General features: G+C 39.4%; 2 protein-coding genes and 1 long non-coding RNA gene across 9 annotated transcripts; all 3 read right to left on the bottom strand.

Moving 5' to 3' along the window:
- Positions 1-87,687: 87,687 nt before the first annotated feature.
- LOC142164654 (uncharacterized) lies at positions 87,688-88,088 on the bottom strand. The gene is made up of 2 exons (XR_012695507.1): positions 87,954-88,088; positions 87,688-87,836 (listed from the first exon to the last, which is right to left on the bottom strand). It is a non-coding gene; the product is annotated as an uncharacterized LOC142164654 (long non-coding RNA).
- Positions 88,089-88,705: 617 nt separating this feature from the next.
- LOC107818409 (uncharacterized) lies at positions 88,706-100,043 on the bottom strand. 3 transcript variants are annotated; one of them, XM_075222874.1, is made up of 15 exons: positions 99,805-100,043; positions 99,615-99,704; positions 99,312-99,434; positions 99,002-99,169; positions 98,839-98,925; positions 98,573-98,700; positions 92,233-92,277; positions 92,108-92,158; positions 91,302-91,979; positions 90,815-91,081; positions 90,589-90,726; positions 90,320-90,478; positions 89,301-90,189; positions 88,911-88,982; positions 88,706-88,810 (listed from the first exon to the last, which is right to left on the bottom strand). In XM_075222874.1, the coding sequence occupies exons 1-13, from the start codon at positions 99,823-99,825 to the stop codon at positions 89,523-89,525; spliced, it is 2,622 nt and encodes an 873-aa protein (XP_075078975.1). In that variant the 5' UTR covers positions 99,826-100,043; the 3' UTR covers positions 88,706-88,810; positions 88,911-88,982; positions 89,301-89,522. The 3 variants fall into 3 exon arrangements, with proteins under 3 accessions (XP_075078975.1, XP_075078974.1, XP_075078976.1); XM_075222873.1 differs by having other exon boundaries at positions 88,706-88,767; XM_075222875.1 differs by lacking the exons at positions 88,706-88,810; positions 88,911-88,982; positions 91,302-91,979; positions 92,108-92,158; positions 92,233-92,277 and having other exon boundaries at positions 89,351-90,189; positions 99,805-99,972.
- Positions 100,044-114,499: 14,456 nt separating this feature from the next.
- LOC107810419 (putative tRNA pseudouridine synthase) lies at positions 114,500-130,833 on the bottom strand. 5 transcript variants are annotated; one of them, XM_016635197.2, is made up of 8 exons: positions 130,473-130,833; positions 130,358-130,393; positions 125,595-125,707; positions 125,340-125,488; positions 116,945-117,089; positions 116,224-116,673; positions 115,296-115,722; positions 114,500-114,967 (listed from the first exon to the last, which is right to left on the bottom strand). In XM_016635197.2, exons 1-7 carry the CDS (start codon positions 130,747-130,749, stop codon positions 115,297-115,299), a joined length of 1,596 nt encoding a protein of 531 aa, XP_016490683.2. In that variant the 5' UTR covers positions 130,750-130,833; the 3' UTR covers positions 114,500-114,967; position 115,296. The 5 variants fall into 5 exon arrangements, with proteins under 5 accessions (XP_016490683.2, XP_016490681.2, XP_016490682.2 ...); XM_016635195.2 differs by having other exon boundaries at positions 114,500-115,210; positions 130,473-130,832; XM_016635196.2 differs by having other exon boundaries at positions 114,500-114,976; positions 130,473-130,832.
- Positions 130,834-144,179: the final 13,346 nt, after the last annotated feature.

The following is a 144,179-nucleotide window of genomic DNA, read 5'->3' as shown; positions in this document are numbered from 1 at the left end:
AACTATCGCTTGACCGTGATCATGTAATTCCTTGTGCAAATGGATAACCGTAGGGTCACCTTGAGGCACATTTGCTCTACTCTGCCATGCTGAAGAAATGTCCGCCATTTCATCAAGTACATCACATGCCTCCTCATAAGAAAGCTTCATAAAATTGCCCCCGGCCAATTGGTTAACAATGCATTGATTTGTAGTATTTATGCCCCGATAGAAGGTTTGTTGGATCATGGTGTCGGTCATATTATTATTTGGTCATTCCATCACCATCGTTCTATACCACTCCCAAATCTCATGCAAAGGTTCCGTTGGCTCTTGCTTGAAGGCTAATATTTTATCTCGAAGTGCCGCCATATGACTAGGAGAGAAGAATTTGGCAATAAACTTATCCGCCAACTCATCCCAAGTTGTGATGGAATGGTTGGGGAGTCTCTCAAGCTAATACAATGCCTTTCCCCGAAGTGAGAATGGGAAAAGTCTCAATCTCAATGCATCCTCGGACACATTCGTCTGTTTGCTCCCCCAGCATGTATCTACGAACCTCTTGAGATGTTTGTAGGCATTTTGATTTGCAGCGCCCGTGAAGTATCCATGCTGCTCAACTAAGGTCAACATCACATTGGTTATCTGAAAGTTTCCTGCCCGGATTCGGGGTGGGACAATAGCACTTGCGTAGCCCTGGTTTGGTAATACTCTGGGAGCAACTCTTGGAGGAACCGGGGGAGGGTCTGGAATATTGTCTTTTGGAGTAGCATTGGCATTCCATCCTCTCCGTTGACCTTGAGGTGCAAGAGGCACCTTATCTTGCTTGATCATCTACCTCCTCCCCCACTATCACGTTTCCAAGAGGATCATTAGCGTTGTTTAAAGCCATGTTGGTACCTGAGTAATGACACAAACAAGTAAGTAACAAAGAAGGAAAGAAAAACAATACACAAAACTAACTAAATAGATAGCCAAAATCTTTAGCTCCCTGGCAATGGCGCCAGAAAGGCAAAAAGGGATCGCTGCTAACTCCACACTACTAAAAATTAGGAAGAGAGGGTCGCAATAGTTTTTACCCAATATGAGGGTCGGGATCGATTTCCACAAGGAGCTAGAAATGGAGTCGAGTATCTATGTAGACTAGAGTTGTGTGATTGTTCCAAATGTCACTTCCATACATTTTTGGGTTTTTGATTATAAACTACTATTATCAAACTATTAATTGAAACTAGATTATGCTACGAGATAATTGCTAGGTTGTATCTAATGGGAAGAAGGGCACTAGGGTCGTGACATTACCTAGGTGGCTAATTGACGGGTAGATGTTACTAAGGTTCGATTGACATAATTGGGGTTTATGCTATAACCGTTGCACAATTTTACCCACTCTCACACCTCTCGATAGAGAGAGTGATTTTGCCCAATTGACTCTCTCGATACCAAATGGGTAGGCAAATTAGCTCAAGCAACTAGGGTTCAAGTTGGGTAATTACTCTCTCGAGGTTTAACCCTTTATTGGGACTATCAATTCTCTTGAGTCTATCCCAATTCCTTGTTGGGTCAATTTTGGAGATTTAGGCTCTCTTTCTCAAGAAGAGCCAAGTCAACTTAGCACAAACCAGTGTTTGCAACCACCAATTCATAGATTAAACCATAAAATTGACCCAAATAACAAACACCCATAGTCAATCTAACAATAGATGGCAATACCCATCAATTACCCACACTAGAGTTGAGCCACAACCCTAGCCAATGGGTTTAGATACTCATGCTTGAAGGAGAAAATAGAGAAATAGATGAAGAACAAGGCATATTAATTAAATGCTAAATTAAAATACAAGAATCTATCGTTAATTTGAAGCTAAGATGCCAAAAATGGCTACAGATGAGGATCCCATGAGCGCAGCTCAGTTCTAGATATATCAAATAACCTAAAAATGGTAAAATGTTCTATATATACTAGGCTGAAAAAACTGGACAAAAATATCCATGCGAGGTCAGTGCGGGCCGCATAAAATGGATCGCGGCCGCACTAGGCACTTGGACTTCAATTCTGGGCTCCGTGGACCACGTAGAATGGACCGCGGCCGCGGAGGCAGCTGGCGCGGTCCGCAAAATCATGATTGCGGATCGCATGGCTTGAACTTTGGCATTTTCCATCTCTCTGAATCTCTCTTCCGCGGACCACACAAAAAGGTGGTGCGGCCGCGGAACCTTCACCGCGGACCGCGCAATGCGTATTGTGGCCGCATTTCCTGAAGCTTGGTTTTGACATCTCTCTGAATCACCTAGTGCGGCCGCATTCGACTTTGTGCGGTCCGCACTAGGCTTGTTTGCCCTCAGTTTACTTTGTCTTTGATACTTGAGCAGGTTTCGCTCCTTTTGAGCCGATCTTTGACATTTCGTCACTTTGTCGATCAAACCTACAGTCAAGCACAACTTATGAGCATTTTAGGAATATTTTGTAACAATTTATAATCAAAGCATAGGCATGAAGGAGCATGAAACTCGTTAAAATCCCTACTTATCATTCATCTTCATCTATTTCTCTATTTTTCTCTTCAAGTATGAGTAGCTAGACCTATTAGCTAGGATTGTGGCTCAACCCTAGTATGGATAATTAATGGGTGTTGTAATTTAGGGCTAGATTAACTATGGGTGTTTGCTATTTGGGTCAATTTCATGGTTTAAATACTGAACTAGTGGTTGCAAACACTAGTTTGTGCTAAGTTGACTTGGGCTCTTCATGAGAAAAAGAGCCTAAGTCTCCGAAATTGATCCAACAAGGAATTGTGATGGACTCAAGAGAATTGATAGTCCCAATTAAAGGGTTAAACCTCAAGAGAGTAATAACCGATTTGAACCCTAGTTGCTTGAGCAAATATGCATACCCAATTGGTCTTGAGAAAGTCAATTGGGCAAAATCATTCTTTCTGCCGAGAGGTGTTAGAGTGGGTAATATCGAGCAACGGTTATAACATATTCCCCAATCATGTCAATCGTATCTTAGACGCAATTACCCGTCAATTGGCCACCTAGGTGAAAGTCACTACCCTAGTGCCTTTTAGAATATTTGAACAACTTATAGCATTTTACTCTTAGCTTAATCTAGTTGCAATTATAATTTGTAGTTTGATAATAGTAGAATTATAAAAGAAAACCTAAAAATGAATAGAAGTGCAATTTGGAACCAATACGCAATCCCAACCTAAATAGATACTCAATTCCAATTCTAGCTCTCTATGGAAATCGATCCGGATTCAAACTTGGGTAAAAGTTATTGCGACCCTCTCTCACTACTTATTAGTGGTGCAGAGTTGAAGGAATTAAAAGAACAGTTTCAGGAACTCCTTGATAAAGGGTTCATTCGGCCTAGTGTGTCACCTTGGGGTGCGCCGGTTCTGTTTGTGAAGAAGAAGGATGGCACAATGAGGATGTGCATTAATTATAGGCAATTGAACAAAGTAACAATTAAGAACAAGTATCCTTTTCCTCGCATTGATGATTTATTCGACCAGCTTCAAGGAGCAAGAGTGTTCTCCAAGATTGATCTCCGTTCAGTTTATCACAAGTTGAAGATCAGGGACTTGGATATTCTTAAGACGGCTTTCAGGACCCGATATGGTCATTATGAGTTCTTGGTGATGTCTTTTGGGCTGACCAGTGCCCCAGAAGCGTTCATGCATTTGATGAACATCGTGTTCCGACCTTATCTTGACTCGTTTGTCATAGTCTTCATTGATGAAATTTTGGTGTATTCGCGTAGTTAGGAAGAACACGCGAAGCATTTGAGAGTTGTGTTGCAGAGATTGAGGGAGGAGAAGCTTTATGCAAAATTCTCCAAGTGTGAGTTTTGGCTCAATTTAGTGTCTTTCTTGGGGCACGTGGTGTCCAGCGAGGGTATACAGGTTGATCCGAAGAAGATAGAGGCGGTTCAGAGTTGGCCCAGACCGTCCTCAGCTATAGAGATTCACAGCTTTCTTGGTTTGGCGGGCTATTATCGTTGGTTTGTTCAAGGATTCTCATCTATCGCATCGCCCTTGACCAAGTTGACTCAGAAGGGTGCTTCATTTGTATGGTCGGACGAGTGTGAGGAGAGCTTTCAGAAGCTCAAGACAACTTTGACCATAGCTCTAGTGTTGGTTTTGCCATTAGCTTCAGGTTCATATACCGTTTATTGTGATGCTTCGAGAGTTGGGATTGGTTGTATGTTGATGCAGGAGGGTAGAGTTATTGCTTATGCTTCTTGTCAGTTAAAGCCCCGTGAGAACAACTACCATGTTCATGATTTCGAGTTGGCCGCCATAGTTCACGCATTGACGATTTGGAGGCATTACTTGTATGGCCTATCTTGTGAGGTGTTCACTAATCATCGCAGTCTTCAGCATTTTGTTCAAGCAGAAGGATCTTAATTAGAGGCAGCGGAGATGGTTGGAGTTTCTTAAGGATTACATTATCACTATATTGTATCATCCGGGAAAGGCCAATGTTGTGGCCGATTCTTTGAGCCGAAAGGCAGTGAGTATGGGGAGTTTGTCATATATTCCAATTGGGGAGAGACCTCTTGCAGTTGATGTTCAGGCCTTGCCCAATCGGTTCGTGAGGTTGGATATTTTGGAGCCCAGTTGGGTATTGGCTTGTGTGGTTTCTCGGTCTTCCTTATATGATCTCATCAAAGAGCGCCAGTATGATTATCCACACCTGCTTGTCCTTAAGGACAGAGTTCAGCATGATGATGCTAGAGATGTGACCATCGGAGATGATGGGGTGTTGAGGATGCAGGGCCGGATTTGTGTGCCCAATGTGGATGGGTTTCAGGAGTTGATTCTGTAAGAGGACCATAGCTCGCGGTATTCCATTCATCTGGGTGCCACGAAGATGTATCAGGATTTGAGATAGCACTATTGGTGGAGGAGAATGAAGAAAGACATTGTGGGATTACTAGCTCGGTGTCTCAATTGTTAGCAGGTGAAATATGAGCATAAGAGATCGGGTGGCTTGCTTCAGCGGATAGATATTCCCGAGTGGAAGTGGGAGAGGATCACTATGAACTTTGTTGTTGGACTTCCACGGACTTTGAGAAAGTTCGATGTTATTTGGGTGATTGTGGATCGGCTGACCAAATCCGCGCACTTCATTTCTGTATGTACTACCTATTCTTTAGAGCGGTTGGCAGAGATCTATATACGGGAGATTGTTCGTTTGCATGGTGTCCCAGTTTTCATCATTTCAGATAGGGGCACTCAGTTTACATCGCAGTTTTGGAGGTCCATGCAGCAAGAGTTGGGTACTCAGGTTGAGTTGAGCACAGCTTTTCACCCTCAGACGGATGGGTAGTCTGAGCGCACTATTTAGATATTGGAGGACAAGTTGCATGCTTATGTCATTGATTTCGGAGGGTCATGGGATTAGTTTCTACCGCTCGCAGAGTTTGCTTATAACAACAGCTACCAGTAGAGTATTCAGATGGCTCCATATGAGGCTTTGTATGGGAGGCGGTGTAGATCTCCAGTTGGTTGGTTCGAGCCCGGTGAGGCTAGGCTATTGGGGACTGATTTGGTACAGGATGCTTTGGAGAAAGTGAAGGTGATTCAGGAGAGGCTTCGTACAGTGTAGTCGAGGCAAAAGAGTTATGCTGATAGGAAGGTTCGAGATGTGTCCTACATGGTTGGCAAGAAGGTTCTGTTGAAGGTTTCACCCATGAAGGGTGTTATGAGATTTGGGAAGAAAGGGAAGTTGAGTCTGCGGTTCATTGGGCCTTTTGAGGTGCTTCGGAGGATTGGGGAGGGGCTTATGAGCTTGCCTTGCCACCCAGCTTGTCGAGCGTGCATCCGGTATTTCATGTTTCTATGATCCAAAAGTATATTGGGGATCCGTCTCATGTTCTGGATTTCAACACGGTTCAGTTGGATGATTATTTGACCTATGATGTGGAGCCAGTAGCTATTTTGGGTCGTCAGGTTCGAAAGTTGAGGTCAAAGGATATAGCTTCAATGAAAGTGCAGTGGAGAGGTCGGCCCATGGAGGAGGCTACCTGGGAGACCGAACAGGAGATGCGAGCAGATATCCTCACATGTTTGAGGTTTCAGGTATGTTTCTTGATTCATTCGCGGACGAACGTTTGTTTAAGTTGGGGAGGATGTGACGACCCGGCCAGTCGTCTCATGAGTTACCGTTCCGTTTTACCCATTTCTATTTCTTTATACTTCGTTATCCGTATTTTGTGGTATCGGGTTGGTCGGATCGAATCCAGGATGATTTTGGTAAGGTTTGAGACACTTAGTCTCTTTTAAGGAAGTTTAAGTTGGAAAAGTCAACAGGATGTTGACTTATGTGTTAGAGGACTTGGATGTGAGTTCCGATGGTTCGGTTAGCTTTGGGAGATGATTTAGGACTTAGGAGTGCGATCAGAATGAGTTTTGGAGGTTCGGAGTTGATTTAGGCTTGAATTGGTGAAGTTGAGATTTTTGCAATTTCCGGTTGATAGATGAGATTTTGATATAGGGGTCGGAATGGAATTCTGAGAATTGCAATAGTTCCGTTGTGTTATTTGGGATGTGTGTGAAAAATTGCGGGTCATTCGGATGTGGTTTGGTTGGGTTTTTTATCGAAAGCGTAATTTGGAGGGTTTTAGGAAATTTGGCTTGAATCCGATGTGTTTTGGTTAATTTGATGTTGTTTGTGGTGCTTTGATGATTGGAACAAGTTTGAATAAGGTATTGGGATATGTTTGTGCTTTTGGTTGAGGTTCCGGGGGCCTCAGGGTGGTTTCGGATAGTTGACGGGGAGTTTGAAACCTTGTTGCAGCTGCTGAACTATGTTGCTTCTGGTATTTCCGCACCTGCGGATTGGGGACTGCAGGTGTGACACCGCATATGCGGGAGACGAGTCGCAGAAGTGGATTTTGACGAGTTGTCAGGAACTGTAGATACGGCTGGGGACCGCACCTGCGGAGTCGCAGATGGGGGAAAAGTATCGCAGAAGCGAAAAGTGCTGAGGGAGTCAGGAACCGTAGAAGCGGTGAGATGGACCGCAATTGCGATGTCGCAGATGTGGATGAGGGATCACAGAAGAAGAAAATAGTGAGTTAAGTGATTTCGGAGGAAGCGGAGAAATAACCGCAAATGCGGTACTGCAGAAGCGGGTATTGCGCAGATGCGAAAATGACTGTGCAGAAGGTACAAATTGTAGCTTTCGCGAATTTTGAGCTATTTCACCATTTTTTACTTCGGCCTTGGAGCTTTTTGGGCAATTTGGGAGAGGGATTGCAAGAGAACTTCATTGAGGTAAGGAATTCGGACCTAAAACCAGTTCCGATGCTATTATTTCATGGATTAGAGCTAGAAATTATGGAAATCAAAGGTAGAAATTGAGGAAACTAGGGCTTGGAAACTTAGACCTTCAGTTGTGGAATTGAAGGACCATTTGGGGTCAGATTTGAGAACTTTTGATATGTATGAACCCATGGAGAAATAAGAAATCTATTGATGTAAAAATTATTGAATTCCGAGACGTGGGCTTGGGGGTCAGGTTTTGGTAATTTCGGGTTTTGTGCCATTTATTGATTGTTTTCGCTTGGGCTTCGTTCCCTTAGCATATTTTGACATCCTCGTTCTGATTTTGGATAGATTCGACGCGAGTGGAGGCCAATTCGAGGGGCAAAGGCATCGCGAGCTTGAGATTTAGCCCGTTCGAGGTGAGTAATGATTGTAAATGATGTTCTGAGGGTTTGAAACCCTGGATTGCACATTGTAGTGCTATATTGAGGTGAGGCACACGCTCGATGACGAGCATGGGGTCGTGCACTATTGGGGATTGTGACTTGGTCCATCCCGATTGATGATTTTATCGCGTATTTGACTGAAATCTATTTGTTATCATCATTATTTGGGTTGAATGCCATATTTGGGCCTCGTACCAACTATTTGAACCCTTCGGGGATTTTTATTGATATTTCCTCACTATTTTGACTTTATACTTGAACTCAGTCATGTCATTTTGCACTGTTTTCATACTCAGCTATGTTTACTCAATTTTAAGACTTAAATGATATTTTAAATGATGTTTGGGCTGAGAAATACCATTTTACTATTGCCCGAGGGGCTTGTGAGGATTTTTGACTGAGTAAGGCCGGGGGCCTATGTTGTGAGGAAATTATTCATTTTGCATATTATTGTTCAAGGCAATAAATGAAAATATTCTATATTTATAAATGCCGAGGGACTAGTTTTGATGCCACGAGATGGCTTGATATTGCGCTTGGGCCGTAAGGGGCCCCTCCAGGAGTCTGCACACCCCCAGTGAGCGCGGGTACCCATTTTGATGTGAGATTGAGCCCGAGGGGCTGTTATTATTCTAAGATGTTGCCCGATGGGCGGATTTGTTGATACTGTGCCCGAGGGGCGAATTTCTATTTATTTACTTTACCTTAATTACCTGTCAATTTCTTGTTTACTTACGAAAGAGGATTTTTCTTGACTTTTCACTAATTTACTGTTTTTAAATGATTTTACTGCTTCATTATAGAATGCCTTGTGCCTTGCGTGTTCTCTTACTTTCAGTCATTATTTATATTTGTTACACACTGAGTTGGAGTACTCGCTTTACTCCATGCACCCTGTGTGTAGATTCAGGCGTAGCTGGTCCCTCTCCCGAGTTCTAATTCATTCCAACTTCAGGCGGATCTCAAGGAGTTTTTAGGTAGCTATTGGTGTTTGCAGCCCGAAGCTCCTCCCTATCTCTTTTCCTTATGTCCTTAGTTCAGTGTTAAACTCAGTAGTTACATTTGAGTATTCAGTGTTGCTAGATGCTCGTGACTTGTGACACCCTGATTAGGGCTGTGTTGGGTTGTACTTCTGCATTTTTATCGATATAATCTGCTACTTCGTATTATTAATCATGTCTTAGACTGTTTTACTACTGTTTTAATTGTTTAACGTCGAATTGGGAATAGTTGGCTGGCCTTGTCTTCACGAGAAGCGTCATCACGACCGGGTCCGGGTTAGGATTGTGACATCTGCTTCTGCGGGTTAGGGAGCATAGGTTTGAGGTCGCATCTGGGAGGTTTGATCGCAGATGCAGGATTGAGGCCCCAGGTGGGTGTTCGCTTATGCGGAAAAGTGTGTGCTTCTGTGTTATCACAGATGCGGGTGGTGTTGTGCATATGCGGATTGTCGTCAAGTAAGTGAAAGTCGTAGATGCGAGCCTTGGTTCGCAAATGCAAGAGCGCATGTGCACGAGTTGGTTTGCAAATGGGGAAATGCCTAGGCAGATTGTATTTATTTCGAGGGTTTTTTTATTTTATCACATTTTTAGTTAGAGAGCTCGGTTTTGGTATATTTTAGAGGGAATTTTCACGGATTGGATTGGGATTTGAGCCATTCGAAGGTTAGCTTCTTGATCGCGAGAATTCAAGGTAGAGCTTCTCGATCGCTGCAGTCCCTTGAAGTCCTTTCCTTACATTATTACTGTCAATTCTCTATCCAAACAATATTGTATTTTAAGTTATTTTTATGTATTTAGTAGAGTTCGTGACTCTGTACTACCTAGTCTTGGGAGGATTGTTGTGATTATTTCCGCATAGGCTTGTATCACCTTTATTTCAGTATTTTTATTAAACCCTGCTTTAAAGATATCATGTTAATTGGTTTAACTATTGTAAGTGATTGGCTTACCTTTGGATACTGGGTGCCATCACGATCCTTAAGGTGAGATTTTGGGTCGTGACATTCCAATAGGTTTTTATAGTGATTTTGGATTTGGGCATATGTTCGGGTTTGGATTTGGAGGTTCCTAGAAGGTTTTGACTCAAGTTGTTGAAAATTAGCAATTTGAAGAATTAGAGAGTTCATAATTTGGATCAATAGTTGACTTTGATGTTATTGGTTTCCAATTGATGTTTCAGGACTTAGGATAGGTTTATTTAGTTGATTTGGAACTTGTGTTCAAAGTTTCGTTGTGATTTGGAATGTCTAAGTTTTATTCGGACGTGCTCGACAAAGTTGAAATGTTTGAAACTTAAGAGAAGGATTTTGATCTTTGATTCTTGGTTTTGCTGTTGTGTTTTATATTTTGAGTCTTGCATAGGGTAGCACTTTGTGACTATGGAGCTGAGTCTTGTGATCGCAGAGAAGGGGGTCTTCCAGGTGAGCTTTTGCTCATCGCATTCGTGGTAGCCAGTACGTGATCGCGTAGTGTTGAGTAAGGTGGGAGGTTTGTCTTCGCATTCGCATAGGTGTTCACATTCGCGTAGCAGCAGAGTCTAGTTAGGCGGTGAGGAGAGCTTGCATTTGCGGAGGCATGGACTATTTGGATTTCGCGATAGGGGGGCTTCAGACGTGATTGCATAGGGTAATTTTCGGGTAGCAGAAGTGTATGCTTCGTGATTGTGAAGGGTATACCTGGGCAGACTATTTCAAGCTGCTATTTCGGGATTCTGCCCATTTTTTCACAACCTTAGACTTGGAGAGGGGCGATTTTTCCAAGGAGATTTTCGTACAAGGAAAGATGGTAAGTAATTTCTACTCATTTGTGAATACATTTTAAGAATCTACATGAATTTCTAACCCCTAAAACAAGGATAAAGTGTAGAATGTTGAAATCTTGGTATGAACTTAAAAGGGTATATTTTGGGAATTTGAGGGTCGATTTGTACTCAATTTTGAAATCTAATCATATATTTGGACTCGTGGGATTATGGATAGTGGAGATATATCCCTTGACTTGGATTTTGACCATGCGGGCCTAAATTGACTTTTATTGATTGTTGAAGATTTGATTAAAGATTGAAGTTGTATTGTTTGGAATGGCATAGCTTTGTTTGACGTTATTAAGTTATATTTGACTATATAAGAGACGGTGCGGGGTGGATTTGAGGGGAAAATACATTTTGGAAGGTTGAAGCTTACTAGGTGAGGTGAGTCTTTTGTCTGTCCTTGTAAGAGGGAATTCTTCCCATATTGTCACGCCCCAAACTCGGGGAGCGCGACCGGCGCTTAACCGAGTGAACCCGGCCGAGTAAGTCTGTTAGGTACTTTCTACCCGAACTCACTCATGAACAAAGAGAAGACATATTCCCATTAATTAGACAACAGGGAGATCATGTATACAACACCAAATTATTTTCATTAGTTACTTTATTTTTAAAGTTTCAAAATATGCACATTTTCATGGTTTGAAGTGGAACAAGTGATTCACACATAACATGAATTGTTTGACTTTTCCAACACCAATATATAACCCACATTATGTCCACAGAGCCTCTACTAGATACAAAAGAGTACAATGATAGTGTCGGTGTGAGCACGTGATTTTTGCCCTATATGAATTACTCGTATAAAATCCCAAGAAAATAGGTTTTCTGTTAATTATTTGACATTTTAGGAATTTTTGTAGAATTTTCTTAATTATTTGAATTTCTGCGCATGTTTAATATTTATCTAAACCATGAAAAAATACCAAAAAATATCATGCATTACATTTAGGATTTTTTTTTACATTTTTAGAATTAATCAGTAATCATTTGTTTTATAGAAAAATGAAAAATCTCAAAAAAATAACTCACTTTGCATTTTAACTTTTTAATTTTGAATTTTATAGTTTTTCTTTTAATTTAGGAGTTATTTAATTTTTGTAAATACTATGACTAGTAATTAGCTTAATTTGGTAAATTAATTTAGTTTTAAGAGTTAATTTAGGTTTTAAATTAATTTGGAAAAGAAAAGGAAAAGATTCAAATAAGAAGGTTGATTTTTGGGCCAATTCAGCCAACCCAATTAAAATTCCCCAAGACCCATTCAAAATCTGGCCCAAACCTACGCCTTTACCCGGTCCAGTCTACACAGCTTAACCAAACGACGTTGTTTTGAGTTTGTTTGGTTTGAACAGATCCTGGCCCTTCGTTTTCCATCCTCCAACGGCTATAGAAGCCTCATTGAATTCATTTAAAAATGTCCAAACAACCTAGGACCCAGTCATTTCCACTTCATCTTCCTCATCAGACCTCTAACCCTAGCGCCACCCTTGAAATCCTTCACCATCTCCGACCGGCGACGGCTTCCAAATCCTCAAAACACTTAACCACACAATCCCCACACCCCATGGAACACGAATCTAACACTAATATCCCCAAAATCCCCATTCTTACCCTCAAATCCCAAATCTGATGCCCAAATTCGAAACCTTAATTTTGCCCCCCTTTTCCAAGTTGAAGCAGTTTTCCTGGGCCGATAATGAGTCGAGACCTATGCCAGTCGATTATTCTCTTCGAGGATGAGCGATTAGCATGGATTTCAACTTGTTTCGAAGTCCACCAGCCCCATGCAAGGCCAAAGACCGGCAAATCTTGCTAAAGCAAACCTCACTCATGTGTTTCTTGTAAGATAGTACATGATTTCTCTTTTTGATTGTATACCCTTTCTTCTTTAACTTTGTTTGGCTCCCGCTTCTGATTTCACCTCTTCTTCTTACCATTCCTTCAATCATTTATTTCTGCCACGATTTATTCAAATTAGTAGGTCAAGTTCCTCTTGTTTTATTTGTTTAAATCAGAGTTCCGTTAAGTCTGTAAATGGTACCAGTATGCCCAATTCTACTATGCTTCTTTTCTCTTCTTTTTCTTTCTGGCTGAATTAGTCATTGGGTTTGAATTAATCACGTTGGGTTCTACTGATTATTTTTGAGCTTTTTGGGTTTTACTCGATTTGTTTCATTACCTTACTGATTTGGGATCATGTTTGGGGTTTATGGTGGTCCAAACCTGCGGCATTAGAGCCCATTGGTTTAGGCCCAGGATTGGGATTCAAGTAGCCTACTTTGTTTCAGACTAAGAAGGTTAATAATGGGAATTCGATGGGTAATTTGGGGAGTTTGGATAAGGGAATCTCCATTAACTGATTGGGAAACTTCTAGGAAAGTGGGGATTGGGACTAACTTAGCAGGCAAACTAGAAAATCAGGGTCTAAAGTGAACAAATCAGAAATTGGGGAAGGGGTAATGGTTAAATGGCAGAACCAATTCTGCTGCCCTAGAGGCTTTCTATAAAAGGCATGTTCCTTCATAGCCAAGGCAAATTTTAGAGATTAAAAAATCTGAAAAGTTAGAAATAGCTGAAATATAGTTACTCACTGAAAAAAGCTTTGAAAATTAGAAAGAAAGGAGAAAAATCTCACAATCATTGTTCCATTATAGTTTTGCCTTCTCATATTTCTGGGAATTTTAAAAGTTCAAGCATACTGTTATTCTCTTGGGTTCAAACGATGGCATTAGTTGTTTAAATTTGTTGTTTACTGCTGATAAAATATTGTGGCTACTGTTATTGCTTTGCTGAGATGCTCTGTTGTTTGTTCTTATCATTCAAGGTATTCTTTTGAACCATGAATGGCAAATGAAGCTTGAATATGTGTTGTATGGAAGATAGGTGTTCTGCTGAAGTCAATGACGATCCTTTTGTTTTGGGGTTTTATTTTCCATGTCTCTTTTAGGCTATTCAGATTTTATCCATTTTTCCTTGTCCATCTCGTTGTTTATTATGTTTAAGTTTGTTGTGATGTTTCTTTTGTGAATGGAGTTTGTTCTGTGGTATATGTTCAAAAACGCATGCTGAGAGTAGTGAGTTTATATAGCAGTCTTGTTTAAAGTCATAATACAATCAGCTCATTGTTTATTATTCATTGAAATGAGGATCTGAACATTTGTAATGGCTTTGAGGTTTGTTTGTCATTTTGAAGGATGAGTTCCAGGCCCATGGTGTGTGTATTTTGGAAGAGATTTCATGTGACTGCATAAACACTGTCCAAACAGGTTATATTAGAAGTCAGATATTGTTATGGGTAGTTGAATGTATGCATTTGGCAATTCAATACTTGTTTAAGGTTATTTGGAATTGGATCCGATGTTTGGAATTAGACAGAGCTGAGCCTATATTAATAAATGTATTCTTTATTTGGAACCATGCTAGTGTTTGGTTTGAAGTCCTGAATTCTATTAGATTTTAAATGATGAGATAATTGTGTATGAGTTATTATAACATTAAGGGATGCATTTTATTATAGAATGTCACTTGGCATTAAAAATATGCTTTGCATCTGTTTAAAATTTGCAAGAGTTTGTCAGTAGTCATTTTAATCTCAAGTTTTCATGAAGGATCGTAATTTTGCTCAATTGACTGTACTGAATCACGTAACCGGGCCTTTGGTGTTGGCCCAGTTGTGCCCGATGCCTCTTTGACGTTCATTTGAGCATTCTGGGCTTCATGCGAGCCCGATTCCCCTTTCGTGTTTTGACATGTAAATTTCAAAAGGCAATTGGGCCAGCTGCCAGCTTGGGCCCTTCAAACAACCAAATGCCTGATTTCTTTCAACACCAATCCTTTAATTATTAGGTTTAGTTTGAACATTAGCTTAAAAAATAAAGTAGAATTCCCTGAGTCTTTTAATCAATTAATTAGACTCCTTTAATTAGATCGAGGTGCGCCGTATTAGAAAAACCTATAACTTATGGCCCTCGAAGATTAGATCAAGGAATCTTTTAAGAATAATTTGAGGCGTGCCATGACAAACAAATTTATAACCTATGGCCCTCATTTAATTAGTACTAACTCTCTAAAAATCGGGGTGTGCCATCAATTGAATTTTCCATGGCCCTCGCAAACTAGTTATTAATTTGAACTTTCGCAGTTGCTTTAGGCGCGCTATGTAAATTAATTTTCTTTTAATTATTAACTTCGGGTGTACATTTCATGTGACCCAATTTCTATTCTTAACAACGTTAAATAGAATGTGTCGCGAACCGCGGGTGCATTTCATGTGGCGTGGTTCAAGGCATGTTTAAAATGACGTTGAATTTTCCTAAAAGCGATTTAAAATAATTAAAAGCGGTTTCAAAAGCTAGAATGCACAATAGGTTTTAAACATGTGATTAATCATATAAATAGGCCAATATTAACAGTTGAATGACCGTGCTAAAATTACGAAACTCGGGAATGCCTAACACCTTCTCCCGGGTTAACAGACTTCCTTACCCGAATTCTTGTGTTCGCGGACTATAAAATAGAGTCAATTCGGGATTTGAACCGGTGACTTGGGACACCATAAATTATCCCAACTGGCGACTCTGATTACTAAATAAAATAATCTCGTTTCGATTGTCACTTTAATAGGAAAAACTCCCTTATGCCCTTATGGGGGTAGGAAAAAGGTGTGATAGCTCTGGCGAATCTGTTAGGGAGCAAAACCCAGAACTTTTGGTTCAGGATTCAAGAATTCGAGCTTAGAATAACTGTTATAGTTGGCTTGTTTTTATCTGATTTTTACATGTTGAGCCAATGTGCTAATTGCCTCTTTTTACCGCTTTGATATTGTTTGGACTGTATATAAATTGCTATGAAACCCTCCTCTCTTTGAGTCTTCTAAATCATCTGGGAAGTGTGCACTTCGTGTGACTTCTTTTCTGTTAGAGTCATATCCCAATTTAGAATGAGATTCGGACAAGTTGCAAAGCCGGTGAAGCTTCTGTATTCCCGGTACGCTACCCCCTCGGCTCGAACAAATAAACCCAGGTTTTCAAACCTAGTATAACATAGCCTCATGCCGAATCCCTAGTAGGAACGCGTGTTTGCATCATGTGCATTTTGACTTTGGGGACTCAACACAGGGGTTGAGTCCGTCTAGGACAGGTGCACCTAAAATCAAAAGACCATCCTGATGCATTTTGCTTGCTACTTGTGCATTTATTTGACTCAGATTGCATGTTTACCGGCTTCTAGAATAAGGGAGAAATTGAGAAAACCCAAATTGAGGTGAGAGAGAGGAGATTACCCGCATGTGAAAACCTGGTGTCCAAAATACCCTGAAACTCTGCCGAAATTTCAAAAAAAAAAAGAAGAAGAAAGAAAAAAGCTATTGCAAAAGTTTGCGTTTTCTGTTGCATCAAAATTGACCAAACTACGCAAGTTTGATTCTCACCGAATGTGGGATATGTAGGCAACCCTCATCGGGTCCAACTCCTTTTGCAAAAATAACCAAAAAAAGTATGAAGTGTCGTTGTTTTGTCATAAATAAATTAGGTGGTGCCATTCTTATCCAACATATCCAAAAATGCCCCAAAAGGCGCCGGAAGGCTGTTTTTGCAATAATAGCCACCTAGGGTCCTTTTTCAAAATTTTGGTTGATTAACAAAGATAGCCCTAAATTTTTTTATTATTATCTTGAGGTGCTGAAGAGCTGTATTTGCAAGAATGTTTTGTTCTAAATTTTGTGAAAATGAGTTTTTTTTCTCTTGAGTCAAAGTAAACCACAGTCTTTTAATCAATCACCTTAAATAAATGTACAGGATGAGCACAATTAAAAATGAACCTTTCACAGTCCGCGAGGAAATCCCGTTAGAACTACATATGTGGTGGAATGATTTGGGAGAAGTCAGCAGAAAAACTGTGATAAAAGCTTTGGGTGGTCTTGTTGGGCTTCTGAAGATTAAGCCGCGGAAGGATATAATTGAGGCTTTGATACCCTTCTGGGATCCAACACATAATGTGTTCCATTTTGCTGATTTTGAGCTAACTCCTACGCTTGAAGAAATAGCGGGCTACACTGGTTTTAGTGGGAATCTCAGAAACCGATACCTAGTGGCACCTAGAACAGTGACTCCTCATAAGCTTCTGGACCTTCTAAGCATCAGTCGGGAAATTCAAGACGGAAATTTGGCCAAGGGATTCTGCACATTCTACTTCTTATACTGACGTTATGGGAACCCCCGTGGTTCTTAGATGCCTGATACCGGTCTTACTCCTTCGGGAAGCAAAGATAAGTGGGAAGCTCGGCGGGGATTGGCTTTCATAGTGGCATTCCTGGGTGTTTTGATTTATCCAATAAAAGATGGAAACATAGAGTTGGGTTTTGTGGGGATAGCCGACTTCATGACTAAAAAGGCAAATGGCACCATTGTACCAATGATCTTGGCAGAGATTTACTGAGCTCTAACTGTTTGCTGAGAAGGAGGAAATTTTTCGAAGGATGCAATATGCTTCTACAACTCTGGATGGAGGAACACCTGTGTCACCGTCCAGGGTACATGAACTGTGGCATGATCGGCCTTAAATGCATTGAAAAATATGAACAACAGGTGGAGGTCTATGAGTTTCCAGACGGTACGGAAGCATGGTTTGCACACTTGAGCTCCCTAACTGCAAACAAGGTTGAATGGACATTCGGGTGGCTCTCGGTCAATGAAGTCATTTATATGTCGGCCTAGGTGTGTTTTCTTCTATTGATATGTCTCCGGAGCATTCAGCCTTATGCCCCGCACAGAGTCCTACGCCAGTTAGGCAGGTACTAGACCATCCCGCATGATGAGGATTTGAGTCGGTAGGTCATCGAACTAGAACCAAAAAATGCTTTCCCGGAAGAAAAGGTGCATCGGATTTGGCATCAATGTAGGTTCTTAGAGCCAAAGACTCAGGTACGAGACCTATCCAGAGCCGAGTTGGAGCCTAGTTACACAACTTGGTACGGTAAGAGGTCTCAAGTCCATCTAGAGCCCGAACGGCCCCCAAAAATGCTCCATGTCCAACAATTCACTGATGGAGCGCAGGAGCAATGGGATTGGTTGGCAAAAGAGGCAAAATACAGAGCCACCATAAGCAAATTGGAGGGACAGATCCGGGATCTTAAATTTGACAAAAGTGAACAGGCCGCAGCCGATGAAGGGGAGAAGAAGAAATTGGCTCAAGAAAACAAGGCCATTCAAGCACAGATCCAAAAAATGAAAATAGCTGTTGAGAATCAGGAAAGGAACCAAAAGGATGAAAGACTCATAAGTGGTCTCAAGAGGAAATTAGCCGAATGTGAGGATGATCTGAAAAAATCTGAGGGTAATCTGGCGAGGGCCCGGGGACAGTTAGCAAAGAATACAGAGGGACGGGTAGAGTTTATCCGGTAATTGAAAAGAAAATATGAGGGAACAGTCACCAATTTGAAGAAAAGGCTAACTACCCTCGAAAATGAGATGGCCAAACAAGCTAAGAACTTTAAAGCAAAAAGGGAGCATTGCTATGTATTAATGGCCCAGTTAGAGGAAGATATGCAACAGTTGCAGGGTCAAAACCTTCATGATGCCCAGGTACTAGAAGCTAGGTCTCAGCAAATAAGGCGTTTGCTCCAAGAAAAGGGTATCATCAGGGAGAGGGTTAGAACCATTGTTGATTACATCGTCATGAAGTGTCATGAATGTAAAGACATGACTAGAACCACCTTCTTTGTTGCGGTAATGACCTTTGTTCGCCAAATAATGAGTGATCTGGAGTGCGTTCAAGGGGATCTTGGGCATAGGCCCATGGCGAGACCGACTGATGTCCCGTGGGCCCCTAGAGCAATTAAGGCATTGATGTATTCATAATTTTCCTTCGAGTCTGTATTTTCATTTTTCTTTGTTGGAATTTGTTAGTCTATTTTCGAGTCAATATTTTCACCTTTCTGTTGGAGTTTTTTAGTCCCCCTTTTTCGAATTTGTTAGCTTTTATGATTAAATGTTGTAGGATGAGCCATTGTAATCGAGATGTTTTATGAAAATTGGAAAATCCCAAAATATTTGTTTCATTTATTTTTATTTTACACTTATTCCCAGAACTACGCTTGGTCTGATTCATGCGGCGTCATGATACGTAGGCAATCCCCATAGGATTCGATCATAACCGTGAAATGAAAAAAAAGGAAAAAAGAGAGAGAGAAGAGAGAAAACAAGAGAATTGTAGGAGGGAAATAATAGCAAAACAAGAGAGAAAGATGAGGGAATAAAAGAAAAACAAGAATCAGGCAAAAGAAAAGCAGGAATGAAAAAGAGAGAAGTTGCAAAATGGAAATTACGGAAATCCGGGATGACGCAAGCAACCGATCAAATGCATAATAGAAAATGGTTAACTTCTTAGGTGTATTGCATCCCCAATGTGCAGTTGCCTATCTGTTAAGCACTAATCACTAACAAGTTTGTTGTTATCATCAAGTCCAGGCAGGTGGTTAGTTTATTTGGCATTCTGGCAACTCATCCGTACAACACCAAGTTCAAAGACAAGTTGATTATGACTAACCAAGAACTGGATGCAAGTGTTATTGATGCATCAAGAGAGGGGAGTCTGATGTTAACTTGAAAAAGGAGTTGTATAAGTTGAAACACCAGATGGCAGAGATGTACCAGACATGGGCAAAAAGGCATCCACCACCATCCTACCCCGCCAACCCTGTTTTCGTCCCGCCCCTGGCTCAATCCCAAGAACCTCCCACTATTGATTCATCTCCAGGCTTCCCCATTTACCACCACTACCAGGGTACCACCTCCTATACACCACAAGCACTACCACCCAAACCAGTCCAATACCCTCTTCTACCAGCCATCCCTATTTTCGTGGCGCCCCCACTTGCGACACTCCATCTATCCTCCAGTGAGCCTTTATTCATGACCCAAGATAACCAATACTATCCCCCGAAGCCTACTTTCAAGGCCCTAGAGCCTTACTCATATACCCCTCATTTCGACCTCCCTTTCGAGACTGAGAAACCACTTAAGAACCCAGAGCAGGAGGAGATGTTCAAGAAGGTTAGAAGTCTGGAGCAGTCATTCAAAAACATGCAGGGATTGGGAGGCTAGGTGAGCGTAGCCTACAAGGATTTGTGTCTATTTCCCGATGTTCAGTTGCCTATGGGATTTAAGATGCCGAAGTTTGATTTGTATGACGGGCACGGAGACTTGGTGGCCCATTTTAGGGGATTCTGCAGTAAAATGAGAGGAGCCGGTGGGAAAGAGGAGCTATTGATGGCATACTTTAGCCTGAGTCTGAGCGGCGCGGCGGTAGAGTGGTACACTCGTCAGGATCACAACAGATGGTATACATGGGATGATTTGGCCCAAGAATTCACATGTCATTTCCAATATAACCTTGAGATTGTTCTAGATCATTTGTCTCTGACTAAGATTGAGAAGAAGCCTAGCAAAAGTTTCAGGGAGTACGGTTTTCGTTGGAGAGAACAAGCGGCAATAGTTGACCCTCAAATGAAGGAGAGCGAAATGGTGGATTATTTTCTGCAGGCTCTGGAGCCTACTTACTTCGGCCACCTGGTATCGGCCAGAGGCAAATCCTTCAATGAGGTAGTAAAAATGGGTGGCATGGTGGAAGAATGGATTAAATCAAACAAAATCATGAGTTACTCGACTATTAAGGCAACTACCTAAGCTATTCAGAACGGTACTGGGGGTGATCGGAAAGAAGATGTGGCAACAATTGATTCAAGATCATGGTTTGGACCTAGGGGCCCTCCACAACAATATACCCAGCCTCGACCCCATCACCAAACCTACACCCAAACCCCATATAATTCACCACAACACTACTTCCCATCACTAGACCCTCATATTTCTGTCCACCATGCCCAGACATATACTCAACCTCCTACTTACGCACAATGGCGTGCCCCAGCCCCACAAAACACCTACCCAGCTCCGCCCCCACACGCCTACCGAAACCCTACCATCCCCGGTTTTCGACCCAATCTAGCATTTAAAAACGAGAGGATGCAGCGGAAGAAAACCTTTACCCCATTGGGGGAGTCTTATACCAGTTTGTTCCATAGATTGATGCAATTGGATATGCTGAGGCCAATTGAGTCAAAATTGCCAAACCCTCCTCTAAAGAACCTTGATTACTCTGTGAGATGTGAATATTGTTCTGGTACTCCGGGGCATGATACGAAGAAGTGCTGGCACTTGAAAAATGCCATCCAGGAGCTCGTTGACACAAACCAGATTGAAGTCCAAACTGTAGAGGCACCCAACATCAACCAGAACCCACTACCAACCCATCAGGAGACAAACATGATTGAGATAGTACATAAGGGATGGGAGCCCAAGAAACCTTCACAGATCGTCATGATGATTCGGTCCAGTGAGGTCAGGTTAGTCAAAAAACCAACGGTTGAAGGATCAGTGAACAAGTTGAGCATGACAAGCAGTGAACCATCTGTGGTAGCTAAGAAAGGATCCCCAAGTGATGTTATAGCAAAGCAAGAAAAGTCGAAAGTGGTTGTGCCAGGAGTGGCCAACAAGCCTATCATAATTGTGGAGGGTTCCCATACAGATCCTGTCATCATCAAGCCTGTAACCTAGATGTCGGTAATCAACAAAAAGGCTATCCCATGGAACTATGAACGGGTGATAGTAACCTATAAGGAAAAGGAAGTGAAAGAAGAAGTCAATGAGGCCCAGGGATTAACTCGTTCGGGGAGAAGCTTTTTTCCGAAAGAGTTAAGGAAAGCTAAAATATCCAGAGATAACCCAATTCTAGTGAAGAAAGCAGTGACTAAAGAAGAGGCGAAGGAGTTTTTGAGAAAGATGAAGGTACAAGATTATTCCATCGTGGAGCTGCTGAGAAAGATGCCCGCTCAGATTTCATTGTTGTCATTGTTAATCCACTCAGACGAGCATTGTCGGCCCTTGATGAAAATTCTGAACAAGGCTCATGTTCCCGACAAAATTTCAGTAAATTATTTGGAAAAGATCGCCAACAAAATATTTGAGGTGAACAGGGTCACCTTCTCTGATGCTGAGTTGCCTGTGAAAGGTACTGAACACAACAGAGCTCTCTATTTTACGATAAAATGTGAAGATTCTGTGGTTACCAGGTTATTAGTTGACAATAGATCTAGTGCAAACATCTGCCCACTCTCTACTTTGAACAAGTTGAAAGTGGATGATGAGAGGATTCACAAGAACAACATCTGCATTCAGGGATTTGACGGTGGGGGGAAAGATTCAGTTGGTGATATAGTACTTGGGTTGACAATAGGACCAGTGGAATTCACCATGGAGTTCCAGGTGCTGGACGTAGCCGTTTCTTAAAATTTGTTGTTAGGCTGACCTTGGATTCATGCCGCCAAAGCAGTCCCGTCCACTCTGCACCAGATGGTCAAGTTCGAATGGGATAGACAAGAGATCGTCGTGCATAGTGAAGATAACTTGTGTGCTCACAGTGATGCCTTTATCCCGTTCATTGAGGTTGAAGATGACAAAGGGCCTTGGGTCTATCAAGTTTTTGAAACAGTGTCAGTAGAGAAGGTTCCAGAAGGGAAATGTGTTCCAAACCCAAAGATAACCTCCACATCAGTCATGGTGGTCTTTGAAATGCTAAAAATGGCTTTGTGCCCGGTAAAGGTCTGGGTGCATCTCTGTAGGGTATCATACAGCTGGTGTCCCTCCCTAAGAATTTGGGTACGTTCGGTCTTGGATTCAAACCTATAGCGGCAGATGTGAAAAGGGCTAAAAGGTTGAAACAGAGGGCGTGGGTACATCCAAAGCATATTTTGCGTCTCTCCAGGTCTTTTGTCAAGCCCGGTTCTAGGAAACGCCTAGTGACAGCTCCAAGTTCCGTGGTTAACATTGATGAGGAGTTGATTGAAAGGTTCTAGAGGTTGTTTGATGATGTGAACATGGTAGAGGTTGGAGAAGGTTCTAGTAACGCGGACATACAGTTTGTTCGGTCAAATACAAAGCTTAACAATTGGAAGGCTACTCCTCTCCCTACCTGGAAGGAGTCTTGGTAGTTTGTTTTATTTTCCTTTCTAGATGGGTCATTCCAGGGTTGTTATTTTTCACTTATTGATGTACAAACCCTGTTATCCTTTATTTTCAATGAAATGCAATTTCCCTATTCCATCATTCCTGATAGTTTTATTTTTGTTTTTCTTTTCTTCTCTGTACAGTTCTTTTTATGTTGGTTTCAATGACATGGCATGCATGAGGAATCTTCGGCCCAGTCTTAAAAGTCAATCTAATTCTGAAATAATAATCCAAGAGATAGAGTGTGACGATGAATCAGAATATGATGGGATGAGGCTTTTAAAGAGATTAGTAAGGAACTAAGTCATTTTGAAGAAAAACCCAAGCTTAACCTGAATGATACAGAAGCAATCAATCTGGGGGATCCAGATAATGTCAGAGAAACTAAGATAAGCGTCCATCTTGAACCGCAAATCAGGGAAGAGATAATTAAAGCATTGTTTGAGTATAAGGATATTTTTGCATGGTCGTATGATGATATGCCCAGCTTGAGCACCGATTTGGTGGTCCATAAATTGCCAATTGATCCGGCATTTCCTCCCGTTAAGCAGAAGTTGAGAAAGTTCAAAACCGATATGAGTGTGAAGATTAAAGAAGAGGTCACAAAGCAGCTTGATGCAAAGGTCATTCAGGTCACGCGTTATCCCATGTGGTTAGCCAATGTTGTGCCTGTTCCAAAGAAGGATAGTAAGACCAGAGTGTGTGTTGACTACCGTGATCTCAACAAGGCAAGTCCAAATGGCAACTTCCCACTGCCAAATATCCACATCTTGATCGATAATTGTGGCAAGCATGAGATTGGGTCTTTTGTAGATTGCTATGCGGGGTATCATCAGATTTTAATGGACGAGGAATATGTGGAAAAGACGGCATTCATCATACCGTGGGGAACATACTGCTACCGGGTCACGCCTTTTGGTTTGAAAAATGCTGGGGCAACTTACATGAGGGAAATGACAACCATATTCCATAACATGATACACAAGGAGATCGAGGTTTACGTGGACGATATGATCATAAAGTCCAAGAAGCAGTCTGACCACGTCAAAGATTTGAGAAAGTTCTTCCAAAGGCTCCGCAGGTACAATCTTAAGCTTAATCCTGCAAAGTGCGCATTTGTTGTTCCATCGGGGAAATTGTTGGGATTCATAGTTAGTTGGCGGGGCATTGAATTGGATCCGTCGAAGATCAAATCTATCCAGGAATTGCCACCGCCAAAGAACAAAACTGAGGTGATGAGTCTGTTAGGGAGGCTGAAGTACATCAGCAGGTTTATCGCTCAGCTCACGACAACTTGTGAGCCCATCTTCAAGTTGCTCAAGAAGGATGTTGCGGTCAAATGGACCAATGAATGCCAGGAAGCCTTCGACAAGATCAAGGAGTATTTGTCGAACCCATCCGTGTTGGTCCCACCAGAACTAGGAAGACCTTTGATTCTTTATTTGACAGTCTTGGATAATTCATTTGGATGTTTATTGGGTCAACATGACGTCACTGATAGGAAAGAGCAGGTCATCTATTATCTCAGCAAGAAGTTCACATCTTATGAGGTTAAGTACACTCCCCTTGAGAGGACATGTTGTGCCCTGACTTGGGTGGCGCAGAAGTTGAAGCATTACTTGTCATCCTACACTACATACCTCATCTCTCGTGTGGATCCTTTGAAGTATATTTTTCAGAAGCCCATGCCCACAGGAAGGCTCGCAAAGTGGCAAATCTTACTCACAGAGTTTGACATCATATATGTGACTCGGATAGTAATGAAATCCCAAGCTTTGGCTGATCACTTGGCCTAAAACCTGGTAGATGAAGAATATGAACATTTGAGGACTTACTTCCCTGATGAAGAGGTAATGCATATCGACGAGGTCGAAAAGGAGGAAAACCCCGCTTGGAAACTCTTCTTTAATGGGGCTGCTAATATGAAAGGTATCGGGATAGGGGCAGTGCTTATTTCTGAAACAGGGCATCACTACCCTGTTACACCTCAACTTCGTTTCTATTGTACCAACAACATGGCTGAATACGAAGCATGCTTTCTAGGTTTGAGGCTAGATATAGATATGGGAATCTAGGAAGTCTTGGTCTTGGGAGGCTCGGACCTTTGGTGCACCAGATTCAAGGAGAATGGGAGACGAGGGATTTAAAGCTTATACCGTATCGGCAATGTCTGCATGATCTTTGTCAACGATTTTAATCAATAAAATTCAGGCACATTCCAAGGATCCATAATGAGCTTGTCGATGCTTTGGCTACCTTGACATCGATGTTACATCATCCATATAAGGCTTATGTTGAACCTTTGCATATTTAGGTCTGCGATCAGCATGCTTACTGTAACATGGTGGAAGAAGAACTTGACGGTGAACCTTGGTTCCATGATATAAGGGAGTACATTAGAATGGGGGTATATCAGGTACAGGCCATAGGGGATCAAAAGAGAACAATTCGTCAATTGGCAAGTGGATTTTTCTTTAGTGGGGGAGTTTTGTACAAAAGAACTCCAGATCTTGGATTGTTAAGATGCATAGATTCTAGACAAGATGCGACCATCATGACCGAAGTACATTCCGGGGTTTGCGGGCCACATATGAGTGGGTATGTTCTGGCAAAGAAGATTCTTCAAGCGGGTTATTATTGGCTCACCATGGAGAGAGTTTGTATCAGTTTTGTGCGCAAATGCCACCAATGCCAGGTACATGGAGATTTGATTCATTCTCCACCATCTGAATTGCACACGATATCCGCACCGTGGCCCTTTGTTGCTTGGGGTATGGATGTCATCGGATCAATCGAGCCAGCAACATCTAATAGACACAAGTTCATTCTGGTAGCCATTGAATATTTCACTAAGTGGGTTGAAGCTAAAACTTTCAAATCTGTGACCAAGAAGGTAATTATCGATTTTGTTCATTCAAATATCATTTATCAGTTCGGAATCCCAAAGGTGATCATCACAGATAATGGTGCTTATCTTAACAGTCATATGATGAAGGAAGTGTGTCAACAGTTTAAGATTACACATTGAAATTCCACCCCATACCGCCCCAAGGTGAATGGAGCAGTCGAGGCAGCCAACAATAACATAAAGAAGATACTTCGGAAAATGGTGCAAGGTGCAATGGCATGAGAAGTTGCCCTTTGCGTTGTTGGGTTATCGCAGTACTGTTAGCACTTCAGTAGGTGCAACTCCTTATTTGTTGGTATATGGCACAGAAGTAGTGATACCCACGGAAGTTGAAATCCCATCCCTTCGGATCGTTGTTAAAGCCAGAATTGATGATGATGAGTGGGTCAAAACCCGTCTAGAGCAATTGAGTTGATTGATGAGAAGAGATTGGCAGCAGTGTGTCATGGCCAATTGTATCAAAAGAGAATGGCAAGAGCGTACAACAAGAAGGTGCATCCCCAGAAATTTGAAGTGGGTCAGCAAGTATTGAAACGCATCCTTCCATACCGGGCTAAAGCAATAGGCAAATTCGCCCCAAATTGGCAGGGGTCGTTCATCATAACGAAAGTGTTGTCCAATGGTACTTTGTATTTAACAGATATAGAAGGCAAATGTGTAGACATGGCTATCAATTCTGATGCAGTCAAAAGATATTATGTATGATTTCTTTGGTTTAAATTGTGTTTGTTTGTACTTGGCATGTTTTGAAGATTGGAATGACGAAGGCATTTTGTTTTGCTATCTAAACACTTTATCCTTTGTTACCTCTTTTAAGCCTTATTTATTTTCTTTCATACCCCTCTTTTGGAATCAGTAGCAAAATTCAAAAACACGACCGGAAAAGGTGAGTAAAGAAGAAAAAGAGAAAAGAGAAAGAAAAGAATGGAAAAGTGAAAGAAAAAGAGAAAGAAAAGAAAATGAAAAGAGAAGAAAAGAAAAAGGGAAAAGAGAGAAAGAAAAGAAAAGAGAAAAATCACAACAACAGAGTAATTCCTATGTCATGAACTACATTCGACCTGATTCCTTTTAAGGATACGTATGCAGCCTCACGGTTCAGTCCCATCAAAATAAAATTTCAAAGTCCCCAAGCGAAGAAACTGGGGTAGAAAGTTGTGGTTTTTATAAGAAATCTGATTCCAAGAGTTGTAATTTTAAACCCAATCAAGTTATTTGAGACTTTTGATATCCTTTCTTTCTAACCTTATCCAAAAGCCTACATTATGGTTCAAAGAAAGACCTTCCGACCAGTCTTCGAGAGATGCCAAGTCGAGCAAATATAAGTGATTCATATTAGGGGCAACACTCCGTCCAGAGCAAGAAAATAAAAAATGAGAGAGTCTTATTGGTAAAAACCCTCAGGGGCACCATAAGGCGATAGACAGCTGAGAGAAATTTAAAAAATGAGAAAGTCTTATTAGTGAAAACCCTCTTGGGAATTGTAATGCGACGGTGAGTTGAAAGATGAACAAATGAGAGAGTTTTGTTGGTGAAAACCCTTCAGGGCACTACATGTCGAACAAGGTCAGTGATTTGTTGAAGAAATTGGGTTATGGAGATCTCGGGGCATAAAGCACGACGACTAAAAAGCGATTGGTTTGAATAGGCTGGGCTGATTAATCCGAAATGCATGTCATGATCATTGGTGTCAGTTGTTCTGCTCAGATAAGTCTCTCTTCCTTTTCCTCTCTCAAACAGTCATCCAATTTTAGATTTTCTTTTATTCCTAACTCTCAAAGTCATTGCATTTCATTTCTTTTGGGTTTATTTCTCTAAGACTTTTCCAATGTCAGCTTTGTTTAAGCAAGTAAGAAAAGATTTCAAAATTTACTACCAACTTCCAAGGGCATAAAGCAAAGTGCGGCCAAAGCATACTAGAGATAGCATGCTGTAAAGTGGGAAATAAGATGTCAGTAAAAGTTCCATTGGTCGAATTGTTTAGTAATCTTATGGTAGATACAAAGGTTCAGGTAGAAAGGTCAGAAATGTAAAACAATAGTTTAGGTGTAGAACACTCGGGTCATCCAAGGTCTTGCGATTAAGAGTCAGTCAGAAAGTCAAACGGCTTTTGGCCAGTTCAAGGCAACCAGTCAAAGCAAAGCACGGCAGCAGAGAGGCTGCCTTAAGCAAGAATGCCACAAACTAACCACCACATTTTAAACTGACAAGATTTTTCTTTGATTGAAACAGGGGAAGAAAATTTCGTTTGTTTTGGAGAAACTCTCCGTAAGGAAAGCAAGTACCGGACAGGTTCGACCGTAAATTCTCAGGACCCTCCTGGACAATGGGACTTAGTTAAAAACTTAAAATATTCGTAAGTAACAAGATCTAGCATAAGCTTTATCTTGAGGAAATACAAGTTGGCTTTGAAGTTTTCATTCTTAGGATAAGGATTCAATTTGAAATTTTCAGGACCCTCCTGAATAATGGGACTTAGCTTTAAGACCTCCATTAGATAACAAGATTTAGCATAAGTTCTGCCATATGGAATATAATTTAGCCTTAAAAGTTGTCACTCTTAAGATGTGATTTGATTTTAATTTTCAGGATCCTCTTGGATAATAGAATTTAGTTTAAGATCTTCACATATAACAAGATTTAGCAGAAGTCATACCTTTAGGAAATATCATTTAGCTTTAAAAACTGTCAGTTAACTAGGAATTCCCAAGACCCTCCTGGATAATGGGATCTAGCATTCAAATTCTTAGAGATATTTGGTAACATGACTCAATTAACAGATATGCCCAACTACCAAACTGGGGTAGAAATTTCCTTTGTTTTGTCTATTCTGTTGTAATCATGCGCCCATCTGGAGAGCAAGGGAAAACTACACGAGTTTCAAGAATGGAAAGCAGTTCAGGTTCAAGCTATCAGGCACCCACCTGGAGAAAAAAGGGAAGACAATTCAAAGGAAAAATAGTCGCAAGAGGAAGTAGTTCAAGTTCAGCAATCAGGAGCTCACCTGGAGAACAAAGGGAAAACAAATCAAGTTCCGAGGAAAAGCAATTAAAGTTTTGCCAATTAGGAGCCCACCTGGAGAATAAAGGGAAAACAATTCAAGTTTTAAAGGAAAGGAATACAATTCAAGTTCAGCAGTTAGGATCCCACCTGGAGAACAAAGGGAAGAGTAGTTGAAGTTTTGGTAATCAGGAGACCGCCTAGAGAACAAAGGGAAAAGCAACTCAAGTGTTGGTAATCAGGAGCCCACTTGGAGAACAAAGGGAAAGCAACTCAAGTGTCGGTAATCAGGAGCCCACCTTGAGAATATAGGGAAAGCAACTCAAGTGTCGGTAATCAGGAGCCCACTGGAGAACAAAGGGAAAAGAAACTCAAGTGTCGGTAATCAGGAGCCCACCTGGAGAACAAAGAGAAGCAGGTCAAGTTTCGAGGAAAAACCATGTAAGTGTCAGTAATCAGGAGCCCACCTGGAGAACAAAGGGAAAGCAATTCAAGTGTTGGTAATCAGGATCCCACCTAGAGGACAAAGGGAGAGCAATTCAAGTATTGGTAATCAGGAGCCCGCCTGGAGAACAAAAGGAAAGCAATTCGAGTGTCGGTAACCAGGAGCCTACCTGGAGAATAAAGGGAAGCAGTTCGGGTTTCGAGGAAAAACAATACAAATGTTGGTAATCAGGAGCCCACTTGGAGAACAAAGGGAAAGAAGCAATGTTCAAAAGAAGACGGTGCAAGTTCGGCAATCAGGTGCCCACCCGAAAAACAAAGGGAAAACAAGTCAAGTGTCGGAGGAAAGAAAGATAATTCAAATGTTGGTAATCAGGCGCCCACCTGGAGAATAAAAGGAAAAGCAACAATGTTCAAAGGAAGACGGGTCAAGTTCAGCAATCAGGCGCTCACCTGAAAAACAAAGGAAAAGCACCTGAGAATACAATTCAAGATAGCAACAAAGGAACCTAAAGTCAACAGAGCAGCAGAAACTGCAAGATCAAGTTTGAAGATATAGATAGAATTCTTGTAATTCATAGATCATAATTTAGTCTAGTTTCTTTTGTTTTGTCTTGGTGTGATAAGGAGTTCAGCAAGCACAAGTAGTAGCAGCAGCAGTAGCAACAACAGTGAAATCACAGCTTCCTGGTAGTCCCAGCTACCGAAACTTCCTGAACTACACTGACCTGATTCTTTTATAGCCGGGGATATGTAGGCAACCTCGAAAGCAGGGTGCGGTCAAATATTTTAAAAATGCTTCCCACGGAGTATTCAAACGGGCAAAAATCGCTCGTATCCGCTCACTTTATCGTTGCACGAAAACTCTTCATGTTTCCGAGCAAAGAGGGGCAGCTGTGAGCACGTAATTTTTGCCCTATATGAATTACTCCTATAAAATCCCAAGAAAATAGGATTTCTGTTAATTATTTGATATTTTAGGCATTTTTGTAGAATTTTCTTAATTATTTGAATTTCTGTGCATGTTTAATTTTTATCTAAACCATGAAAAAAATACCAAAAAATATCATGCATTGCATTTAGGATTTGTTTTTACATTCTTAGAATTAATCACTAATCATTTGTTTTATAGAAAAATGAAAAATCTCAAAATATAACTCACTTTGCATTTTAACTTTTTTAATTTTGAATTTTATAGTTTTTCTTTTAATTTAGGAGTTATTTAATATTTGTAAATACTATGACTAGTAATTAGCTTAATTTGGTAAATTAATTTAGTTTTAAGAGTTAATTTAGGTTTTAAATTAATTTGGAAAAGAAAAGGAAAATTGGAAATTAAAAGAAAAGGAAAAGATTCAAATAAGAAGGTTGATTTTTGGGCCAATTCAGCCAACCCAATTAAAATTCCCCAAGACCCGTTCAAAATCCGGCCCAAACCCATGCCTTTACCCGGTCCAGTCTTCACAGCTTAACCAAACGACATTGTTTTGAGTTTGTTTGGTTTGAACAGATCTTGGCCCTTCGTCTTCCATCATCCAACGGCTAGAGAAGCCTCATTGAATTCATTTAAAAATGTCCAAACAATCTAGGACCCGGTCATTTCCACTTCATCTTCCTCATCAGACCTCTAACCCTAGCGTCGCCCTTGAAATCCTTCACCATCTCCGGCCGGCGGCGGCTTCCAAATCCTCTCAAAACTTAACCACACAATCCCCACACCCCATGGAACACGAATCTAACACTAATATCCACAAAATCCCCACTCTAACCCTCAAATCCCAAATCTGATGCCCAAATTCGAAACCTTAATTTTGCCCACTTTTCCAAGTTAAAGCAGTCTTCCTAGGCCGATAATGAATCGAGACCTATGCCAGTCGATTATTCTCTTCGAGGATGAGCGATTAGCATGGATTTAAACTTATTTCGAAGTCCACCAGCCCCATGCAAGGCCAAAGACAATCAAATCTTGCCAAAGCAAACCTCACTCATGTGTTTCTGGTAAGATAGTACATGTTTTCTCTTTTTGATTGTATACCCTTTTCTTCTTTAACTTTGTTTACCTCCCGCTTCTGATTTCACCTCTTCTTCTTACCATTCCTTCATTCATTTATTTCTACCTCGGTTTATTCAAATTAGTAGGTCAAGTTCCTCTTGTTTTCTTTGTTTAAATCAGAGTTCCGTTAAGTCTATAAATGGTACTAGTATGCCTAATTCTACTATGCTTCTTTTCTCTTATTTTTCTTTCTGGCTGAATTAGTCATTGGGTTTGGGTTCATCACGTTAGGTTCTACTGATTATTTTGAGCGTTTTTGGTTTTACTCGATTTGTTTCGTTACCTTACTGATTTGGGATCATGTTTGGGGTTTATGGTGGTCCAAACCTGGGGCATTAGAGCCCATTGGTTTAAGCCCAGGATTTGAATTCAGGTAGCCTACTTTGTTTCAGATTAAGAAGGTTAATAATGGGAATTCGAGGGGTAATTTGGGGAGTTTGGATAAGGGAATCTTCATTAACTAATTGGGAAACTTCTAGGAAAGTGGGGATTGGGACTGACTTACCAAACCAGAAAATCAGGGTCTAAAGCGAACAAATCGGAAATTGGGGAAGGGGTAATGGTTAAATGGCAGAACCAATTCTGCTGCCTAGAGGCTTTTATAAAAGGCATGTTCCTTCATAGCCAAGGCAGATTTTAGAGATTAAAAAATCTGAAAAGCTAGAAACGGCTGAAATATAGTTACTCACTGAAAAAAGCTTTGAAAGTTAGAAAGAAAGGAGAAAAATCTCACAATCACTGTTCCATTATAGTTTTGCCTTCTCATATTTCTGGGAATTTTAAAAGTTCAAGCATACTGCTATTCTCTTGGGTTCAAACGATGGCATTAGCTGTTTAAATTTGTTGTTTACTACTGATCGAATGTTGTGGCTACTGTTATTTCTTTGCTGAGAAGCTCTGTTGTTTGTTCTTATCATTCCAGGTATTCTTTGAACCATGAATGGCAAATGAAGCTTGAATATGTGTTGTATGGAAGATACGTGTTCTGCTGAAGTCAATGAGGATCCTTTTGTTTTGGGGTTTTATTTTCCATGTCTCTTTTAGGCTATTCAGATTTTATCCCATTTTTCTTTGTCCATCTCTTTGTTTATTATGTTTAAATTTGCTGAGATGTTTCTTTTGTGAATGGAGTTTGTTCTGTGGTATATGTTCAAAAACGCATGCTGACAGTAGTGAGTTTATATAGCAGTCTTGTTTAAAGTCATAATACAATCATCTCATTGTTTATTATTCATTGAAATGAGGATTTGAACATTTGTAATGACTTTGAGGTTTCTTTGTCATTTTGAAGGATGAGTTTCAGGCCCATGTTGTGTGTATTTTGGAAGAAATTTCATGTGACTGCATAAACACTGTCCAAATAGGTTATATTAGAAGTCAAATGTTGTTATGGGTAGTTGAATGTATGCATTTGGCAATTTAATACTTGTTTAAGGTTATTTGGAATTGGATTCGATGTTTGGAATTAGACAGAGCTGAGCCTATATTAATAAATGAATTCTTTATTTGGAACCATGCTAGTGTTTGGTTTGAAGTCCTGAATTCTATTAGATTTTAAATGATGAGATAATTGTGTATGAGTTATTATAACATTAAGGGATGCATTTTATTATAGAATGTGACTTGGCATAAAAAATATGCTTTGCATCTGTTTAAAATTACAAGAGTTTGTCAATAGTCATTTAAATCTCAAGTTTCCATGAAGGATTGTAATTTTGCCCAATTGACTGTACTGAATCACGTAACTGGTCCTTTGGCGTTGGCCCAGTTATGCTCGATGCCTCTTTGACGTTCATTTGAGCATCTGGGCTTCATGCGAGCCCGATTCCCCTTTCGTGTTTTGACATGTAAACTTTCAAAAGGCAATTGGGCATGCTGCTAGCTTGGGCCCTTCAAACAACCAAATGCCCTATTTCTTTCAATACCAATCCTTTAATTATTAGGTTTAGTTTGAACATTAGCTTAAAAAATAAATTATAATTCCCAGAGTCTTTTAATCAATTAATTAGACTCTTTTAATTAGATCGAGGTGCGCCATATTAGCAAAACCTATAACTTATGGCCCTCGAAGATTAGATCAAGAAATCTTTTAAGAATAATTTGAGGCGTGCCATGCCAAACAAATTTATAACCCATGGCCCTCATGTAATTAGTACTAACTCTCTAACAATCGGGGTGTGCCATCAATTGAATTTTCCATGGCCCTCGCAAACTAGTTATTACTTTGAAATTTCGTAGTTGCTTTAGGCGAGCTATTTAAATTGATTTTCTTTTAATTATTAACATCGGGTGTACATTTCATGTGACCCAATTTCAATTCTTAACAACGTTAAATAGAACATGTCGCGAACTGCTGGTGCATTTCATGTGGCGTGGTTCAAGGCATGTTTAAAATGACGTTGAATCTTCCTAAAAGCATTTTAAAATAATTAAAAGTGGTTTCAAAAGCTAGAATGCACAATAGGTTTTAAACATGTGATTAATCGGATAAATAGGCCAATATTAACAGTTGAGCGACCGTGCTAAAATCACGGAACTCGAGAATGCCTAGTACCTTCTCCCGGGTTAATAGACTTCCTTACCCGGATTCCTATGTTCGCAGACTGTAAAATAGAGTCAATTTTCCTCGATTCGAGATTTGAACTGGTGACTTGGGACACCATAAATTATCCCAAGTGGCGACTCTGATTTCTAAATAAAATAATCCCGTTTCGATTGTCACTTTAATTGAAAAAACTACCTTATGCCCGTACGGGGGTAGGAAAAAGGAGGTGTGACAGTCGAAAATAAGGCTCCGGCTATACCTCAAAATGGGATAATATAATGAACAAAAGATACATGACCCCATAATGATGTGGGGCTTACCAAGTCTATTGGGAGGAAGGTGTAACACTATCGCTGATCAACGTCGTCTGCTATGGAACCACCTGCATCCATTAAATATGCAGAGCCCCCAGAAAAAGGGAAGTTAGTACCGTCGAATAGCACTAGTATGTATAACTAAACACCCTCTCAATAGAATGAATAATAATACAATGAGGAACAATCATAAAATCAATGGAAGCCTCAAACAATACCAAAACATCAAGTTAAGAACCACATAAGTTTTCAAGTAAATTTCCATGTTTTAGGTTGGGAGATCTTTAGTACCAATATACCATCATTCACAATACCACCGTACTTATACACGGATCCGATCACGACCCGATCGGTTAGGCCGTCTCATTTGAGACATCAACCACAATTACAATTTTCAACATAATCACCACCATGTGTGTGGCATGGCGTCCGATCATGACTCGATCGGCTAGGTTGTCTCACCCCAGACATCATCCTTTTCTATCAGTTATCTCATTTTACACTCCTTTCACATCTTTTCAATTTATTGGCACTAGTGGCCGCAATTATAATACCATTCTTGGCACTTGGCCGTATCTTATATTTCATGCTCACCCTTTTCACTTTCAAACATCATCATCATTATCAACAATAAGGCTTTTCAATTCAAAACTTTAGGTACACATGTGAGCAATTAAGAGTCTTAGACATATAGAGGTTTTTTTTACATAATTTGGCATAATAACCTTCATTCAAACTTGACTTGAAGCCGTAATCATTATTAACACACAACCCATACTTTGAACATATTCTCAAATGATAGCATAACATGATAAAAGCAATTGTAACACACATTGAACATATATCTTTTAACATAAGTTTACTCGGATAGCCAATTTCATAATGACCAACTCAGGTCTTACATAACTTACATGAACACCGTGAGATTCAATTCTAAGAAAGGAGTTTAGCCAACAAACCTCAATTGAGCTTCATTAAACTCTAGAATGTTCCAGAATTTTTAGCAACTTCAATCTATTTTAGAAATATAACAAATTGAACTAGAATTAGGAAGATGATCATGGTTCTAGCTCATTTGAGCATTTTATCAAACATTAAGTGTGCATTAAGATTTCAAGGACCTTTTTATGGAGGATTCCATCATCCCACAACCCATTCTTTACTATTTTTAGCTTACAATCTTCCTACACCCTTTGATGGCACATGCATGCAAAATAAACAACTCCCATGCCCAAGAATTGTCTTGCTAATTACCCATTTTAGTTAAATTTTGAAATTAAGAGTTAGGGTGTAGAATCTTACCTTTAGGATGAAGACCTATTATGTTTTCCTTGCTAACCTTCTAAGATTTGAGTAAGAATTGGTGGATGAAGATTAGGAACTCTCTTTCTCACTCTATGCCACTCCCTCTCTCTAGAAATAAAATTTTATCCTTCTAAAATGATCCCCAAGGGTATTTTATTAGAATGGGCTCGGGTTCAAAAATTAGAAAAATAAGAGCCCCGACACAGGTCTATGACCGCATAATGCTTCTGCGATCCGTGAAATGGGCCGCAAAAATAGCCCTGCAGAACTGGGTAGGTCTGCCTTACTCTGCAGCCCACGGACCTGTTCTACGGCTGCATAATGCGCCGCAGAACCTCTTTCTGAAAATTTTCCATGCTGAAACTGCGATCGATGTGCAGCCCGCAATATCATTGTGCGGCCACATAATGGATTGTACATTGGTCCTTCAATTTGCTCAAGTTTTTGCTTCACTCTACGGCCATTCCGCGGCCAGCAAAGCGATTATGCGGCCTGCAGAGTGATTTTGCAGCCGCATAGTGGACCGCAGATATGTCTTTATCTGCCAATATTTTCCTTTAACTCCCTAGCATACTGTGCAATCCAAAAAGTCTGTACCGATCATGAATACGTAAGCCTATCTCAGCACCATAAAATCCCGGGTTTTAAGTGAAATTTATGGGGCCTTACACATATGTAATCTATTTGTTACTTGTTGCTTGGTTTAGAAGCCATGTATATGCGAGGTGACGAGCATATATGAGTAGCTAGGTTATGACTATATCCAATAGTGTTAATTTGAGTTATTTCTTGTTTGGATTATGTAAAGTTATTATCCATATTTTAATTGATTCTATGACTACGTGATGATTCATAATTATGATTTTGAAGTATGTTTAAGTTTATGACTTGTCAACTTGGGCATAAAGCATTATGCTGCCACGTTGAGCTTTATTATTTATCCATAGCCATACGCTTATCCTAATTTTTCCATTATTTGGTGGTTATAAGGCTAAATTTTTACTCATGCTAAATAATATGATTAGACTTATGCATGTTGAAATAGCTTATTAAGTCGTTATGATAAATTAAATTACATAATCAGCCATAGCCATTTTTTAGCCATATAAGCTTTTATCTGCATCCTTATTATTATGTTTGGTACTTCTTTATTATATTGTTTCTTACACCTATGCATGAGCAGAGAGTTGATTGTTGTGGAAAGTCGAAGATTTTGGCACTACGGACACTATGAGCGGATATTAATTATTGGATAATGATTATTGATTGTAAAATGATCAACACATGGATATGGATCCGTCCCTCTGGAGTCAGGTGATTGCCCATGTTATTTTGGGTGTTATGATCGTAGGCACCCGATTTTTGGTGCTTGGTTTGGGCACGTGATCTGTGTCAAGCACATGGATTTATGCTGTGAAATATTGAAAAAGGATCTTAAGCATGCATATGTATACTTTGAATCATGCAAGAGTTTTATTTAAATGTTGTTGACATATATCATGTCTTTATATGAGGATTGAGGTGTTTATACCTTATTTGATCTCCTTTATCGGTAAAACATACCTAAACTTCGTATAAACTGTGTTTTGAGCTTTCATACTCATTTGATGATTCTATGATTTATTTCATATCTTATTTATGCTTTCACCTCATTATTGAGCTATTAGTAAGTGTCGATATCGACTCCTCGCTACTGCTTCTTCGAGGCTAGACTTGATACTTACTAAGCACCGTGATTTTATACTCATACTACACTTCTATACATTTTTGTGCAGGTCCTGAGGCTGGTATTAGTGGTATTATCCTAGTGGAGCATAAGATCTTTGTGGAGACTTCGTGGTGAGTTGTTTTACTTGATATGATTCGCGACACATAGAGTCCTCCTACCTACTTGTCTACTTTTGTCTATCTTTACCCTTTTTCTAATAAATTTTGTTGTTCATTGATACTCTTTCTTATTTTTAGATACTCATGATATCGAGATACCAGTTTTGAGCATTATAGACAATTGTGGTCATGTTTAGACCACGTCTCAGATATTTATACTATTATATTGGTTGTTTGCATCTTTCAACCCGACACACACACACACACACACACACACATATATATATATATATATATATATATATATATATATATATAATCTACTTTAAATCAGATTAAGTCTTGGGTTGCCTAACGAGTGGGTTAGACGTTATCACGGCCTTTGGTGAAATTTTGGATCGTGACAAGTTGGTACTAGAGCACTAGGTTCTAAAGGTTTCACAAGTCACGAGCAGTCCTAGTAGAGTCTTTTAGATTGATACAGAGATGTCAGTATCTATCTGTGAGAGGATATAGGGTTTTAGGGAACTTTCCGTTTCTTAATTCCATATCCTGCTTTGATTATTGTCTGAGTCTAAATCTTTATATTATTCTCTCATAGATAGTGAGAACGTGCACTTTAGCAACAATAGCGGGTGATGGAGAGGAAACACCACCTGTTGTATCCAGGAGAGGCAACGCCTGAGGTAGGACCAAGGCTCCCACCAAGGGTTGCACAGTCACACCTAGGAGTGGAGCATCCACCGAAACCCAGGGCCATACTAGGGCAGTTGTAGCGGACCTGCCTGCGGATCAGGCGGAGGATCAGACTATAGATGAGCATGTTGAGGCTCTAGTACCTACTCAGCATCTAGATGGTTTCGTTGTTGCACCAGTATTTCATGAAGCTATGTCCAAGATGGTCAGCTTTATTGATACACTAACCAGGCTGGAGGGAATCCAGTGGCCCCAACCACATCTCAAGTTGGAAGGGAAGCGCAAACCCTTATTACTCATACTCCGGAGTAGCCTATTAGAGTAGCTAGACCTGAGATTATACCTGCCATGTCTGCTGAGGAGTAGAAAATACTATAGAAGTTTCAGATATTACATCCTCCTCACTTTGATGGTGATGCTTTAGAGGATGCCCGAGATTTTCTATATCGATGACATTAGATGCTTTGCAATTTGGGTCTGGTAGAGTGCAATGGAGTGGACTTCACTATATTTTAGCTGAGGGGAGCTGCTAAGAGATGATGACAGAATTATGAGTTGGTTAGGCCAGCTGATTCATCTCCTCTTACTTGGACCCAATTTTCACATTTGTGTCTTGAGAGGTACATCCCACTCACCAGGAGGGATGGGTTAATAGGTCAGTTCGAAAATCTTCAGCAGGATCGTATGTATGTCATCGAGTATGAGGCGAGATTCATAAAGTTGTCTCGTTATGCTTCTTTCTTGATCCCCACCGAGGCAGAGAAAGTGAGGTGGTTCATTGAGGGCTTGAGTTATGGCATCAGGGTTGCTATGGATCAAGAGTTAGAGATTGGGACTACTTTCCATTAGGTCATAGAGATAGCTCGGAGAATCGAGCATATTCGCAGTCAGGGGAGATAGGCTACTTTCCATTTGGTCATAGAGATAGCTCGAAGGATCGAGCGTATTCGCAGTCAGAGGAGATAGGCTATGGTAAGGGACAAGAGGCCTCGCCGTTCTAGTGGTTTTAGTGGTACTTCATCTGGAGGTAAGGGTCAGTTTGGTATAGGACATCATGGTAGGCCAGCTTATTCTATACAACATGGAGCCAATGATGCAGTGGATCGACCATCTTTCAACACTCAGCTTCCCTCATCTTATACTGCTCTTCCAGTGAGTGTCTCAGTGGGTATTCGGGTCATTAGGCACAGTATCAATCTTAGTAGCCTCACTCATCTAGGAGTTGTTATGAGTGTGAAGAATTCAACCACGTGAAGAAGTCTTTCCCTAGGCTTGGTAGAGGCACAGTTGATCATAGTTCATGGTCAGTGGTTCTCGCACCAGTTGCATCACCCCTGGGGCAAGCATGTAGTGAGAATTCACCCTAGAGGAGAAGGTCAGGTTGGTGGAGGCTCGCCCAATGGTGTCCAAGCCCATTATTATGATTTATTGGGTAGACTCGAGGTAGTGGCCTCAGATGCAATAATCACAGGTATGGTTTCAGTCTGTCATAGATATGCTTCTGTGTTGTTTGATCTAGGGTCTACTTATTCATATGTATCATCGTATTTTGCTCCTTATTTGGATATGCCCCATGGTTCTCTTGATATTTGTGTTCATGTGTCTATACCTGTTGGTGATTCTATTATGGTGAATTGTGTATATCGGTCTTGTGTGGCTATTATTGGGATTTTATGAACCTAGGGTTGATCTTCTATTGCTTAATATGGTAGATTTTGAGGTAATTTTGGGTATGACTTGGCTATCCCTGTATCATATTATTCTTGATATTCATGTTAAGACTATAATTTGGCTATGTCCGAACTACCAAGGTTTGAATGGAGGGGTTCTCTTGGTCATACTCCTTGTAGGATGATTTCATTCTGAAGGCTCGATAGATGGTTGAGAAGGGGGTGTTTTGTGTATCTATCCTTTGTTACAGATGCTAGTGCTAAGACATATACTGTTGATTCAATCCCAGTAATGAGGAAGTTTTTAGATGTGTTTCTTGCAGAGCTACCAAGCATGCTACCGATAGGGATATTGATTTTGGTATTGATTTGGGGTCGGGCACTCAATCCATACCTATTCCATCGTATCGCGTGGCTCTAACTGAGTTGAAGAAATTGAAAGAGCAGTTGCAGGAGTTGTTGGATAGGGAATTCATCAGGCCAAGTGTTTCTCTTTGGGGTATGTCGGCACTATTTGTGAAGAATAAAGATATTTCCATGAGGATGTGTATTCATTATAGGCAATTGAACAAGGCCATTATCAAGAACAATTATCCATTGCCTCGTATTAATGATTTGTTTGATCAGCTTCAGGGTGTCAAGGTGTTCTTGAAGATTGACTTGAGATTGGGTTATCATCAGTTGAAGTTAGGCCTTCAGACATCCTTAAAACAACTTTCAAGACTCGTTATAGTTATTATGAGTTTTTGGTAATGTCATTTGGTTTGACTAATGTCGCAACAACTTTCATGCAGCTGGTGAACAACATCTTCCATTCTTATTTGGATTCATTTGTCATTGTATTCATTGAGGATATCATTGTATATTCCCATAGTAGAGAAGAGCACGAGCAACATTTGAGGTGTAACGACATGACCTGTCGTTATTGAGCTTCAGCATTCCGTTCGACAGTTTGAGACTTTGACTAGCTTTATTTGATGCTTTATGACTTGTGTGCATGGTGGTATCGATGTTCGAGTGGTTCAGTATTGATTTGGAAGCGTGATTCTCAATTTGGAAGCTTTAAGTTGGAAGAGTTGACTAAGGTTTGACTTCTGAGTAAATGATTCTGAATCGAAGTTTTGATAATTTCAATGATCCTTATGGTGATTTTAGACTTTGAGGTATGCCCGAATTTGATTTCTGAGATTCCTAGATGATTTTGAGGGCAATTGCCGAAAGTTGACATTTTGAAGGTGTTGGAATTGACTAAGTTTGACTTACAGTGGACTTTGGTGATATTGAATCCCATTTGGTATTCTGGGCATTAGTCCAAGTTCGTGTTGTTATGTTGGACTTGTGTGTGAAATTTGGTTCCATTCTGAGGTGTTTAAGAGTGATTGGGACACTTGAGTTGCATACTAGTTAAGTTTAAGAATTTGAGTTGACATGGTTAAATAGTGGACTTAACAAACTCGGATTCATGATTTAAAAGTTTTAACAAGTTTGTATGATGATTTTGGAATTTTCTGTAAGTTTTGTTTAGATTCCGATGAGTTTCAGATGTGTTTAGTTTGTGTGGCGCTCTTATTTGATATTTCGACGTCATTTATTTAGGCATAAAGTGTACCATATTAAGTAAATAAAATTTAAATTATGTTTGATTGAATCATTAGATCCGTATCGTGATTCGGAAATGTAGAAACAAGAATCGTCGAATTCCAAGTTCATGTGAAAGAGTTATGCCCATTTTTCGTGTCGGTATTGATTACTGGTTTCTGGTGCGAACTTTGTTCTTCGCGAACGTGAGGAAGGTCCAGCGAACGCGAAGAAGGAAATTTGGGTTGACCGGTCAACAAGAAAAATTTCTTTATGAAAGCGAAGGAGTCCCGCAAAGGCGATGAACAAAAATCACCTGGGCAGCATTTTAAATTGGCAGACCGAGCATTTTAGTATTGTGAGCATATTTTGAGTTCTAGAACTCGATTTGAGGTGATTTACGTAGCGTTTTTCTTTTTTTTGAAAGGGGGCAAATATATAACCTTTATTATAATATTTTACCATGATTAGTTCTGTTGGTTATCGTTTTTATCCGTGTTTGAATTGGGGTTTTGAGCCCGAAGTTGAGAAATGGTAAATCCTTGATTTGGGGTAAACAAGTGGCAAAATTGGATGATTTTATGAATATAAATATATAAGCACGGTTAATATTTATTTTTTGAGAATTTTTAGAATCCTGGCGCATGGGCTCGGGGTTGACTTTTGTTGACATTTCGTGTGAGATTGGAAATTATTTATAATATATAAATTGTGGGTTCTTGAGTATGTTTATATTGGTTTGCATGTTATTTGGCTTGTTTTAATTGTTCGAAATTGGTTGAGGTGTTAGAGCGGTGTTGAAGCCGGTTATCGAATTATGGAGAACTAAGTCTCTTGCCTAACCTTGTAAAAGGGAACTTATCTTCATAGGTGCTATATTTGCTACATGTTATGTGTCATGGGAGCTACGTACGTACGAGGTGACGAGCACCGTACGTATGCTACATTCTTAATTATGTTTGGTAGACTTAGAACTCACACCATGCTTTAACTGTATTCCTGGAGTTATTTATACCTGTTTAAGTGCTTTAATTTATGTTTTAGCCTGTGACTATACTTGCATAGAGTGTCGAGCTTTCCTATTTTAGAGACTTGATTAGCCACAGATATTATACATTCTCTTACTGATTCACTCATGTGTTGTACTTATTTGTCCTAAAACTTATTAATTTCTAAACTTGTACGTATATTTGCAAATTGGACTAATGACCTGTAGAAAGTTTCACCATTCTTATGTGATCGGGTTGATCGCCTCAGCACTACTCTTGTGGGAGCGGGTCGTTCACCTCAGTAGAATTATGAGATACATTTATGGATTCAGTTGTTCGTCCCTCGGTAGTATGAGATGCATCAATGGATCGGGTTGTACACCCTCGGCAGTATCATGTAACACTATTCTTATGGGATTAGACTGTTTGCCTCAGCAGTTCTATGAAATACTCTTATGGGATCGGGTCGTTCGCCTCGGCAAAATCATGCATAATATTTCGATAGGTAGTCAACGCATATATGAGTATCCTGACTCGGATTTGATGTTTGCACCTGGTATTAGACATTTATATTCCCCTTGAGGCAGTATTCGGTAATTGAGGATTTCGTATTTATTCTTCTACTGGAGATCATGTTATAGACATATATATGTTTTTATTGCTACTTGCTATGTTTCACACCTGTCTACTTTTCTCGTACTTTGATTACTGGTCCACTAGGAAGTGTCGATGTTGATCCCTTGCCACTACTTCTTCGATGTTAGACTAGATACTTACTGGGTACACGTTGTTTTACATACTCGTACTATACTTTTACACTAAATGTGCAGACACTGAGATAAATATGTTTGGTGGTCATACAAGCACGTAGGCGTAACTGTTGAGAGACCTTGTGGTGAGCTTCTTTCTACGTTACGATCCGCAGCAAATGAAGTCCCCTTCCTATTCATTTAATATATTCTCTCTATTTTTTATTCTAGATAGTTGTTGTAATAGTATTGTATATCCCGGTAGATGCTCATGCACTTGTGATATTAGGTTCTAGGGATTTAGATTATTATTCTTAGTTGAATTTCTATTATGACATTCGGATTTATATTTCGATCATGTTCAAACATTGAAGATAATGTCAGTAATTTACTATAAAATTAGAGTAATTATGATTATTTATTTCACCAATGTTTTAAAATGTGTTATGAACCACCGATCATCATGTCAATTTATTGTTGGATTGCCTAACGGCAACTTTGGGTGTCATCACGGCCTATGGTGAGAATTTGGTCGTGACATTGGTCAGAGCACTAGGTTGGTTAGGTATCACGAGTCATGAGAAAGTCTAGTAGAGTCTTGTGGATTGGTACGGAGACGTTTATACTTATCTTCAAGAGGCTATAGGACTGTTAGGAGAACTTTCCTTTCTTGATTCCTCATCGTGTGAATTTATTTCGGTTGGAAGCCTAAACCTTCAGTTCCTTCTTACTCATTTGTACGCAGTGTCGAGCACTCGATATCAGTTGGGCACCGACGATTCATGGTGATGCTAATGTGTTGCGGTATGTTTTCCCTATGTATTAGGGCAGACTACTATCAGTGCCTTGTAGAGGGGTGTTCAATCATTTTAGCCCAGTGTTGGTGTTGCCCACGTGTTCAGGGCAATATATAGTGTATTGTGATGTTTCACATGTCGATCTTCATACGGTGTTAGTGCAGAATGGTAGGGTATTGACCTATGTGTCGGGGTGGTGAATGCTTCAGGATGATGATTATTATGTTCATGATTAGGATTTTGATATTGCTTCCAGCAATGGAAAAGGCATTTGGGCTATGGACATTCAGTCTTGGGCCGATGGTTTTGCGAGCTGAGGTATTTCTAAGCTTAGTAGAGTTCTCTTTTGTGTGTTGCACAGTCGCCCTTGTTTGATCGCATTAAGGCTCGTCAGTATGATGGTCTCCATTTTCTTGTCCTTAGGGACATGGTGTTGCGAGGCGATGCTAAGTAGGTGGTCCTTAGTGATAATGGTGTGTTGTGACTTCAGGGTCAAATTTGTGTGTCCAATGTTGATGGTTTGAGGGAGATAATCCTTGAGAAAGCTCTGAGTTTGTGGTATTTTATTCATCTAGGTACTACAAAGATGGATCCTGATTTGAGGCAGCATTATTACTGGCAGAGGATGAAAAAGGACATTGTTGGACATGTCTTGCGGTAGTTAAATTATCAACTGGTCAAGTATAAGCAGTAGAGTTCAGGTGATTTTTTTCGGAAGATGGCAATACCAAAGTGGAAGTGGGAGCGTATCATTATATATTTTGTAGTAGGGTAGCCACAAGCTTTGAGGATGTTTGGTGTGATTTGGGTCATTATGGACAAATGACTAAGTCTGTACATTTCATTCTGGTGATGACTTCTGACATTTTGAGAGTCCGAATGTGATAGAAGAATTTGTTTGGAATGCAGAGGGAATATGAATGCTTGATTATCATTTTGGGACGCGATATAGCCTCGAGTTGTGAACGTGATTTTGGACCTAATGTGATGTTGATGAAATGAACAGATTTTTACTGCTAGTGGACGAGTGTGGACTTAGGAGGATTAACCAATTTCATAGTGGTTATACCAATGGCAATGTCATTGGAGGATGACTACAGGTGTTTATAGCAAAACATGAGGGTTCGATAGTTTGCGTAATTTGTTTGATTTAGAGGGATTCATTTTTGATGGCTTGAGTATGTGCATACAGGTCCCGAAGAGTTTGACAGTTTTGACCATGACTTGATATTGGTGTTTTCTACGATTATGGGAAGTTGGTTGCGTGTTGCAATTATTTCTCCTAGGCTGAGTTAAGTGAAAGGTTTCTAACCAATGGAGTGCTTATTCTACTTGTGATTCATAATTTGTAATGGGATTCTCGAATTTCCATATGATAGCATGGTGGATGCGGTGAGCTGTGCGGTTGGGATTTGAGGGGTTAAGGTTGTGGTTAAGTTTTGACAGGAATGTCATGAGTTTGAGGTGGTCGGAGAGATTTCAGATGTCCAGAGTATGCCAGCACTATTTTAGTGTCACCTGAGAATGGTGTGTTTTGTGGAAAAGACAATGTGTATTGATTGCAGATGCTTGACTAGCACTACAAGAATAATATGGTTGGTAGTAGTTGATGTTCAGGTGTTCTACTTGGGGCTGAAGGTTATTGATTTATTTTGGTATGATCTGAATCGGTATGGAGGCCCATTGGTAGGCCTAAGGTGAAGGTGATTGAATATATCTATTTAGTTCAGCATTTGTCCATGGAGGAGTCATCGGGTATAATGGATATTATTCATGCCATCATCTATTTCATGCATTAATCTTTTATGCTATGCGGGTTGTAAGGTGACTTGGTTATTCACACGTATGTTGTGGTCTTGTGTAGGCTTTATGGTGAGATAGGGAAGAGATAACTCTCGAGATGTTGATTTGCTTATTGCACCTTAGTCATGCTTGGCCTTTTCCGTAGCGCATTATGTTATCCCTCTCCCTAGGGCTATGTTTATGCACTTGGCGTGCTTGTTGATGTATATATGTCTAATGAGTATGAGCATTTTGCCTTGATGGGTATTCCCATGCAAATTATTATGTGTGGATCGGGTGGCACGCCGCCACGGATATAATGTTTGGATCGGGTTGCACGATGCAACAGTATCATGTATGGATTTGGTTGCACGCCACAATGGTGAGATATTGGGTATGATTCCCTATACTTATATTGCGTGTTTTGCTTCTCCTCTGTGGGATAGATTCATAGCATTTGTTTGGTTGTTTTATTTTCTACACGGGCTTTATAGTTCTGTACTTAGGTTTCCTTTCCTTATTGGTCAATTCAACTTTGTGGCTTGTTTGGCGCACGGATCGCATTGTATGAGATTCTAAGTAGTATTTATGGTGTCCTGATGGTCGCGTAGCTTGTACTAGGTGAGACGAGTTTGTTGGGCTTAGAATTAATGCAATCAGATCATGATGGTGTATATTTGGAATAAGGCTACCATTGGTTTGCTTAGAATTTGGTAATGGCTCTTGTTGGACGAGGGAACTCCATGACTGGTTCTGATGGGTGGTTATGAGTTTCTACACATTCATCAGTTACAGTGTTGCGAAGGTTTGGCACATGGTTCTGTGCAATGAAAAGTGTGGTGTCGCTACCGAGTTCGGTAAGGAGCTATTGTTCTGGGCAGATAATATGGTTATGCGTGTATGAGTTATGGGGCACATAGTGTGGTTACATCCTAAGGTTATACTTATGACTTGATGCAGTTGTGGGGATTGATACAGTGTATATATACAAGAATAAGATCTTATGGGAAATTCTGGATGTTGGAATTTGGTTCTAAGGTTTGTGTGCTTATGTCATAGGAAGGATCGCCAGTCAGAGGTTTGTAAAATGGACTTATATGGATTAAGACGGCATGGGTGTGTGTATTAGGAATTAATATAGTTAATTGACGGCTTTGGAACGACCCTTGGCACGTTCAAGGACGAACGTATGTTTAAGTGAGGGAGAATGTAACGGCTTGACTTTTTGTTTTGAGCTTCAGCATTCCGTTCAATGGTTTAAAACTTTGAGTAGCTTTATATGATGCATTATGACTTGCATGTATGGTTTGTTTCAATGTTCAAGAAGTTCGGGATTGACTTGGAAGAGTGATTCTCAATTTGGAAGCTTTAAATTCAAAGAATTGACTAAGGTTTGACTTTTATGTAAATGACCTTAGATCGGAGTTTTGATGGTTTAGATAGATTCGTATGGTAATTTTGGAGCTGGGAGTATGCCCGGATTTGATTTCTGAGGTTCCTAGGTGATTTTGAGAGTAATTGCTGAAAGTTGGCATTTTGAAAGTGTTGGAATTGGCTAAGTTTGACTTAGAGTGAACTTTACTGATATTGGTTCCCGTTTGATATTCCAAGCCTTGGGGCAGGTTCGTGTTGTCATATTGGACTTGTGTGTGAAATTTGGTCCCATTCCGAGGTGTTTAAAAGTGATTTGGACACTTGAGTTGCATACTAATTAAGTTTAAGAATTTGCGTTGACCACGGTTAAATAGTGGACTTAACGAGCTCGGATTCATGATTTAAAAGCTTCAATAGGTTTGTATGATAATTTTGCTCCATAAGTTTTGGTTAGATTCCGATGAGTTTCAGATGGGTTTGGGTTGGTTTGCGCTCTTATTTGATGTTTTGGCATCGTTTCTTTAGATATAAAGGGTACCATATTAAGAAAATAAGATCTAACTTATCTTTTGATTGAACCATTATATCTATATCATTATTTTGGAACCAGAGCAAAAAAAAATTGTCGAATTCTAAGGTCGTATAAGAGAGTTATATCCATTTCCATGTCGGGAAAGATTGTTGGTTTCTGGTGCAAACTTTTGTTCTTCGCGAACGCGAGGAAGGTCCCGCGAACGCAAAGAAGGAAATTTAGGTTGAATGTCAATATGAAAAATTGCTCTTCGCATACGCGAAAGTGTCCTGCGAAGGCGATTGAAAAAAATCACCTTGGCAGTGTTTTAAATTGTCACATCGATTATTTAGTGTTTTGAGTTCTAAAACTCGGTTTGAGGTGATTTTCGCGGCGTTTTTCTCGTTTTCGGAAGGGGGTAAATATCTAACCTTTATTTTGATATTTTATCATAATTATTTTTGTTGGTTATAATTTTTATCTGTGCTTGGATTATAGAAATTGGGGTTTTGAGTCCCAAAGTCTAGAAATGATAAATCCTTGATTTGAGGGTCAATTCAGGGACGAAATTGGATGATTTTCTGGATATATAATTGTCACGATCCAAACCGATGGGCCACAATGGGCACCCGATGCCTTATTCAACCGAGTACCAATGTAACGTATCTTTCGTATCATTCTATCATATGTAAATGAACCGGAGTAAAGCATGAGGGAAATATAACCTTATACATATGGCATACAAGCCTATAAGGCTGACATGATTATTTATATATTCAAAACATAGGCCGACAAGGTCATACAAGTATCTGTATATATGGCATATATCTATAAGCCTCTAAGAGTTTATAAGTATCATAAAGGTTAGGACAGGGCCCCGCCATACCAAACAATACACGTCTAAATCATACTGACCAAACAAGCAACTTCAAAGCAAATGGAGCGCACCAACATCATCCGCTGAGCTGATAGCCTACTTGGAGGACTCTCGACCTGTCTATCGGGACTTGTGGGCATGAAACACAGCGTCCCCAAGAAAAAGGGACGCCAGTACAAATAATGTACCGAGTATGTAAGGAATGAAAATAAGTAAATAATAGACATGAGGGAAATGAGTAAAAGACTCTACATGTAAGTCTGAATAACTCTGTAAATCATGAAATACTCATAGTGTCATGCATATGCGTATGAATGTCATGTCATGCATAGGTACATGTGTTCATAACATTATCAAGCCTCTGAGGGCATCTCATCATATCATCTTAGCCACTATGGGTAAATCATCAACGTATACCAGTTGATCATGTGGTGGTGCGTATATAATGTCGTAACCTTTTTCCCATATACATATAATATACATATATACGCGTATAATATCATCTGGTCATGGGACGATGTACATATATAAATGAATGCAATGCATGAGAAGTACGTCAATAAATCTCTCGGAACGTCATAAGACCATTATATCTCTGATTAATATCATAAAACAAACTTTATCAACTTACGTATTTTCTGAGACCCATGAACAGATGGTAGAATAATATGACACATGGGGAGTCAAGAACATAAGCATCTCTAGTATTTCTAAGAATAGATTCATTTATGAAAATTGTGCATTTGCTCGTTTTGTCTGTATCATATGGATCATGCCAAAAGAAAGAAGGGATAGCCTTAACATACCTGAACCAATTCTCTTTTACGAAAACACGTAATGAAGGATAGAAGTAGGGACGAATCCGTATGATATTCTTGAAAAAGATTGCACCATACTCCCTTAAAATCGTAAAATCTCAATGCCGTAGCGTTATAAGGCTTCATATGAGATTGTTGAGAATCCATCCGTTAGTAAATAGCAAGCCTATGTATTTTTCTAATGAAATAGGAATCTCTTAAATTGTTGATTTTAGGAGTTTCATCCGTTAGCACTTAGTAGGTGTAAGCATCACTTATTTTAGTAAATTAAAGAGATCTTAAGTCTTTGGTGGGGTGGACACACTTGGTAAGACTTGGCCACCAACCATCCTCCAATTTTTGCTACATTTGTCACACCTCCTTTTTCCCGCGCCCGCGGGGCGCGTGGGGAGTTTTCTCCAATTAAAGGACAGTCGAAACGGGATTTGTTTATTTGTTTCAGAGTCGCCACCTGGGAATTTTGAGGCGTCCCAAGTCACCAATTAAAATCCCTGAATCGAGGAGAATATGACTCTGTTTATTTTTCTGCGAACCAAAAATCCTGAGTAAGGAATTCTGTTAATCCGGAAGAAGGTGTTAGGCATTTCCGAATTCCGTGGTTCTAGCACGGTCGCTTAACTGTTTTTATTATTGGCTTAATCATCTTGATTTTATTAAATATATTGATGTTATCTGATTTTTGCTACCGCTTATACTTATCGTGATTAAGGACCCTTCTTCGAATCGAATTACGCGTACGTATATTCGTGTTACAAATTTAAAAATGCGGAATTGTGTCACGCGTACGTGTACACAATAATTTTTTTGATAATATATTTATTAAGCACATTTTTTCGAAATTGTGTTGAATCAAGAATATTTTTTTTTTCTTAAATGGTGAACCATACATATTGGGTTTTTATGAAATTGATTTAATGCTTTTAGAAAAATCCTTTTACTAAATATTTGTTCGAAATTGCGCGTACGCATAATCCGAATTTTTGCTTCTAAAATATAATCAGGGTACGCGAACGTATCCCTAATTGCGCAAAAATATTTGCAATGATATTAAGGAATTTTCTAAAAAAAATGTTTGTTATATCACGAAAAATCTTGTTTTAAGATATTCTTTAAACTTTGGAAAGTAAACCACAATTTATTAAATATTGACCATTGACTATAATTTCCGAATATAAATCATATTCATTCCAATTATTCAAAGTCAAAAGACAGAATAAAAATATGATTAATACTAACTTTAAAACAAATGTGACATATATATATGCCAAAGAATAAATTGCATTTGAAACCAAAAATAAATGATTCATAAAGGAAGGAAATATTTTCCGGGAATTTTCATGATTATTTAATGCAAATTCTATATTTTTATTACCATTGATTTAAGAAGTTGCCATTTGTGTATATACAAATCAACTTATTCTCACATGCTCGTTTTAATCTTAATAGACCTAATTATTTGGTCACTTTATTTTAGGAAAGTAGATAAGCATCAAATTTATAGAAAAGGCGTTATTATGCAAGTTAATTCAACAAAGTTACCTTACATATAACCTAACTATTTGGCGTAAATATTCATAACGTTTTAACATCATGATGAGCTATACCAACTTACTTTACTCATATGATTATACCTGTCATTATACCATATAATAACTTATACCAACCTAAACAAAAAATCATATTTGTTACAAAATATTCTACTAATGTAACTTCTTAATCATTACATTCAACTAATGGTATTATGGGATGTAATCAATGGCCCATTTTTATGCCTCACTCCCTGTTTTGACAATTCACGTATATCTATACCAATGAGATTTCGGAATAGCTAACATTATTACAAAACTTTATATGAATTTCAAAATAAGACAATTTAACTCATAGCTACCAAATTGAATTCACTATTAGTTAACTAACATAAAAATAAAATTAGAACTAATGAACTTGGACAATTGGAAAATAACATTTCAATTCAAGCTTCATTGACGGGTCATGCTGAAATCTCTTTCCGACTTAAAATTTAAAAGACATATACCTGAAAATGGAGGTAGAAGAAGTAAGTTTCAGCAGTTACAGCAGTAACAAATTCAGTAGAATATACTGATAACACAGTAAATCTGATCAAGAATAGGATTCGAAGAGCCCAGATTCACAGTAAGATACTTTGAAAGACACTTCAGATTTTAACTGAACAGTGGAATCACATAAAGTTGAACAAATTCAACAAAAAGAACAACATTTCAGATTTCAGTTTTTTTTTCAGTTTCAAATTCAGTTTGTTTCTGATTTCTGTTTTTCTGTTGTTGTATATCTGTGTGTGTGTGTGAATGCTCTTTTGTTCCTTTTCTGTTTCTTTTTCCTTTTTTAAAATTCTCTCTTTCTCACTCAAAAATTCTCTCTTTTTTTCTCACTCAAAAAATTCTACCCTTTAACTGTCTGTCCAGCTCCTGTATTTATACAGGGCTGGTCCTAGGCACTTTAAGTGCTTCTTGGACCCCTTTCTTCTTTTTAAAAACAGAAAATCCCATTATGTAAAACCTTTTCCCTGATTTTCAGCAGCCCATTATCCCTTGTTCCCCATTAGTATTATTAAATAATAGCAACTAACATTACATTATAATATACTAGTATTAACACCCTGTTTTTTACTGCTCATTCCCAGAAATGCCCCTGAAATCATAATGTTATTACTGAAAAATCAGAACCTATAGCAAAACAGTTTCTAAAATCTGTACAAACTTAGTTATCTCCTGATTTACAGCTATAACCAATCCTATGATTTTGAAACAGTATTACATCTCTAATAGCTGACTGACAAAAACTGAATTAAAACAGGGAATTATCAACTGAATAAAACAAACTTAACATTATACAGAACATGCAGGATTCTTTCAACTGGAATTCAAAACTGAATTAAAAGCAAACAAATACAGGAGCATTGTCAATATACTGACAATGTCCCGTTTAGAAAACAACAATACAGCATACATTTGAATTCACTAATTCATAAACAAACATGATTTAATTGACGAATACTAATCAATTGACTATTTACAACATTTGTCAATAATTAGTCCAAACAATAGAATCAGACTGTTTTAGTCAACATTTCAGAAATGAAAAATTCGTAATATAACTAATCGACGAACTTAATCGAGTCGATTACACACATTGCAAACAATCACAAACAATAGAAACTATTCACATTCGGATCAAGTAAATAGGTAGGAGACAGAAAGGACAGAATTGATCAAAAATGAATATGAAAAATTAAAAAGCTATTAAAACAGACAACAATACACGTAGAATACACAAAAGAAATAGAAAAAATACCTCTGAATCTTCACTCGAACTCAACTTGGATTTGGACCTTTTTGTTTGAAATCAAACTGACCTTAGTCGAAGTATTTTCCACTGAAAATACTTCGACTAAGGTCGATTAAACCTCAATCTTCATTTAATAGGCACAGAATCCGGAAGTTTGGTTTTTTTTAAAGTTCTTAAAAACACGATTTGGAATTTAACCATTTCTGGTCAGATTCGAGAAGAACCAAAGATATTCTAGGCACGAGGGAGGCCAGGAGGGTAACTGGTGTGAGTTTGAAACAGATCTGGGTAAATTTTTGTTTGGTCCGAATCTTCAAAAGAAGATTCGAGAAGTTCCGAACGGATTCGAACCTAACAACCAACAGATCCATACTCAGGATGACTAGGGGAAGCCATGGTGTTAATTTGGGGCTGATTGGTTTAGATCAAGTTTTCAGGCCAACCTTCGATTTAAGATTCGAAGAGTTGTGGCCTGATTCGAAGGAAACTAAGGTTGGATTTGTGTAAGGGAGGTTCAGGAGGTCCTAGGGTGTTAATTTGGTGACCGGCGGCGTTGATGCCGCCGGGTTTCAGGCGAAGGGGAATAGGGGCGGCTAGGGTTAGGGGTCTGTTTGGAACGATGATGAACAGGAGCGGAGAGGGGGGGTGTTCAGTTAGGGGCTGGGTAAGGTTTGGGATTTATATAGGGGTAGGGTGGATTAGTATCGTCCGTTGGATCAATTAGAATGGAGGGCTAGGATCTATTCACTTAACCAAACGATGTCGTTTGGTTTAAGTTGGGGGACGGGTTGAACCGGGTCAATGGATCGGGTAAGGGTCTTGGGTTCGGGTGATGAGATCTTGGCCGTTGGTTGGATTTAATCCAACGGCCCTTGATGAGAGATGACCAAACGACGTCGTTTGGTTCTGGCTTTGAATTGGACCGGACAGGGGTTGTAGGGATTGGGCTTGTGAAGGGAATTAATTGATTTGGGCCTGGATTTTAATCCAGGTCCAATCTTTTACTAGTATGTTTTTTTATTTTATTTTATTTTTCAATTAATTCATTTTCTAAAAAAAAAATATAAAACCATTTTAACTTCACAAAAATATATTAATTACTCTATAACCATTATTTAACACATAGACAAAAACATCAATCACACAGTGAAACATTTAAAATAGAACCAATGCGTATTTTTTGCGATTTTATCTAAATTATCTCTTAAATGCACAATTAAATCCTATATGCATGCAATATGTATTTTTCTTTAATTTTGTTTAATTATAACAAAGCAAACATTTTACGGGCATAAACAAATATTTAACACCACGCAAATTCAGAAATTACACAGTGCAAGAAATTTATTTTGATTTATTTTGGAGTAATTTTTCGTAAAGCAAAAATCACGTGCTCACAGCTGCCCCTCTTTGTGCGGAAACTCGAAGAGTTTTCGTACAAAGATAAAGTGAGCGGACACGAGTGATTTTTGCCCGTTCGAATACTCCGTGGGAAGCATTTTTAGAAAGATTTGACCGAACCTCTGCTTCAAAGGTTTCCTACATATCCTTGGCTATAAAGGAATCAGGTTAGTGTAGTTCGGGAATTTTTGGGTAGCTGGGACTACCATGGGACTGTGATGTTACTGCTGTTTCGTGCTGTTTTTACTGCTTACCGACCTCCTTATTACACCTTACTTTAAAGGAAATACAAAATTAAGCTAGATTATGGTACAAGAATTATAAAAATCTTATCTAGATTATGCCATTGTTTCTTGTTGTCTTGATATCTTGGTGAATCTTGGGCATTTGGCTTATTCCGTATTCCTCTTGGAACTCTTTGTTGTTTCTTGCTGGGGATTCTGTTGGACTCCTCTGCTTTATTGATTCTAAGTGTGCTCCTTTCTCACATGAGTGGGCTTTTGGTTTCAACACTTCAATTGCATTCCATCGTTCTTCAGGTGGGTGCCTCGACTGCTTTTCTTTCTTCCTTCATCCTCGTTGTCCAGGTGGACGCCTGTTTTCTTCAATTCTTTGTCCTCATTCTCCAGGTGGACGCCTGACTTCTTCTTTCTCTTTATCCTCATTCTCTAGGTGGACGCCTGACTTCTTTAATTTTTTTTTTATCCTCATTCTCCAGGTGGATGCCTGATTTCTTTAATTCTTTGTCCTCATTCTCCAGGTGGACGCCTGACTTCTTCTTTTCTTCATCCTTATTCTCCAGGTGGACGCCTGATTTCTTCTTTTCTTTGTCCTCATTCTCCAGGTGGACGCCTGACTTCTTTAATTCTCATCCTCATTCTCCAGGTGGACGCCTGATTTCTTCTTTTCTTTGTCCTCATTCTCCAGGTGGACGCCTGACTTCTTCTTTTCTTTATCCTCATTCTCCAGGTGGACGCCTGATTTCTTCAATTCTTTGTCCTCATTCTCCAGGTGGACGCCTGACTTCTTCTTTTCTTTGTCCTCATTCTCCAGGTGGATGCCTGACTTCTTCTTTTCTTCATCCTTATTCTCCAGGTGGATGCCTGACTTCTTTAATTCTCATCCTCGTTCTCCAGGTGGACGCCTGATTTCTTCTTTTCTTTGTCCTCATTCTCCAGGTGGACGCCTGACTTCTTCTTTTCTTTGTCCTCATTCTCCAGGTGGACGCCTGATTTCTTCAATTCTTTGTCCTCATTCTCCAGGTGGACGCCTGACTTCTTCTTTTCTCATCCTTATTCTCCAGGTGGACGCCTGACTTCTTCTTTTCTTCATCCTTATTCTCCAGGTGGACGCCTGATTTCTTCTTTTCTTTGTCCTCGTTCTCCAGGTGGACGCCTGATTTCTTCAATTCTTTGTCCTCATTCTCCAGGTGGACGCCTGACTTCTTCTTTTCTCATCCAGGTATTTCCTGACACAAATATTGTATTTGCCCCTGTTTTAAATCAAAGAAAACTTCGTTAGTTTAAAGCAGGATGGCTGGTTGTGGTATTCTTGCCGATGGTGATGTTTCTCTTCGTCTCTCTTTATTGCCTTGGAATGATTGAAAAGACTGTTTTGTCTTTGTAATTGATCCTTGACTATAGGATTTCCTTCTGTGTGTTTTCCTTCAAAACCTTTCAACTGTAATCATATGCCTCTTCTGACTTTGCTGATCCACTTTTGATTTCCTCTTTCTTACATCCATATTTTATCTCCCACCTTTCGTGGCCGTATTTTGTAACCTCGAATCTTGGTAGTATACCTTGACATTCTTTCTTATTTGTTTGGAATAAACTTATCTTAAAGCTTGGAAAAAGTAAGATTATTAGTAACGAAATACGCTGATTTCGACAATTATAGAATGAAAAGAAATATCCAATTTTTGGATGACTGTTGGAAAAAGAATAAAGGACTTATCTGATTGGAATTACTGGCGCCAATGATCAGGGTATGCATTTCGGATTAATCAACCCAGTCTTTTAATCAATCTCCTTTCAATTGTCTCAAGGAGTTTTCATCGATAAATTTGTCTCGTTTTTCACTTCTTCACTTCCTTTTCGCCTTATGGTGCCTGCGAAGGTTTTCACCAATAAGGCTCTCTCATTTTACTTTTCTCTCAACTTTCGTCGCCTTATGGTGCCCGCGTGGGTTTTCACCTATAAGACTCTCTCATTTTTCTTTCCTTGTTTGTACCAAAGTGTTATGAACCACTTCATTTGCTTGCCTCAGCATTTTTCAATGATTGATCGAAAGGTCTTTTTGGTATAAGGTTAGGAATGGAAAAAGTATTAAAAGCTAAATAGCTTTGGTATGGGTTTAAAATTACAACTCTTGGAATCTTTTCTTATTTCCCATACAATTCCTGCCCCAGTTTCTTGATTGGGGTCTCTTGATATTTCTTTTCCGTGCATATTGTGCATGTTGTGCACCCTATGACCGAGCCATGAGGCGCCTACGTATCCTTCTTTGAGGAATCAGGTCAAACGTAGTTCACTCCATAATAGTGAAGATTTTTTTTTATTATTTATTTATTTATTTATTTATTTATTCCAAGAGAGGTTAGGAAAGAAACAAGTATGGCTCAAAGGGGAAGCAAATGGTATAGTGTTTGGATAGCAGAATAAATTGCCTTTGTCATTTCAATCTTTGAAATAGTGCTAAATACAAACATTCAAAAGTTATGCATAATATCTCTTTACCGCGTCAGAATTGATCGCCATATCTATGCATTTGCCTTCAATATCTGTTAAACATAGTGCACCATTCGATAATACTCTGGTCACAATGAATGGTCCTTGCCAATTCGGAGCAAATTTGCCTTTTGCTTCAACCTGATGTGGAAGAATGTGTTTCAGCACATGCTGACCTACTTCGAACTTCCGGGGACGCACCTTTTTGTTGTATGCTCTTTCTATTCTTCTTTGATATAATTGACCATGGCATACTGCGGTCAATCGTTTTTCATCAATCAAATTTAACTGTTCTAGACGGGTTTTGACCCATTCATCATCATCAATCTTTGCTTCGGCAATGATCCGAAGGGAAGGAATCTCAATTTCTGCAGGAATTACTGCTTCGGTGCCGTATACCAACAAATAAGGAGTTGCTCCTACTGAAGTGCGAACAGTAGTGCGGTATCCCAATAATGCAAAGGGTAATTTTTCATGCCATTGTTTTGAACCTTCTACCATTTTCCGCAGTATCTTCTTTATGTTTTTGTTGGCTGCTTCTACTGCTCCATTCGCCTTGGGCCGATATGGGGTAGAGTTATGATGTGTAATCTTAAACTGTTGACATACTTCTTTCATTAAGTTGCTGTTAAGATTAGCACCATTATCTGTGATGATCACCTTCGGGATTCCGAATCGACATATGATATTTGAATGGACAAAATCGACCACAGCTTTCTTGGTCACTGATTTGAATGTCTTGGCCTCAACCCATTTGGTAAAATAATCAATAGCTACCAGAATGAATCTGTGCCCATTGGATGCTGCCGGTTCAATTGGTCCAATCACATCCATGCCCCAAGCGACGAAAGGCCATGGTGCCGACATTGTGTGCAACTCGGATGGTGGAGAATGAATCAAATCTCCGTGTATTTGGCATTGATGACATTTGCGCACTAAATTGATACAATCTCTCTCCATGGTAAGCCAATAGTAACCAGCTCGGAGGATTTTCTTTGCCAACACATATCCGCTCATGTGGGGTCCGCAAATTCCTGAATGTACTTCAGTCATGACATTTGTAGCTTGTCTGGCATCTATGCATCTTAATAATCCAAGATCTGGTGTTCTTTTATACAAAACTCCTCCGCTTAAGAAGAATCCATTTGCTAATCGCCTGATGGTCCTCTTTTGATCTCCTGTGGCTTGTGCGGGATATATGCTCATCCTGATATATTCCTTGATGTCGTGGAACCATGGTTCTCCATCAAATTCTTCTTCAACCATATTGCAATAAGCGTGCTGATTGTGGATTTGAATATGTATTGGATCCACATAAGCTTTGTCTGGATGGTGCAACATTGATGCTAGAGTAGCCAATGCATCAGCAACTTCATTATGGATTCTTGGAATATGTTGGAATTCCACTGATTGAAACCGCTGACAAAGATCATGTAGACATTGTCGGTATGGTATGAGCTTCAAATCTCGGGTTTCCCATTCTCCTTGAATTTGATGTACCAAAAGATCCGAATCTCCCATGACTAAGATTTCTCGGATACCCATGTCTGCAGCTAGCCTTAACCCCAAAATGCAAGCTTCATATTCAGCCATATTATTGGTGCAATAAAATCGTAGTTGAGCCATAACAGGATAGTGATGCCCTGTTTCAGAAATGATTACAGCTCCTATTCCGACTCCTTTCATGTTAGCAGCTCCATCAAAGAAAAGTTTCCAGCCAGGTTTTTCAATTTGCTCCACCTCGTCGATATGCATTGTTTCCTCATCAGGAAAATAAGTCTTCAGCGGCTCATATTCCTCATCGACCGGGTTTTCGGCTAAATGATCGGCCAGTGCTTGAGCCTTCATTGCAGTCCGAGTCACATAGACGATGTCGAATTCTGTGAGCAATATCTGCCACTTTGCAAGTCTTCCTGTTGGCATAGGCTTTTGAAAAATGTATTTCAATGGATCCAACCTAGAAATGAGGTAAGTAGTGTAGGATGACAAATAGTGTTTTAATTTTTGAGCTACCCATGTTAGGGCGCAACATGTCTTTTCCAGATGAGTATACTTAACCTCATAAGCTGTGAACTTCTTGCTAAGGTAGCAGATGGCCTGTTCTTTTCTGCCAGTGAGGTCATGCTGCCCCAATACACAACCAAATGAATTTTTCAAAACCGTCAAGTAAAGAATCAAAGGTCTTCCTGGCTCTGGCGGGACCAACACGGGTGGGTTTGATAAGTACCCTTTTATTTTATCGAACGCTTCCTGACACTCATCGGTCCATTTGATTGCAGCATCCTTTTTTAACAATTTGAAAATTGGCTCGCAGGTTGTTGTGAGCTGAGCAATAAACCTACTGATATAATTTAATCTTCCCAACAAACTCATTACTTCAGTTTTGTTTCTTGGGGGTGGCAGTTCTTGGATGGCTTTGATCTTTGATGGGTCTAGCTCGATGCCTCGTCGACTGACTATGAATCCCAGCAATTTTCCAGATGGAACTCCGAATGCGCACTTGGCAGGGTTAAGCTTGAGGTTGTACCTGCGAAGTCTTAAGAAGAACTTCCTCAAATCCCCAACGTGGTTGGTCTGATGCTTTGATTTTATGATTACATCATCCACGTATACCTCAATTTCCTTGTGTATCATATCATGAAACACTGTGGTCATTGCTCTCATATAGGTTGCTCCGGCGTTCTTCAAACCGAATGGCATTACCCTGTAGCAATAAGTTCCCCATGGTGTGATGAATGCCGTCTTTTCTGCATCTTCTTCATCCATTAGAATTTGATGATATCCGGCATAACAGTCCACGAAAGATCCTATATCATGCTTGGCACAATTGTTGATCAAGATATGGATATTGGGTAATGGGAAATTATCCTTTGGACTTGCTTTGTTGAGATTGCGATAGTCGACGCATACTCTAATTTTGCCGTCTTTCTTTGGCACAGGAACGATATTAGCTAACCAAACAGGATATCGAGTGACTCGAATGACCTTTGCTTCCAATTGTTTGGTGATTTCTTCTTTAATTCTCACACTCATATCAGGCTTGAATTTTCTCAACCTCTGCTTGACAGGAGGCACTGTTGGATCGGTGGGCAATTTGTGGACCACTAAATCAGTGCTCAAGCCCGGCATGTCGTCATACGACCATGCAAAAATATCTTTGAATTCTATGAGTGCTTCAATTAACTCCTCTCGGATTTTTGGCTCGAGATGGACACTTATTTTAGTTTCTCGGACATTACTCGTGTCCCCTATATTGACATCCTCGGTATCATTCAAGTTAGGTTTGATTTTTTCCTCAAAGTGAATTAACTCTTTACTAATCTCTTCAAAAACCTCATATTCATCATATTCTGATTCATAATCACAATATGTTTCTTGAATTAATATTTCGGAATCAGATTGATTTTTAAGACTGGGCTGAAGATTCCTCATGCATGCCATATCACTAGAGCCAGCATAAAAAGAACTGTACAAAAAAAGAAGAAAAAGAAAAGAAAGCTATTAGGAATGATAATAAAAAGGAAACTGCTTTTTATTGGATAATGAAAAATAACAAGGTTTTGCACGCTTCAAACCAACTGTAAGATAAATTTTGGGATTACAACCCTGAAATATCCCAAACAAACTGGAAAAAAAATCAAAATAAACTACCAAGACTCCTTTCGAATTGGGAGAGGAGTGGCTTTCCAATTATTGAGCTTTGTTTTTGGTCCAACGAATTGAACTTCTGCGTTGCTACACCCTTCTCCGTCTTCCAGCATATTTACATCACTAAACAATTTCTCGAACCTTTCAATTAATTCCTCCTCAGGATTGACCTGGGATTTAGGAATTGTTGTTATCGGGCGATTTTTAGCACCGGTCTTGACAAAAGACTTCAACAGCTGTGGTACTGGTTTTGGAAGAACCCATGCTTGGTGTTTCAACTTCCTGGCTCTCATTACGTCATTGGCGGTTGGTGTGAATCCTAAACCGAATGTTCCCCAGTTCTCGGGGAGAGATACTGGTTGTACAATTCCTTGCAAAGATAAGCCCAGACCTTTGCCGGGTATAAAGCCATTCTTCAGCATTTCATAAGCTACCATGACTGATGTAGAGGATACCTTTGGATTCGCAAGGTATTTTCCTTCTGGAATTTTCTCTACCGACACTATGTATGACACTTGGTATACCCATGGTCCTTGGTCAATTTCTGCTCCCTCGACTGGTACAATGGTGCTGTTGTGAGCATTTAAATTTTCTTCTCCATGCACGACTATTTCTTGATGGTCCCATTCAAACTTGACAACCTGATGTAATGTTGACGGGACTGCTTTAGCAGCATGGATCCATGGTCGACCCAACAACAAGTTGTAAGAAACAGTCATGTCCAAAACTTGGAATTCCATTGTGAATTCAACTGGCCCTATAGTTAGTTCCAACACTATGTCGCCAAATGAATCTCTACTTCCACCGTCAAATCCTCGTACGCAGATACTGTTCTTTTGAATCCTCTCCTCTTTAATTTTTAATTTGTTTAAAGTGGAGAGAGGGCATATGTTTGCACTGGACCCATTGTCGACCAATACTCGGGTTACTACGGAGTTTTCACATTTCACGGTGAGGTAAAGAGCTCTGTTGTGCTCGGTACCTTCCACAGGTAATTCATCATCAGCAAATGTAATCCTGTTCGTCTCAAAGATTCTGTTGGCTATTTTGCCCAAATGATTTACAGAGATCTTTTCAGGAACATGAGCTTCATTCAGGATTTTCATCAATGCCAGACGGTGTTCCTCTGAATGGATCAGTAATGATAACAATGAAATTTGAGCGGGGGTCTTCTTTAATTGATCCACAACAGAATAATCATGGAGCTTCATTTTTCTTAAAAACTCCTCCGCCTCTTCTTCCGTCACAGCTTTCTTCGTGGGCATTGGATTGTTTTTAGTTTTTCTCAACTCTTCAGGAGTAAAACATCTTCCCGATCGAGTCAAACCTTGTACCTCACACACTTCTTCCTTGATTTCTTTGCCTTTGTACATTACGGTCACCCGTTCATAATTCCATGGGATGGCTTTGTTGTTGATGATTGGCAGCTGAATTACAGGTGCAATAATAACCCGATCTGTACGTGCTCCTTCCACAATTACGACGGGTTTGTTAGCAACCCCTAGTACTATCACCTTTGTCCTCTCTTGTTTTGCGGCAACTTTGTTCGATGATCCCTCATCGACTATCATAGACGGTTCACCACCATTCTTGTTATGCTTAGACACCGGCTTCTCCTCCATTAACTGCTTATCTGGCTTGGTTTCATGAGACTTGATCATCATGACAGTTTGTGACGGCTTCTTTGTCTCCCCATCAGCTTGTATGATTTCTATCATATTAGCCTCTTGATGGGCTGGCATTGGATTTCTATTGATATTTGGAGCTTCGGGGGTTTGAACCTCGATTTTATTAGTATCAATCAGCTCTTGTATTGCATTCTTCAAATGCCAACATTTCTCTGTATCATGGCCTGGTATACCGGAGCAATATTCACAGCTAATTGTGTAATCCAGATTCTTTGGTGGAGGATTGGGTAGCTTGGATTGTATTGGTCTCAACATGTCTAACTGTCTTAGCCTGTGGAACAGACTAGTGTAAGACTCTCCCAATGGAGTGTAAGTTTTCTTTTTCTGTTCCCTTTCTCCCCTGAATGCTGGTCTAGGCCTGAAACCTGGTCCGGGATAAGCTCGGGGGTAGGTATTTGGTGTGACAGGAGCACGCCATTTGGTGTGAACAGGTGGCTGATTGTATGCTTGAGCGTGGTTAATGGCGAAATGAGGCTCTGAAGGGTGGTAGTAATGTTGGGATGAATCATGGTGGTAAGCTGATTGGCGAGGTCATTGCTGATTATAGTAAAGCGGTGAACCCCTGGGTCCTGGCCAAATTCCTGAATCAACTACGGTTGCTTCCTCCCTCTTCTTTCTTCCGATTCCTCCTACCCCGCCTTGAATAGCTTGAGTAGTTGCTTTAATTGCTGAATAGCTCATGATTTTGTTTGTCTTGAGGCCTTCTTCTACCATACCTCCCATCTTCACTACCTCGTTGAATGATTTTCCAACCGCTGAAACCAAGTGGGCGTAGTAAGTTGGTTCCAAGGCTTGGAGGAAGTAGTCTACCATTTCGCTCTCCTTCGTAGGAGGATCCACTCTTGCCACCTGTTCTCTCCACCGAAAACCATACTCTCTGAAACTTTCATTGTGTTTCTTCTCAAATTTGGTCAAAGATAAGCGATCTGGGATGATTTCCAGATTGTATTGGAAATGGTATGCGAATGCCTGTGCCAGGTCATCCCAGGTGTACCATCTTCCATGGTCTTGGCGTGTATACCACTCCAAAGCTGATCCGCTTAGACTTTGACTGAAGTAAGCCATCAATAATTCATCCTTTCCCCCAGCTCCTCGCATCTTGCTACAGAAACCCCTTAGGTGGGCTACTGGGTCGCCGTGCCCGCTGTATAGGTCAAATTTGGGCATCTTGAAGCCAAATGGCAATTGTACATTAGGGAATAAGCATAAATCTTTGTAGGCTACACTGACTTGCCCACCTAATCCTCGCATGTCTCGGAACGACTGTTCTAGACTTTTGACCTTCCTGAACATCTCTTCTTGTTCAGCATTTTTGGCTGGCTTGTTAATTTCGGTTGGGAGATCAAACTGAGGAGCAGGTGAATTGATTTCGGAGGCTTTGAAGGTGGGCTCCGGGGGTAATATTGGTTGTCTTGGGCCTGAAATGTAGGCTCACTAGGAGATTTGTGGAATGTAGCAGGGGGAGGTGCTACAAAAACAGGAGTCATAGGTGGAGGAAGGTACGGAACTGGTTTTGGAGGTGGAGACTGTGGTGTCTGAGAGGTGGTGCCTCGGTAGTGCTGATAAATGGGGAAACTTGGGGATAATTCAGTGGTGATATTATCCTGAGTTTGGATTATTGATGGAGCAGGGTTATTTGGGTAAGATGGGGGCAACTGTCCTGTAGACCAAGCTTGATACATTTCTGCCATTTGCTGTTTGAGCTTAAGCATTTCTTCTTTCATTTTCCCGACATCCATCTCTTCTATCTCCATACTTGTGTCAACATCTGGGATAGACATACTTTCGGGTATTGGTCCTTTTGATCTTGTGTGATAGTGATAATATGCCAGTATACTCTTTAGAGAAACTAACTGGTTGAATTCTGAAAATGGACAAACTTGTTAGTTTCGAGAGTTTAACACATATATAATCACACGTTGAGATGCAATGCTCCTAGACAAATAATCCCTTTCTATTATGCATTCGCTCGGTTGCTTGTATCGTCCCAGCTTTTGAATTTTTTTTTATTGTTATTCACTTTTATTTATTACAGATATCTTTATCGTGGTGATCGACTCTTAGAGATTGCCTATGTATTATGTCAAACATGAATCAGACCTTGCGTAGTTCGGACCAAAGTCAATCATGTTTATTTATTACACAAAGATGGAATTACATTCGAAAACTTTAAGAAAATAGCTTGAAACACACACACTTAAATCAGAATAAAAGATACAATTCATAACATCTCACAAAATGCCCCACTTTCCACTTTTGTTCTCTAATATTGGACTATCTGCTCAATGTGGGGCTTGACCTGGATGGCCTCCCAGCGTACGATACATCCTTTCCAACTCTATTGCTAGATGATGAGCAAGAGTGGGCGCATGCTCTGTAAACCTTTCATAATCCATTCCTTGGCAGTTTACATAACTTTGAGATGTGAAGACTGCCAAGTCATGGACTTGTGCCCTGAAACCTTGGAGACGTTGGTCTTGGTCTTGCAATTGCTGCTGACGAGTGGTGGCTATGTCTCTGACACGGTTTTCATGATCTAAAGCTGATTCTAATAGAGCTCGGAGTCTGGCCTGCTCTAATCTTGCTTGTGATCTTTCCCTGTCGAGGTCTGCTTGTTGGTATTCTCTGTTGCATCTTCTTGCCTCTTCTAGTTGTGTACGAAGCTGGTCTTCTAATCGCATCCAATAGTCTTTTTCCTTCTTGAATTGAGCCTTGTCTTTTTCGGATTGCCTATCCTGGCGTTCCTTGTTAGATATGGCTTCTTCATTTAATTGTTGGATCCTTTCTTTTGCTTTGCTCAATGCCCTTTCGTTTTCTGCAAGAATGGAGTCAAAATCTTGCATTTTTTCGAAGAGATTGGCGATGGTTTTTTGATCTTTCCAGCTTCTCTTTGGCGTTTCAGAGACTCTTTTCATTTTTTGGAATCGAGCATGAAGATTTTCATTCTCACAAGCTAGACTCTTTTTCTCGCCTTTGGCTTCTTGTTCTTGCAAATCTTTCTCCAAACTGAGGCTTCTTAGATTTTCTTTCAGGGCATGGATAGTGGCTTTGTACCCTTTTTCTTTTTCTCCCCAGATTAACCGCTCTTGGATTTTATCATTGAAATATGAACATGGTGTCTTTTTGTTGGCCTTTTTAACTCAGGTTCCGGTGCATCATCCACGCGGGACCGCTTTTCGAACCACCTTGCATATCCAGGATTTATCTCACCCTTGGTAGCGTCTAGGACTTGAGTATCACTTTTCAAGTATCGGCACCCATTCCACATATGCTGAAGTAGAGCTTCGGGAATAGTGGCTTCTGGGTGTAATTCGATTACTTGCATACTCAAATCTTCCTCATCAGGAACTATTTGATATCTCCCTAGTTGCCTTAGGACTCTTAGTGGTGCATATGGCTGAATGCTTCTCAATCCCAATAGTAGTAGATAACTATTTGAGGTTGACATATGTATTACTTCTCTCATCGGGAGCCATCCCAGAGTCCATTCAATTTGATTTGCCGTTAAAGCCTTTAGATGAGATACCCATGCTTCTATCCCTTCTGGAGCTTGGTAATTTTTTGTTCTTTCCTCATAGCTCTCGATGCAATTAGCTCTGTTCGACCCATACTGTATGATCTTGGGTTGTTGTTGGAGATGTTCAATCACCCACATTTGCAACAAAATTTTGCATCCTTCGAAAACCTTCGCCCCTGATTTGCATAAAGTTAAAGCCCGATAAATATCTGACAGAATGATGGGGACAAGGGTGTGATTTTCTTTAGTGGTGAGGATTTGCACAATTTTTGCGGTGCGAATATCAATTGTTCGCTCTTTATTTGGGAAGACCATGACTCCTAGAAAAGCCACCATGAAAGCAAATCGTCGGTGTATCTGCCAAGTGTCTTTGTTTTGCTTATTAGTAAGGCCTTTCTCATGAATTTCGAACCCATCTGACTTTCCAAATCTGGAATACAAAAAGTTGAAGGAACAACATCCATTGATGACATTGCTTTTTCTAATTTGACTGCTGATGTTCAGAAGACCGAAGAATCGATGTATTGAAGGAGCTTTTGTGAATATCAAGCTTTGATTTCTTAAACTTCCGTCAAAACCAACATAGCCAGCTACCTCCTCTAATGTAGGAGTAAGCTCGAAGTCAGAGAAACGGAACACATTGTGAACAGGGTCCCAGAAAGTTACTAATGCCGTAATCAGATCATCCCGAGGCTCAACTTTCATAATGTCCGTGAGATTTCCCAAATGCTTGACGACCCATTTTTGACCGTCTTCGCCCAAATCATACCACCACATTTGAAGCTGACATAAAAATTCCTCCGTACTTGTGGATGAGGGGCTTTGTGTAGTGCTCATTTTGTATCTGAAATTTAATTTTAATAAAGTCAAAATTTATACTAAAATCATTTTCGAAATTTTTTCTTTTATTTTTTTTAAAAAAAAAATTAAAACTATATTTTTTCGAAAATTTTAAGGCAACCCATTTTATTCCTTGCTTCTTACCATGATTTTATTTAAACTGGTCAACAAGCATGTTCGAGGCAAATGAATGCACAAGTAGCAGGTAGGATGCATCATGATGGTCTTTTAATTTTTTGGTTCACCTGTCCTAGACAGACCCAACCCCTGTGTTGAGTCTCCAAGGGCAAATGCATATGATGCAAATATTCGTTCCTACTAGGGATCCGGTACATGGCTGAGTTATTCTAAGTGTAAAACCTTAGGTTGATTGTTCTAAACCTGGCTTACCCAAACGGACAGTTTGAGCCGAAGTGGGGGTAACGTACAGGGAGCACGAAAGTCTGCCCGGCCTAGTTACTTGTCCCAACTCCGTCTTATTTGGTATGACTTTAACAGAAAGGTGGGTCACGCGCACGTGTACACCATAAATTCAGAAGACTCAGAAAGAAGGGGGTTTCGTAGCAGTTGTATATATTCACAATTCAAATAATATTAAAGCGGTAAAAAAAACATTTGGCATATTAGCATATAAACAGTTGAAAATTATATAGTAAGTAAAGCCAATAAAACAGATATTTTAAGCTCGAATTCTTTAAACCCTGAACCAATGGTTCTGGGTTAAGATAATACTTTCGTCCCCAGCAGAGTCGCCAGAGCTGTCACACCTCCTTTTTCCCGCGCCCGCGGGGCGCGTGGGGAGTTTTCTCCAATTAAAGGACAGTCGAAACGGGATTTGTTTATTTGTTTCAGAGTCGCCACCTGGGAATTTTGAGGCGTCCCAAGTCACCAATTAAAATCCCTGAATCGAGGAGAATATGACTCTGTTTATTTTTCTGCGAACCAAAAATCCTGAGTAAGGAATTCTGTTAATCCGGAAGAAGGTGTTAGGCATTTCCGAATTCCGTGGTTCTAGCACGGTCGCTTAACTGTTTTTATTATTGGCTTAATCATCTTGATTTTATTAAATATATTGATGTTATCTGATTTTTGCTACCGCTTATACTTATCGTGATTAAGGACCCTTCTTCGAATCGAATTACGCGTACGTATATTCGTGTTACAAATTTAAAAATGCGGAATTGTGTCACGCGTACGTGTACACAATAATTTTTTTGATAATATATTTATTAAGCACATTTTTTCGAAATTGTGTTGAATCAAGAATATTTATTTTTTTCTTAAATGGTGAACCATACATATTGGGTTTTTATGAAATTGATTTAATGCTTTTAGAAAAATCCTTTTACTAAATATTTGTTCGAAATTGCGCGTACGCATAATCCGAATTTTTGCTTCTAAAATATAATCAGGGTATGCGAACGTATCCCTAATTGCGCAAAAATATTTGCAATGATATTAAGGAATTTTCTAAAAAAATGTTTGTTATATCACGAAAAATCTTGTTTTAAGATATTCTTTAAACTTTGGAAAGTAAACCACAATTTATTAAATATTGACCATTGACTATAATTTCCGAATATAAATCATATTCATTCCAATTATTCAAAGTCAAAAGACAGAATAAAAATATGATTAATACTAACTTTAAAACAAATGTGACATATATATATGCCAAAGAATAAATTGCATTTGAAACCAAAAATAAATGATTCATAAAGGAAGGAAATATTTTCCGGGAATTTTCATGATTATTTAATGCAAATTCTATATTTTTATTACCATTGATTTAAGAAGTTGCCATTTGTGTATATACAAATCAACTTATTCTCACATGCTCGTTTTAATCTTAATAGACCTAATTATTTGGTCACTTTATTTTAGGAAAGTAGATAAGCATCAAATTTATAGAAAAGGCGTTATTATGCAAGTTAATTCAACAAAGTTACCTTACATATAACCTAACTATTTGGCGTAAATATTCATAACGTTTTAACATCATGATGAGCTATACCAACTTACTTTACTCATATGATTATACCTGTCATTATACCATATAATAACTTATACCAACCTAAACAAAAAATCATATTTGTTACAAAATATTCTACTAATGTAACTTCTTAATCATTACATTCAACTAATGGTATTATGGGATGTAATCAATGGCCCATTTTTATGCCTCACTCCCTGTTTTGACAATTCACGTATATCTATACCAATGAGATTTCGGAATAGCTAACATTATTACAAAACTTTATATGAATTTCAAAATAAGACAATTTAACTCATAGCTACCAAATTGAATTCACTATTAGTTAACTAACATAAAAATAAAATTAGAACTAATGAACTTGGACAATTGGAAAATAACATTTCAATTCAAGCTTCATTGACGGGTCATGCTGAAATCTCTTTCCGACTTAAAATTTAAAAGACATATACCTGAAAATGGAGGTAGAAGAAGTAAGTTTCAGCAGTTACAGCAGTAACAAATTCAGTAGAATATACTGATAACACAGTAAATCTGATCAAGAATAGGATTCGAAGAGCCCAGATTCACAGTAAGATACTTTGAAAGACACTTCAGATTTTAACTGAACAGTGGAATCATATAAAGTTGAACAAATTCAACAAAAAGAACAACATTTCAGATTTCAGTTTTTTTTTTTTTCAGTTTCAAATTCAGTTTGTTTCTGATTTCTGTTTTTCTGTTGTTGTATATCTGTGTGTGTGTGTGAATGCTCTTTTGTTCCTTTTCTGTTTCTTTTTCCTTTTTTAAAATTCTCTCTTTCTCACTCAAAAATTCTCTCTTTTTTTCTCACTCAAAAAATTCTGCCCTTTAACTGTCTGTCCAGCTCCTGTATTTATACAGGGCTGGTCCTAGGCACTTTAAGTGCTTCTTGGACCCCTTTCTTCTTTTTAAAAACAGAAAATCCCATTATGTAAAACCTTTTCCCTGATTTTCAGCAGCCCATTATCCCTTGTTCCCCATTAGTATTATTAACTAATAGCAACTAACATTACATTATAATATACTAGTATTAACACCCTGTTTTTTACTGCTCATTCCCAGAAATGCCCCTGAAATCCTAATGTTATTACTGAAAAATCAGAACCTATAGCAAAACAGTTTCTAAAATCTGTACAAACTTAGTTATCTCCTGATTTACAGCTATAACCAATCCTATGATTTTGAAACAGTATTACATCTCTAATAGCTGACTGACAAAAACTGAATTAAAACAGGGAATTATCAACTGAATAAAACAAACATAACATTATACAGAACATGCAGGATTCTTTCAACTGGAATTCAAAAATGAATTAAAAGCAAACAAATACAGGAGCATTGTCAATATACTGACAATGTCCCGTTTAGAAAACAACAATACAGCATACATTTGAATTCACTAATTCATAAACAAACATGATTTAATTGACGAATACTAATCAATTGACTATTTACAACATTTGTCAATAATTAGTCCAAACAATAGAATCAGACTGTTTTAGTCAACATTTCAGAAATGAAAAATTCGTAATATAACTAATCGACGAACTTAATCGAGTCGATTACACACATTGCAAACAATCACAAACAATAGAAACTATTCACATTCGGATCAAGTAAATAGGTAGGAGACAGAAAGGACAGAATTGATCAAAAATGAATATGAAAAATTAAAAAGCTATTAAAACAGACAACAATACACGTAGAATACACAAAAGAAATAGAAAAAATACCTCTGAATCTTCACTCGAACTCAACTTGGATTTGGACCTTTTTGTTTGAAATCAAACTGACCTTAGTCGAAGTATTTTCCACTGAAAATACTTCGACTAAGGTCGATTAAACCTCAATCTTCATTTAATAGGCACAGAATCCGGAAGTTTGGTTTTTTTTAAAGTTCTTAAAAACACGATTTGGAATTTAACCATTTCTGGTCAGATTCGAGAAGAACCAAAGATATTCTAGGCACGAGGGAGGCCAGGAGGGTAACTGGTGTGAGTTTGAAACAGATCTGGGTAAATTTTTGTTTGGTCCGAATCTTCAAAAGAAGATTCGAGAAGTTCCGAACGGATTCGAACCTAACAACCAACAGATCCATACTCAGGATGACTAGGGGAAGCCATGGTGTTAATTTGAGGCTGATTGGTTTAGATCAAGTTTTCAAGCCAACCTTCGATTTAAGATTCGAAGAGTTGTGGCCTGATTCGAAGGAAACTAAGGTTGGATTTGTGTAAGGGAGGTTCAGGAGGTCCTAGGGTATTAATTTGGTGACCGGCGGCGTTGATGTCGCCGGGTTTCAGGCGAAGGGGAATAGGGGCGGCTAGGGTTAGGGGTCTGTTTGGAACGATGATGAACAGGAGCGGAGAGGGGGGTGTTCAGTTAGGGGCTGGGTAAGGTTTGGGATTTATATAGGGGTAGGGTGGATTAGTATCGTCCGTTGGATCAATTAGAATGGAGGGCTAGGATCTATTCACTTAACCAAACGATGTCGTTTGGTTTAAGTTGGGGGACGGGTTGAACCGGGTCAATGGATCGGGTAAGGGTCTTGGGTTCGGGTGATGAGATCTTGGCCGTTGGTTGGATTTAATCCAACGGCCCTTGATGAGAGATGACCAAACGACGTCGTTTGGTTCTGGCTTTGAATTGGACCGGACAGGGGCTGTTGGGATTGGGCTTGTGAAGGGAATTAATTGATTTGGGCCTGGATTTTAATCCAGGTCCAATCTTTTACTAGTATGTTTTTTTTTGTTTTTTTTTTCAATTAATTCATTTTCTAATTTAAAAAAAAATTATAAAACCATTTTAACTTCACAAAAATATATTAATTACTCTATAACCATTATTTAACACATAGACAAAAACATCAATCACACAGTGAAACATTTAAAATAGAACCAATGCGTATTTTTTGCGATTTTATCTAAATTATCTCTTAAATGCACAATTAAATCCTATATGCATGCAATATGTATTTTTCTTTAATTTTGTTTAATTATAACAAAGCAAACATTTTACGGGCATAAACAAATATTTAACACCACGCAAATTCAGAAATTACACAGTACAAGAAATTTATTTTGATTTATTTTGGAGTAATTTTTCGTAAAGCAAAAATCACGTGCTCACAACATTATTATGGGATTTATTAGTCATAATTCAACACCTCATTGGCTGCCACATTCCATAGTCTCACGTGACATTCCCCCTAACACTTATCCAAGATAATTATCTTCAAACTTTTAATTAATTTGCTAACTTCCCACTCAAATCAATAATTAACCAAATATCTATATAATTAATAATTATCTCAAATTACTTAAAATGTCACTCACTTTTAACATACCTCATATACTTTACTATCATGGTCATGTGGTACCTTGTATGGCACTAGTCCATAAATATGGGGTATTATAGCTCGGGCCGTATTTTATCCCAAATTGACAAACTTTGATGAAATTTATTTTCTTCGATTTGCTTACCCTCTCACCTTCACGAATTTACTCATCACTTGTTTGAAATAGCATAATTTTTATAATCTCAAAATAATCTTATTCCCGAACTTACGTCGATCAACTTACGACGAAACTTTAACATACAAAAATGCTGGAAGTAACCTCTCATTTTTGAGCTTCCATCAATTTACTTATAGTTTACTTTCACGTACAAAAATATGGGGTGTATCAATAATATATAAGTTATGTGTAAGATTTATTTTTTGAGAATTTTCGGGATCCGGGCACGTGGGCCTGAGGTTGTCTTTTGTTGACTTTTCGTGCGGTTAGAAATTATTTCTAACTGATAAATTATGGGTTCTTGAGTATGTTTTGATTGGTTTGCACGTTCTTTGGCTAGTTTTGGATTGTTCGACATCGGTTGAGGTGTTAGACATCTCGCCACATACTCAACTATGTCCTTCTTCATCTGCCGCCACCAATAATGCTGCCTCAGGTCACGATACATCTTCGTAGCCCCCGGATGAACTGTGTTCCTCCTCTAGAATCTTCTCTCTCAAGCCATCAACATTAGGAATACATAGGCGACCCTGGAGCCGTAGAAAACCATTATCACCGATAGTAACCTCCTTGGCACCACCCTATAGTATCGTCTCTCTCAGAACCAACAAGTGCAGATCATCGTACTGACGAGCCTTGATCCGCTCGAGTAAGGAAAATTGATCCACTACACATGCAAGAACCTGACTAGGCTCCAAAATATCCAACCACTAGTATGTTAGCTAAGGACTGAATTTCCAAAGCCAATGGCCTCTCCTCTGCTGAAATGACTGCCAAACTACCCATACTCTCAGCATTTTTGCTCAAGGCATCCGCAATCACATTCACCTTGCCCGGATGATAAAGGATGGTAATATCACAATCCTTTAGTAGCTCAAGCCACATGCGCTGCCTTCAATTGAGATCCCTCTGCTTGAACAAATTCTACAAGCTACGATGATCGGTGTAAACCTCACAGGACACCCCATAAAGATAATGCATCCAGATCTTAAGAGCATGAACTATTGCAACCAACTCCAAATCATGTACGGGGTAATTCTTCTCGTGGGGCTTCAGCTGACGTGAAGTGTATGCAATAACTCACCCCTCCTACGTCAATACACAACACAAGCCAATGCATGAGCATCGCAATATACATATACATCCCTGAACTGGAAGGCAACACTAAAATTGATGTTGTAGTCAAAGCTGTCTTGAGCTTCTGAAAGCTCTCCTCACAATCGTCGGATGATCATAACGGAGCACCCTTATGGGTCAATCTAGTCAAAGGTGTTGCAATAGATGAGAAGCCCACCATCAACTAGCGATAATAACCTACTAACCCCAAGAAGCTCCTGATCGCGGTCGTAGTGGTAGGATGAGGCCAACTATGGACTGCTTGATCTTCCTAGGAACTACCTTAATATCCTCTCCTAATACAACATGCCCCATGAATGCCACCGAATCTAATCAGAACTCGTACTTGGATAACTTAGCATATAGCTTCTGTTCCCAGAAGATCTGGAGCACAACTCTCAAATGTTGCTCGTGCTCCTCCATGCTACGCGAGTAGATCAATTTGTCATCAATGAAGACAATGACAAATGGGTCAATATATGTCATGAACATCCGGTTCATCGAATCCATTAACACCGTCGGGGTATTGGTCAAGCTGAAGGACATCACTAGAAACTCATAGTGGCCACATCTAGTCCGAAAGGTTGTCTTTGGAATATCCGAAGCACGAATCTTCAGATGATGATACCCAAATCTCAAGTCGATCTTAGAGAACACCTTGGCACCCTGCAACTGGTCTAACAAATCATCAATACGTGGCAACGGGTACTTGTTTTTAATGGTAATTTTGTTCAACTAACGGTAATCAATGCACATCCGCATAGTCCCATCCTTCTTCTTTATGAACAATACCAGTGCACCCCAAAGAGACACGCTCGGTCGGACGAACCCCTTTGCTAGCAACTCTTCAAGATGTTCTTTCAAATCCTTCAACACTTTTGGAGCCATGCGGTATGTTGAAATAGAGATAGGCTAGGTACCTGAAGCCAAATCAATACAGAAATAGATATCACGATCTAGTGACATGCATGGTAGATTAGAAGGAAACACATCGGAGAACTCCCGAACCACGGGAACTGAATCAATCGTCGGAGTCTCTGCAGCAGTATCTTGAACATAAGCTAGATAAGCCAAGTAACCTTTCTCGACCATGTGTCGAGCCTTCAGAAAAGAGATGACCCGACTAGATGCACTGACCCTTCCACTCCAATCTAGGCAGCTCTGGTATTGCCAGGTAAACAGTCTTGGCATGGCAATCAAGGATGGCATGATATGAAGACAACCAGTCCATGCTCAAGATGACCTCAAAGTCGGTCATATTGAGTAAGGGGAGATCCACTCTAGTCTCATAACCATAGAAAGTCACAATACAGGACCGGTAAATCTGATCCATAATAATAGAATCGCTCACTGGCGTGGACACATATACTGAAGTACTCAAGGACTTGCGAGGAACACTCAAAAAATGAGCAAACAAGGATGAAACATATCAATACGTAGACCCTAGATCAAATAGTACTGAAGCATCCCCTACCGCAGACAGAAATAATACATGTGATCACGGCATCTGAGGCCACTGCATCTGGTCTGGATGGAAAGGCATAGAACCTAGTTGGACTGCCACCTGACTGGCCTCTACCTCTAGGACGGTCCCTACCTACCTACCCTCAGCCTCTGGGTGGTCGGACGGCTGGTGCGGCAGCTGGCGCGGTAATAATAGGTTGATAACCCTGTTGTACTGCCTTGCCCCGAAGCCTGGGGTAGAATCTCCTAACATGACCAAGATCCCCGCAATCAAAATAACCTCTCGGTGCGGAAGATGACTAACCCTGAGTCTGACTCTAGGGACCTGAACTCCAAATGGAGGAACCCTGAATAGCCGACGGATGGTAGGAGCTCACTGGAATGGTGCTGAAATAGGGCCGCACTGGAGCACCCCGAGGAGGCGACAGTGCTGGATATGTGGGTCTGTTAGACTGACCCCTCACAAACTAACCTCTGCCCCCAGACAGAGCACCACTGAACCCTTAGAAATATTGAAACCGCTTGTCCCGCGGCGCCTGATCTCGGCCCTACTGACGAATACCCTCGATCCTCCAAGATATCTCTACAACCTGCTCATAAAGAGTCCCCATCTAACCTCTCGGGCCATAGTGACCTGGATACCATAGTGCAAGCCCTCAATAAACCTCCACACTCTCTCTACATCAATGGGGAGTATCATAGGGGCATGGCGAGACAACTCAAAGAATCTCGCCTCATAGTCGGTCACAGACATCTGACCCTATTGGAACCGCTCGAACTGACCACGTAACTCTTCCCTCTGAGAGGGTGGGATATATCTCTCCAGAAAGAGACGTGTGAACTAGTCCCAAGTCAAAGGAGGAGAACCTATAGGTCTGCTAAGAAGATAAGACTACCACCATCTACGGGCCCGGCGCTCCAGCTGAAAGGTGGTAAAGTCCACCCCGTGGGACTCCAATATCCTCATGTTGTGCAGTATGTCCCTGCAACGATCAATAAAGTCCCAGCATTCCTCGTATCGCTCACCTCCAAAGGCAGGAGGATGTAGCTTGGTCCATCTATCCAATAGCTTCTACGGTTCGCCGGCCGTAGTTTGTCTAGGCTCTGGTATAGCTGCTACAATTGGCTAAGCTCCACCCATAGGTAGTGCACCCAGGATTTGATATACGGCAACTACATGCCCTAGAGCTTGAGCGGTAGGGTTTTATGCTCCCCTTTTTTCCTGAAATGTGGTTGGGTTTTCTGGAAATAAACCAGCATGACTGGAATCCTGGTGCGGACATGAAATCCGTTGGGGCCGGCTCTGCTGCAGGTGTGTCACCCCGCTTATCAATAAAAGGATCTTCCATAGGATCCACTGGTGGCATAACTGGATCAACTCTAAGATGCCCTCGTCCTCTAGCACGAGCTGGAGCCCTCCCTCGGCCTCTACCTCGGCCTTTAGCAATAGGGGGAGAAGCTCCTCCATGGTAGGGTACATCTTACGCACGCGTTCTCACCATCTGTGAGAGAATAAGAGAAATATACTTAGCACAACATCAACTGCACGATAGGAGATGAAGAAAGAGAAGTTTCCTAATACCCTATAGCCTCTCGAAGATAAGTATGGACGTCTCCACACCGATCCACAAGACTCTATTAGGCCTGCTCATGACTTGTGAGACCTACAAGAACCTAGTGCTCTAATATCAAGTTGTCACGATCCAAATTTCCTATAGGCCATGATGGGGCCCAACGTCGCCGCTAGGCAAGACAACAGTGCACGGGGTGATGGAATGAGGCAGCGGGTCATGGTCGTAGGTACGCGAGGCGAGCCATAGAAGCGGGCTCACAGGTGCGGAGTTTTTCTGTAGGTGCAACCAGTGCTGAGTCATGTGTGTTCCGCAGAAGCGGACATTTGCTCGCAGAAGCTGCCATAGATGCGAAATCGATGGAGGTAGTGAGGTTCATTTTATTCGGACTTAGGCTCTTTTTCCCCCATTTTCATTTAGAGAGGTCGACTTTGGAGCACTTGGAGAGGGGTTTTTCGCCTATCATCGTGAGGTAAGTAATTCCTACTTAATGTGAGTTTAATACGCGGATTTTGGATAGATTCTTAACATGTAAATGGTAGGAACCACAGGTTTAGTTGAAAAACCTAGGTTTTGAGAAAAATGGGATTAAACCATGAAAATGATTATGGAATTGGGTATAAATTGTATATTTGAGTTCGTGAGGTTATGGATAAAATTTCTCTTCGAATATTTCTAGAAATTCGGGCACGTGGGCCCGGAGGTGAATTTTAGGAATCTTCTAATTTGGGTTGAAAAATTACTCTAATAGTTAAATTATTAACTTTTGAGCATATATTGATTAATTTAGATAATATTTGGCTAGTTTTGGATTGTTCGGCACCAACTCGAGGCTTTATATTGAATTTGTGGGTCAAAAAGTTAGTATCGCCCGTAATTGTTGAAGTTAGTATGTGTTAGTGGAGATTTTAAATTGACTTTTAGTTAAGGAATCACTTATCTACTGTTTGTTATTGTGTTATTATTATTATTGATGTATTCCATGCCTATTTTAGAATTTTCTGTATTTTATTGTTGGCCTATAGTAAGTGTCGATATCGACCCCTCGTCACTACTTCTTCGAGGTTAGACTGGATACTTACTGGGTACATGTTATTTATGTAATCACGCTACACTTCTGCACTAATCATGCAGGATTTGAGGCAGGTACATTTGGTAGTCATCCCGGCTCGCACCCCTGATACCCCGAGGCATAGTGGTGAGCTGCTTTCTGAGTCCATTCTGCGGCACCCGTAGTCTCTCTTTTGAATTTACTTTCTATCTATTTTATTTCAGACAGTAGCATAGGTGATTTGTATATTCTACTAGTTTCTCATACTCTGACACCAGATTTTGGGAGCATTTTACTAGATACTTCATGGTTTTGAGTAGTTATTTCACAGCATTTGCTCTTTCACTAGTTTATGCTTTACTTTACTATAATTTCCCACTTTTCATCTACATAATAAATGAAAATAAACTACTTTGAAATTATTAAAAAGAACAAATGCATATCTAGATCACTGTTGGGTTGCCTAGCGGCGATGTTGGGTGCCATCACGACCTATAAGGAATTCGGGTCGTGACATCAATCTACGCCAAAGCAACATATAATTTGAAGAATTTGTCCAATAACTTGAAGTTGGCATGTTGTAGGCTTAATTGTAGTGTCGTTTTCATTATTCTCGAAAGGCGAATAATGAAATTTATATTCCATTTTGTAATTAAGTTAAAACTTCAATATTGAGAATATATAAATTTTAAAAATAGTATAGATAAGTAAAAATCCTCAATATTGATGTTTTAACTTAATTACAAGTTGACATACAATTTACCAGAAGAACAGTACATTCTAACCAACTCTCATTAAAAAAAATGCTCTCTAGTATAAACCCTCAACCCTATGAATCTTCATCAATCCCCCCAAACCACCTGACATTACCTCCCAAACTACAACACGACAGGATGGTGGAGAAGCTAAAACATCATATAGGGACATGGTCACATCTTCAGACCATATGGATTTTATCCCAAACGTGAGCCAATCCAACATAGAGTTGTCAAATTCTTTTTCAGAAGAAGGAGAAGCACGGGAAAATTTAATACACTCCCCCACATGAGGCGTTAGATCGATCACAATTATGGAAGAGGATAAGCAAAGAATTTATGAACCATGGCAATGCTCCATCATTATCAAACTGTTTGGAAAATGCATGATGCATCAATACTTAAAAAAGAAAATTCAAGAGCTTTGGAGACCAACGGAAATCTTCTCCTTAATTGATCTGGGAGAAGATTACTTTATCATCAAATTCAAAAAAAAAAGGAAAATATGGATAAAACTCTCCATCAGGGTCCATGGTTTGTAAATGATCATTACCTATCTGTGATCAAATTGAAACCAAATTTTGTAGTTTCAAATGAAAATTTAACTACCTCAGCAATATGGATTAGATTGCCACAATTACCAACGGAGTTTTATGATGGAAAAATTTTAGAAAAAATTGGCAACTCCATTGGTCGATTACTGAAAATTGATGTTTGTACATCAACAACAATGAGGGGTCGCTACGCTAGGCTCTGTGTGGAAATTTTGTTAGATCTTCCAGTGCAACCATTCATCTATATTGGTACATACAAGTAGGATATTCACTATAAAGGGAAAAATCTACTATGTATGAAGTGTGAAAGATTGGGGTACACCTCTACCATATGTAAGTTTATCCAGCAAAATACAAAAAACAACTCCTGCACAGATACTACTACACCAAGGTCAATCGAGGAGAATCAAGAAGGTGAATGGAAAACTATCACCTTCAACAAAGGTAAGAGGCAGCATGTGACAAACAATCCAGCAAATAATCCCACACACCAAAGGAGAAGCTTCAAGGCCCAGATATCTCAGTAAATCTATTCAATGCAAACACAAGTAAGTACATTGACACTCAAATTTTACAATATAAATCAAAAGATTCTGCTAAGAACATTACGGCCAAAAAGAACATAGACAATACCACTCTTCCAGTCCAAAACCACTTCACAATTTTAGATGAAGAGCACATGATTTTGGATAAATTAAAATAACTGAAAATAATATTTCTCCTAAAACCTCCCATGCAATTAGACACTTGGACTCATTGGCGAGTGACGTGGCTTTACCAGACTCATACGTGCCTACTTCTACTAGTAACAAAAAATGTGACATGTTATTAGATATAAACAATAAAATGATTAACCCTAATAAGACTACTAATTCTACACGGCAAACCACTAAACAAGCTAATCAACATATACAACTCCTCCTATTACTGATTATACAAGCAACAATCTTTCCCAAAAAATTGAGAATATCAACCCCCCAAAGCATGATATCCACATAGCGTCTAAGGAACCAAAAGATAAACAAATGGCCATTCCCAGGGAACACGGAAAGGATGTCAAATCCTTTCAAATTCACTCTATCAATCTAAAAGATGACCATTCAGAGGCCATGCAAGAAGACCCTCCAATCATTACCTCTACCACCAATCTCATCCCCTCTATTGTTAACCCAAATCTCACGCCTGTTAGAAACCATTAAATGCCAAACAATCCACTCAAAATGCCAAGAATTCCATCTTCTCTGAGAAGGAGGAATAGATTATCCAAATACTAAGGCAACACAGAAACCAAACGATGGAAAACCTACCCCAAGCCCCACCACAACTAGCAAATCCTCAAGTGATCTATGTCCAACCCCCTCAAGCCCAAGACTACCAACCACTTTCGTGGATGGAAATGGGGCTAATGGGACATGCAGTCTCATTCAGCATCCAAGTCAATGACCAGGAGGCAATAGTAATCCTTCACAACACTCAATACCTAGCACAACTAATAATGGAGGGGATGGGTCTAGCAATGAGAAACTATTTGAACCAAATTTGGCTCAACAACATCCTCCACCCTCTAGCACCATCATTGAACCCAAATCTAGTTCATGCAATGATACACCAGTGGAACATGCCACCTCATTTCAACCCAATTCAACCACAAAATATCCTCCCAAAAATTCCCTTCTTCCGATCAGAGATGCTAACTCATCTGAATCCCATCTTCATGCCTTAGGAAATCAACCATCAACCACAGGAACAACCACTCAACCAAGAGAATCCTCATGCACCACCACCCCACCCATATGCAATGCAATAACAAAGCCTGGCAAAAGCAGCAATAGACGAAGAGGTAGAAGAACCCCTCAACCTAGCCTTAGAGCAAGTCCTATAATTCTCAAATCTAGACGGGGTAAAGGTACTCCTATTCAAGGAGATGCAGGAGAAGAGGCACGTACTCAACTGTCCCCTAGCACTTTACAATTGCTTAATGGATATCAGGCCACCATAGGATCCAACTGTGGGCAATAGAGCCATGATACTTGTTCCATCTCTACGAAGGAACCCTATCTTTCCGGGAGGGGTGAGAGAGAATAGGGAGGCAGTGAACGGGAATTTAAATCAACCAATGAATCGGCCAACTAATTTTATTATTTGGAATATACGGGGAGGGAACAATGATAACTTCAAAAGAATATTTAGGGAGATGATTGATACTCATAGACCCTGCATGGTAACCCTACTGGAAACTAGGATGCTTAATCATGAACAATGGATTGAGGATTTTGGATTTTCTGAGCTAATCGAGGTTCCAGCGGAGGGGCAGTCAGGTGGAATGGTTTTTATGTGGAACCATGAGGTGGTCACACTCTATAATTTCATTCGTAGGAACCAAGAAATTTATGCTACAATTGAGGTATTACCCATTCGCAAAACTTTGTTATTTTCGTCTATTTATGCTAGAACTAATTATCAATATAGGAATATTTTGTGGAATAACATAGAAAACATCTCTAACAATTATAATGGGCCATAGTTGATCGGGGGTGATTTCAATGATATCTTAGGTTCAAATGAGAAATATGGGGGGAGACCTATTAACAATAATAGGGCAGAATATCTTCTATCAAAAATTTCAAATTGTAACCTTATGGATTTAGGTTATAAAGGGTGTAAATACATTTGGTCAAATCATAGACATAGAAATAAAGGTCTAATTATGGAAAGATTGGACAAAGCTCTAGAAATGAAAATGGTGTGATCTATTTCCAAACTACTCTATAATTCATCTCCATAAAACCTACTCATACCACAATCCTATTTTAATAGAGCTAATCCCTAGAAGTTGACATAAACATGTACAATCTTTCCGTTTAGAGACTTATTGGTGCAAACACCCTGATTTTCACAATCTTGTTAAATCAAATTGGCTTGGCAATAACTATTTCAGGGCCAGCAAATCTTTTATTAATAGTGTTAAATCTTGGAAAGATAGGACCTTTGGAGATATAATGGAAAAAAAATTAATAGCAAGATTCCAAGGCATCCAAAATTCTAGGAACTACACTTGTAACACCTTCCTCCAAAACCTAGAAAATACTCTTAAGAAAGAATATAATGACATTCTCAAGATTGAAGAGGATTATTGGAAATTGAGATCTAGAATAATGTTGTTAAATGATGGGGATGCAAGTATCAAGTTCTTCCACATATCTACCGCAAATAGAAGAAGAAAAAATAAAATTACTTATTTTAAGGATGAGGCAGAAAATTGGATCAATGATCATCAATTAATCACATATCAATTTTTAAACTACTTTACAAAAGTTTTTACATCCTCGCATACATGTGGCAGGATCCGTCACCCGAGCGAACAACCCTCCTCCAAGAAGAATTGTGGGTTAACAAATTCTAGCTATACCACAATTGACCTTAACTCCCTAGATAATCCTCTATTAGATAATGAGGTCAAGAAGGCTATATTCTCCTTCAAACCTTTCAAAGCCTTGGGGCCAGATGGACTTCACCCTTTTTTCTATTAGAGATACTGGAATATCATAGGACAATCTGTTACTAAGTTTTGCCATGATATTTTCAATACGCAGGTAATTCCTAAAGAAATCAATAAAACATACCTTTGTCTGATTCCTAAAGTGCCAAATGCTAACAATATTAAAAACTTTAGACCTATTGGCCTTTGTAATACTATCTACAAGATTATTACCAAAATTCTTTTGCAAATCGTCTCAAACCTTTCCTAGACAAAATCATAAGTCCCTTCCAAGCTAGCTTTATGATAAATAGAAGAGCCTAGGATAATGTTGTAATAATTCAAGAAATGATTTCTAACCTAAAAAAAGCCAAGGGCAAGCATGGCCATATGATATTAAAAATCGACTTGGAAAAGGCTTTTGACCGTATAGAATGGTCTTTTGTTTATCGTACCCTTAGGTTTTTCAACTTTCCACCAAAATTCTCTAAACTACTTCTTAGTTGTATCTCATCAAGCTCTATTGCAATCCTAGTGAATGGTTCTACCACAACCTTTTTTGAACCTAGTAGAGGAATTAGGCAAGGTGATCCACTATCACCTTACATATTCATCCTTTGCCTAGAGATGCTATCTAGGTATATTGAAAATTAGGTCGACATTTGCAAGTGGGATCCAATCTCCATAAGAAGAAAAAGCCCTAGTCTGCTCCCATTTATTTTTTGCAGATGACTTGACATTAATGGCTAAGGCAAACGAAAAATCATGATATGCTATTAAAACAGGTCTAGAATTATTTTGTTCATTGTCTGGTCAAAACATAAACTATTCCAAGTCAAAATTCATATTCTCCCAAACTGTAACCCTACCATCACAATAAGTATAATCAATACATTAGGTATTAAGAGAAGTGAAAACTTTGGTACATACTTAGGTTTTTCAAGTTTAAATAAAAATCCAAAGCCGACTGATTACCAATTTTTAATTGATAAAATGAGGACAAGACTTGCCTCTTGGAAATGAGATTCATTAATATAGCTAGGAGAACCACCCTGGCTCAATCATGCCTCAATTCGATACCTAACTGTTACATGCAATACACTCTACTCCCAAAAAAGACCATTAAGAAGATTGACAAAATTCAAAGGGACTTTATTTGGGGTACCAATGAGAATAGAAAAAAACTTCACCTAGTAAAATGGACAAATGTCTGTCAACCAAAGTCTTCGAGGGGACTGGGCATCCATAGTGCATATACAAAGAATTTGACTAACCTAGCCAGTCTAGTTTAGAAACTTCTTACACAGGCTACCTCTCCTTGGGCAAGGCTGATTATTACTAAATATGGAGGGAGTTGCTCTAAAATAAATCAATCCTTCATCTGGAAGGCTATTATTAAGGGATGGGAATTATGTTCTAAAGGAATCACATGGTCACCTCACCTAAATTCAAACCTAAATATTTGGGATACAAGATGGATCCCTAACTCCACAAACCTAAGAAGTTTAATTGAAGGTCCCATTATGCCTGAAACTTACAATCTTAAAATCAGGGATATTTATATCAATAGCAAATGGGATCTCACAAAACTATCGGTGGATATTCCTTCTGAAATTCAACAAAACTTCCTTAAGGTCAAAATTCGAACAAAGGGACCCTTAAATGATATTCCTATATGGTCTCTTTCATCCAAAGGAATTTTTACTACCAAAAGTTGTTATAATCTTATTGAACCAATTATTAAAAAACAGTTGGACTATGATTGGATTTGGTCTTTATCCTGCCCAATTAAGATTAAAAAAAATGATGGCAATGTCTCCATAACAGGCTACCTTGTAGGAAACACCTAGCCCGGATTGTAATCAATATTGACCCCATATGTCCAATATGTGATATGAAAGAAGAAGAATCTATCATTCACATTTTTCTCACATGCAAAGTAAACAAAACCTTTTGGGATAATTTGGGTAGGGTAACCTTTTATGATCCCACAAGGGGGCACTGGCTTGCTCAATTAAGAAATCAAGATTATTCTATGAGACACAACCTACTCGAATGGAATTATATCCTCCCTTTTTCCCTATGGGAAATTTGGATTAACAGAAATGCAAACAACTAAAACAACTCGAGGCACTCTATTAACATAAACAATATTATTCAAAAATCTATGGAATTCAAGCTTCTTACGGAAAATAACATGCTGCCCATTGAAAGGATTCAATTACAAATCAAGTGGCAAAAGCCCCCAAAAGGATGATACAAATTAAATGTTGATGCTAGTCATAACAACTGCCAAAGTGGACTGGGGGGGGGGATTCCGCAATGTAAATGGAAACTGGATTGTTAGATTCACAAAGTCCATACAAGCTAGGGGCTCTTTGGAGGCAGAACTAAAGGCAATAAGGGAAGGACTCAAAACAGCCCATGAGTAGGATTTATTCCCATTGGAAATAGAGACGGATTGTGCAGAGGCAATACAAACTATACAATGTGGTAATAGACCTTTTGATAATATTGTCAATATTTACAGGTCGTTAATGCACCAAGGAAAGGTGACCCTCCTTCAGCACATATTTAGGAAGGCAACATTGTCGCTCAGCTAAGCTGGGAAAGACTCCAGGAAGGAAGAAAAAAGTTTTTGTATCCCTTCCCAATGTTATTTTTAATTCTATTAAGTATGATGAAGACAATCAACGTTGTTTTGTTTAATACATATCTATGGATTCTTGCAATAGATTAGCAAGCTTAGGAAATCAATGTGTCCTAAGCGGCACGCAACTAGGCCATAATGTAACAAACATTACGTAATTTAATATATATGTTTCTTGTTTACTCAACAAAAAAAAAAGACATACAATTTACCATTTATATACAAAATAATACAATAGACTCCAATTTTACCTATTTCCTTTCCTTTTTCTTCCTTTCCCATTATATAAAATACTGCCTTATGACTTTAACCTCAAGTGTAGGAACTATAATCAGCAGTTCTACAAGCATCGCTGGAATTTCTCCAGGTTAAACAAATCCAATATGATCAAAGAAGCTATCATATCGTTTCAAAACAAATTTACAAAAAGAAAAGCTTTACAGAAAAGCTTTGTCCAGTAACGAAGTATTAATATGAGGGGGAACTTGATTTCCTAGATACTCAACTAAAATTAATTTTTAAAATACTCAATTACTGAAAAAATCGATCGTGGTATTCGCCCACATAAGATTTGAAGTTTCTCATCACCATCTCTGTAATGAATAGTCATTGACAGCCATTAAAATATTTCGAAGCTTTTAATTCGAAAATTAATTTTTGTAAAATTGTTATTTGTTTGAGATAATTTGGTAAAAATTCAAGGTGATTTAGTTAAGATTTCAGATTGAAACTTGAAAAAGAAGACATAAACAAATTGTATATATTTTATTAGTTGTATATAAATTGTAGTTTTTGACCGGATTCTATATTAAAAATTTATTTTTAAGTTGTAGACATATTATAGATTTTGACTAGATTTGTACATATTTGTGAAAAACTTTTAGTTACTTTCCGTAAATAAAAAAATTTAGACAAAATCGAGTAAATAAGTTTAAAATCTCGTATATATACGAAAAAGTCCCAAAAAGTTAACTGAAAATACATTGTTGGGCCCCTATTGTACACGAGCATTTCAGATCTATATAAAAATCACTTTCACAATTTGTTTCCAACTAAATTGAAGTCATCTGATCTGACTGTTATACGTGGTGGCAAAATGGATAAAAGAAAACAATTATTCATTAAAAATGGATGGATAATGAACTTCTTAAAAACGGGTTGAATATGGATAAGAACCATATTATCCATTTAGAAAATGGATAACTAACGAGTTAAGCATTTACATTTGTAAAGCTCAAATTGGGGGTTCCTCAAGTTTGGGAAACTAGGAACTCTCCGTATGAAACATGAGACGGGTTGGATAATTTATCCGTTTTTGCATTACCTATTTTCGACTCATCCCATATCCGATATGACCCGCCCGTTTGCCATTCGTAATAAAGATTTACACACTCATTCCAATAAAACTATTTCATGTATGATGTAGGGTGTGTTTGGTACAATGAAAAATGTTTTCCTCGGAAAATATTTTCTTGAAAAATAGCAAGTTTTCTTACTTATTTTTCAATGTTTGATTAGGTAGCAGAAAATATTTTTGAAAAATATATAATTTAGGCAAACACTTTATGAGACAAAATGGGTAAGGACGAGGGAAGGCGGTAGGTCAACATCTAAGGGCTGAAGTGGCAGTAGTTATGTTACAGGGAGGGGCGAGGGGCGGCAGGGCGCGAGTGCGGGAGGAGGGAGGTGGGAGGTGGGGGGTTGAGGGTAGGAGTGGGTGTGTGGACGGTGGGTGGGGAAGGTTGAGAAATAGTTCCCTCCTTTTGATAGGGAAATTATTTTCCTCCAATTAGAGAAATATATATTCAAATAAAAAATATTTTTCAAAATATTTAAGCCGACCAAACATGAAAAATTTTAAATATTTTTCTTAATATAAACATACCCGTAGTCAATTGCATATTTTATATTCCTTGTGTGATGCAACTCGCGCTTGGACATTTAAGTGCCACTTGTGATGTACCTGGGGTTTTTACGGCCTTTGCTATCTTCTATCTTAATGTATGTGTATTTGCATAATCCAATTAACTAGGATACGCGCATGCTCAAATAGTGGTTTTGACAGTACGAATATAGGAGAACTAAAATTTCGACATATAAAATTATTACGGATTTAAGTTAACATTTATTGTTAACCTTGAAATCTGATTTAACCACAAAAAGTTAAAGAAATAACAAAAACATACTAATATTGTTCTCCAAATTAGTTAATGAGGTCAATACCAGAAAAAGGTGGAAAGAATAGTAAATTGACTGTCAACATAAAAGTAATCAAGTTATGATCTTAGAATACTGAATCATCGAAAATTCTTACCACTCGTTACACTAAGACCGGGGGTATAATGACCAAAACCAGCTAAGGATTAAGATGTTATCTTCATTGTTTTTGTTCGTTAATGACGTCTCCCCAAGCCTTTTATTCACCGTATTTGATCATCGTTAGCTTTATTAAACTATGATTTCTCCACTAAAACTGCCATATCTTACCGCTATTTAATAGAAAACATTGGTATATGAATCCTTATCCGCATTAGAACCTGTTCAACCTCTTCACTGCAACAACTACTAATTTCTGTATCTTAGCCTAGGCTGACTATTCTGGGTTTCCTACTCTCACTAATATTGTAGGTTCAGCTTTTTGGTGCATCAGGACAGGGTTATTGACATGAATGGCCCCATAAGAGACCCCAGACAAGCGCACACAGTTATTCCTCTTCAAGGATTCTCTACCGAATTGGTAGAGTTTAAGCAATATTTACTACCTTTCTGTGAAATTGGTCATCGAAGTTTATCCAATTGACATGATTTTGTGCTTATTTAATTGTTCATCAAACTCTACTAGATTGGCATGATTTTGTGTTATCTGTAATCGACTTATCTATTAAATTGTTCATCAAAATCTACCTAATAGTAATAATTTATCTATACTTTTCAACAAAGTATTTTTGAGCAATTTGGTACAGAACAATATGACAAAATGGTAACTTCTAGTCATTAATATTACACTATTGCATAGCATTTGGTACATCCTACCATATCAGTAAATCTTAGCTGAAGCTTGCACAAAAAGGACAGCAGTTATGAAATACGGCCAATTACGGGAACTCCGCTAAAACCAACCCAATGCTGAACCACACCGCACAATATTTTGATTATGATTAGGACATCATCTATATTTCACAAGCATGATCACTAATGACGGCATTTTATCACAGGATCCATCTAAAGACAAAGATAATGTCTCAAACACCAATGCTCTTTCACCCAAAACCTTTAAGAAAGTCAAGGTTAAAAATAAAATTAAAAATTTATCCAAATTTATCTTAGTAAAAATCAAAAAATTATTTTACATTATACCTCATATATTCCATTTTTAGTCCAATGAAATATACGAATATAAGTTATATCTATTTAATAATCCCATCATTATTTTGTCTTTGTATTCTAGTCCCCATATTATAATCCCACTATAACTCATTCACAAACCAAACTCTTGAGCAGAGAAACATGGACTCATGTACAGCTATCCGACCACAATAACTTGGAAGGGAAAGGTAAACTGAATAAATTTAAGCTACTTCATTTACGGAATATAAACAATTTAAGCTACTAATATCGTTTCATCCATTTTTTTCTCAGCAGATCACTCCTTTCTCCGGAAAAAAAACCTTCCAAGGCATGGCTCCACCTCTACTACAGCTCGTACAACCTTGAGGAATTGAGAATAGTGTAATAAGTAAGTTACTACCTAGTGGATAAGAAAAGGAGACCTATGTACCTACAGACATGGCACAATAATCTAAACGGCTAATATTATGTCTCTTACCGGACATCCAAAAGGATGCCATAGGGTCTGAATAAAAACGAAAATTGCAGCTGTTATCCATAGCTGGATTCTCTCTTTCCATTTGTCCATCAAAGCATAAGAAGTCCTGGACATACCTTCCTTTACATGCCCCTTCCACTACTCTAGAATCCTTGAGAAAAGCTTTAGCTTATGTTTATGATACTAGACAACTTAGCTTCTTCAGAATAATATAGGAGGTAAAGGAGAAGTTATCCGAGGCGATATCCAAATTGAACTCATTCCATATCATATAAACAGTGCAAGTACAAGAATTTATCCTGATATGAACGAGCACACATCTATATGCATGGAATAATTTGATAATAGCCAGTCTGATAGGATTAGAAACCTGGCATAACCCATGAAACTACCTAAATGAACTATCAAAAAGCACGAAGACCATATCTGCCAGGTAATAAAGCAGGCACGAAGATTTTTTTTTTTGCTTTATATGGATATCAGGAATGTCTAGAAAAAAATTTGAATATCAACAACAATAACAAACTCAGTGTAATCCCACAAGTAGGGTCTAGGAAGGGTAGTATGTACCTAGACCTTCACCACCCACCCACCCCCAAAAAAACCTTGGGAAGGTAGAAAGATTTCCGATAGACCCTCAGCTCAAAGAAAGATTTAAAAAAAAAAACAGTAGCACCATAACATTAGCAAGATATAATAAGAAACAATATAATGCACCAGTACTGTCTCAACTACTGATACAAACACAGTGACAACACAAACACGAACTCAGCTCATCATATAAAGCAAATCACATTCTGGAGAGCAAGTCAAGCTGCCAGCCAGACAAGGTAAATCAGCACTCAATACCATGAGACCTAAATAAGATTTAAGTTTACATTTAAGGGTAAAAGCTCCAACCAATAGGCATTCTACCCTACTATCTAACGCAGCCAATTAAGGATGGTAACACATCACCTGTATTGGAGATCCACATATTGAGCTGCACATGTCTGCTGAACGAGGTCATCTAGTGGACAATATTATGATCTATCAATTAACCAGAAAGTCAACTTAGAAACAATATCATAGAAGGGGAAAATTTGAAAACCTTCATGATAAGGTAATAAGCCAAATATAAATAATTTGGATCAGTCAATGCCCTAAACCTGGCATTTCTTCTAAGTGTAACATCACTCAAATTCGTCTTTCAAGCAAAAAACACACTTTAACATAAAGATTAAATCTTGTAGTTAATAAAGGACCAATAAACAAGAATGCCATTCAAGGCTATAAGGAGCCAACAAAAGAAGATTTCCAGTGGATTAGGAACAAATACATTCCCAGGAAAGGGAAGACAATTTTTACCAGAATGTCTAGCAGGTAGGTCAGCATAAAGTTGATGTCAAGACACTAGCTCAGGAAACCCTCTTTAATGCAATTCAGCTGCCAGAGGTAAAGATAGACTACATTAAATATCATAAACATATCCATAGTAAACATTTAGTTCTAGTTAGATAAAGCAAGCTGAAAGAGAAAACTATTAAGACAAGAATAGCAGCTCAATAATGTCCAAAAGCAGCAAGAATCTTAATGGCTGATGCCCTTTTTTGCTCTGAGAGATTCAAGAGCCTTCTCCCGCAGCTCAATCTCAAGCCTTTTCTGCATGGACTCTGACTCCTCGACATCCCCCTTCCTCAGATGCTCATCATAAGAAGCATGGCAATCAGGATTTCTCTCCGTATCTGATGGCGAAGACATGGCATTAGCTGACTTCGATTTTAGTTTCTGGGCATGTCTTTCTTCCTTTCTGCGCTGTCTCTCCTCCCGACGCCTACGCTTCTCCTCTTTCTTCCATCTCCTCTCCTCTTTCCTCCTCCTTTTAGCCTCCTTCCTATCCTCAACATCAGAGTCATAACTATCATCTGACGATGACTCATATTTGCCAGACCTCTTATGCTTTCTTTTTTCCTTAACTTTAGCTCTACGCTTTTCACTTTCCTCAGAAGCAGAACCCTCATCACCACTTTGATCATTCTGCTCAACTTTCCTTGATGAAGTGAGGGGAGTTTCTGACTCAAGTAGCTCTTTGCCCTTGATATAGTTTGCATGAGACAGGTATTCCTTCTCTGCTTTGAAGCTCTCCCCAGCATATGATTCCCTTTCCCTCTTAACTGAATGAGAGTGTCTATGGCTTGATGGTGACTTTTGTTGATCCAGTTCCTTTGTTTGCTCCATCATTGCAGAAAATTTTTCACTGACATGCAAATATACACAAGCATTATGAAGCATACAGACTGAGCATCTTTTACTAGCTCCACAAATAAAACATGCAGGAAATATTCATTTAAAGCTGCCTAAATGTAGAAAAGCAGTTGTAAACAAACCTCTTCATCACTTCATTTCGCTTTCTTGACTCCATGCGATCTGAATGGCTATGAAATTCAGAAAATTCTTCCTCATCCCGCCCCTTTTCAAGATCTTTATTTGGATCAGGTGTTGTAGCAATTTTTCTTGAAGACCTAGGTTTATGCTCAAAGGCCTCCCTGAACCACAGCAATCCAGCAAAAATCAGGAAAACAGAATATATTACTTTAAAATATCCATGGACAAAATTACTTCTCCCATTTTAAATGACGCATTATCCTTTACTAACCTTGAATGGTTCATTTCTTTCTCATCTGCAATTTTCGCAGAAATGTTAGAACTAACTCTGTGCTCTCTCAATTTCCCGGGATTTGGGCTGTCAGTGTCAATTGTCTTTCTCTCCCTCTGGTTCAAAGTACTCTTTGGCCTATAGTAATCAAAATACAACATTAAGATTCAAAGATAAAATTCATGAATCACTAGCAGTGTTAACAATATAATTAAAGAAAGCATACCCTCTATTTTCACTAGGACTCCTTTCCCTTTTTGTTGGTGGAGATTCTGAGGCTGATCTGGAGCGTGGAGATTCTGAAACAGATGGTGACCGCCGTCGCCGAGGAGGCAAAAGCGACTCTTTTTTTCGTGAATCCTTACGGTCATATACGTCCCTCTGTGGTGACCTAGAAGAAATAGGACGACTACGTTCCAATGATCTGGATCCTTTATGCGCCTCAGTTTTTACTGGAGGAGCATGTCGAATAGGGGAGTATTTTACACGGCTCCTACAATGTGTATCAAGCATAGCAAGACATAAAAATTCCATGGACCTAAAATTTGTGCAGTCTATCTATGAAGCAAAGCAATCCAGTATTTTCATTGATCAGAGACAACACAAGACAAGCATAGGTATACAAGGCAGCTAATAACTCTGGGCTCGCAAGTTACAACAACAATCGTCAGTAGCAAGTCTTAGAAAACAAGAGAGTTGATATGTATCACTACCTTATCCTTCCCCGAGGAGATTGAACTGGTGAACTTTCATTCTTCAATATTCTCTTTCTGATTGGTGAAGGAGACTTGCGGTAAATGGGTGAGGGAGAAAGTGATTCTTGAGGTGAAATAGACCTTCTGGCAGGGGTTAAGGATCTTTTCCTGCCAGATATGAAGGATTTTCGTTGTGCTGGAGATAGAGAACTTCGAGGACTCAATGGAGATCGGTGGTAACCCCGACCCACCGGAGAAGGGGACCTACGTTTTGTTGAATTCGGTGTTCTGCGCAGAAGTGGTGATCGACGTCTAATAGGTGACCTTGATCTATATCGCCCTGGTGAGCGTCTACTTGGAGACCGTGACCTACGCCACATAGGGGATCGTGATCTACGCCTAATCGGAGACCTCGATCTACGTTGAATGGGAGACCTCGATCTACATCGAATGGGAGACCTCCTACGTCGGAATGGAGAACGTCTTCGATACCGTGCAACAAAAGGTGACCCTTGACGTACTCGGGAGGTTGATCTTTGCCTGTGTCTTGGTGGAGAGAGAGATTGTTGAGGTGAATGCTTCCTACGAGGTGAAACAGAGAGCCTTGGTGGAGAGCGGTATACCCTTTCAGATGAAAGTGAGCGACCCCTCCGTTCTAAAGGAGATCCGGATGTACTTCGTGACCTGCGCCTTTCACTTTAAAAGATAATGCCATCATTATTTCAGTGAAAGCAAAAGTAAAAGTTGAAAGCTGAGGATACATATCATCTAAAAACAAATGGGGGACAATTGCAAAAAAAAAAGGAGCTTAATGGAAAAAGTACCCAGAATAACTCCTTGAATTAGAAAATGACTTGCTGATTGACCTTGATCTCCTGCACAGAATCCAAAGAATCAAACAAATGGTATTCTATGTGTACGAGGCCACAAGAAATACGACAATTTATACCTCGGGGAGGGTGAATGATCTGCTGAACGTGGGGATCTAGAGACCCTGCACGACACACAGGAAAAGGAGGATGAATTGAGCCAAGGCAGATAAGTTTCTACAATTATGTTTTCTACGAGTAATAACATACAAAAGTAAAGTGTTAGAGGAGGGATTTGGTATTAATTTATACAAACTGGTAACTCAGAGACAAGATCAATCAAGTACCCTCTTACAGGTGTGGAGGGATCATTTTCAGAGCAAGAGAAGGTCAAGCCACTACTCTTTCTTTCTTTTTTCTGACAATGAAGAAGGTCAAGCCACTACTATTACCAGAGAGTGAGGTAAGTGCCCCCAAGTTTTATAGGCAAAAGAGCAGGGTAGTAAGCAGATAAACTTTGAAGATTACAAGTGCAACAAAAAGGAACATTCCCTCTTTTGTAGACTTTTAATAGCAAAGACAACACCCCTCCATCTATTTCCAACTTCACTCCATCCACCAACATGCCGTTATACCTCAACCTCCCCTAGACCAGGTTATAAAATAGTCTTGCTTCTTTCCATTTGCTAACATCAACTTTTTTAGGAAAGAAACTTCATTACTCCTCCATGTTCCTATATGTTTATACCCTTTCCGTTCTGAAAGTCAACAATTTTTCTCTAATAAATTTCTATTCCAGATTTAGAATTACTACAGTTTGCAATCTGATCTGCATTTTATATAGCATCTTAAAATCCCATTAAGGATGGATTCATGCCATCCAAACTCAAGCAAAGCTAGTCACTGTCCTCAACAATCCAGATTAAAAATAACCCTGTTTGTTGTATTTACTAGCATCAACTTTTATACGCAAGAAATTTCGTTATTACTCCATGTTCCCATATGTTGGTCTCATTTCCCTCTGGAAAGTTGAACAAATTTTCTCTAATGTAGTTTTATTTTAAACTTAGAGCTACTACAATTTGCAATTTGAATTGAAATTCATATAGCATCTCAAAATCTCATTTAGACTGTAACAATGGCGTCCAAACTCAGTCTAAAAACTAGTTACTACATAGTCCCTTAACAGCTGAAACGTGACAAGAAACTGCATACAAGAATTGATCAAGTGTTTATTATTGAGATACTAAAGCAAGATTAATGTATATCATTATATAAGTTGCAATTTTTCATATGATTCAAACACATGTGCACACTTAATATACAGCCATGCACTCTCTACCGATACTAAAAGTGTTTCAAGTGATAGTATCAATGGCGTGTTTCATGTGATACTTTTGATACTAAAAGTGTTTCATGTGATAGTAGAGCCACAGATTCATGCAGATCAAGGTAGCGTGGACTACCATTGCTCCCCATGTGTTTGCACCTCCGCATTGTTAAGGATGCTTTCGCCATAACTTCATGGGTCTCCTCCATCTTACTCAAGTAAATTGGTCTAAATAGAAATCTGTCCCCACTTTTTAGCAACTCTTTTTCCAATACAATTCACCATTTATGTGCCTTTACACTAATCATTCAGAAGTCAAACTTGACAGCTGCATTTTTGCAGCAAGGTGGAGATAGTGCGCTACTCAATTCCTTGAGTTTTAAGTCTTATCTTTTATCTTGTGAGAATGCACAGGAGAAAAATCTATTATTGATTTTCTGTTTAACTAAAATACAATGAATGTTATTTATACAATACATATCATACTCCTATTCTATGTGGGACTAGGACTAATTCATATTATGTACATAACTATCTAACACCCCCTCAAGCTGGTGCATACAAATCATATGTGCCGAGCTTGTTACATATGTAACTAATACGAGAACCAATAAGGGACTTAGTGAAAATATCTGCAAGCTGATCATTCGACTTCACAAACTTTGTAGCGATATCTCCTGAGAGTATCTTTTCTCTGACGAAGAGACAGTCAATCTCAATGTGTTTGGTTCTCTCATGGAATACTGGAATTGATGCAATATGAAGGGCAGCTTGATTATCACACACAAGTTCCATCTTGCTGATCTTACCAAATTTCAACTCATTAAGCAAATGTTTGATCCAAACTAGCTCACATGCTGCCACAGTCATTGCTCGATATTCTGCTTTTGCATTAAAACGAGCGACCACATTCTGTTTCTTGCTATTCCAAGACACCAAATTACCTCTTACTAAAACACAATATCCAAACATAGAACGTCAATCAGAAGGTGATCCTGCCCAATCAGCATCTGACTACCCAGCAATTTTCTCATGGCCTCGATCTTCAAACAAAAATCCTTTGTCTGGAGCTGATTTTATATATCGAAGAATGCGGACAACTGCATCCTAATGATTATCACAGGGAGAATCCAAGAACTGACTTACTACACTCACAGGAAAGAAAATGTCAGGTCTAGTCACTGTGAAGTAATTTAATTTACCAATCAACCGCTTATATCTTGCAGGATCACTAAGCGGCTCCCCTTGTCCTGGCAAAAGTTTAGAATTCGGATCCATAGGACTGTCAACAGGTCTACAACCTGTAATTCCTGTCTCTTCAAGAATGTAGGCATACTCCTATTGTGAGATTACAATACTTGAGCCAAACTGAGTGACCTCAATACCTAGAAAATACTTTAATTCGCTCAGATCCTTAGTCTGAAAGTGCTGAAAGAGATGTTGCTTCAACTTAGTAATAACATCCTGATCATTGTCGGTAATAACAATAATATCAACATAAACCATCAGATAAATACCAAGATTTGAAGCAGAATGCCGATAAAACAAAGAGTGACCAGTTTCACTACAAGTCATGCCAAACTCTTGAATAACTGTGCTGAACATACCAAACCAGGCTCGAGGAGACGGCTTTAGACCATAGAGGGACCGGCGCAACCGACATACAAGGCTACTAGCCCCCCCCCCGAGCAACAAAACTGGGTGGTTGCTCCACACAAACCTCATCCTCAAGGTCATCGTGAAGAAAAGCATTCTTAATGTCTAGTTCATACAGATGCCAATGGCGAACAGCAGCCATGGATAGAAAAAGACAGATTGATGCTATTTTAGCCGCGGAAGAGAAAGAATCACTATAATCGAGCCAAAATACCTATATACCCTTTGGCAACAAGACGAGCTTTAAGTCAATCAACCTAATGGCCAACCTTGACTACATGCACCCAACGACAACTAACAATCGATTTACCCGAAGGAAGAGGAACAAGCTCCCAAGCACCACTCGTATGTAAAGCAGACATCTCGTCAATCATAGCTTGTCGCCACCCTGGATGAGACAGTGCTTCACCTGTAGACTTAGGGATGGAAATAGAGGACAAAGATGATACAAATGCACAATGGGGTAATGACAGACGATGGTAACTTAAACCGACATAATGGGAATTAAGATTAAGTATGTACCGTATACCTTTCCGTAGTGCAATCGGTTGACTAAGAGAAGACGAGTCTGCGGTATTAGCAGGGTTAGGTGCAGGACGTGAATCATATGGGCATGATGCTGGACACGGACGACAACGATAAGTCAGGAGTGGTGGAACTATAAAAGATTGAACTGCACTAGGTGGTGGAACTAGAGCTATAGGTGGTGGAGCTGCAACTGGAGCCGTAGGTGGTGAAGCTGGAGTTATAAAGGAACATGAATGGGAGATAGTGACTGAATCTCCAAAAGATGGAATTGGTAGCACCTTAGAAATATCTAAGCGATTACCTGGACCTCTGAAGTATGATTGGGTTTCAAAGAAGGTAACTTATACCGTTGGAGGTCAGGAGAATAGCATTCATATCCCTTTTGTGTTCTCGAGTAACCCAAAAATACGCACTTAAGAGCAGGAAGAGCTAACTTATCTTTTCCTGGAGTAAGGTTATGAACAAAACACGTGCTCCCAAAGACACGGGGTGGAAGAGAGAACAAAGGTAAGTGAGGAAACAGGACAGAGAATGAAACTTGATTCTGGATAGCTGAAGATCGCATACGATTAATAAGATAGCATATGGTAAGAACTACATCCCTCAAAAACGTAATGGAACATGAGATTGTATGAGTAGGGTACGAGCTGTTTCAATAAGATGTTTATTCTTTCTTTTAGCTACCACATTTTGTTGGGATGTGTACGAATAATATGTTTGATGAATAATCCCGTGAGAGTTCATAAACTGCTGAAATGGGGAAGACAAATACTTTAGTGCATTATCACTATGAAATGTGCTGATAGAAACCCAAAATTGATTTTGAATTTCAGCGTGAAAGGTCTGGAAAATAGAAAACAACTCAGATCGATTTTTCATCAAAAATATCCGAGTGCACTAGGAATAATTATATCAATAAAACTAACAAAGTAGCGAAATCCCAAGGTAGAACTGACCCAACTAGAACCTCAAACATCTGAATGGACTAAAGTAAAAGGTGACTCTGCCCGATTATCAAGACGCCGAGGGAAATGGGAGCGGGTATTCTTACCGAGCTGACATGAGTCAGCACTCTAGAGTGGAAAAGTGCGATAAACCAGGTACCATTTTCTAAAGTTTCGCCAAACTGGGACGTCCCAACCGTTTATGTAATAAATTGAAAAGTTGTTGAAGGAAGAAAAGATGTGAATCCATGTGATTTTGCAATGATAAGGTAATAAAGTCCATCTGATTCACGTCTAGTACCAATGATCCGCCATGTACTGCATTCCTGTATAAAAACAATGTCATCAAGAAATAAAACAGAGAATTTAAGTGATATGGCTAAGCGACTAACGGTTATCAGATTAAAAGGACTACTGAAAACATAAAGAATTGAATCTAAAGGTAAGGAAGGAAGTGGACTGCTTGAACTATTCAATTGCCATGATTTGAGACCCGTTGGCCATTGCGACTGTGGGAGAGATTGAGAACATGAAATAGCAGTGAAAAGAGATTTGTTACTAGAAATATGATCAAATACACCTGAATCAATGACCCAAGACTCAGAGGTTGAAGATTGGGAGACACAAGCCACGTTACTATCTATTTGAACAACGGAATCTATCCCTGAATATGTCTATTTACATGCTTTGTACTGAAGGAACTCAATATAATACGGTAAAGAAACCATCTGGATTGAATTCAATGCATTGGATCCAACGGATTGTGAGTCAAAGGCTTCTGATACAAATGCCATTATAATGTTTACTCCGGAAAAAGCATAAATTTTCTAGAAATTACTGTTCATGCCGAGAAAATCACTATTCACACCGGAAAAATATAAAAGTGGTCAAAATTTAATTTTAATTGGATGGGTAGGCCCGGAATTGCGGGGAGAACCCTGAAGAAGTTTTGCAAAACTAGCCGAAAACAGACTCACGTGGCGGCGCGTGGACGTCGAAACTTCGCCTGAGAAATTCTTCCAGCGGCATGTAAGGGCCCGCGAGTCCTTTTTTGCCAGAGATTTTTTAAGGGTTGGTCTTGAGCCCTGATCTACTTCCTGGTGGTAGTGGTTTTTGCACAACACTGGCGGATACTATTTTTCTTGCAGAGTCGCTAGAATTTATGAACGGCAATAGATTTTCACGATTGCTTTGATATCATATGAGAATGCACAGAAGAAAAATCTATTATTGATTTTCTATTTAATTATAATATAATGAACCCTATTTATACAATACATATCATACTCATATTCTATGTGGGACTAGGACTAATTCACATTATATACATAACTATCTAACATACTCCCTCCGTTCCAGTATATGTGAACCTATTTTCTTTATAGTATGTTCCAAAAAGAATGAATCCTTTCTAAATTTGGAAACAATTTAGCTTAAACTTACAATTCTACCCTTAATGAAAAGTTTTTATAACCACACAAATTCTCTGGGCCACTTTTTAACTTGTTTAGAACCACAAATTACAAAAATCTTTATTTTTCTTAAACTCCGTGCCCAGTCAAACAGGTTCACATAAATTGGAACTGAGGGAGTATCTAATTAATAGGAAGTGCTTGAGGAAGTAATAAAGGACTTCAGGTAATAGGATCAACAAAGTACTCCGCGCGTGGCATAACTATTTGGTTGTTCGCCGTTAATCTCAACTCCCACGCTGGAGGAGACACGATATAATGAAGGCAAAGAATGAAATAAGATTTTATTTACTAACTCATTTGGTGATAACAATCAGGTACTGTATTGCTAGAAGATATGGGCAACATGAGAGAGCAATACTACAAGAAAGCTGTAAATAAGAAATAAGTAGATTAGTGACATCAAACAAGATGTAGTATTGCTCTCTCATGTTGCTCCCGGATGGGTTTTGCTATGTACCCTGGTTCAATGGGTTTCAAACCCCGGATACTTCTTTACTAAATCATTTTACTTACCAAACCAAAAGAAAAAGCTAATTCAAATCCTAACCTGTGTATTCTTCTTGAGCCATTCCTGTCAACATGGTCTAAATCATCTGTGGAGCGCACCCGAGGCTGGTGTTTCGGACTTGGCTCCAGTGCAGCATTTTTTTGTCTCGAATTGCTGGCATAATCGTCCTACAGTAGTTTGAGGTAAAGGATATGAACCCAAATAATTGCAGAAGCAGGCTGATACCAGGGAAACACAAACAAAAGTTAAAAAAGAAAACCCAACTCTGGATAAAATAACTCTTTCATGGATATTATTTTAGTTACCATCATCTTCCTTTTCTCTTGATCCAGCTCCCTACTCTCTCTCTCCTTTTTCTTATGAATCTCGTTGGCAATTCGATCCGTCTCAACCTAGAAAAAACGAAGAAAAAAGGCTACTAACAAGAGGTAAACCACAAGGCAACAAAAAAAAATCAGCGAGAAACACCTTCTTCTTTCTCATTTCCTCTTCTTTGGCTTCTAGGAACAGCTGAGGAACACCGCTTGCATTGTTCTGTGCACTAAGTAGTAGCGCCCAAAGCTCTTTCATAAATTTGCCAGTGTTTCTTTCCATGAATCCAGTAAGTGAAATTTGAACCTCCTTGCCGTTAACTACCTGAAATCCATCACCAGTTTAATGTTACTTCTTTCTTGAAAAAAAATTTGTTGAAAAGTAAAATCTGAGCGTTAATTATTAAAATCCGATTGTTTAGCAAAACATAGTTAAGTCAAGCAAACAAGTATAATGTATATTCTACCTTTCGTTCAAGAAGGCCATAAATGAAATTGATAAGAACTTCATCTTCAAAACCAATAAGCTCGGTAACTCGTTTGGCAATCCATGGTTTCATTACATCCATCTTTACTTTGGTCATGTCCACCTATCACATAATAGATTTGAGACACAACACAATCAAACAAGTATGAAGGGGATCTTCTATTCCAGAAATTCAAAACTAAGAACAAAATGAAGAAAGCCGGGTTTGCATTCCATGGAGTCGCCACGTGATATCCATCTTAACTTTCCACCTAATAAAATAAATCCTACAAAACGAACTCACCAGATGTTCCAATTCAGGAGCGAACTTCTGAGATTTCAACAGCTTAGCTTGCTTATTAGAGAACCGAGTGTCCTGCTCGGCCGACGTACCCTAAATTAAAACAATTTTGAATCTATCACTCATCAGCCATAAAAGCGAAATTGGAGCTTGGATCTACAAAGACGAATGGAGAATCAAGAGGAAAACTTACCCGGAAAAACCCGCCCGACATGTTTTAGGGTTTTCTAGAAAGACTGATCAAGTGGTATATAGAGGTATATAGAGTAGTATTAAGTTTTGATTGGAAGAGAGGGATAGTTTTTGATTTAGAAGGATATCTTTTAGGACATGACTCGAAAGATAGAACAGCGCCCACTGCCCAACATCGAGCTACATACCAAGTACCCCCTTAAGGCCGAAGTGCTGATTGTATCTATGGGCCTGCCGCTGCCCTAAGCCCGTAATCACGTCAATCTTTTATTGAAGGTAGTTTTATGGGAAACTGCCGGTTATGTTCATTTATGTCTAGCTTATTACAAGAATTGATTAATTCATAAAATATTATTAATATTAGCCAATTAACTATTTGTAGCCAAAAAAAGGTTAATTTTTTGTTTTTTTTAGTGGGCGTTATTAGAATAGATTGAGTATATCTTAAGGAGCTTGAATCTCAGTTTTTGGATGATTTGGTGGAATTTTTAAGTTTTTTGAATTAAAAATTCGAACTAGAAGATGAATATTAAAAAAAGTGATATGTGTATCACACTATGTATCATTTGTGTATCACATATGTATGATATTTATATCAAATGTGTATCACATGTATATCAATGCATACTTGTGTGTGAGATACATGCGTGATACATGTTTGATACATGTGTCGCAGAAGAATTTTTTGAACTCGATTTTAACTACGAATTTTGATACCAAATCAGTCCAAATCACCTCCAATCTTTCTCAAATTTTGTATATTAACTCATCTATATGATTTCAATTAATTTCAACCATACCTATTGAAAAATGTTCTTTTCTTATTAGCTTTCTGGAAAATCAAAAAAAAATATATATATATATATATATATATATACACACACACATATATATGTACCTCATCTATGAAATTTTCTTTCCATCTTGCATCTAATGTTGTTGATCACACTTAAAAATATGGAAGGCGATCTTTGCATGCGATTCTTGGAGAGAAAGAACCTTATTTATTTGGGTTTTCAATTTTTATATGTGTCTGCTAGTATTGGTAAGTCTATAATTAATGGGTAGAAGTTGGTAAATTGAAACTTATCCTGGGTCATTTATGGAAGATTCCCTAGTTTTATAGGTTTACCCATAAAAAATCAAATTAATTATGGTTGTCTATCCATTTATTTTATCAAACTTACCTTTCATACTCATTGTAGTTTTTGTGGGCAATTGCCTCTTTTTTCTCCTTTTCTTTTTTATCGTTTTTCTTTATTCTTTGCTTTTTTCTCCTTTTATGTTTATTTTCTAACCATATTATTTTTTATTTTCTTTGTTCGCCATAATCTGATTTCATGCTCAATTTTGGCTCCTTTTTTTTTGCCTTTTGTTCATTCTCTTTATTTCTTGTTCCTTTTCTAATTTCATTTAAATCTTTTTTACTTTTATTTCCTTTTTTCTGCATAATCTAATTTTATTCACTTTTTTTTTTGCTTCTTTTCTTTATTCTTCTTTCTTTTTTCCTATGCAATAATAAAAAGATAACTAATTTATACTATATTAAAAGCAACGAAGGTCCTTAGGGAAATAGCATTCGCCTTATTTTGTCACGACCCGGATTTCCCACCTTCGAAAGTCGTGACAGCGCCTACTAGTGAAAGCTAGGCAAGCCTACCATTTGGATTATTTACCTTTTTCCGTTTTAATCCTTTTACAATTAATAATCAACAATTGATAAACAGCGGAAATCTAATAAGCGGAAGACTGAAATGTAATAATTTAAGAAAGATGTCAATACCAATCCATACAATAACTACCCAAGACTGGTGTCACAATTTCACAGACTGTCTAGGAATACTATAAATAAAAGTCTGAAAGATTTATTACAACACTATCTCTGAAATATGTAAAAGAAATAGACTAAGAGGATAGGAGAAGACGTCAAGGTCTGCGGACGCCTACAGGACTACCTCGGAATCTCCGACTGGACTGAAGGCAGCCTCCCAAAGCTACGGTCCGAAAGCTGCTACTCCGGGATCTACACACAGTACATAGTGTAGTATCAGCACAACCGACACCATGTGCAGGTAAGTGCCTAGCTTAACCCCGACAAAATAGTGACGAGTCTAGGACCAGACTACCAAATAAACCTGTGCAATTATATCATATACAACGGAAAATAAAAAGCAAAAATATACAGTTAAGGATGGGGGGACATGTTGCGAGGGAATATCATTTACCAACAGTAACTCATGAGGAAAGCATAAAGAACAATTTAAAATTCGTAGCAGAAAGAATAAGGAAAACGTGACAAATCAATAACCACTTTTATCCCTTATTATTGCGGCGCGCAACCCAATCCAAATCATAAAAAAATACGGTTGCGGCGTGCAACCCGCTCCGTACCATAAATCAATATTGCCGCGTGCAACCCGATCCAAATATAATATTGTTGATGCGTGCAACCCGATCCAAATGTAATATTGTTGTGGCGTACAACCCGATCTAAATATACTATTGTTGCAGCATGCAACCCGATCTCAATATACAATTCAACACCAATCACAAAGAGTCCCGACAAGGGAACAATATGGGAACAATAATATCCCGATAAGGGAGTCGATAGTAAGAAGTAAATACGTCCCGGCAAAGGAATCAGCTATAACCAAACTTGTTCCAATATTTAACTTCACAAAAGAAACCTCATCTAGATCCAATACTCAACCATAAGCAATTTTCACGAGATTAATCATAACTCTTGCCCAACACAGAGATTCAACAACTTAGGCATTTGTAGTACTTATTAAGAACACAACGATTTCAATTTAAGACTCACGGGCATGCTAGACACCAATGTGTAGATACTCGTCACGATGCCTATACATCGTACTCAACAAATAACATATAGCAAATAGGACACAACTCCTAATCCCTCAAGCTAAGGTTAGACCAAACACTCACTTCGATGCCACAAAACACAATTGAAGCATCAATCACCGCTTAACCTCTTGAATTCACCACCAATTCACTCGTATCTAGCCACAAGTTACTTAACTATATCAATAAATGCTAAATGAATCAATTCCAAAGCATGAAAATAGGTTTTCTAAAGTTTTTCCCAAAAAGTCAAAAATCGCCCCCGGGCCCACATAGTCAAAATCGAGGTTCGAACCAAAACCCGATTACCCATTCCCCCACGAACCCAAATATATAATTTATTTTGAAATCAGACCTCAAATCGAGGTCCAAATCCCCAAAATTTGAAAACCCTAGGTTCTACCCAAAACATCTAATTTCCCCCATGAAAACCCTTGATTTTGAGTTGAAATCATGTGAAAAGATGTTAAAAATTGAAGAAAACGGTTTAGAATTGATTTACAATCGATTTGGAGGAAGAGTTGCCTTTGAAAAATCACCCAAGGGAGTTTATGTTTTGAAAGGGTTTGAAAATGAAAGATTTTCGGCTAAGTTATGAATTTGCATGTCGCAGATATCGCAATTACGATGATATGTTTGCAACTGCGAACTCGCAATTGCGGCAAGTGCTTCGCAATTGCGAAGTATGCCCAACTCTGCCTTCTTCCCAAATGTGAACTGTATTTCGTAAATGCGATACCTGCTAAGGTCTCAATTGCGACATAAGCTTCGCAATTGCGAAGGTTCCCTTCCCATCCAGTCTTCGCAAATGCGATGAGTTTATCGCAATTGCGAAGCCTGCAGGTCTGAAAAATACCAGCAGTTTTCCTAAGTTAGATTTCATTCTGCGGGCTATCCAAAACTCACCCGAGTCCTCGGGGCTCCAAACCAAACATGTACAATAACCTAAAAATATCATACGGACTTGCTTGTGTAAGCAAATCCTCAAATAACATCAATAACCATGAATTTACCACCAAAATCAAAGGAAATCTCATGAACTTTCAAAGTTCCAAATTTTACATCTAAGGTTCTGAATCATGTCATTTCAAGTCCGTTTCTTACCAAATTTTACAGGCTCAACTTGAATCATATATAAGACCTGTACCTGGCTTTAGAACCAAAATATGGGCCCGATACTAATGGTTTCAAACATAAATTCTTTTCTTTATTTCATAGATAATTCAGCAAAATAATTTCTTTCAAAAATTAATTTCTAAGGCTTGGGACCTCGGAATTCATTTCCGGGCATACGCCCAAGTCCTATATTTTATTGCGGACCTCCCGGGATCGTCGGAACACGGATCCGAGTCCGTTTGCTCAAAATGTTGACCAAAGTCAATCATAATCAAATTTTAACTCTAGAAATCTCTATTTCTCATATTTTCACATAAAAGGCTTTTCGGATATAGGTCCGGATCACGCATGCAAATCGAGGTAAGAAAAAAGGAGGTTTTAAGACCTCGGAACACAGGATTTGTTTCTAAATCAAGTGATGACCTTTCGGGTCATCACAACCTCTACCTCTAAGACAACTGTTCATCCTCAAACGAACATAAGAAGGAAGTACCTGAATCAGGGAAAAGATGGGGATAAAGGCTTCGCATATCGGACTCAAACTTTCAGGTCGATGCCTCAGCAGGCTGACCTCTCCACTGAACATGAACAGAAGGGAAACTCTTCGATCTCAACTGACGAACATGCCGGTCTAGAATAGCTAACGGTTCTTCCTCATAGGACAAGTCCTTGTCCAACTGGACAGTGCTGAAATCTAACACGTGGGATGGATCGTCGTGATACTTCTGAAGCATGGACATATGAAACACTGGATGCACGGCTGATAAGCTCGGCGGCAACGCAAGTCTGTAAGCCACCTTTCCCACTCGATCAAGAATCTCAAACGTGCCAATGAACCTAGGGATAAGCTTGCCCTTCTTCCCAAATCTCATCACGCCCTTCATAGGTGACACCCGAAGCAATACCCGTTCACTGACCATGAAAGCCAAATCACGAACCTTGCGGTCGGCATAACTCTTTTGCCTGGACTGAGCTGTACGAAGCATATCCTGAATAATCCTGACCTTGTCCAAGGCATCCTATACTAGATTCGTACCTAACAACCGAGCTTCTCTCGGCTCGAACCATCCAACCGGCGACCGACACCGCCTACCATATAATGCCTCATAAGGAGCCATTTGGATTCTCGATTGGTAGCTGTTGGTGTAGGAAAACTCTGCTAAAGGCAAAAAACTGATTCCACGAGCCTCCAAAGTCAATGACACAAGCTCGGAGCATATCCTCCAAAATCTGAATGGTCCGCTTGGACTGCCCGTCCGTCTGAGGATGAAACGTTGTGCTCAACTCAACCCGTGTGTCCAACTCTTGCTGAGCTGCTCTCCAGAAATGTGAGGTAAACTGCGTACATCGGTCCGAAATGATAGACACAGGCACACTATAAAGACGAACAATCTCCCGGATATAGATCTCAGCTAACCTCTCGGAAGAATAGGAGACTGCCATAGGAATGAAATATGTTAAGTTGGTCAGCCTATCAACAAGAAACCACACTGCATCGAACTTCCTCTAAGTCCGTGGGAGTCCAACAACGAAGTCCATAGTGATACACTCCCACTTCCACTCAGGAATCTCAATCTTCTGGAACAAACTACCAGGCCTCTAATACTCGTACTTAACCTTATGACAATTCAAACACCAAGCCACATATGCAACAATGTCCTTCTCCATCCTCCTCCATCAATAATGTTGCTGCAAATCCTAATACATCTTTGCGTTGCCCCAGATGAATAGAGTATTGGGAACTATGGGCCTCCTCTAAAATCAACTCCCAGATCCCATCCACATTAGGCACACAAACTCGACCCTGCAGCCTCAAAACTCCATCATCTCCTAAGGTAACCTGCTTGGCACCTCCGTGTTGCACCGTGTCCCTAAGGACACACAAATGAGGATCATCATACTGCCGATCTCAGATACGCTCCAATAATTAAGAACGAGCGACTGTGCAAGCTAACACATGGCTGGGCTCAGAAACATCCAACCTCACGAACTGATTGGCCAAAGGCTAAACATCCAAAGCAAGCGGTCTCTCACCGACCGGAATATAAGCAAGACTGCCCATACTGGCTGACTTCTTACTCAAAGCACCGGTCACCACATTGGTCTTTCCCGGATGATATAAGATGGTGATATAATAGTCCTTAAATAGCTCCAACCACCTTCTCTGCCTCAAATTTAGCTCCTTCTGCTGGAACAAGTACTGTAGACTCTTGTGATCCGTGAACATCTCACATGACATGTCATATAGATAATGCCTCCAAATCTTCAATGCGTGAACAATGGCTGCTAGCTCCAAATCATGAACATGATAATTTTTCTCATGAACCTTCAACTATCGCAAAGCGTAGGCAATGACCTTGCCATCCTATATCAACACCGTACCAAGTCCAATACGAGATGCATCACAATAAACTGTGTAAGGCCCTAAACCTATGGGCAAAACCAACACCAGCGCCGTAGTCAAAGCTGTCTTGAGCTTTTGAAAGCTCGCCTCACACTCGTACAACCACCTGAACTGGGCACTCTTCTAGGTCAACCTGGTCATTGGGGTTGAAATAGATGAAAACCCCTCCACAAACCGATGATAGTAGCCTGCCAGACCCAAGAAACTCCAGATGTCTGTAGCTGATGCTGGTCTAGGCCAGTTCTTGGCTGCCTCAATCTTCTTTGGATCTACCTGGATACCCTCTGCTGATACAATATGACCCAAGAATGCAACTAAACTCAATCAGAACTCACACTTCGAAAACTTAGCATACAACTGACTATCTCTCAAAGTTTGGAGGACCACTCTTATGTAGCTCATGCTCCTCCCGGCTGCAGGAATAGATCAAAATGTCATCAATGAAGACTACCACGAACGAATCCAAGTAAGGCCTGAACACTCGGTTCATCAAATCTATAAAATTTTCTGGGGCATTTGCCAACCCGAATGACATCACCAAGAACTCATAATGCCCGTACCGAGTACGGAAAGCTGTCTTAGGGACATCGGATGCCCTAATCCTCAACTGATGGTAGCCAGATCTCAAGTCAATTTTCGAAAATACCTTGGCACCATGAAGTTGATCAAACAAATCATCAATCCTTGGCAATGGATACTTATTCTTAATTGTAACCTTGTTTAACTACCGGTAATCTATACACATTCTCATCGATCTGTCCTTCTTCTTAACAAACAACACTGGCGCACCCCAAGGCGAAACACTAGGTCTAATGAAACCTTTTTCAAGCGAGTCTTGCAACTGCTCCTTCAACCCTTTCAACTTAAGCGGAGCCATATGATACGGCAGAATAGAAATGGGCTGAGTGCCCGGAGCCAAATTAATACAGAAGTCAATATCCCTGCCAGGTGGCATACCCGGTAGGTCTGAAGGAAATACCTCAGGAAACTCACGAACAACAGGCACAGAATCAATAAAAGGAACCTCGACACTAAAATCATGAACATATTACAAATAGGCCAAACACCCCTTTTTGACTATTCACCGAACTTTCATATATGAGATAACATTACGGGTAGAATGACCAGGAGTCCCTTTCCACTTTAAACGAGGTAAACCCGGTAAGTCTAAGGTCACAATCTTGGCATGACAGTCCAAGATAGCGTGGTAAGGTGATAACCAGTCATCCCCAATATGACATCAAAATCAACCATGTCCAGAAGTAACAAATCTACACAAGTCTCAAAACCCCCAATCACAATTATACACGAATGATGGACTCGATCTACCACAATAGAATCACCCACCGGTGTAGACACATATTCAGAAGCACTCAAAGAATCACTAGGCATGACCAGATACAGTGCAAAATAAGAGGACTATGTAGACCGTGGATCAAATAGAACTGCAACATCTCTACTACAAACCAAAATAGTGCATATGATAACTACATCGGAAGCCTCAGCCTCAGGCCTGGCTGGAAGGGCATAACATCGGGGCTGGGCCCCACCACCCTGAACTACATCTCTAGGACGGATTGCTGCTGGCTGGCCTCTACCTCTAGTTGCCTGACCTCCACTTCTAATACCTCTACCTCCACCTCTAGCACTTCTACCCCCCACCCCTAGCTGGCGGAACGGGCGGTGGAACACTTGGCGCCTGAACTATAGCACGGGAACCCTGCTGCTGCGACTGAACACCCACTAATCTCGGACAAGCCCTCCGGATATGACCATACTCACCGCACTCAAAGCATCCACCTAAGTGCTGCGGCTGAGGAAATTGAGACTGACCCTGGCAACCTAAATGACCACCCCGAAAACTCTGGAGTGGTTGTGCACTGATAGGAGCTGGTGATGCACTGTAGGGATGCTAATCAGAATACTGCATATGAGAACTACGGCCACCTGAAGTGCCGTGAGAAACCTAAAGTGCTGACTGAAAAGTCCTAGGAGGATGGCCTTTACCATACGAATCCTTGCCTCCAGACGAGGCACCACTGAATCTGCCTGAATGACGAGGCCTCTTGTTAGACCCCTAACCGCCCCCATGCGATAGAATCATCTCAACTCTCCTGGACACATTGGTCGCCTCTTGAAAAGAAATCTCACTCCTCGTCTCCTTAGCCATCTAAAGTCGAATAGGTTAAATGAGTCCCTCATTGAACCTCCTCACCCTCTCTCTCTCGGTGAGAAGTATGATAAGAGCATGACGGGCCAAATCGATGAACCTGGTCTCGTACTGAGTGACAGTCATAGAACCCTACTAGAGATGCTCAAACTGCCTCCGATAGATCTCTCTGAGTGATAGGGAGAAACTTCTCCAGAAATAGCTGAGTAAACTGCTCCCAAGTCAAAAATGGTGGTCCGGCTGGTCTAGCCAAACAATAATCTCTCCACCAAGTCTTGGCAGATCTAGACAAGCAGAAAGTAGCAAAGTCGACCCCATTGGTCTCCACTATCCCCATGTTCCTGAGTACCTCATGACAACTGTCTAGATAATTCTGGGGATCCTTAGAAGATGCACCGCTAAAAGTGGTAGTGAAGAGCTTGGTGAACCTGTCCAATCTCCACAAGGCATCGGCAGACATAGCTGCTCCATCACTGGTCTAAGCTACCACACTCGGCTGAACTTCTCTAACTAGATGAGCTGCTGGAGTCTGAAACTAGGGAGCCATCTGCTCCGAAGTGCAAGTAACAGGAGTTTGGGCTCCTCCTCCAGCTTGAGAGACGGTTAGTGCTACTAGAAGCAAGTCTGCCCGGGTGCCACTCTCCATAAGGCCCACTAGACGGACCAGAGCATCGTGGAGTAATGGGTAGCAATAAACCCATCTGGGACCTGAGCTGGGCCCACCGGAACTGCTTGGGTTGGAACCTCAACCTGAGGCTCCGCCGCTGGTGCTACTGCTCTGGGCTGAGCTCTGCCCCTACGTCGGCCTCTAGCACGGCCTCGCCCTCGCCCTCTGCCCCTCATAGGAGTTGCTGCTGGGGGCTCGGGCTGCTGATCAATGGATGAGGAAGCGCGTGTTCTCGCCATCTGCGAAAGAACAGAGTAGAAATTCAATTAGCATTGAGAAACCAAACCACACGATAGGAAAGAATAGATGTGAAACTTTTCCTAACTATGTAGCCTCTAGGGGATAAATACGGACGTCTCCATACCGATCCCTCAGACTCTACTAAGCTTGTCTGTGAATTGTGAGACCCATGTAACCTAGAGCTCTAATACCAACTTGTCACGACCCGGATTTCCCACCCTCGGGAGTCATGATGGCGCCTACTAGTGAAAGCTAGGCAAGCCTACCATTTGAATTATTTACCTTCTTCCCGTTTTAGTCCTTTTACAATTAATAATCAACAATTGATAAATATCGGAAATCTAATAAGCGAAAGACTGAAATGTAATAATTTAAGAAAGATGCAAATACCAATCCATACAATAACTACCCAAGACTGGTATCACAATTTCACAGACTGTCTAGGAATACTATAAATAAAAGTCTGAAAGATTTATTACAACACTGTCTCTGAAATATGTAAAAGAAACAAACTAAGAGGATAGGAGAAGACGCCAAGGCCTGCGGACGCCTGTAGGGCTACCTCAGAATCTCCGACTGGACTGAAGGCAGCCTCCCAAAGCTACAGTCCGAAAGCTGCTACTCCGGGATCTACACACAATGCAGAGTGTAGTATCAGCACAACCGACCTCATGTGCTGGTAAGTGCCTAGCCTAACCCCGTCAAAGTAATGACGAGGCTAGGACCAGACTACCAAATAAACCTATGCAGTTATATTATATACAACGGAAAATAAAAGCAAAAATATACAGTTAAAGATGGGGGGAACATGCTGCGGGGGAATATCATTTACCCATAGTAACTTAGGAGGAAAGCATAAAGAACAATTTGAAATTCGCAGCAGAAAGAATAAGAAAACCGTGACAAATCAATAACCACTTTTATCCCTTATTGTTGCGGTGCGCAACCCGATCCAAATCATTAAAAAAACACTGTTTGCGGCGTGCAACTCGATCCAAATATAATATTGTTGCGGCGTGTAATCTGATCCAAATGTAATACTTTTGCGGCGTGCAACCCGATCCAAATATACTATTATTGTGGCGTGCAACCCGATCCCAATATACAATTCAACACCAATCACAAAGAGTCCCGACAAGGGAATAATAAGGGAACAACAATATCCCGACAAGGGAGTTGACACTAAGAAGTAAATACGTCCCGACAAGGGAATTAGCTATAACCAAACTTGTTCGAACATTTAACTTCACAAAAGAAACCTCATCTAGAGCCAATACTCAACCATAAGCAATTTCCACGAGATTAATCATAACTCTTGCCCAACACAGAGAGTCAACAACTTAGGCATTTGTAGTACTTATTAAGAACACAACAATTTCAATTTAAGACTCACGGGCGTGCTAGACACCAACGTATATATACTCCTCACCATGCCTATACGTCGTACTCAACAAATAACACATAGCAAATAGGACACAACTTCTAATCCCTCAAGCTAAGGGTAGACCAAACACTTACCTCGATTCCACGAACACAATTCAAGCCTCAACTACCGCTTTACCTCTTGATTCCACCACCAATTTGCTCGTATATAGCCACAAGTTACTTAACTATATCAATAATTGCTAAATGAATCAATTCCAATGCATGAAAATAGGTTTTCTAAAGTTTTTCCCAAAAAGTCAAAAATTGACCCCGGGCCTACATGGTCAAAACCCGAGGTTCGAACCAAAACCCGATTACCCATTCCCCCACGAACCCAAATATATAATTTGTTTTGAAATCGGACCTCAAATCGAGGTCCAAATCCCCAAAATTTGAAAAATCTAGGTTCTACCCAAAACACCCAATTTCCCCCATGAAAACCCTTGATTTTGAGTTGAAATCATGTGAAAAGATGTTAAAGATTAAAGAAAACGAGTTAGAATTGACTTACAATTGATTTGGAAGAAGATTTACCTTTGGAAAATTTCCCATGAGAGTTTATGTTTTGAAAGTGTTTGAAAAATGAAAGATTTTCGGCTAAGTTATGAATTTGCAAGTCGCAGATATCGCAAATGTGAACTCGCAATTGCGAAGTATGCCCAACTCTGCCTTCTTCGCAAATACGAACTGTTGTTCGTAAATGCGATACCTGCTAAGGTCGCAATTGCGAATGTTCCCAGCCAATCTTCACAAATGCGATGGGTTTATCGCAATTGCGAGTCATGCTTCGCAATTGCGAAGCTTGCAGGTCTGAAAAATACTAGCAGTTTTCCTAAGTTAGATTTCACTCTGCGGCCTATCCAAAACTCACCTGAGCCCTCGGGGCTCCAAACCAAACATGTACACCAACCTAAAACCATCATACGGACTTGCTCGTGTAGGGCTTTCCAAGGTCTTGGAGCTCGTACCGGATTCGGGGGTTGTTGTCTTGTTGGGTCCGATGGCAAGCACTCCGTTCCGGCCTTAGTACGAGAAAGTTCCCTGCTTCGATTCCGATTCCATATAGTTATCCTCACTTCGTTTGACCCACTAGAAAATCGGTGTGCTCATTAACCCCGGTTTTACCCGTATACAGATAGTCCCCTTGTTTCCTCGAGATTAGGTTTGTCGAAACGATGGAAAATGATAGACGAACCTCAGTTCCTTCCTTCGCACATTGCAACCGAGATGGGGGATAAGACGAAACGTCTCATCAGTCACATCATTCTAACGTTGGACACGTGTCGTTCAACAACTAGTTGCCTCCGAATGTGAAATGCCGCGAATTTCCTCTTAAAAAAGCTTTGGCCCTTTGTTTTTTTTTTCCTGCTTTCCAATTAAAACTTCCACCTTCAAATCTATTAGCGATTGTTAAGTTTTTCAAATCTTTATACCTTCATCTTTGGTCTTTAAATCTTCATAGTTGTTCTTAGGTTTCTTCCTAGATCTTCATCTTTCCTTCAAATTTTCATACTCTTTTCTTCATCCTTCATACTTGTTCTTTGAACTCTCAAATTTTCTCAGATAGTAATGGCTAAAACTTCCAAATTAGTTCCTTAACCGGCTGCCTCTTAATCTTTCCACCTACCGAAGCAGCCGTTCTTGAAGTGGTTATTCTCGAGACGACTGCTTCCGAAATGGTTACTCCCGAAGTCACCGAAGATACCCTTCCCATTATCCTGTCCGAGAGGACTGTAAATGGGGAGGTAAGGACGTGGTAGTCCCCGGGTCTGAAGACGATATCACCACCCATGTGGAGGAGTATTTAAGTGCTTACCCTTATCCCTTCATACTGGGCCCGGTAGACCCAGTCGTTTTGGATTTCTGCAAGTGATACGAGATGTGCCTTGGGAAAACCCACCCATCTCTTTGGAGGATCGTTGGGATGAGATGGTTGCTAGTAGAATGTGATGTGATGTCGACCCACACGTCACTGTGATGAGACGGCTTAGCCGATCGGGCTGAGATAGGACGCCATGCCGTGCACATGGTGTTGTTGTGATTGGATGTCTTTGGGTGAGATGGCTTAGCCGATCGGGCCGTGATCGAACTCCGTGCTAATAACACGGTGGTATATCGGTACTAAAGATCTCTCAACTTAAAAATATTGAAATTTACCTTAAATTTACCTTTCTCTTAACTTGACACGTTAATATTATTTGAGGCTCTCCTTGATTCCATGTTTCTTTCTCACTGTACTGTTACTCGTTCTATTGAAAGGGTGTTTAGTCCCACATACTAGTACTATTCCATATGTACTAAGCCGGGGGTGCTGCATCTTTAATGGATATAGGTGGTTCTACAGCAAACGACATCGATCAGTGGTAGCAGTAGACTCTCTTCTCAGCTGACTTGGTGAGCCCCATTTTATCTCGGGGTCATGTATATTTTGTTCCTTATGTATAATGCTTTGAGGTATAGCCGGAGTTTTTTTGCCGACACCATCATACTTTTCTTTTGTATCCATTAGAGGCTCCGTAGATATAGTGTGGATTATATCTTGGTTTTGGGAAAGTCAAACTAAAAGTGTTGTATTTGCATCACATGTTTCCACTTCTAAACTATGAATGTGTAATGTAATATTTTGTGAACTCTTGAATGAAGTTCTAATAATAATGAAATGGTGTTGTCCATGTAAACTTCTCATTGTCTAATTAATGGAATACATCTTTACTTTATTCATGGATAAGGCCGGGTAGATAGCATCTAGTAGGCTTGCTTGACCGGGATATCTCGGTTGAGTGCCGATCGCACTCCCCGAGGTCAGGGTGTAAGAGAAACAAAGGAAACACTTAATGAGAAAAAATCAAGACGTAGTAAACGTCAAAGAACAATACTTCCTTTGAACTAGATTTTCTAACATTCTTGTTGGAAAATGAGTTTCAAACGTTTGAAGAAGAAATGTCTTTATCGAAAGAACAATATGGGAAAGAGTTAGTCAATAATGAAATAGAATTCATATTAAACAAATATACTTAGGAATTGGTTGATCTTACTCTAGGGATCAAACCTTTAAGTTCCAAATAGATTTTCAAGAGGACTTGAATTGACAAAATATAATTTTGCTTTGCTTTTCAATACACTAGCAAGCAATAAGCAGAATATTTATATGATAAAATCTTGAGAAATAATTCTAGAGCTTGTTACCACTACTTTTAGCCTTTTCTTCCCGGTTGCCCGTCTTTGACTTATCCACTCTCTTAACTCAATGATCAATCATTTCGTAAATGGTTTGTAATTGGTATAGATACAGTAGGTGCTAAAAGATCTTCGCAAAAAAGTTACTTCAGCAGCACATTCGGTATTAACGCTTGATGAAAAGTGCACATAAATGGCAAGTTACAGACTCACAGTTTACAGAAATAATAATAATAATAATAATAATAATAATAATAATAATAATAATAATAATAATAATAATAATAATAATAATAATAATAATAATAATAATAATTGCATATGGTACAACATCAAACTCCATAAATTATAAATAAACTCATTAATTATACACATAAATTGATAAAGAACTTGAGCAACCTTTAACCGCACTCCATTCAATGGCAATAACATTATCTGCTAGAGTACTCCTCTTCTACTACCATCTAGACGAAATTCTTATTACACTTCTAAATGTGGTTGCCTATCATGATACACAAATTGCGATATGGAGAGCTCACTGTTCCAGGCTTAACAAGGCGGATGATAATAGAACTGATTTAAAGGGCAGATGATAATAGCATTTTTATGCAAAAAAGAATTGAAAAAAGCAGTAGTAGATCGAGAAGAGGCCGCCTGGGATTCAGCCTACATGAAACGAATGCATATGCATAAATGAGAGAAGCTGACAGTTAATACCACCAGAGAAATAGTTGTCTGGTGGTCAGATTTAATCCTAACATACAATATTGATTAACTGAAGAAAAGATTAATGCACATGTTGCTCCCCTTTGCATCACCTGTATTTCAATTGGTGATTAACTGCTTATATAGTGTCAACAGACAGAAAACTAATAGGCTGGAATCTTGAATGTGTGTTGACAGCTTGACATGTTTCTTCTACTACATGCCCAAAAGGTGGATCATTCTCCTTAGAAGAAATATCTGTTGTCCTGGAACAACCAGACCGGATTTCCTTAGAGTGGCCTCCAACTTGAGAATTTCCATCTTACAACCGAGGTTTCATCTAGGATGCTGGTTGACACATCTCAGGTCCCAGCTATTTAACCATCAGACGAAGCTTCCTAAATGGACTTTGGACATGAGAAGCACGAACCAACAGAAGAATACAATTAATTCCATCAAAAACTGCAATTGAAGAAGTTGTGCAGGAAGTTCTCATTGTGATACAAGATGGTGCAAAACACACAAAACGGAGACCTGATCTAGGTCTTCTAGCAGATATATGTTTAATGTTTTTGCACAGGCCTGAACTGGCCCAACCTCCAGCAAGCCAGGATAGGGAAAGGACTCAATAAAACACCAAACTGCAGAATTCAGTGACATTCACAATTTTAAATTTTAACAGGATGAACTTAACCAAGTTAATGCATGACAGTCGCGGTAATGTACCTTAGGTCAATACTGATGGAGCCTTAGTTCTGCTTTCATACTGTTCCTTCCATAATTTCCAAGAAATCCTTACTTCTTCCAATTGGGATTCTGGAATCCTTGTGTTTGCATCCAGTATCTCTACCCAGTCACTCCAAGGATATTTTGCGGGGTCCAAAAATTTAGACAGCTGAGTTAACATTGTGGAGTAATAGAACTCATCTACTGCCTTGATAATATCTTCGGATTCCAGTAATGTCAGCATTTCAGGTCTTGTTATGTTGCCAGGTTGGTTTCTCAAAGCAAAATTGTTCCCCTTCAAAACCAAAACTTCCGATGGGGCTAGGGGTAAGACAATCCTTGAAAATTTGCATAATGACATTCTCAAAACATCAGGTGGTAGAAGATTGCGTTTTATTGCAACTGCAGTCCCCACCATTTTGCGTATCTGAGTAGGAGCAATAATTTAGGCTTAGACATACACAGCATATCTTATCAAGAAAAACACAGATCAGAACAAAGCAAATGTAACAAGAGTAAAGACAAGGAAGAGCTGCATGTAATGAAACTGTAAAAAGAAAAACAACAGTTCAATCTGCTTAAATAACCATCAATCATAAAGTTGTCACTGGCCATCTCCTCGGCACATGCGTGGACTCAAATACGAGTATCCCATATAGTTATGTATCCAACATGCGTACATCCAAGTTCAAACAAATCCTTGGCGTATCAAATAAAAAATCTGGTGTATTTTGCAGGATCTGAGAGATGGATTCACACCCATGTCCAACCCGATTGACATGAGTTCGTCAAGGCAAATGAGGATCTTGGTAAGGTGCACAGACCTCATTGCTTACCAAGTAGCACTCTTGTGCAATGGCAAACGTATGTTCCATTTTAAAACATTAGAAAGAATGAACAGAGCAAAATGATAAATCAAGAGAATTACTTGATGTAACATGAATGATTCTCCACAGATAGAAACTTCAACGTAATTCATGCTCAGCAACTTCTCCAACTTTCCACAATGACAGTGAAAAATCCTTCGGAAATGGGCAGAGCTAAGCTTATCTCTTGCATCAGTTTCATGGAGCCATCTTGCTAGGATTGGTAACGCAGAATATAGTTCCTTTGAATGACTGAGTTTCTCATTATAGTTGCCTGCCTGATTTCTAGTAGACAAGTTGCATACTGGATTTTGATTTTCATCCTCAACAGTTGTCACAACCCCCTTCTCTTTACAGTTTTCTTCTCCATCGCTTTCCTCACACCAAGATATTTCTTCCTCAGTCGAGGGTCTCCCTTTTTTTAAGAGACAATCATATTGTAACAATTTTCTGGCAGGAGAATGTTTCCTGTACTTGGATCGTATTGTGTAGTTGTGGAAAGGATGCTCTCCCTGCAACCCAGTTCACGAACTAAGTGAAGCGGCAGAATAATTATTTTTGTCCCAATAAAAAACGATCAAATATCAGAAAAATGAAATCAGTATTTGACTTAAGAAGTCTTGCAGGTACAGACTGAAGCAAACTGAAATCCTGTAAGGTATTCCATATAAGCATGAAACAAAACCACTTATCAAAGAAGGCATATGAAAACAAATAAGAATTTAAAGAACATGAAGCATAACCATTAGAAGAAGAGAAGAAAACTGATAGACTTAAAATTACCTCGAAAGAGTTCAATATGTCATTAAAATTGGATAAATGGTAATCAATTTCAGAAGAAGTTGAGCCATTCTTTATCCCGATGATTTCAGCAGGAAGTAGATAAGAATACTTGCGTGCATTACACTCCCTTCTGGCATCAAACCTCCTGAAGCTCGGTTATAAATGAAGTGAGTATGAAGGAAACAGAAAAATCATAACTGCTATATCAATTTCAAACTGAACAAAGACAATATCAAGGACAGCAGACAGACTTTGGCAAATGGCTCAAGTCAACCAAGATCATGCAACAATGTAAAGAATGAAGCTCTGCCCCATATACTAATAACTGAACTCTGACTCAAAAAGAAATACATATAAGAGCAATCTTTCCCTTACTAGCATTATGGGCCCAGATTTACCCATATATCAAAATTAACTTCTGCACTAATCAAAACATAAGGCCCTGAACAACTGCTAAAAAAGGGCAACATAAGGTAAGGCACTGAACATTCTGCACTTGGATGCTTTTGATGCTATGTCGTAGCCTTCCAACCAATGGAGCATATTAGAAAGCATATCTTTGATAGCACCAAGGATAGAACATAACCACATGGAACACCTGTTGAGGAATCACCCTGACGACCTGTAATGAGATCTGTTACGCGGGCATTCCTGAGATTTCTTGGAAGGGCGACGTAAAGCTAAGCAACCAATGTCCATGTGGTCACTATCCGCAAACTGGGGTCCCTCCGCACGCTAGATGAGACTGTCAGTGTCGTATGGGAAAACCAATGTCAAGAGCAATTAAGAGAACAGAAAAGAGAATGAGAATGAAAGAAAGCTTGATTGCATTAATTAAAGCTATTACAGAAAGGCAACACGGTGTCGAGGGGAGAGATACCAATACTGAGGATTGTTTGCTTGCTTGAAAGTTTGATTACTTGATCCCCTAATAATGCTTAAAAAAATAAACCAAAGTTACAGGACTTGACATAACTAAGCTAGAAAGACATAATGGAAATATAGGAAGTAAAACCTAAGTTGAATGGACTCGGGTGCGGGTGTTCGATACGGGTGCGGATCTAGAGGTCGGATCCTTCATGATCCAAATTTTAAGATTCGGGGTACGGATACGGGTGCTGGGATTCGGCTAAAGTAATTCAAATATTTAAAAGCAGAGTTATAAAAATGTCTTAATTATAAAATATTATGTAGGAAACTTATAACGTATTTCGAGAAGGAGAAAATATTGATCAAGAGGAGAATCCGAGAAGGATATAAAAGGAAATAGACTGACATAGAAATTTCTATATACAATGATTTGAATTAAAAAATCATTGTATCTGTCCCGCATTTCTCCGTTGATTTTGGTCAAAGTACCCAAAATCGGTTGACCAGATCTGGTACGGATCCCACACCCACACTCACGTCGTGACGACACAGGTGCAACACCCAAAGTGAAGAGTCCGAGCAACTTAGAGTAAAACTACTCTATATTTACAATAAAAAGGACTTAGATTCCTACAAGGTAGAAGCATGTCCGTTGGCGGCAACCTTGTCTTTAGCATCAGAGTCTGCGCATGCGGCGCTGTTGGCATCTGCCTGCGGCTGGCCGCTGGCGAGGGCTATCGATGGGGCGACATAGGCACAGTCGTGCTTGTCACTTGGCACGACCAAGACCACGGGGTCGTCTGTGGCGCTAGGCGTTTGGGCTTTGACAAGATAGCTCTGCACTATCTCTAAATTTCGATTCCATTCCTCGAGAAGCTAGCAACTCGAGAAGATTTCGACATGTTTGGGGCACTAACAGAGTGTGGGAGTAGCGATTGCTGTCCGAAAACAATTTCAAAGCGCTTTTGTTTGTTAGAGCTCTTTTGTAAATTGAAACATAGTTGAGCACAATCCAGAAGCTTCACCCAATTCGTCTGCGATCCGGTAACAAAGGAGGTATTCCTCCAGCATGCCATTGAACCATTCCGTCTGGCCATCAGATTGCGGACGGAAACTTGAACTGTGGCTCAACTTGGACCTGAGGCACTTAAAGAGCTGAGTACAAAAGTTGCTAGTGAAGCTAGAGTCGTGTAACTAACGATGTCTTTCGGCAGGCCCCAATATTTGACAACATGAGAGAAGAAGAGTTAGAGTTGTATCTTCTGCTAATATATATTTTGGGGTTGCTATAAGTGTAGCTTATTTAGAAAACCGATCCACCACAATCAAGATAGTTGTAAGATCTCCGACCTTGGGCAATCCGGTGATGAAATACAGTGACACGCTTTCCCAAGGTCTTTTTGGAACAGGCAATGGCTCCAAAAGACCTGCTTGTGTCAAGCGGTCCGACTTGTCTTTCTGGCATACTAGGCAAGTCTTCACATACTGAGCAACATCATGATCCATTTTAAGCACGGCGCAACAACACCATGGTGCGTTCTTCAGCTCGGTGGCTGGCCCACAAAGTATCATGGCATTCCATCAGAAGAGTCCTTCGCAGATCTCCTCCTCCAGGAACATAAAGTCGGTTCCCTTTCACCTTCAGGAACTATCTTCCATGTAGAACTGGCGAGTGTGCAGCAGGATCCTGGGTGAGTAGATCCCGTATCTGATCATTTATAGTGGTGGCCACTTCGCTCCTCCCATAGGGTAGCGAGTAAGCACACCGATGCTATGTTAGCCCTCCGACTTAGCGCATCAGCAACTTGGTTGGTCTTCCCATTTTGGTACTCCAGGTTAGAAGTGAAATTCCGCTAGGAGTTCCTGCCACCTGGCCTTTCGGCCATTCAGCTTTGGCCGGGTCATAAAATGAATAACAGTCGTACAATCCATATCTTGCCACACAGGTTGTCTTGTGTCTGTCTCCCTCAGCAATCCGAACTTGCCACCCAGTCTATCGAACAAGTCTGCCATTAGCGGAATAGGGTACTTGTTCTTCACGGTGATTTTATTTAGGGCTCGATAACCCACAGAGAGTCGTAGGGTGCCATCCTGTTTCTTTTGGAACAACAAAATGGACTCATAAGGGGACTTGGAGGGCACAGTGATCCCCGTGTACAGCATTTTCGTCAACTGTCTCCGAATCTCGACGAGTTCGGGTTGTGACATTCTGCAAGACGCCCGGGCGGGTGGCTTCGCACCCGGCACCAACTCAATCTCATGGTCCACAGTGCGCCTAGGCGGGAGTCGCTTTGGCATGTCTTGTAGCATGACGTCTTCAAACTCCTTTAGCAGCTCCTTCACGGGTGCAGGAATGGGACCCGAAGAGCGTTCAATATCTTCAATACAGAGGGTAGCCAGGACCGTAGGTTCATGTCTTTTGACTCCCTTCTTCAACTGCAAGGCCGAGATATTCTTCGCCGCCATCTTTTTGGTTGTGCATGGGATAATGCAGGGGCTTGGCTGCGTTGGATCCCATCATCAGTAGCATATCTGCATAAGGTACAAGAATGGTGTTGGTTTGCCTGATGAATTCCAATCTAACTATCAACTCGAATTTATCTATGATCACCACACGCAAGTTGAACTTTCCTTTACAAGGACCAAGCTCACTGGCACTCCTTTGCCTATTCCACCGATTGGCTGAGGGGGTAAGTTGATAGCCTTGACACGACCTTTGCCCTTTCCCACAACTAGACCAAGGCGCTCTACCTGAGTTGATGCTAAGTAGTTGTGAGTAGCGCCAATGTCTATCATCTCCCTAATGGGCTTGCCATTAACTTTCATTTCGACGAACATTAGGGTCTTCTCTTGGTTAAGAAGAGGCCCCTCATCCGCCTTATTTTTTCCTTTCTTGGTGGTTGGGCATAGGTCCTTTTTCTAACGTATGCCGGCATTGGTTCCCGCTAAGGCCTCAAAAATAGAACAAACAACTGCGTTGAAGGCACCTATTGGTTCTGTTTGGTCAGCATCATCTGTGTCGTCATCCGTTTCCATCATCAAAAATTTGACGGGCGTTCACTTGTGCCTGTGGGCATTCATTGTTCCAATGTGGCCCCACGCAATGACGACATCCTAAAGGGGGCTTCCTCCCCCAATCGTTGTAGTGAGACGCAACACTATTGCTGCCTGAGGAAGGAGTCTTAGATTTGGTTGCACTCCAATCTCCCCCACGTCTATTAGGGCCACCATTGTTAGGTTGGCCCCCATTGTATCATCCTCGGACAGGTGTTTGAGGCCTATCTGTTATACCACATGTTTTCGTACGTGAGAATACGTCGTAAGTCAATTGATATAAGCTCAGAAATGAGATCATCTTTGAAAGTACATAAAGTAAGTTAATATCATCTTGTGAAATATCGATTGAAAGGCTTGTTAGTAATGTTGTTGATTGTTGGACTATTTGGGAGGTGTTCTTGCAGCATTTTATGGCTGGAAAATTTATGGAATAACCTGAGTTGTATATTGTGTAGTTATTATCATTTTCTTGAATATAAATAAGAGGGAAATGGCTCAACATATAGTGTTATTAGACATGAATAAAGCTTGAAGCTCGACGTGTTATTGTGTTGGTTGTGTTCCATATAGCTACTGATTGTTGTTTGGTTATTACTGCAATATAGGACGTGGGAAATGTAACAAAATCGGGGGAGATGCTGGTTGTTTTAATATAGAATGAGCTTGTCGTTCGTTATACTTTTAGTAGCTTAATGATAACATCATTATTGTGGTTGTGGATTAAGGTGCGACTAGTTGAGTTCAGCGTGGTTATTGGGCAAATTGCTACAGGTATGTACAGGTTAAACTCTTCCTTCATTTTCGCATGATCCCGTAACATGTGTTTAATAACGAGACATAAAGAGAAGTTTGTATTCCTGAACTTATGTACATTATCCTAGTCTCATAAATTACAATATTCTTCGTTATCGTGACTTTATATTCAATTAAGTATGGTCTTCTTCCGGTCAAGAGAGCAAAGGTTCTATATATACGTACAATATTATAGTATTTTCACCATCATCGAGCTATAATCGTCGGGCAGGCCCCAATTGGGCAACCTCTGATCAGATGGTAAGTTATACCCCGAGCCTAGTATGGCTGAGCGCCTATGAGCGAGGCTACTACGGCAGAACAGTTATACGTACCGAGCCCTATAGAGTCGGACAGTTATTTTAGTTATCAGTTCAGTCTCACCTTTCAATTATTCTGTTGCCTTACATACTGGGTACATTATTTCGTACTGACGTCCCTTTTTCTAGGGATACTGCATTTCATGCCTGTAAGTCCTGATAGATAGCTGGATAGACCTTCGTAGTAGATAGAGCCAAACATCAGCTTGATTGGTAAGCTCCACTTCCCCGGAGTTACCAGGTCTAAACCTTGGAGTCCATTTATATATACAGGTTTGATAATATATATATATATATATAGATTATATAGGTAGGTCAGGGCCCTGTTCCGACCATAATACATCCATCAGTAGAGGCTTGTAAACATATCCTGTCAGGCAGTGCAGTATGTTGGCCTGTTATGTATATTTTTTTGGTTTGTCTAGTTATGACGGCCTTGCCAGCCCAACTTTATATTGATGTTCAGTTGGAGCTAGTTTCTATTCAGTTTTATATTTTGTTTCACAAATTGTCCTGCAAAGTGGCCCTATGGCCAAGTCACATTATATGTTTAGAGTCCCTCAGTCTCAGGTTGGTACGCTCTGCCAAGTGAGGCACCGGGTACCGGTCTCACCTCACTAGATTTGGGGCGTGACACTATCCTTTCGAGCTTCCACTTGGTAGTCCCCAAGGCATTCCGCTGCTTGGATCGCGTTGGGTAAAGTGTCTACCCTTTGTCTTTGCAACTCCATACTGGCACAAGGTTTCAAACCTTCCGGGAAGGTGAAGAGTTTGTCTTTGTCCCCCATATCCCGTATGTTCAGCATGAGTGCGGAGAATTCCAGCACGTAATCTTGGACTGACTTGGTCTGGCGGAGCTCCCGGAGCTTTCTCTGCGCAGTGTACTCAACGTTTTCGGGGAAGAATGGTAGGCGTATGGCTGCCTTCAGGCCTCCCCATGTCTCAAAAGTATCTTCATCTGCTCTGATGGCTTCGAATTTTACCCGCCACTAGAGTTTAGCATCACCTTGAAGATACATGGCAGTAGTTGCTACCTTTTTATCTTCTTCTATCTCCCCCACGGCATCGAAGTATTGTTCGATGTCGAAGATGAAGTTCTCCATTTCCTTGGCATTCCGAGCCCCATAATAGGGTTTTGACTCAAGAATCTTCAGCTTTTGTGGCACAGGGGCGAGGTTCACAGCACCCCTGATCTGGTTTCCACCTCCTCGAAGTAGGCCTTGTAATGCAGCGTTGACAACATTGAGCTGACCCGTCAAGTTGTCTATGGCTTGTTGCATGGCAGTAACCATGTCTGCCTCCTGTGCCCTATAGGCTAAGTCCTCGATCTGCTTCTGTTGGAGGCCCTCGAAATTGCTGAAAATTTCGACGACATTTGTGGCTGCCGTTTGTCGGTCTCCTTCAGAGTCACAACTGATGTTTGCACTATCACCTTCGGTCTGCCGCATCCTGCAGTCCAGGTCGTCCAATCTTTCCACTGGGTTGGTTCTTAGATCAGGCACCATATTCACGATGGGTTGTAATACGTTTACCGTCTCTTCAAGGGCCGCAATGCGGTCCCATGATTCACTATGGTCAGAAATGGTGGTAATGACTTCCCTCGTACGATGTCGAGCCTAGGCTCTGATACCAACTGTTACGCGGTGCCTTCCTGAGATTTCTTGGAAGGGCGATGTCACGCTAAGCAACCGATGTCCGTGCGCTAGACGAGACTGTCAGTTCCGTACGGGAAAACCAATATCAAGAGCAATTGAGAGAATAGAAATGAGAATAAGAATGAAAGAAAACTTGATTGCATTAATGAAAGTTATTACAGAAAAGCAACACGGTGTCGAGAAGGAGGGACACCATACAGAGAATTGTTTGATTGGTTGAAAGTTTGATTACTTGATCCCCCTAATAATGCTTAAAAATAATAAACCAAAGTTACATGACTTGACATAACTAAGCTAAAGAGACATAATGGAAATACAGGAAGTAAAACTACTCTATTTACAATAAAAAGGACTTAGATTCCTACAAGGTAAAAGCAGGTCTGCTGGTAGCAACCTTGTCTTTAGCATCAGAGTCTGCGCGTGCGGCGCTATTGGCATCTGCCTGTAGCCGGGCACTGGAAAGGGCTGTCGATGGGGCGACATAGGCACAGGTGCGCTTGTCACTTGGCGCGGCCAAGACACGGGGCCGTCCATGGAGCTAAGCGTTGGGAGGCTTGCCAGGACGCCATGGGGCGCGTCTAAGGGGTCATGGGACATGGTTGGAAAGCCACCCATGACAGATCGCATGCCAAGGAACCCCAAGAGAAGTTAGTTGGGTAACAGATGAAGATCAAGAAGTAACTTTTTCTTGAAAAGGAGATAAGAGGAAGGGAATTACCTTATAAATGCTTTCATGTGCTTGTGACATCATCGGAAGAGGATATGAAGCCATTGCTTCAAACTTGAAATCGTGGCTCACAAGTCTGAAGCTACAAGATTGGAGTTTCAAGAGTTGAGGCCGTGGCCTCAAGCTTGAAGCTGTAGCCTCGAAGTCATTTTCACTCACCGGTCATTTGAGGCCGTGATCTCACAAGTCTGCCGAGATTTTTATTTAAGGGCAAGTTTGTCTTTTAATACAGTTACCTGGGGAACTATAAATTAGAAGCCTAGACACGTTTTTAGCAGCTTTTTATGATCATTGACATTACTTTGAGAGACGAAAATTCTTCTCCTTTGTTCTTTGAACAACTCTTGATTTTCCAGGTAAACTGATTCCTTGTTAACATTTCTCTGTCCTTGATAAACATGATTGGCTTTTCTATCCTAATTACAAAGTGTTTCATTTCTATAAGTGGGATTGTGGAGTTGAATTAGGATTCATGTTGGGTTTCCAGGGCTAATTTGTTGTCTGAATATTAGCAACTTTTTCAGTTTCTATACTGATTATTGTGTTAGTTTCATGCAACACATATCTTTATTTGTTTTAATCAACTCGTTCTTTAGATTGATTTGAATCCATTACAAACTCTAGAAGTCATGGTCAACTACTGCTTCCGCTATCTTGAATGTTATCATTCTTACTCTATGAGTTATGCTTGCTTAGCTTTTCGGGTTAGCCCAAAAAACTTGGTTGCTATTGCTCAAGAAGCGGGGAAGGAAGTACGTCTTTATTTTCACCTCAAAGCTTGAAATCTGCACATTTACATGCTGTTTTTTTACATGCACTTTAACATGCTTTTCCTCCAACAGTTAATGATAATGGAAATTCAGTCCTCAATGTGCTGACTTTTAATGCTTATCAGTTAAGACATGAACAAAAGTGAAAGTCACAGGCCAATGAGAGAAAACAGGCAAAATTCAGAAATAAGAGAAGAATCTCACTTTTTTGAGGGTAGGATACTGAAAACTCTGATGTTCTCTGGGAGGTATGAGTTCACACAATTAGCAAGAGAAATCCCGTTTGGGTCATCCTGCCATGCATCTTCCGGGATCTCCATTTTAAGAGATATCATGGTCGACAATGAATGAACCTAATGTGTTTTGCAATAGAATCAACATTATCGCAGGAGAAGACAATATTTTAGGGGAAAACAAAAAAGAATGCGAAGTGTAAGTTATAATAAATCTCTAGCTTACTCCTTTATCTGTTCGACTACTTCTCGCCCAACCAATTTTATATAAGTTTCCAAAATTACTGTCTCGAATACCTCCAGCTTTGAAGATAGCTTTTTCCAGTTCACCTTCAATGGCTGCATTACAGAACTATAATGATTTAGCAAAACTCCAAAACCTCACACGTGATGGTTAGGCTGATGGAATATGTATTCAAGTCAAAATTTACACAGTCGGTAAAAGAATAGAGGATTTGCACAGGGAAGGTTCAATTAAGTTATCATAAATATAACACTGAATGAAGTTCAGGCAAAATTCTCCTTCCAACCTAGCATATTCATGAATCAGAGGAGCCAATTCACAAGTATAATTATACAGTATTCCATTCATGTTTCACTTCACTTGATAATACATTTACCTTGAACACCCAAAATGCTAATCTCTCAAGTAAGAAACAAGCTAGTGATCCAGATGAAAATTACTTTCAGTGAATACGTTAATCACATAAATTACTAAAGAGTCGCACATTGGTATAGGCCATTTTCCAGTTATAGTTGACTACCATGCGTTGTTTTAAATAAAACTCAATTAACAATACCATCAAAAATCAAGAAATGGTGGGTTTTCGCCAATGCTTATCATAAGTCAAGCAAATCATAAACGCCAAAAAAAAATATATGAAGAAAAAAAAACATAGCATTGCCATGCCATTTCTTTTTCTACTCTCCACATGAAGAAGTTGGTAGTAAATGAGCAATGCAGAAAAATTAACTTCTGAAAAGGTATCATATTTTTTCTGGCGGTCAGGCTCGGTCTTTTAGGAACTGAATCCTAGTTTTTGTAATCATTTTACGTCTATTTCAGAAAGCAGTAGGCTGATTGTTTCTAATTATTTGTTCAGCCCGTATAGAGGCTAGATTTTGATGGATATACTCATTCAAAATTCATCGTTCTCTGTCTATTGTGAAACTAAACTTTGCTCCTCCGTTTTAATTTATAGCATTTGGTACAAGTACAGGACCCTAAACCTCCAATCTAGACCCTAATTGCAACAAGTAGAATAACCGAGGACCATTGAATAATACCTTTTAACAACTGATGTAGGACATTTATATTCCCCAATACCCTCACTTTATACCATTATCACCAAAAAAAAAGTCCTTAACATCAACCGGAACGTACAATTCGATTCTAGGGTTTACGGGTGGATGAAACTTCCTTATTTCTTATTTGTTTTTCCCTTTTGTAGGCTTAATTTTTTAAAAGAATGAAGTGACTCAACAGGCTGAAGAATAGCATTCAGCATAAATTGCAAGCTTAACAGGTTGAAGAGTGGTTTTGGTGCAAGGCAAGAGTTGACTCAAGATGCTAAAGAGTTCTCCTACTGTTGAGTTACTGACTCGATAGACTGAGTTGAGAGAGAAAAATCCAGAGCAACTCGATAGACTAAAGTTGAGAGAGAGAGAGAGAGAGCAGATTCCAATAAAATAGATCGAGATAACAGAACGTTGTTTTGAGATGAGCTTACCAAGTTTGGCTATGATACGGTACGAAAAACAATCTGAGCATCAAATATTTATCTGAAAAAATATGAGTATCCACCAAGACCTTAAAGAAACGAGTGAAATAACCCAGACCAATATAAACTTCTTTGAAAATCCTTAAACATGTATATTCTGTATCAGTATCGCAGCAACTATGTTTTTATAAGCTTACATTCTCTCTCATGGCATATAAAGCTTCACCCAGTGCTGCATTCTCCGATTAATGGTCATTATGACCATTGAAGGGTTTCATAGAAAATTTCCTAAAATCAAAAGAATAGTGGATATAGTTTCAAAAGTTATACCATAACTGCCAACTTGAACAACAGAAGCACAAACAAAAGGGGTAAATGGGTTGAAACTAAAGAATTTGAAGGCCAGAAGCTATTAATATAGGCAACAGAATGCTCATTCTTGGAGACAATTATTGCAAAGATACCTCCAAGCACAAACGAGACTATGAAAAAAGCACGAAGATTCTGCCAGGACCTAAAGCAACTAAGCAAGTAACATCAGGTACTCCAAGTTCGCACTCTAAACAGAGTTTGAGGCTTTGCGGAGGAAGTCAAAGCTGGGTGGCAATTCAAGCTTATAATCCACCTCTCCAATCCTCTCAAGCACCTCAAAAGCTGTTATTGGTTTCTCATCCGACCATATCTAGAGGAGCAAGCCCTTCAAGACTTTACAAAGTAGGCAGAATAACACCAAGGAAGAAAAAGATTCAGGAATGAAAAAGTGAAATCTCATAATCTAGGAAAAAGTGCCTTTGATGCTAAGGAATAAGAACACTTCACATCCTAGCATGTAATACAGCACAGGAAGTGTGGTAGGTGCACACCACAGGTTCATATTTGGCTGGTGCTGATCACAAGTAGTTCTTTCTCCAAAATCCTCCTTACTACTTAGTAAGAATACCACCTCTAAGAAGTTTAAGCATTTCTTAGTAAGCTATTTATAATTCTAAGTTCAAGGAATGATTTGAAATGTAGTAGCAAGTGAAAATTGAACACAAGACTGACTTCGACCAGATTCTTTATCAATATCTTGACCCTTGCTTAACTCCTAGTTCAATAAACAAGTCTCTGATAATCGGATCCCGAACAGAAGAGATACTTCCCCCTGCTAGGAGTAGACAAATGGTAATATTAAAATAAGGGAAAGAGATCGAAGGAGATCTTTCCAAACCAATCACAAAGGATGAGAACGAAGCAAGGGAATGTGCTGAGTGCTAGAGGTGTTATAATTTGGCCACTGAAAGCCTCGATGCTGAACAATATATCAAAGCACAACTGAGAATCATCAATTGCAGAATATGGCCAGAATACATCCTTGTCAACAACAACAACAATAACAAGACATCTAAAAAAAAACTTAGAATGGAAAAATTAAAGGAAAAAAATCAAATAACAACAGAGAAGTGTGAATTCTTGGCTAGCAATTTCTACAAAAGCTCATAAAAACTGTACAGCCCAAGTACATCGAAGATAATAGTTGGCACGGATACTTTTAATGGGAAGAGTTTTTGCAGTGGGGCAGAGGCGAAGCAAAGCATCATATGCCTACCAATATTGATGAGAAATAGCAAACCTATGGTAGAGAAGCAGCATGATCTCGAATAGCCTAAGGAGTCAAGTGAAGCTTAATCTTAAGTCTGACCAAAGAGTAATCTGCTTGGATGGCAGATCATGAAGTAATGGAAGATGACACGTAGAATTTTTTAATTTTTTTAATTTTTTTTGGCTTACAGAAGGTCAGAGAGCATCAAAGTAAGCAAAGGATAAGAAGATGTCAGCCATTAAAAGAACTCGAGCTAACAATGGCGGAAAATCAAAAAGAGGGCAGGAGAATGGGTGTTGAAGACAAAGAATGAAGATGTCAAACACAAGGTCAGAATTGTAGCAAAAGCGTACAAATAGGACACTAAGGAAGTTTTTGAACTTAACTGCAAAGCATGATACAATCCGATTGATTTTGCGACTGACAGCTCAAAACCAATGGCCAATACGTGTAAGAATTGTTAATTAGATAAAGTGTGATCCACTTTGCAGACCACTCATCTAGCATGAATTTCAACAAGGTTTCCAAAATACAAAGATATGGATGGAACTACAAATAGATAGTAGGAAGCCTGATGAATCACAAGCTCACCTGACATATGTACACAATCAGCATAATCAGTATGTATATGGACAAACCTATACAAATATTATCTCCTTGCAGCAAGTATTTGCAAGGCACAACCAGCCATGGTTTTCTGTACAAGAAAGGAGGAAATTCAATGTTGATGAGGTTGTGATTACATGGGGACCAAGACAAAAGGAATAGCACCACTGAATTTGTTTTCATGTTTGGATCAAACGCAAATTCATGACCATCCAAGAACATCTGATAATAACCCCATCCACTCTACAAGCAGTGTTTGTAGCACCAGCAGCCTATGCATGTCAAGCTATTGCTGGGTAAATCTAGTGCAAGCAAATAGAAACTACTACCCTGTATAACTACAGTCGATAATAACTCAATAATCAATTTGTCCAAGAACCCAAGCAAGCATATATAAATAAGGTATCATTTTCAGGAGACCTCACAAATGACACCATATTTAAGTTGCTTAGTTCAAAAATCAAGACCAAGCAACAAATAACCTTCGACGGAGGTGGGCTTTCTCAAGTTTAGAGACATGTTCTATCTGCTCATAATAACAATTTGACCCCATGTAAACTATGTTACAAACATCAGTTTAAGAGAAGGATTTTTGGTGGTCTTTTAGGAACTGAAATCCTAGTAGGAGAAAATATATTCCATTATATTAGGAAGAATATCCAGGTTGTTACTTGTTAGCTGATTTATGCCCATTTTATTGCACCAAAGGGTATTGCCTAGCAGTCAATAAAGCAAGAATGGACCATGGGAGACCAAGGTACAAATCTCAGAAGTGGCAAAATAAGCAACTACTCGTAAGTGATTTACTCCCATCTGCCTAAGCCTTACTAGTCAAAGTTAGTTACTACTTGTGCTGGTGAAAGGTAGAAGATATCTAGTAGAGTAGTCGAGGTGCATGCAAACAACCCGAACACCACTGTAATTAAACAATGCCCATTTTATCGTATTCCTGATGCTATATGTTAGCTTGTATAAATGCTAACGGTAGCATTTGATGAATAAGATACATCCAGAATGCATCCGTCCTTTGTCTCTTTTAATTCATAATACAAATTCAAAACAGAAAGAATAGCATCTTACTGGATAGTTCATGTTCATCTCTTTGCATTTGCAAACCTGCCACAAAATTGAAGAAATTTGTGATTATTAGTTTAAAACATTTCTTTTTGGACAGCTCGTGGAGAGAAAAGGAGACCTCGATAATCAGAACCCACGTATCCCACGCGCATCACCACTTTCTTTTTAATGAAAGGCTCCCATTTGTTGCTCCTCGCCGGAAATATGGTGGAAGGACTTGTTGATTGAGGCGGCGGCGGAGATAAGTCTTCAGCGGTGGTGGTGTAAGGCTCAGAAGGTATTACAGATGGTGAAGTGGAAAATGAACACAGAACGGTTAGAGGCTTTGTGGTGTATGAAGAGAATCTGAGGTTAGTTAGAGGAATCAAAGGAAGACGAAGAGAAAGGGCTGTCATGGCTAGAGAAAACTATCCACAATGAACACACAATCCCGCTAAACTACTGTTTTGCCAGTAATAGAAAGGATAGTTACATGGGCCAAATTGAATGAAGAAAAGGGCACTTTGATTAACTCAAAGTTAATTAAGAAAATTTGGGGATTGATTATAAGCTATATTAATCTATCTATAAAGCGTTTACAATCAGTAAAGTCAAATTTATAAGTACTTTCTAGATAAGTGAATTAATTTAATTCTGAAATAGTAAAAGAATTGAACAAATATGCAATACATAGCCTTGAGATGAAAACGAAATAGCATAAATAATAGTTCCGGGAGCAGGACTTCCGGGCACAGTGAGCACGTTATTTTTGCTCTATACAAATTATTCCCAAAAATTTCAAAACAAAATAATTTTTCCATTATTTGCGATTTTTGTGGATTTTAGTGGTATTTTCTGTTATTGTGTGAATATTGTCTGTGCCTGTTTATTTTTAGTAATGAAAAATACAAAAATATATTGTAATTGCATTTAGGATTTAATTTGACATTTTTGAATTAATTAATAATTAGGTGTTTTATAAAAATGAAAAAAAAATCACAAAAATAGTTTATTCTTGTTTTTTTTTATTTTTTAGTCTTGAATTTTAGTAGTTTTTCCTTTGATTTGGTACTTAATTAATTGGGTTAATTATTATCTAGAGATAATTAAGTTAATTTTGTGGAATAATTTGGTTTAGGGATCAATTTAGGATTTAAATTAATTTTGAGAAGAAAATAGTTTGGAAATAAATAGAAAGGGAAAGGAATTCTTGGGCCAATTCAATTTAATCCCCAAGCCCAAATCAAATACACCTAATACCCAACCAAAACCAACCCAAAACCCATGCCATACCCGGTCCGTTCAATTCAGACTTCAGAGACGACTCAAACGACGTCGTTTCAGTGTCAACCAATCTCAACCATCCATTCCCCACATCCAACGACCAGGACTTAACACATTACCCGTTTAACCCGACCCTGAACCGTTTCCCCCTAAACCCGATCCAGCCTCTAATCCTAATAAACGACACCGTTCAAATTTATCAAATAATCCAAGCTGTTGATCTCGTTTGATCGAACGGCCTGGATCCAATTCCACCCCTAGTATATAATTACCCAAACGGACCCCGCCCCCCTCAGAACCCCCCAATCTCATCTCTCGTCTCCCTCACCCAAACCCTAGAGACCAGCTGCCACCATACCCTCACCGCCTTAAGGTGGCGGCACCGGTTCCGTTCACCACCAAAAATACACCCCAGAACCACAACAACTTCCTTTTCTCAAATCCCAACTTCACTTCCTTCGAACATCTTTGGAATTTCTCGAATTTTGATTTAAATGGATGAACCCTAGCAGCCGCCACCATTCCCCACCACCTTTCGGTGGCGGCGGCGCCTCCAAACACCTCCAAAGTTACACCCCATGATCATCAAGACCCCCTCTTCCCAAATCCTTGCTTTGTTTCTCTCGAATATGGCATGAACCCTTCGAATTTCAAATCTAGGGTTCGAGCCATAAAAGCCCAAAGCCAAATTCAGACATGCAAGACTACTCCTTCAAGTTTTCTCAAGTATTCAGGACGGTTTGGTCACAAAATAATGCTGCTCGTTTGTTCTTGGCAAAGAACAAATGATTAACATTATTTGGGGACCAAACTGGATTATCAGTTGAAAGTTCAAGTGTAGGGTGAGTTCATTCCTATTTTTTACGATTATTCTCATTAGTATTATTTTGATATTCGTCTTCCTCCTCTCTTTTTCTTTTTTTGGTCAATTTCAATTGAAATTCGATCAGTTCTTTGGTATAAATTATTTCTATTCACTGTTGTTTCTTTAAGATTGGTTTTGTGGATTTGTTTCATATAATTAGGATATCAGCTTGTTTTAAGACTGTGAAATTGCATCTCGTTTAATCACTTAGTCAGAGTAATTGAGATTGTTTCAATAATTTGGTTTAACTTCTTGTTTAATTATGTTGATAAGAATGGATTAGTATAAGTTTTAAGTAGTCACCTAATTAAGAAGCTTCTATAGTGGTAGGGTTTAGATCTCACTACTGAATAAACTAAAACCTTAAGAATTGAGTGGAATCGAATTTTAAATGTTGAAAGGTCACTCTGTGAATCCAAAAGGCATTTCCCATTGCCTATTTAAGGAAACAGCACACTGAGAAAGAAAGAATACAGACTGGATACTGAAGAATACAGAGAGATAGAGTACAAAGATAGAGAAAGGAGAGCTTAGAGACTTTAAGCGATAGAAAATCCAGAAAACCAAAAACGGCTGAAGTTCTGAAACTGCACTGATTTCCAGCACTTTTGCTTGATAAAAATTAATCAAATTATGTATTAAGTGAGTCTTTCTAATTTTTTTCATGAGCTAAAATCTCTAAAAGCTTCACATTCTGCACTTGAGTTGAGAAATGGTTTGAATTTGGGGGTTCTGAAAGCTCTGTTCTAAATTTTGCTGTTTGGTTACTGTTTGATTGGTTCTGGGCATTGTTTCATAGCTGTGACTGCTGCTGCTTGGCTACTGATCTCACATTTCTTACTTCCTCTCATTTTCCAGGTATGCTTCAGCATTTGAATAGCATATGAGATGTAAAGAGAAGCCATGTAGTTGATTTAGATAGTGAATAAAATGGCCTCTGTTTTTAAATGATTTGTTCATTGTGTTTTCTTGTCTAAATTAGCTTGATTACCTGGACATTATTGTATTCAGTCATGACTTATGCTGTATATTTTAGGAAGATGCTTGAACTTTGGTTTTGTTATTTTAATTCTAGATTAGATGAACTCCTTCTCAAATACTTGTGTGTTGGGACTGTTATGAATGGAATTTAGTGAGTGTTGTTGTTATTCGAGCTAATAGTTTGAGTCTTGCATCTTTCATTTATGTTTAGGTTTGATCACATGAATTGCTCGTTGGAATTGTTGCTGGAAACTCTGTGGTTCAGTATTAAAATTAAGTAATGTTTGGTTGATTGTGAAATGCATATGGTTTTATCATCAGTAGGGTGGGTTGTTAATGCCAAAATTAACATGTGTTAAAGAATAGTTTGGGTCCTTGTTCACCTCGACATTTCTTGTAGTCAGGCATAAGGCTTTGGGTTCTCAATATGGTTAGTGTTGAATAATGGATAAAGTTTCCTAGCTAATACATATAGTGTGTTAATACTAATTAATTCAGGTTTTAATTGTAGTTTATCTTGAATTGTAATTCATTTTAGCATAAAATATGTGCTGTTGAAAATTGGCCTTAATTCAATGCTGGCCGTGCCTGCGTGAGTTCGATCCGCGAGCCCAGTATAGGCGTGATTTCATTGAGGCCCGCGCTCCTCTCATGGGCTTGAATCTGAAGAGACTTGTAAAAATCAAAATAACATATTTTGGGCCTACTGAGTTTCGCTAGCCCAATTCCCTCGTTTGTTTGGTTGTTAATAACAAATTCAGTTCGGGCTTTAACATTGAGTATATGTTGAACTCCTGGGGTTTCTTTTCTTTCGTAATTAATTAAGTTCACTAAATGAATTGGAGGCGAGCCACATTAGACGAATCATAATTTGTGGCCCTTACGGGTTAATTCTTAAACTTTTGGTTAAAATAAATCGAGGTGTGCCGTGCCGGACAAAAATCTCAATTGCATGGCCCTCGTTTAATTAATCTTGTTTATCCTTAGAAATCGAGGCGTGCCGTTTAGCGAATTTTCATGGCCCTCGCAAAGTTGCAAACGCGTAGTTGCTTTAGGCGCGTTACTTTAATAATTTACCTTCCTAAACTCGGGTGCGCATTTATGTGACCCAAATCCAAATCTCAACAATGTTAAATAAAACGTGTCTCGGACTGTGGTACATTTCATATGGCGTGGTCCAAAGACGTGTTTTAGATGACGTTGAAATCTCCCTAAAATTAATTAAAGCGGTTTTAAAGTTAAAATGCACATAGGTTCAAAAATATTTTAAATTAGATAAATAGGCCAATAATAACACTTGAGAGACCGTGCTATAACCACGGAACTCGGGAATGCCTAACACCTTCTCCCGGGTTAACAAAATTCCTTACCCGGATTTCTGGCTCGCGGACTGTATTACAGAGTCAATCTTTTCCTCGATTCGGGACTTGAACCGGTGACTTGGGACACCATTAAACTATCCCAAGTGGCGACTCTGAATTTTAATTGAAATAAATCCCATTTCGATTGTCCTTTAATTGGAAAAACTCCTTTATACCCTTCCGGGTGTAGTAAAAGGAGGTGTGACAGCTCTGGCGACTCTGCTGGGGACCGAACCCAGAATCTCTGGTTTAGGGTTCAAGAATTTGAGCTTAGAATAACTGTTATATTCGGCTTTATTTATTATCTGGTTTTATTCACATGTTTGGGCATAATGTGCTAAATGTTGCTTTTTACCGCTTTGATATTGTTGAATTGTATATAAAATTGCTACGAATTCCTCCTCTCTCTGAGTCTTCTAAATCATTTGAGAAGTGTGCACTTCCTGTGACTTCTTTTCCGTTAGAGTCATATCCCAAATTTAGAACGAGGTTCGGACAAGTTGCAAAGCCGGTGAAGCTTCTGTATTTCCGGTATGCTGCCCCCGGCTCGAGTTGTCCGCTCGGGTAAGCCAGGTCTAGAACAATAAATCCAGGTTTTCAAACCTAGTATAACATAGCCTCATGCCGGATTCCTAGTAGGAGCGCTTGCTTGCATCATGTGCATTTTGACCTTGGGGACTCAACACAGGGGTTGAGTCCGTCTAGGACAGGTGTACCCAAAATAACAGACCATCTTGATGCATCCTATGTGCTACATGTTGCATTTCTTCAAGGGTAAAAGGGTCATTTGGCGGACCAATGATAATTGAGGGTGAATGAAAAAAAAGAGGTTGAAGTGTGAAGATAAAGCGAGTAGGGCTCAATTATGTTTTCTGTCACATTTTTGTTAAGGAAAAAAAAGAGCTTGAAAAAAAAAAGATTTGCACTTTTTTTTTTATCATTTTTCGAAAAATCAGAAAATCAAAAAAAAAAAAGAGAAAAGAAAATCCAAAAAGATTTTACATGTTTCATCATTTTTCGAAAAAAAAGACAAAATAATGTGCTTTCTCTAAATTAATTATTTTTTTTAATTCTCGCCCGTATCAAATCTGCCCGATACGCATACCTGATTCTCATCTTTCGGGGCGAGATACGTAGGCAACCCACATAGGGTCCGGCCTTCCTAGTAAATCTTAGGTTCTTGGCTTTGCGGGGTCTTAGCAAAATTTTGCACTTCTAGCCACCTTTTGGCCACATAAGTCATTTTGCAAAATAGCCTCAACCATATCTTGCATGTGTCTAGTAGGGAATGTTATTGTTTCACATAGTGTTGGTTTAAGTTTTCTCATACAGCCGTGGATTTACTTACCGGAGTTTGAGCATGACAGACACCTCGGGACCATCCAGGCAGGATCACTCATTCAGGAGTTGTTTAAGAAGATTTTTCATTTTTTATTTTTTATTTTTATTTTTATATTTTGAGTTTGTTTTCTTTTTATGTAATCTTTTACCTTTTAGTTTTGTATAGTAATGTCGAATTTTTTTATTATTATTGTACTTTCTATTTTGCATTTGAAAAGGTGTGTAATAAATTAAAAATCCAAAAAAAAAAGATTTTGCGTTTTATATTTCTGTTAGGAATTTCTTTAGAATACTAATTGTAGAAACGAAAAATTTGAGGTTGTTTTTCCTTTATGCAATTAATATCTAGAACTTAAAATAAAAATTATTTATATATTTTCTTTACTATATTAGGACAAAAAATTCAAAAAAAAAAGAATTTTTCTTTTAGTACCTCTTAAATGATCTTAAATGTTTTCTTTAAGATATTAATTTCAAAAATCCAAAAAAATTCTTTTGAGGTTCTTTGGGAAATCAATAAAAATGAAAAAAAAAATTACTAGAACTTTAGGACATTGTACATAGATATAACATACCTTATTTGCTGTTTATCTTTAATGCTAAAAAATTGAAATCCAAAAACAGTTTTTTTTTATCTTTTTTATTTCTCATTTTGAAATCTTTCTTCAAGGATATCAAATGAAAATTCAAAATATTTTTCTTTGGTTTATTGTTTAGATTTCCTTCGTAAAAAACAAAGAATCAAAAAATATTTTTCTGTTGTAGGGTTTTTTCCTCAATAATTTCCCATAGTGTGTTTGTTTCAAAAAGAAGAAAAAAAAGTACAAAATATTTGATCGTTGAGCTTGAGTTTAGAATAGGTTATAGAACATTAAGTCTAAAAAATTCAACAAAATAAAGGGGATTTGCTACTTTTATTCCTCTTTGCTCATCAGAATAGTCATTAAGGTAATTAAAAAAGAAAAGAAAAAGGGAACGTTAGTTTGTTATTTTATTCCCGATCTTCCAGAACTACGCAAAGATCTGATTCATGCGGGGTCATGATACGTAGGCAACCTACATAGGGTTCGATCGAATCATTATTTTTATTATTAAAAAAAAGGAAAAAAAGAGAAAAAAAGTGAAATTATGGGATGTGAGAAATGAGAGGAAAGAAAAGAGTGATAATTAGAAGGGGAAAAAGGAAGGAAAATGAACAAGCAAGTGCTAGAAAAGCAAAGAAAAGAGAGGTTGAAATGAACAAATTGGGATGATGCCAACTGACCTTTGTACCCTCGAAGTCATTTAGAACCGATAACTGTGGCTCGGTGCATTGCACATAAAGTGAGATTATCTTATGTTAAATGCCCTAATGCTAACGTGATGGCTTCATTTGTTATATTCATAGCAGAAGGTTGGTTGTTTGTGGGTTTTAAAGTGGTAACTCTTCTCTACAACACAAAGTCAAAAAGCAATGGCAGACAACAACAGAATTGAGTTGGTTGATACCGGTGCCTGAAAACAGTTGGTTGAACAGGACAATGGGTTGGTTGAAGAGGTAAAGATGTTAAGACAACACATGGCGGACATGTATCGGGCTTGGATGACTGGGGAGGCACCACCCCCGCCACCACCTAGCTTCCTAGATGTCGCCCTTACCCAAACTCCGGACACAATGCCAGATGATCCTCCATACTCTCCAGATCTACCTACTTATCACAACTTTCTCAACCACCCTAGTAGCTCCATCACTCGTCCTCCAACTATCTTTTCCCAAAAGTGCCCTCCTGTCACATCCACTATCCCCGACAATGAACACCCACTCAAAGCTCATGATGCCCAATATTACCCCTCAGAGGTTGCCCACAAGGTTCCCAACTCATACAAGCAGGACCCGCGAGATGAGCCTCATGTTAAAAATGAAAGGTTCACAAGAAGAGAAGGGAAATATGGGATACCCAGAAGGCTGAAAGGCATAGAACAGTCCTTAAAGAACAAACAAAGAATGGGAGACCAGGGTAGCATAAGTTACAAAGAACTGTTTGTGTCCCCTGACGTTCGCCTGCCTACGGGGTTTAAAATGCCAAAATTTAACTTGTATGATGGGTGTGGAGATCCGGTAGCCCACCTAAAGGTTTATTGTAGTGAATGAGAGGTGTTGGAGAGAAAGATGACTTGATTATGGCGTATTTCAGTGAGAGCCTGATTGGGGCAGCTTTGGACTGGCATGCTCGTCAAGATGTTGGCTAGTGCCTACATTGGGTGACATAGCTCAAGATTTTGTTCGATATTTTCAATACAAATCAGGTGTTACCCCAAACTGCTCCTCCCTATCTAAAATGGAAAAGAAGCCAGAGGAAAGCTTTAGAGAGTTTGGGCTCAGATGGAGGGAACAGGCTGCTCGAGTCAATACCCCGATTGGTGAAGAAGAAATGGTTGCGCTTTTCCTAAAAGCCCAGGGGCCCACCTACTTCAGTCATTTGATCACGGCCTTGGGAAAGCCTTTCAATGATGTGTTAAAAATGGGAGAGCTAGTAGACGAGGGAATCAAGTCAGGCAAAATCATGAGTTGTTCGAAAGACATTCAGAACATCCCAGTAAGCTTGGGTGGAAGAAAGAGAAACAGAAAAAATGATCCAGTGGGCTTTCCCGATCAACACTTCTAGCCTCGAAATCATCCCTGTGGATATCCTTGTGCACCAGATGATCCTCCCCAATGCCACTTCTCTCCACAGAACTCCCAAAGTCGTACATCACTTTCCCAGTACCCAGCTCCACAAAATGCCTATCTACCCCCACGAGCCTACCGAAAATCCCCTGGATCAGGTTTTCGGCCCAATCAAGCATTTAAGAACGAGAGGTTACAGAAGAAGAAAACCTTCACTCCATTGGGAGAGTCATATGCAGTCTGTTCCAAAGGCTAAGGAAATTGGACATGTTGAAGCCGACCCAGATAGAAATGCCAAACCCTCTCCCAAAGAAGTTTGATTTTTCTCAAAGGTGCACATATTACTCAGATGCCCCGGGGCATAACATAGAGAAGTGTTGGAATCTGAAGATTGCGATTCAGAAGCTTATTAATGCAGGCGACATTGTCGTGCAAAGTCCAGATGCAGTAGACACTAGCCAAAGTCCATCACCTGTGCATAATGAGACACATATAGTGGGTATGATTTGTTTTGAAAAGGAATATGAGAATTCTTCTGAGGTCCTCGGAGGTCCATGTGCTGCGAAATTTTCAACGCTATCAGAGGTTGATCCTAAGAACGAGCAGGCAAAGGGAACCCAAAAGCAATTTGTTAAGAACAATGTGATAGAGATTTGTGAAGGTTTTAGTATTGTTGATGCAGAATTCAGTGGATAAGATACCGTGCTTGATAATTGGAAATACGCTCCATTTCTTGGTCAACCGGAGAGAAGCTTTGGTGGTTTAGATTGTTGTCATTTCTGTTGTCCGGGTTATTTCAAGGTTGTAATCCGAATATTGTCTTGTGATTCAAACCCTTCTATCCTTTTATTTTGTCTAGTTCCTTTAGTCGTAGTATCTCTTTTAGTGTTATCTAGGTTTGTTTTAGGGTTGTACCCTAGTTTATCTTGTTTGTTTGTTGTTCAAACCCTTTCACCGTTTGTCTAATGCAGTTCTCTATTTTCTGCTATTTCTAGTCATTTTTGTTTAGTTCTCTTCTCCTCTTACAGTTCTTTTCATGCTGGTTCTAGTGATATGACATGCACGCATAATTCTCAGCTTGATCTTTAAAAGTCGGTTTAGTCAGGAAATAATTTTGAAGATGATAGGGACACTTGAGGGAAATAAGAACAGATTTGGACATTCTGAGATTATTTGAAGCCCGAACCATGTGAAACTGGGGCAGATAGAACATAAAAATACACTATTGAAATGCATCATGCTGCATTGGGTGAAGATAACGACAAGTTTGCCCCAAATTTGTAGGGGGCCATTCATGGTAATGAGAGTGAGAGTATTGTCCGATGGTGCTTTGTATGTAACAAATGTAGAAGGCGAATGTGTGGATATGGTTATCAAGTCTGGCGCAATCAAAAGATGTTACGAATGCTTTCCTTGGTTTGTTTAATTGTGTTGTTTGTACTTGGTATGTTTTGGAGATTAGAATGACGAAGGCATTTTGTTCTGCTATCTAAACACTTTATCCTTCGTTACCCCTTTGAACCTTATTTATTTTCTTTCATACCCCCCTTCGGAATCAGTAGTAAAGATCAGAAGCGCAAGCGTGAAAGATAAATAAAGGAAAAAGAAGAAGAAAAGAAAAAAAAAGAAGAAAAAGAAAGAGAAAAAACAACAAAATAACAAAAAGAGAAAAAGAAAGAAAAGAAAAGAAGAGAAAGAGGAAGAAAAAGGAAAGAAAAATCACAACAACAAAGTAATTTCTATGGCATGAACTACGTTCGACCTGATTCCTTTTAAGGATACGTAGGCAGCCTCATGGTTCGGTCCCATCAAAATAAAATCCAAAAATCCCCAAGCAAGAAACTGTGGCAGAAGTTGTGGTTGTTGTAAGAAATCTAATTCCGAAAGTTGTAATTTTGAACCCATGTTGAATTGTTTTGAGCCTTTGATACCGTTTCTTTCTAACCCTATCCAAAAGCCCACGTTACGTTCCAAAGAAAGACCTTCTGATCAGTCTTCGAGGGATGACAAGTCGAGCAAGTATAGGTGATTCATATCAAGGGCGACACTCTGATCCAAATTGGAAAAATAAAAAATGAGAGAGTCTTATTGGTGAAAACCTTCATGGTCACCTTGAGGCGACTGTAAGTTGAGAGAAAGAACAAAATGAGAGAGGCTTGATGGTGAAAACCCTTCGGGCACTACAAGTCAAATAAGGATTGTGAATCAGATTGGATAATCAGAGCATTGAAGCCCAGTTTCACGGTTTGAAAGTACAACAAGAGTTGAACATCAGACTTGCTTGACAGAATAAGCCACAGGTGCATGTCATGGTCATTAGAGTTGGTATCCACATCTGATAGGTTTCCACTTTGTAGTTTTTTTGTTAGGAATCATCTCTTCCCTTTATCCTTTACTCTGTGCCTTTTGTCTAGGTTACTTCCTCTCTTTGAGTATGTGCAGTTGAAACAAGTGAGAAATAACTTCAAAATTTGCCACCAGCTTTCCAATTGCACAAAACGGGGTCTAACTAACACATCAAAATGTCATAAGTCAGGAAAAAACAACAAGCGCATTGAGGTGGTAACAATCAACATGCTTTGGGATCCTTGTGAAATACAAAGGTTTTGTACATATTGATTCATTAACAATGCAACAAGATGGAGGGTGTTAGGCAAATGGATCAAAGGTATTTTTGGTGAAACACGAAGGTTTGGTACATATCAATCCATGAACAATGCAACAAGATGGAGGGTGTTTGGTGAACGGATCAGAGGTATTTTTCGTGATAAGACTGACGAAAAGGGTGGTAAATCAGTGATAAGCAAGATCTTCCAAGCAGAAGTCAAAGTTATCATGGCAAGCGATGAAGCAATAGACCTCAAGGCCAAGGCCGGTTTCTTAAGTCAGGAAAGAATAACAGGCGCACTGAGTGGATGACAATTAACGTGCTTTGGGATTCATGGGAAACACAAAGGTTCAGTACGTGTCAATGGTATTGGGTTTGAATGGATCAGAGGTATTTTCCATGATAAGGGTGACAGAGAAAGTGATTAGTCAATAAACAAGCAAGGTTTTCGAGTGGGAATCAAAGTGATCATGGGAAGTAAAGGAGCAATCGCCCTCGAAATTCAAGGCCACAAACCAACCACCATATTTTTAAAATGACAAGATTTTCTTTGATTGAAACAGGGGCAGAAAATTTCATTCGTTTTGGAGAACCCTCCGTAAGGAAAGGCAAAACACTAGACAGGTTTGACCGTAAATTCTCAGGACCCTCCTGGAAAATGGGACCTAGTTTAAAATTCAAAACAGTCATGAGTAGTAAAATCTAGCATAAATATATCCCAAGGAATATAAGATGGTTTTAAAGTTCGCATGTTGGAGATAGGATTCAATTAGCAGTTTTCAGGATCCTCCTGAATAATGGGGCATAGCTTTAAGATTGTTGTTAGATAACAAGATGTAGCAGAAATAATACCTTTATAAGATATAACTTAGGTTTAAAATTGTTGTTTAATTAAGAGTTGTCAGGACCCTCCTGAATAATGGGACCCAACTTTAAGATTTCCATTAAATAACACGATTTAGCACAAGTTCTGTTATAGGGTAATATAATTCAGCCGTAAAGAAATGTCACTCTTAGGATAAAACTTGACTTTTGATTTTCAGGACCCTCCTGGATAATGGGGAATAGTTTAAGACCCTCTTAGATAACAAGATTTAGCGGAAGTCACACCTTTAGAAAATATAACTTAGATTTAAAATTGTCGTAGTTAAGAGTTGTCAGGACCCCCCTGGATAATGGGACCTAGCTTTCAAATTCTTAGTAATATTTGGTAATATGATTCAGTTTAACACTCACATTTGTGCCCAGCTACCAAACTGGGGCAGAAAATTTTCTTTGTTTTGTCTATTTTTGTTGAAATCAGGGACCCGCTTGGAGAACAGGGAGAAGCAGTTCAAGTTCAGCAATTAGGCGCCCACCTGGAGAGCAAAGGAATACAATTCAAGTTTCAGCAATCAGGCGCCCACCCGGAGAGCAAGGGAGTACAATTCAAGTTTCAGCTTTCAAGTTCTTACCGATATTTGGTAACATGATTCAGTTAACACTCACATATGTGCCCAGCTACCAAACTGGGGCAGAAATTTTTCTTTGTTTTTGTCTATTTTGTTGAAATCAGGCGCCCACCTGGAGAGCAAGGGAATACATTCAAGTTCAGCAATCAGGCGCCCACCGGGAGAGCAAGGGAATACAATTCAAGTTCAGCAATCAGGCGCCTACATGGAGAGCAAGAGAATACATTCAAGTTCAGCAGTCAGGCGCCCACCTGGAGAGCAAGGGAATACAATTCAAGATCAGCAGTCAGGTGCCCACCTGGAGAGCAAGGGAATACAATTCAAGATCAGCAGTCAGGAGCCCACCTGGAGAGCAAGGGAATACAATTCAAGTTCAGCAATCAGGCGCCCACCTGGAGAGCAAGGGAATACAATTCAAATTCAGCAATCAGGCGCCCACCTGGAGAGCAAGGGAATACAATTCAAGTTCAGCAGTCAGGCATCCGCCTGGAGAAAAGGGAAAACATCTCAAATTACAATTCAAGTGGGCAACAAAGGGATTTCACCGGGGAAATACAAGTCAACGAGGCAACAACAGTCACAAGACTAAGTTTGAAAATAAATCTTTATAAAGCATGGATTATAGCTTAGTATAGCTTCTTCATTTTGTCATGGTATAATAAGGAGGTCAGTAAGCATTAGCAGCAGCAACAACGACAGTGAAATCACAGCTTCATGGTAGTCCCAGCTATCAAAACTTTCCGAACTACATTGACCTGATTCCTTTATAGCCAAGGATATATAGGAAACCTTTGAAGCAGAGGTTCGGTCAAATTCTTTCAAAAAATGCTTCCCACAGAGTATTCAAACGGGCAAAAATTGCTCGTATCCGCTCACTTTATCTTTGCACGAAAACTCTTCGTGTTTCCTGGCAAAGAGGGGCAACTGTGAGCACGTGATTTTTTCCTCAAACGAATTACTCCAAAAAAATTCCCCAAATTAGGTCTTTTCTTTAATTATGTGTTATTCTAGGAATTACTGTTCGATTTTTCTGATTGTTTGCATATTTTTGTGTGCATATTTAGTTTTATTAATGCATTAAAAATACACAAAAAAATATAACATCTGCACTTAGGATTTGATTTTGCATTTTCTTGGTTAATTTAGTAAATTGTTGTTTTACAAAAATGAAAATATTCACAAAAAATAATGTATTTTGCATTTTAGGGTTTAGTGTCAAAATTTTGTGATTTTCTTTTAATTTGGTATTTAAGTATTTGTGATGATTATTATTTAGAGTTAATTAGTTTTTTTTAAAGTTAATTTGGG

The sequence above is a fragment of the Nicotiana tabacum genome, chromosome 10 (assembly GCF_000715075.1).
Source record: "Nicotiana tabacum cultivar K326 chromosome 10, ASM71507v2, whole genome shotgun sequence".
In the NCBI taxonomy this organism is placed as follows: Eukaryota; Viridiplantae; Streptophyta; class Magnoliopsida; order Solanales; family Solanaceae; genus Nicotiana; species Nicotiana tabacum.
This window is presented reverse-complemented; position numbering and strand designations above follow the sequence as displayed.

What these genes read in the sequence shown, in the direction of transcription:
- LOC107818409 (XM_075222874.1), bottom strand. Translation starts at nt 99,825, where the DNA reads ATGTCGGGCGGGTTTTTCCGG. An exon ending in CTCCTGAATTGGAACATCTG is followed by an intron (nt 99,435 to 99,614) that starts GTGAGTTCGTTT and finishes ATTATGTGATAG; the next exon opens with GTGGACATGACCAAAGTAAA. An exon ending in GATCATTCACCCTCCCCGAG is followed by an intron (nt 92,159 to 92,232) that starts GTATAAATTGTC and finishes GATTCTGTGCAG; the next exon opens with GAGATCAAGGTCAATCAGCA.
- LOC107810419 (XM_016635197.2), bottom strand. Translation starts at nt 130,749, where the DNA reads ATGACAGCCCTTTCTCTTCGTCTTCCTTTGATTCCTCTAACTAACCTC. An exon ending in CGTGGGTTCTGATTATCGAG is followed by an intron (nt 130,394 to 130,472) that starts GTCTCCTTTTCT and finishes ATTTTGTGGCAG; the next exon opens with GTTTGCAAATGCAAAGAGAT. An exon ending in AATCATTCATGTTACATCAA is followed by an intron (nt 115,723 to 116,223) that starts GTAATTCTCTTG and finishes GCTCCTACTCAG; the next exon opens with ATACGCAAAATGGTGGGGAC.